The sequence below is a fragment of the Hydractinia symbiolongicarpus genome, chromosome 3 (assembly GCF_029227915.1).
Source record: "Hydractinia symbiolongicarpus strain clone_291-10 chromosome 3, HSymV2.1, whole genome shotgun sequence".
Lineage (NCBI taxonomy): Eukaryota > Metazoa > Cnidaria > Hydrozoa > Anthoathecata > Hydractiniidae > Hydractinia > Hydractinia symbiolongicarpus.
Genome location: NC_079877.1, coordinates 28,674,597 through 28,792,611, shown reverse-complemented (window position 1 = coordinate 28,792,611; position 118,015 = coordinate 28,674,597). Strand labels below are relative to the sequence as shown.

General features: G+C 33.4%; 17 protein-coding genes across 27 annotated transcripts; 9 read left to right on the top strand and 8 right to left on the bottom strand.

Moving 5' to 3' along the window:
- Positions 1-2,026: 2,026 nt before the first annotated feature.
- LOC130636682 (lethal(3)malignant brain tumor-like protein 4) lies at positions 2,027-26,249 on the bottom strand. 3 transcript variants are annotated; one of them, XM_057446486.1, is made up of 18 exons: positions 26,094-26,249; positions 12,890-13,250; positions 12,336-12,599; positions 10,342-10,470; positions 9,736-9,918; positions 9,507-9,649; positions 9,293-9,392; positions 9,030-9,112; positions 8,452-8,704; positions 7,776-8,090; positions 7,542-7,624; positions 7,155-7,380; positions 6,669-6,905; positions 6,206-6,251; positions 3,455-3,529; positions 3,215-3,264; positions 2,932-3,134; positions 2,027-2,368 (listed from the first exon to the last, which is right to left on the bottom strand). In XM_057446486.1, exons 2-18 carry the CDS (start codon positions 13,188-13,190, stop codon positions 2,258-2,260), a joined length of 2,802 nt encoding a protein of 933 aa, XP_057302469.1. In that variant the 5' UTR covers positions 13,191-13,250; positions 26,094-26,249; the 3' UTR covers positions 2,027-2,257. The 3 variants fall into 3 exon arrangements, with proteins under 3 accessions (XP_057302469.1, XP_057302468.1, XP_057302467.1); XM_057446485.1 differs by lacking the exon at positions 26,094-26,249 and adding an exon at positions 19,904-20,047; XM_057446484.1 differs by lacking the exon at positions 26,094-26,249 and adding an exon at positions 16,830-16,962.
- On the top strand, positions 3,529-6,666 carry LOC130636683 (uncharacterized). The gene is made up of 5 exons (XM_057446487.1): positions 3,529-4,333; positions 4,425-4,550; positions 4,703-4,807; positions 5,108-5,604; positions 5,861-6,666. The coding sequence occupies exons 1-5, from the start codon at positions 3,703-3,705 to the stop codon at positions 6,044-6,046; spliced, it is 1,545 nt and encodes a 514-aa protein (XP_057302470.1). The 5' UTR covers positions 3,529-3,702; the 3' UTR covers positions 6,047-6,666.
- Positions 26,250-28,466: 2,217 nt separating the features above from the next.
- On the bottom strand, positions 28,467-39,583 carry LOC130636681 (N-acetylneuraminate lyase-like). Of its 3 annotated transcripts, XM_057446483.1 has the most exons (13): positions 39,171-39,419; positions 39,039-39,097; positions 38,891-38,961; positions 38,282-38,369; positions 38,151-38,208; positions 37,996-38,071; positions 37,368-37,460; positions 36,813-36,958; positions 36,323-36,369; positions 35,815-35,899; positions 35,614-35,656; positions 28,814-28,863; positions 28,467-28,641 (listed from the first exon to the last, which is right to left on the bottom strand). In XM_057446483.1, the coding sequence occupies exons 2-13, from the start codon at positions 39,092-39,094 to the stop codon at positions 28,618-28,620; spliced, it is 837 nt and encodes a 278-aa protein (XP_057302466.1). In that variant the 5' UTR covers positions 39,095-39,097; positions 39,171-39,419; the 3' UTR covers positions 28,467-28,617. The 3 variants fall into 3 exon arrangements, with proteins under 3 accessions (XP_057302466.1, XP_057302465.1, XP_057302463.1); XM_057446482.1 differs by lacking the exons at positions 28,814-28,863; positions 39,171-39,419 and adding an exon at positions 39,438-39,583; XM_057446480.1 differs by lacking the exon at positions 28,814-28,863 and having other exon boundaries at positions 39,171-39,413.
- Positions 29,756-35,330, bottom strand: LOC130636680 (ATP-dependent DNA helicase RecQ-like). The gene is made up of 2 exons (XM_057446479.1): positions 34,535-35,330; positions 29,756-34,182 (listed from the first exon to the last, which is right to left on the bottom strand). Exons 1-2 carry the CDS (start codon positions 35,074-35,076, stop codon positions 33,114-33,116), a joined length of 1,611 nt encoding a protein of 536 aa, XP_057302462.1. The 5' UTR covers positions 35,077-35,330; the 3' UTR covers positions 29,756-33,113.
- Positions 39,584-42,179: 2,596 nt separating the features above from the next.
- LOC130637018 (uncharacterized) lies at positions 42,180-48,458 on the bottom strand. Its single transcript, XM_057446871.1, has 11 exons — positions 48,367-48,458; positions 48,295-48,297; positions 48,115-48,166; positions 47,241-47,383; positions 46,757-46,841; positions 46,453-46,677; positions 45,522-45,552; positions 45,131-45,265; positions 44,666-44,854; positions 44,042-44,101; positions 42,180-43,358 (listed from the first exon to the last, which is right to left on the bottom strand). Exons 1-11 carry the CDS (start codon positions 48,456-48,458, stop codon positions 43,330-43,332), a joined length of 1,044 nt encoding a protein of 347 aa, XP_057302854.1. The 3' UTR covers positions 42,180-43,329.
- A 703-nt stretch (positions 48,459-49,161) lies between these two features.
- On the bottom strand, positions 49,162-57,792 carry LOC130636674 (long-chain fatty acid transport protein 4-like). Of its 3 annotated transcripts, XM_057446472.1 has the most exons (6): positions 56,399-56,965; positions 52,459-53,804; positions 51,807-52,059; positions 50,965-51,109; positions 50,369-50,635; positions 49,162-50,211 (listed from the first exon to the last, which is right to left on the bottom strand). In XM_057446472.1, exons 1-5 carry the CDS (start codon positions 56,410-56,412, stop codon positions 50,375-50,377), a joined length of 2,019 nt encoding a protein of 672 aa, XP_057302455.1. In that variant the 5' UTR covers positions 56,413-56,965; the 3' UTR covers positions 49,162-50,211; positions 50,369-50,374. The 3 variants fall into 3 exon arrangements, with proteins under 3 accessions (XP_057302455.1, XP_057302456.1, XP_057302454.1); XM_057446473.1 differs by lacking the exon at positions 56,399-56,965 and adding an exon at positions 57,464-57,792 and having other exon boundaries at positions 49,162-50,635; XM_057446471.1 differs by having other exon boundaries at positions 49,162-50,635.
- Positions 57,793-58,064: 272 nt separating this feature from the next.
- On the top strand, positions 58,065-66,404 carry LOC130636676 (choline-phosphate cytidylyltransferase A-like). Its single transcript, XM_057446476.1, has 7 exons — positions 58,065-61,047; positions 61,910-62,033; positions 62,347-62,457; positions 63,332-63,486; positions 63,901-64,122; positions 64,514-64,648; positions 65,114-66,404. Exons 1-7 carry the CDS (start codon positions 60,925-60,927, stop codon positions 65,300-65,302), a joined length of 1,059 nt encoding a protein of 352 aa, XP_057302459.1. The 5' UTR covers positions 58,065-60,924; the 3' UTR covers positions 65,303-66,404.
- A 357-nt stretch (positions 66,405-66,761) lies between these two features.
- LOC130636679 (9,11-endoperoxide prostaglandin H2 reductase-like) lies at positions 66,762-68,459 on the top strand. The gene is made up of 2 exons (XM_057446478.1): positions 66,762-67,288; positions 67,717-68,459. The coding sequence occupies exons 1-2, from the start codon at positions 66,773-66,775 to the stop codon at positions 68,050-68,052; spliced, it is 852 nt and encodes a 283-aa protein (XP_057302461.1). The 5' UTR covers positions 66,762-66,772; the 3' UTR covers positions 68,053-68,459.
- A 2-nt stretch (positions 68,460-68,461) lies between these two features.
- LOC130636677 (9,11-endoperoxide prostaglandin H2 reductase-like) lies at positions 68,462-70,160 on the top strand. Its single transcript, XM_057446477.1, has 2 exons — positions 68,462-69,117; positions 69,563-70,160. Exons 1-2 carry the CDS (start codon positions 68,602-68,604, stop codon positions 69,896-69,898), a joined length of 852 nt encoding a protein of 283 aa, XP_057302460.1. The 5' UTR covers positions 68,462-68,601; the 3' UTR covers positions 69,899-70,160.
- Positions 70,161-70,262: 102 nt separating this feature from the next.
- LOC130636675 (AKT-interacting protein homolog A-like) lies at positions 70,263-72,224 on the bottom strand. Of its 2 annotated transcripts, XM_057446475.1 has the most exons (2): positions 72,122-72,224; positions 70,263-71,871 (listed from the first exon to the last, which is right to left on the bottom strand). In XM_057446475.1, exon 2 carries the CDS (start codon positions 71,753-71,755, stop codon positions 70,823-70,825), a length of 933 nt encoding a protein of 310 aa, XP_057302458.1. In that variant the 5' UTR covers positions 71,756-71,871; positions 72,122-72,224; the 3' UTR covers positions 70,263-70,822. The 2 variants fall into 2 exon arrangements, with proteins under 2 accessions (XP_057302458.1, XP_057302457.1); XM_057446474.1 differs by lacking the exon at positions 72,122-72,224 and having other exon boundaries at positions 70,263-72,064.
- Positions 72,225-76,910: 4,686 nt separating this feature from the next.
- On the top strand, positions 76,911-80,332 carry LOC130635479 (uncharacterized). Its single transcript, XM_057444812.1, has 3 exons — positions 76,911-77,513; positions 77,900-78,100; positions 78,669-80,332. The coding sequence occupies exons 1-3, from the start codon at positions 77,028-77,030 to the stop codon at positions 79,077-79,079; spliced, it is 1,098 nt and encodes a 365-aa protein (XP_057300795.1). The 5' UTR covers positions 76,911-77,027; the 3' UTR covers positions 79,080-80,332.
- A 4,300-nt stretch (positions 80,333-84,632) lies between these two features.
- Positions 84,633-88,406, top strand: LOC130636671 (uncharacterized). Its single transcript, XM_057446466.1, has 3 exons — positions 84,633-84,858; positions 85,911-86,460; positions 86,936-88,406. The coding sequence occupies exons 2-3, from the start codon at positions 85,935-85,937 to the stop codon at positions 87,196-87,198; spliced, it is 789 nt and encodes a 262-aa protein (XP_057302449.1). The 5' UTR covers positions 84,633-84,858; positions 85,911-85,934; the 3' UTR covers positions 87,199-88,406.
- A 2,728-nt stretch (positions 88,407-91,134) lies between these two features.
- On the top strand, positions 91,135-91,683 carry LOC130637015 (lysophosphatidic acid receptor 3-like). The gene has a single exon (XM_057446870.1). It carries the CDS (start codon positions 91,135-91,137, stop codon positions 91,681-91,683), a length of 549 nt encoding a protein of 182 aa, XP_057302853.1.
- A 196-nt stretch (positions 91,684-91,879) lies between these two features.
- LOC130636670 (uncharacterized) lies at positions 91,880-94,091 on the bottom strand. Its single transcript, XM_057446465.1, has 2 exons — positions 92,677-94,091; positions 91,880-92,223 (listed from the first exon to the last, which is right to left on the bottom strand). The coding sequence occupies exons 1-2, from the start codon at positions 93,239-93,241 to the stop codon at positions 91,880-91,882; spliced, it is 909 nt and encodes a 302-aa protein (XP_057302448.1). The 5' UTR covers positions 93,242-94,091.
- Positions 94,092-94,338: 247 nt separating this feature from the next.
- LOC130636668 (uncharacterized) lies at positions 94,339-104,383 on the bottom strand. Of its 4 annotated transcripts, none has more exons than XM_057446463.1 (5): positions 101,611-104,377; positions 101,238-101,461; positions 99,873-100,228; positions 99,482-99,742; positions 94,339-95,018 (listed from the first exon to the last, which is right to left on the bottom strand). In XM_057446463.1, exons 2-5 carry the CDS (start codon positions 101,445-101,447, stop codon positions 94,721-94,723), a joined length of 1,125 nt encoding a protein of 374 aa, XP_057302446.1. In that variant the 5' UTR covers positions 101,448-101,461; positions 101,611-104,377; the 3' UTR covers positions 94,339-94,720. The 4 variants fall into 4 exon arrangements, 3 of the variants coding, with proteins under 3 accessions (XP_057302446.1, XP_057302445.1, XP_057302447.1); XR_008982281.1 differs by lacking the exon at positions 94,339-95,018 and adding exons at positions 96,322-97,066; positions 98,847-99,129 and having other exon boundaries at positions 101,238-104,383; XM_057446462.1 differs by having other exon boundaries at positions 101,238-104,377.
- Positions 104,384-104,505: 122 nt separating this feature from the next.
- Positions 104,506-108,040, top strand: LOC130636663 (uncharacterized). Its single transcript, XM_057446456.1, has 2 exons — positions 104,506-104,653; positions 105,013-108,040. The coding sequence occupies exon 2, from the start codon at positions 105,025-105,027 to the stop codon at positions 107,857-107,859; it is 2,835 nt and encodes a 944-aa protein (XP_057302439.1). The 5' UTR covers positions 104,506-104,653; positions 105,013-105,024; the 3' UTR covers positions 107,860-108,040.
- Positions 108,041-112,856: 4,816 nt separating this feature from the next.
- Positions 112,857-116,904, top strand: LOC130636673 (uncharacterized). Its single transcript, XM_057446470.1, has 3 exons — positions 112,857-113,050; positions 115,497-115,631; positions 116,494-116,904. The coding sequence occupies exons 1-3, from the start codon at positions 112,987-112,989 to the stop codon at positions 116,751-116,753; spliced, it is 459 nt and encodes a 152-aa protein (XP_057302453.1). The 5' UTR covers positions 112,857-112,986; the 3' UTR covers positions 116,754-116,904.
- The last annotated feature ends 1,111 nt before the right edge of the window (positions 116,905-118,015 follow it).

Here is a 118,015-nt window from a genome sequence, read left to right as displayed (position 1 = left end):
CTCTGCCTAAACGAATATTTGTGAACAGGAATGAAGTCAAAATTCGAAGAGATGAAAGAACAAAACAATGGGAGCGAGCTTTTAGTAAGACAAAATTTGAATCTTTTCTAATGATAAATGCTAGCCAGGCTTTACATAATTTTCAGACTTTTGCGCCATTAAACTTCAAGCAAACGTAAGTCAATAAAGAAAAAGTTCTCATTTCACGCAGTGAGAGCCTGGAGGGAGCAGCTGGAGCCATTCGTCAATATTATTGAAATCCGTGGTAGTCTTGCACGAAATATCAATTTTCTTGTAACAAGCATAGTCTTATACAAATCATAGTGATCTGCTCAAAGAAATACATTGCGACCTTGACTATCTAAGGCCAATATGGGAAAGTTTCCTGCATTAAGGTTGTTCCCACTTTCCTTTATGAATAAACAAAATGGCGATGAACTGGCAAACGGACATGCAAAAATTAAAAAAAAACAATACAATACCTACAATCCTGGACAAAATTAACAAAACAAAAGCAGTTTTTCGGCAGTTTTCCAACACGGACAAACGGTGGAAATGGTCACTTCTCGGCAGCCAGGGGGCAACAAAATAGCTATTTTTGCGCACACGTACGCCAAGTAGAGAGCCTGTAAAATTAGCTAGTTGCATTCTCCCGCGCTCCTGCACACGACGAGAAATTCACGTCAGGGCCCACGAAGATCGCGAAATTCGAGAAAATCGGTCATGCTGACGACGGCAACAATTAGCATGTTTAAGAGCATGGATTTAACTTAAATAACTCAAATTCTTAAAGGCCAAGTCCAGTGTGAATAATAACATGTTGACACGTCCATAATTGTACGAATTCTCCCCTATAGTAGTTACATTTTAAGATAATATGATCACTGAAAAGAATTACGTGAACTAAAAATTTTGATTTTGTCTAGGGTCTAACCCAGGGGGGTCCTCGACGATTTATATTTTTTGCCAATTTAAGGTTCGGGATATTACTTCCACGCAGGTGCTATGAACTTCAAAACACTCGAGGAATATTTCTTTCAGTGAATTAACCATTATTCTTAACAACTCCGATGATGGTAGTAAATCCTTTTTGCTACCTATGAAAACTGAAAAGCGAGATTTTGTCCTGGTGGCAAAGGAGTAGTATTAGTAATGGAGTAGTTAATAAAAAAAAATCGTTTAATACAAAGCTAGATTTATTAGCTTTATCAAATTAACCTTGATAATATACATTTCGGAATAAGAAACAAGATAAAATCAATGCAAGAATGAAAAAGTAAGAAAAAGCAGGGGAAAAAAGATTTAAATTCAATGTTACGATATCACGCGAGATAGCATTTGCTCTTTTCTAAATGTCAAGGAACACTATATGAGACAAAATCAACAAAATTTCTTTGTATTGAATTGAATTCTGTATTTTTTATGAAAATAATGTCCTTAAACATTGACAGAGCACGGATGCTAATGGTGGGATATGTCCCTCCATCCATTACCATTCATGATGATAAGTGATAAGTGATAAGATGAAAAGATAAGTTCTTTTGAAAAAACATTGCTACTAACATTCCAGATCCCATTAACATTTGAAACATTCGTCAAAAGGTACTTGAAAAGTAGACTAATTTTCGTCAGGTAATTTTCTTTAGAACTTAAAAATATATTTAATTGAAACCTAATTACCCTTCAAGATTTGCCTTTTGTGTGCACACATTCTTTATTTTTAAATCCTTTAGTTGGTATATATAAATGCAAGTTCTCGCTTTATATATATTTTTGAAGTTATGCCAAATTTTGTTGATTTCATGCATACACATTTGTCATAAGAATTCAAAACAACGAACAATACTCTTTAAGAAAATCTTAACAAAATAACTGAAGTAAATCCAGGAAAGAGTTTTGTAATTGTTTAAAGAGAGAAAGTCTCAACTCTATAAATAGTCTAATAGTATAGCGAAAAAGTATAAAAAAGGTTATTGCGCAACTGAGAGATGAAGAAATGAGTTTAGGGTAAAAAATGCTGCAGTAATTCATGATCAGTAGTTATAAATCAACATATATATAAAATAACATAAATATAATATAATATATACAACTATATAATTTCTTTATTTTTGAAAATGTTTTCCAGAAGTAGTATGGACTCATTAATACGTCATTTAAGCACACCAATTGGGTCGCGCAAATTAATGAAGAGGTCCAATATATTTTGATGTTGAGATGAAATCTGCGGAGTCTTCAGGCGTAGTCTCCTGGTCTGTCAAAGCTTGGATATTTCACTGTATATCTTTAAAGCAGGTCCCAGTTTTAACTTTAAGTGGTGCACCAAGTCAGCCTGACTAAGAAGAAGTAATGCTTGTCCATCGATTTGCTAAAAGAAGATAACAAATGTGAAATATATACAACCTCGCTTCCAAGGTTTCTTACAATACGAGAATTAAAGAGAGGCTATAGTAGTAGAAGAAGTTTCCGAAAGACATTCCTTTCAATTTCGCAGAATCACAAACTTTGATTGGACGTTCTGCTAATTATTCAAAATACTGAAAATTTGATTGGTCTTTCTGCTATCCCTGTGCGCAAAGAGGCAAAACAATTTCAACTTCCGCTCGAAATAGAATTCAAATTTCAGAGAACGTATTCTCCGTTCTGTTCTTTGTTCGTGTGTTAACCCTTACGTTGAATCTGGGCAACAAGCAACAAAATACTGAAATGACTGCAGAAATGACATCAAATGACTGAAACGACTTCCTGTTCGTCAAAAATGTAAAAAAAGATTCGCAAGAATATTTGTTGGAAGATATGCAAAAAAAGGTTTTTCACAAATGTTCATGCCCTAAATTTTGCGTTTTTTAATCTCGCGACACTTTTTTCCCGCGAAACTTTCTGCTCTTCAAACACACGTATAGTTGCAAAAATATTAAAACGCATGCTTACGTTATCTACAAAACACGGTACAAGATCCTCGTGTCCTATTCGTTTCAAGAATTCAACCACATCATCTTGTGACCATGGTATGGCTTTACTGACAAGAGCCTTTCCTTGTAAGTACAACGAATGACCAGCTGGTATATGTGTAGATGGAATAGGCTTGTGTGGTTGTTTTGAGTCGTATATATGATGTGCAGAAGGACTGGTTGCTGAAAAAATCAATATTTTAGCATTAAAATTGCTAAATATAAGGATTTTTTGATAGCTAAAGTAACAAATACACACGCACAAGATGATACTTCATCACTTCTTCTTCTTTTTCTTTTCTTCACGCCAGTCCTGAAATAACTGAGAACAGTTAACAGCAGATCTGGAGACGTTAATAAAAAATAATCATTCAATCGTTTCAATTAGAAATAATGCCCTCCATTTGACAGTCTGCACGCATTATATTTTAACAGTACGTATGGCACCCCCCACTACAGCATGTTCCACCTCGAGTGGGCGTAAATACAAATATAATGCGTACTTATCATGGTTGTTGAGAGGTGTGTCGGAAAGTCGGTGTCGTTTCTTTAGCAGCTTACCAGTTGCACGGCCGAATCTAAAATTAGAAACAACAATAAATAAATAAATCGATCTATCAAAAGATAAGTGAAGCATTTAAACATGGCAGGTACGTGCTAAAGAGCTTTCGGCATGTTTTGGAATCATGCAGCATATTCGATTGCGGCAAGAATTTAAACTAAACTTTGAATAACATGGCAGCATGATGAGATGAGAAGATTACGACTGGCGGTACTATCTGCTGTCGGCATATACGGCCTATGTTACACCGTGCATTTAATATTTATTGGCAACGTTTTAACGGCCTTTATCAACGTCTTTCATGGCGAAAGTCGGTTTAAAGACAGAACAGGGAAAAGTTTGTTAAAGAATGTAACAACGCAAACGTCAACAACTTTCAACAGCAATGACAAAAAAATTCATCATTTTAAAAAGTACTGGACACTACAGCGCGACATGAGAATAAACTATAAAAAAATTTTAGCACCATGCAAAAACAATACAACGTGGTCGTCATTTTATCCCGACAGAAATCCCTTTCGGATCACTTCAACAGAGCACAGTGACGTTATATTAGACATCCAACCGGCAGGACAGTATAGCAGAATTTTCATCAACACGTTCAGTGTGATGAACACAAGAAAAACTGTCGGAGGAGATACGTGGAGAGTTCATGTGAACGGAGAGTCGTCGGTTGCCGTAACATTAGTTGATAACCAAGATGGTTCTTACGAAGCTAGTTTTTTGATTCTGGAGCCTGGTTCATATCGGGTTGATTTGTGGCTCGACTACACTTTGTGCGACGGACATAAAGACCCTCCACCAGAGTGGTTTATTAAAGGTTTGTTCAGGTATTTCTATTCCAATTAGATTCTAGTAGTTTTTCATGTCCTTTTAAACTACTAACATATTTAAAATTATCCTTCAATTAGGCAACGCTCAAGGGAAGCATCAGTCACCAGCTGTTCTGCCAGGCAACGAGAAACCATTTCTCGAAGAACGATATTCTAAAAATCTCACTTTTAAAGTGTTGGAAACCAATTATTCTGTATATCAAGGTATGACGAGAAGCTTTAGTCAAAACATACTCTTAATGAAACATTGTATTGTATGTGAAAAAAAAATTTTTCTAATATTTTATAAGACTAACTACTAAGAACATAAAAAAAAACTTTTATGTGAAATACTCGGATTCATTTCTTTTTTGCAGAGTTAAAGCCTTTTCTAAAAGACATATCCTCAGAGAACTCATGTCTCATGTGGGATGGGTTTGGACGATGGAATAACAAGAATGAATGGATGCAGTACATTGACGGTAAAGAAAATAAATTTATTGCACCTCTGCAACATACTCTGAATGATTTAATCAGAATAAATGAGAATATTCGCCATAAGAATTACTAACATAAATAGTTTAAGCATGAAATCTTTAGGGTTAGCGGGTTTAGTATGGATATTCTTTCATCGTTTATATACTCCGATAAAGTTCACGAGAAACCATACAATTAACTTGTACATTAGAAACAAATTCTTAATTATTATAAAACCGCTTCTTGTTGTGTTAAACACGAAATATACCAACTCCATCTGTTTCGAAAATACCCTTTTATTTTAGAACCACTGAAAACAAAAGCTATCACGAAGCATCGAAGGGGGAGTGGTACATTTTGGATTTTTGGTGACTCGATCGCCGATTTTTTCTATCGATCAGTCAGTAGCAAAGTGTTGTGTAAAGAGCAGTTCTTGCAGTGTAAACAAACCTATAACTGGATATACGAAATTACCGATAAAAACCTAACAAAGGCTTCCAAGGAAACTGACGATAAAGATTTCGACGTACAAAAAATAGTTAACGAGTTAAAAAGAGTACTCACTAATGATCAGTTGGACGAACAGGGTGTATTACTACTGAACTATGGACTGCATTATGCTATGGACATTCCGTTTGAAACTTTCAAGGTAATGATATTAGAAATAATAAACCTGCTCAAAGAGAAGTACTTTAGAGGAATGGTTATTTGGAAGACGACGACAGCTATCAACAAATGGAGGTGGGGAGCCCGCAACTCAAACGCACGACATGGTGCGGCTATCCGCTTCTTCACAACACCGGTAAGCTCTTACTTGCAGTCACTGGTAGATGTTTACATCTGTGATAAAGTACTCCAAAATCGTACATCTTTTCTTGCACCAGAATTAAAAAAGCACTGAGGAGCGTAGCTAAACAATCGAGGCGAACAGAAAAAGATATTTTCTTTCAAGTATTGTTCCCACTTAACGAAATTACCACTATAAATTTTAAGCAATGCCTCTTTAAAATGAAGCGCTTCTACAACTCTCCACAAACTCATCGACGTTTTACTTTTAGAGAGTGGAACTGTACAACGCATACGCCACCTCAAAGATGTGTCAAGCTGGATTCAACGTATTAGATGTCTACCCGATGAGTTACGCGTATCCCAACGGAACGAGAAGTATGGTTGATGCGGTACATTATGATCACGTGGTGTTCAAGCCAGTAGAAGATTATTTATATGATTATTTTGAGAACTGAAGTACTCAATTATAGCAACATCACGATTTATAAACATCAAAATTTTCATTTATTACACGGTGGTTGTTTATATCATAATTTAGACGGTTTGGCAGCACTATCCTTAGCTTCAAAATTTATACTCTACAGCGTTGAAAACATGAGAAGATTTGTACTTACGGAGTCTTTTTCGATTCTTCTTTCGTTGTTGAATCTGGAAAGACATCTAAATGAAGCATAAAGAAGAGTGATGCATAGACGTAAACAAATAGAAAACAAATCCCGACCGATGAGTTTTTAAAGTAAATAGGATAAAAACAATCCCGCAAAGATCTGCATCCTCTATGAACTGAAAATTCAAGCAACATAAACACGTTAAACTAAAAAAGATATAGCTTTAAGGTATGTTATTTTTTTAGGAGTAAGTTCCACACGCACCCTCTTTACTCTTAATGTAAAGCAGAGCATAGCAGCATTAACGAATAAAGCACACGACTTAGTGCTTGAATGAACTAATTTTACGGTAACGAAGCTTTTAAAATCAATTCTTATAAACAATGAAGTTGTATATATGTTAGTTTTTGTGATGAATCAGTTATATTATATTTTTAATAAAATTTTGTAATAAAAAACAGACTTGTACCAGGTTCAGGGCTGCGAAACTTTTTGTTGTGAATACGGTTGCATATGGAGGTTTCTTCAGTCATCGCGTTCGGTGCGAGGCGATCGACAACTGGAGCTGTACTGCGGTGGAGATTTTGATTGGTGTACGGGCAACCGAAACTCGTGTGGTGCGTCGTGTACTTCAAACCTTTGATGTGACCAATACCTCGACAACCAGGCGTGCCACATGAACGTGCATCTTCGAAGTCCTTTCCAACTAAAACAGGAAGAGACATTCAGAAAGAGACATTCAAAGTATACAAAAATGCAGTTTATAATGCGATCACACTGTTACTTTTCTGAAAATTTTAATTTCTGCACTACTAAACTATTTTTGACAAATTTGCATTCTCATTTTCATTCTCAAATTTTAAAATAATCCGTAAAACAGCAGAAAAGGAAGCATAGTTTTTAATTTAAAACATATGGAGATAAATATAAAAACATCACCAATAAAACAACTTACCTGGAGGTGGTTCTAACGTATGACCAGTCTTCATACACCAATTCACTGGATGTAAATCCGTCGAGTCATAATCAAACCAGTAATCGTAGAGTTCACTCCATCCATCAAAATGAATTTTTACTCTGTATTCTTCAACCTCAGTGATAGTCGCAACACGTACAAGTGATGGATTGCGAGGATCAACAACTTCTAATTTCGACATTGCTTCAAAAAACTCTTCTTCTCTCTAAAATGAAATTCGCAAATTGAGTGCCAATTTCAGCGTCGCTTTGGCGGGAAACTTATAATACACACTCCTCCTTTGGAGTCATCTTTTAATTATGTGCAAAGCGTTGCCAGCAGTTAATTCAAAAAATTGAATTTGTGCAGAAGAATTGTAAAAATCACCTGTTTAAAGATATGTTTCGGAGCAGCAATGCTGTTTGTTTCTTTGAGATAATCTTCCCACACGAATTTGTTCACCATTTCATCTAAAAGAAAATATGGTTACCTCACAACCTGGGAAAATATACAACGCGAATAAGATCAAAAGAGAAGCACGGTATACTTTTGTGAAATAGAAAACAAGTAAAAGAATTTAAGTTAAAAACTTATTCAAAATTAAATAGAACAAGGACAAACCAGTTGGTGGAACGAGCGGGACTTGATTCTCCATGCACCATCCTACAGGATGTATGAAGGGACTGTCTTCCTTGCACCAGTAATCATACTGATCATCCCACTCATCAAAGTGAATCAGAAAATGATTCCCTATGACGTTATTTACAGAAGACACACAGATCAAATCAGGATTTTTTCGATCAACAGCTTCAAGTTTCATGTTTGTTGTGAATCCATGTAATGTCGGCGATGGGGAATGAAATAAGTGAGCAGGCGCTGCCTTGCATCCAGTTTTATCTAAATAATCCGTCCAGCTGAAATCGTCCATGTGTATACCTATGACAGATAAAGAATATATGACAACAAGTCAAATATAGTGACTATGGACTATTTCGAGCTTTCTATCGTGGGTGTCGTATATTTACTTAACTCATACCACATTTGAAAATAGCTAAAAATCACCAGCGGTTTCATTAGATATATTTAGTGAAATTTATATATTTAAAAACTTCGTAGAACCTTTGGAAATACGCATAGTCGACGCAGTCGAAACATTTATGTGTGAGTCAATTTTCAAAACACATGAAAATAAAATCGTAACCGTTATAACTGCACCAGTCATGCAAAGGTCTAACTTTAATTCACAACAAGAGATTGCAAATGATTACACAGGCATTAATTCTTTAGATAAAAATACCTCTAGGTGGGTTTAGTTTCTGTCCGTTTTGTTTACACCAGCCACACGGATGAAGAAAAGGAGAATCACAATTAATCCAAAAATCGTAACTTTCCGACCAACCGTCAAAATGTAAACGCATACGCGCACCTTGCACCTCGACCACAGACACTACGCAAATATGTGATTGATGCTTGATATCTACACATTCCAGTTTCATAGTTGGCTTAAAATAGGTAGCATGCGTTGGAAACAAATCTAGTTCTGGATATTCCTAAAATAATAAAGAAATAGCACAGCTTTTTACTATGTCCAAAAATATTGTAAATCTGTAAAGATCGTTCAATGTCCTTATTAAGGTGGCCAGTCATTTTTTTACTATCTTTCTTTACCCTGACCTTTTAAGGCAGACTTCAAGTTGCACTCACATAATTCACTTTTAAAATTAATAAATTCACTGACTCTCCTACCTCTTTTCGGGTTTTCCAATTCGTCAAAATGTCAAAATTTCATGGATTAGGCATTTATTTACCTTAGTTTTAATCTACTTCATTATAAACAAAATCGCCTTATGCAAGAAAAGCAAAAAAAAAAATTACCTTTACAAAAGCCGCGTGATTTGCTGGTTGTGTGTCTGTTACTTTTAAATATATATCCCAATCAAATTCAACATCACGACCAACTAAAAAAAATAAAAAATTTAACAAAGTAATAGTTTGAACACTATAAATGTACGCCAGTTTTACAGATGGAAGAAGTAGCACTTTCAAGTAATCTAACGTGTAAATATTCTAGCAGCCAAGATAATAATAGGCAGGAGATATATTTTGGTTTCTTGATAAAATGGTAAAATGTTATATACCAGCATCATAATACAGGGTCGAATCATCTGAAATTTTTTCTTCTTCATTTAGCACAGTTGAATTATTTTTATCCGTTAATGGACTTCGATTTGGAGTGTCCTGAAAAACAAATTACAATTTTATTCCATTGAACCAGTATTTGCATTAATATTTTTATATTTAAGGACTAGTTTATCAGAAAATATGAAAGATGCAAACAAACTATTAACTTACCTTGTGTTTTCTTTTCTTTTTCTTTAAAGGTCGTTTTACAGTCTTTGGCAATGGCCTCTCCCCACTTGCAAATTGTTTGGCTATCATCTCAGCTCTTCTTTTACTTGCATATGCCCCCACACAGCGTTGACTGCAGAAACGACCTACAAAAATGTGTGGTTTAGTAAAAATGTCAGCAAAAAGACAAGCTTTTTCTTTCACTGCTTTAATGTAGTCATCGAAGGGATACCTGATGATCGAAATTCAGATATCAATCCATAACAGCCACAAGTTTCACATTTTAACAATTCATCTTCAGCAAACTTCTTTTTACGATCTTTTCGTTTTTTCTTTTCATGCTCTGGAGTGTCTAGTTTTTTTATCTTTGTTGCACTGAGCGGAGTGGACTCTCCACCTTCCTGCCTTTTTACAGCTGCGTATAAAATAAACAGATCGAATTGAGGAACAATGTAATAATTTTATTCACCCTTTTTTGTTATCACAACAGTATTCAAAACGAGCGACAATTATTATAACTTCATTAAATGTCAAATTTGCTTCAAAGGTGTGAGCAAGATATGCATTCTACATATATATAATATGCTCTCTTGTGTTTTAATTTTATTGATATGGACAAATTTAAATGATCAAATGTGCCAAGCTTCTTTTTATTACTAGTTTAGGCTATAGAGTTTGACCCCTATCGTATGCCATAGAAAAATATTTTTTAACAAGAGCACTGTCACTTCATTAAAATATATCTCCAGTTTCCTCAATCCTGTTCCTACAATTTTCACATCATTCTTATGATAAGATGTTTAATTTTGATTATATCACTCCATAAAAAAAATTTTACCTCTTCTTTTTCTGAACTTTTTCTCAAGAGAATTTTCTTCTTCATTTCCCTCTTGTTCTGCTTCATCGTCACTTGGAGTTATTAAGTCTAATGCTCCAATATCAGATTTTCGAAATTTTAAATTGCTACCTAAGATTTTAAAATTTTTTAAAAATATTAAATAATATGAAAATATGAATAATATGAAAGGATTTTATTTCAACAAATTCAACAGTACTTAATAACAGATTAACTTTTTGTCATAAAATTGCTGTAACAGCAGAGAAAAAATATAAAAATATAATATAAAAAATAAAAAATTAAGGATAAAATACAAATTGCGCCATGAAACACCGATTACGCATATTAAGAATATATTCTTTATTTCCCAAACTGCGAAATAAAAGTATATATTTTCTGAAAGCTTCGTAAATTTCCTATTGAATATTTTTGTCACAAATAACAAACTGGGAATATGTAAAATATTATCAAACACCTTTTTTCATTTGCTGACTTTCCAGCCTAAAAAGTACGGGCATTTAAAGCTTACTGCATAAAAATGACACTACTTAAATCTACTCTACTTGAGTACTAAAACAGTGTCTCGGTTTTGCTTTATAGGGACTAGTTCCGAATTCATACCGAAAGGTTGCTTTTCGTGCTTTTCCGTTGTACTGTTTTACATACACACTGTGATAAAATCTTAACAATTTATTTTTAAGAAAAAACAGACACAGTTTCAGGGCTTTGCATGTGCAAAACATTAATATTTTTATCTCTATATTTATAAGTGCTTGTACCTTTCAGCCTAAATTGTAGAGGTGTCTTGAGCAAAAATCGTTCTTAAAATGTAAAGATTTAAACTTTGTTAACAAATTTAACTTTATTGAAAAGAACTGGGAAATGATAGTTATCTTTAATTCTCCCTTTATCTTTTTCCTGTTAAAAATTTATACTTTTTATTTAAAATAAATATTCTAGGAATTATAGCCTTCCCAATGATATAAAAATCAAAAGTTTAAAAAAATATTGATGTGGGTGTTTCATGTCCTTCATTTGTGACTCAGCTTGGACTGACCAATAACACACATTGAAGTTTTTTAAATAATAGACATAATTTTAGAAAATCAGGTTTCCGAAATCTTTGCTTTTCTTACTTTTCATGCATCTCTTAAAGCACAACACATTTTAATTTTTACAGATTTGCTTACAAAAACGAATTCTTGCTGTCTTCTAAAATTTACTCAAGTTATTTATAAAAATAGGTCAACACAATACCTTTTGATAAAAACATTTGAAACTTATTTTACTTAATTGATACAATGAAAGCTCATCGGGAAGTCTATAAAATCCAACTATCATGTGAGTAAGAAAACAATCTCAACTAAGGCAAGTTTTAAAAAAAGTAGACTTTGAAAAATAATTACATGATGTGGCTAAAAAGCAAAGCCACACAAAACAGATTTCAAGTAGGTGCCTGTATCTGAGTCTCTCTCTCTCTCTGGCAGTATTCATACAAGAAACACAGTCGTACCTGAGACCAACATGTCTGATTAAAGTTTTCATAGGAAATTTATTATCTTATGTACCCATTTAATTTTGGAGTAAGTGTTATTACAGTCCCTATTGCGTACCTTTTAATTTTTGGTGTAGAATCGTTGCATGAAAATAAAAAGGGTACAGAAATTAATGAAGTTAAGGTCCATTTTTTTTCCAATTTTTTAAATTTTTACAATTTTAAAGGACTGATACGATGGCTTAAAAAGTTTCAGGCTTATGTACCATATTTTAAAGCAAGTACCTTTTTTTGTTCAAAGTTTTTCATGTAAAACTATTTTATATTCTTACTAACAAACTTCACAAAGCAGTACCTTAATTTTGAACATAACATAAATTTTTCTAAATAATATTTTCAAAGAATATCATTTTTTGATTCCCTGAATTTAATCATTTTGTGTTTTTACTTTACTAAGTATTGCATGCTTATTTTACCGTAGTTACTTTCAAACCCATACCTGGCAAATATCCAACACCATTCTTCCATTTTAACATTTTCTCTAAGTCGTTATTGTCCATATTATTATATTTTGACTTTGTTTTCCTTTTTTTCCTTCGATCTGAAATACTTTCCTTGTCATCATCCCCAGTATGTTCATCCTCACACAACTCTTCTTTAATAACATTTTTCACAATAGCATTTGCCTTGCCTACACCAGGATCAACTATAGAGTCCTCTTCTACTTCGTAATGTGTCACATTTTCCTGACTTGATAAAATATCTGCAAAAAGAATAAATAGATAAGAACCACTTGGTGGTGGAGTTAATTGTGTTGAAACAATTTTGGTGATAAAATCTTTGCGGCTAATCTTAGATTGGATCAATTGGGCTTTATACACAAGAAGAAAATTGTTGTGAAAATGACCTGCTGGTTAGTTCTTTGTGTATTCCTAGTTGACAATGTAGTTATTCACAAATATATATTTTATTTTAGGACCACTGACCTACAAAAAATGTTTTGCAAAAAAATTATCTATAAAAAATTTGTTCCCTCAGTTAACACTCACTTACCATGTTTATATACCTCATTTAGTTGATTGTCCAAAAATTTATCAACTACTAAGTCATGTTCTGTAATACTTGTAGGGTCTATTTTATTATTTTCATTAATGTTAATACTTGTATCTAAAGTTTTCTCAGCAGAAGAACCATCTGTTGGATTGCGCAGATTAATTTCGTCGACATTTGATGCATGTTGTTTAATGCGCTGCATATTTGCTATACGTCTTCTTGTTTTTGGACTTTGTGTTCCATCAGTATCTTCAAGGCCTTCATAAGATCTTGTTGAACGAAATTTTGTTTTCATTTCCATTTTATTGTGCCTCTTTTTCTTGTCCTGCACTTCACTTCTTTTCCCCACCAAAATGCAACACTAATAAAAAGTAGAAATTAAAGTTTAAAATTAAAGCTATAACAGTAACACCTCCAAGATTACTCTCTGCTCACAAAATTTAAGATATACTCTTTTAAATTTATTATATTTAAGTCAAGTATGTTGTCAGAAAAGTTCTATGACTAAATCATTAAAAACTTTAAAACCGTTTGTGGGTTCATGTTATAGTAACAACAGCGCAAGACAACAAAAGTAACTCTGCACATTATCTTCCCATGTGCTGCAAAAATGATGGATTAAGTGGGACCTGAACCCACAACCTTTCTCTCGCCAAACGATTGGTCTATTGACTGTGCTATTGATCCAATACTATGTCCCTAGCACATGTAGTACAGGGGAGGCGAGGATACTACCTCCTTGGGACAGGAGTATGTCCCCATTGCAACATACTTTTCTACTAACAAGTACAAATGAGATATTACTGAATGACGCACGAACGGGGCTCAAGTACCAACCGATCAATGGAATTTGCTGCACCTGTTAAGTTTCTTACACCTGAAAATTGGTTGTCTTTTTGCGGAGCGTAGCAGACCCCATTTCCTCATTAAATAAGCCAAATATAACGGAAAAGGAAATACGGTGGAGAGTATATAGCATTTCTATGCAATTTCGCCCCTATACATCCGAAATATCAAAATTTCAATCACAAAACTACAGTAATTCAGCAATACAACATGGTCATTCTATGGTACAGCTTTTAATAAGCAAGACAACGTGTCTTTTAAGAAGCAAAAGAATGGAGTGTTTGTTGTTTTTTAAAGATGGTGCCAAGCGTAAATGGTGCCGTTTCCAGTTGAGATTAAATCTGCCTACACTTTTTAGCCACATGATACATTACTCACTTTGACTAATATCACATGACCTTTTCTCAGGACACATACCGCCTCCAACTCACACTTTCGTTAATCTAAGCTATATCGCAACCAACGAAAGGGCTTGTTCAAGAAAACGAAGAAAAGGTATGTTTAGCCAGCTAATATATCACTCTTTTTTACATGTAAAAATGGCGCCGTAGATTAGTGGTTATAGCTCTCGTACTCTGTGCGGGAGACCGGGGTTCGATTCCTCTTGACGGCGATTCAACATGGGCGAGTGAATGTTACCATAGCCCCGGGTTAACCCAAGCCATGTGAGGAAAATTGGGAAGATGGCACACTGTGTGGGCCGTTGGATGTTGCCGGGAGTTGTCTAGTAGAGCGCGGGCCCTAATTGGGTCTGCGTCGCTCAAAATGAGCATTAAATACTCTAGGACTCTCCATCTAAGCCATGGCCCCTCCTGGAAATAATAGACAGGGTATATCCCTCAATGGAGCTAAGGTGTCTGTTTGATTTGTTTACATTTTTACCTTCATTTCTGCAAGTAAATATCGGGACTGTGATTCTACTTTGTAGGAATGTCCCATCACATATATAGCTTGTTCTAGCTAGCTAGCTACAATTATCCACAAAATGTGTTGCCTCTGGCAATTTTATACCAAAAACTAAGAACCCAAAAGTTAGCAAAATCAGGAAAAGAACATAGCTAGCCAGATATTTTGCAGATAGTACGTTCCGTTATCACACATGATCAATGTTTATAAAGGTATGTCATGTGTAATTGGTTATGTTGCTTAACCACAAAGAGCTGTTTTTAACATTGAGGGAGGAGGGAGAGCCATATTTTTTGTAGCAGTTGTAGCTATATATATTGTACGCATGTTAGGAAATAAACTTTTTTAACCCTGCTGCTGAGCATACACCAGTGCGGCTCAAGTTACAGAAACTAAAATTATTTCAATATACATATAGCTAGGGAAATTTTTTCAACATCATTTCTTATTACTGAGGTATTTAAATTCTGATAAGCGGTTCTCATGCAATCATCAACGTGTATTAGAAATCTTTAATCTTTAATTATATTTATTATTTCTTATTTAATTTCTCAAGATGGACAAATAATGTCCCTAATTTCTGTTTCTGTAACCTGACCTGATAATTACACCAATGCAGCTCTAGCAACGTTTTTGTTCAGTTTGGAATAAGAGCTTTTTATCCTACTGTCATGAAAACTTGTTTGCAAAATAAACTTATACTGTTTGATTTTTAGCTGGACAGGGTAACAACGGGCTGTTTCCGCTGTGTTTTTTTTAAACTGAAGTTACAATAAAGGTTTTTTTGAAACTGTGTTACGCCTATCAGATGTTACGATTAATTTTTATTCTTTAACAGAAACTTTTTCCAATAAATATTGCAGGGTTTTTTTTGCTTAGAGAAGGTAAAAACAGGTTATAAACTGTATTTTTATTTTTAAATGTTACAAAATTTTCCACAAAGTATATAAAATTGTTTCAGCTGCGTAGGATAACAAAAGGTTGTTAACTGTCTGTTTGTTTGAACTGAAGTTAGGATAGTTTTTTAGAAATGGGTATTATGCCGAAACGTATGTGCGAAACAGTATACCTGTACAAATCACTCAACCCAGTGTTAACAACAAGCTGTTACCCGTGTTTCTATTTAACAGAAGTTGAGCTAATTTTTTGTTTGAAATGGTATTAAACCTAAATGGATGTCCAACATACCTGTACTAAGCACTCACCCTGGATTGAAATTCACTTTTGTAAGTTTTGCCAGAAACATTTTGAAAAAATTCGCTAAGATGGGCACAACATATAAACTGTATTTTTGCAAAAAAGTTATTATTTAAAAAATATATTACACCTGAGACATCTTACTGTTGTGTGTGCTTCACATAATTTATCATATACTGCATGTACTAAAGCAATCCTCATGAATGTGTGGTGTTATGATCGATTGTTTAAATACTTGTATTGGCATATAATTCTGCTAACATTACTCACTGTATATATATTGACCCGATATAAATTTGAGACCTTTGTTTGAGCTATTGAATTTGAAATATTTGCACCTCAATATTTTCTATACTCCTGGACTAATATAATACATATCTTAGATATATTGAGTATACGATCTCCCCCTACAACTCAAGGTGTAATCCTTCAGTTGTAGGGGGAAATTTTCTATTAAGGTGCCTGCCCCTGCCTTGTCGTTCCCTTGCGTTGCCTAACCCTGCCTTGTTGATTCCTCTTCCTGTTTCCTTGCCTGCCTTTGCCGTGCCCTTTCCTTGCCGTGCTTAATGCCTTTGCCTTGGCAACCTCTCTGCAACACTTTCTATATTGACTGTTATTGTTTTGTCTGATGTGTTAGCCTATCTTTGTTTGTAAATATTTCCCATCCCGTTAACACCTTTGTTTAAATCTATAAATTAGCATAAATATCCAGTTGGGCCTATGTGACTCTTCTTTTCTTGCGTGTTAGGATGCTAGAGCATATAGCTAGCTACAGAACTTTGTAGCTGACTATTCACAACTAAACTATTTTCTTCTGTCTTACTCTTGATTTAACAGTTTATTCCTGACTGCAATCTTGCAACTGCTGGGTGAAGTTTCAAAAAAATACCTTAAAAAATAAATATGTATAGCTAGCTAGCTAGCTAGCTAGCTATATGTATTTTCTACTACAAATTTTTTTAACACTGTCAATTTAAAAACATTAACTTACTGTATAACACATACTGTGTAACAACTTTTAATTTTTGCTCTTCAATTTCCCTTTCCTCCAGCCCCAGTTTATGACAATTCTATACGAAAACACGTGTCGTGCCTGGGCTACCATATTTGTTTTGATCACCCTTCATCGCGCAGGCTTTTTTTGTCCATGCGTTGCGACACATGACGATTGTCACGAAAATAGAGTTACTGAATTATGCTTTTGGGATAATTAAATACTGACTGGTTAAAAGTTTGTAGCGAAATATTTCTCTGCTATAATTCGCTCGCCCATTGATTATCTTTGATTTTATACAGTAGTCTAATATAGCGGACATGATTTTATATTTTCAAGCTTATTTTTGATATATCCACTATGTTTTAAGTCTCTGTTCCAGAGAAAAAGAGATACACAAAACGGAAGAAGAACCAAACTGTACTATTAATACCGTCTACTCTCGATAAGTGGAACCTCCACAGGACCGAAAAAAATGGTTCCACTTATCGAATTTTCCACTTATCCGAATTGCTCGATAAGTGGAACCTCTATGAAACCGAAAAGAAGTTCCACTTATCAAACTTTTCTCTTATCTGAAATTTCAGGAGACTGAGAAATTTACGATTATTCTTATCCGAATTAAATAAGAGAGGTTTGTTAATGCAAATCCAAGGGACCGGGGACATTGGTTCAAGTAAACGAAAGTTCCACTTGTCCGGGTTTCCACTTAGCGAGAGTAGACTTTATTTTAAAATATTTAAAGTTGCAACGACAATAAAAATTATAGTAAAACAATATTTTCTCCGCGGACACTTCAATGTGCCCGGTAATTAACGTGCCGGATATTCCTTGTCCGCTTTTTATAGAGCGCAAAATAGTTGGGTAGTGCACCCAAATTTTCTTTCCAAATTGCACGTTTTTAATGTTTTCTGAGGGAAAAAAACGCTTCGTGCGTTCCAACAGGGACCGAGCAGGCGCGAGTGCATGTCGATACACGTTACAGCGATAACCGAAATTACAGAACTTCTACATCTGGAAGTGCTTGCTTAATTAAAAGAGTGTGCTTACATAACTTCTCCATCTAGAAGTGCTTGCTTAATTGAAAGAGTGTGCTTACATAACTTCTCCATCTAGAAGTGCTTGCCTAATTGAAAGAGTGTGCTTACATAACTTCTCCATCTAGAAGTGCTTGCTTAATTGAAAGAGTGTGCTTACATAACTTCTCCACCTAGAAGTGCTTGCCTAATTGAAAGAGTGTGCTTACATAACTTCTCCATCTAGAAGTGCTTGCTTAATTGAAAGAGTGTGCTTACATAACTTCTCCATCTAGAAGTGCTTGCCTAATTGAAAGAGTGTGCTTACAGAACTTCTCCTTCTGGAAGTGCTTGCTTAATTGAAAGAGTGTGCTTACATAACTTCTCCATCTAGAAGTGCTTGCTTAATTGAAAGAGTGTGCTTACATAACTTCTCCATCTAGAAGTGCTTGCCTAATTGAAAGAGTGTGCTTACAGAACTTCTCCATCTAGAAGTGCTTGCTTAATTAAAAGAGTGTGCTTACAGAACTTCTCCTTCTGGAAGTGCTTGCTTAATTAAAAGAGTGTGCTTACAGAACTTCTCCATCTGAAAGTCCTTGCTTAATTGAAAGAGTATGCTTACAGAACTTCTCCTTCTGGAAGTTTGTATTTCTTTCAGAAATTTCGTTACTGCTTCTTACAGTCTGTCTGTGCCTCTTTCAAACAAGGTCCAACATAGAAACTGTTGCTACGCAACTTTATGGACATTATCTTTTATAATCTTTCGCTATCGACAGCTAATAATTGCTTTTGCTGACCGACAAGTTAGTGATCTTCTATGGAAACCAGGAATAAATATTATTCTCGAATCTTTATTATTTACATTATGCGACTTATAGAAGTCTTTCCTCGCCTCCAGTACTTTTTTTGAAAAAATGAGTCTGAGCGGTTATTAAAACAAAAAGTGAAAGAAAAAGATTTTGCAAGAAAATCATCGATGTAGATAAAAAAAGAAATTCAACGAAAAGATACGCCCGTTAAAATTCAACGAAAAGATACGCCCGTTGAAACGCTAAATAGAAAATAAACTTTTTCTGCGTTTTGTCAACCTCGTTTCCAGTACATTTTGCCTTTTAAATAAATCGCCACTGTGTAACATCGGCTTTAGTGTCAAAGTGAGCTATGGAGAGACGCATGAGTTTTTGGAGAAAAAGATCGCATAGAGAAACTTAATAGAAAGTTTATTTGAATATACATACAGTACAACCACAAGACTGTAGCTAATTATCTCCGCATGAACTTATTAAGTAGTAAATCATCCATAAAAACTATGCTTAACTCAAGTCAAATAAGTTAATTTAAACAAGTTAAATTTTACGACGAAAAGAATAATAAGGATATAATATAGATGAGACTTATCAAACCCAATTTTGCATTTTCGATAATATAATGTATTTTTTAATTTTATTATTATAGTTTTAAAAAAGGAAGTTATGCTTACAAGGAAAACGACTAGGACAAGGTGGCCAGTTAGACAGAGACATGATAAAACCCATAGCTTTCTTTGATTTTTTATTAGCCAGTTAAAATCTTTCACGACAATTACCAACCTAAAATCTGTTTTTCGTGTTATGAATATGAAACAAACTTTTGAATAGAAGAAATATAGTATTGATTTTTTTGAATCTAACTGCGTAAATGCAGAAATAGCGAAACAAAATGTTTAAAAGATCTTTTTTCACTAAAGTCTAAATTTCTATTCGTCTATTAATGGTCATGCTTTCTGCTAATAGTTTTACAGTTAAAAATATATTTTCCTATTAAGGACTTGAAACAGTATATGTCTAGGATCAAATAGAGCACAATCATTTTTATGACTATAAAAAGAGGTAGCTAGGCATCATATAGCGTTAAAAAGTATTTCCACTCAAGAAAGTCGAATTGTTTTACTACACCCGCCATTATTTGCTCTCTATTGAATAGTGTACAGTTGTAAAGAAACTGTCATCTGATACCACCACGACACAACTTTATCAAACATGACGTCATAAAAAGTAAAAAATACGCGAAACTCACCACAATGTAATAGAAAAGCGTTCTTTAAAACTGAAAAAATGATTAATATTGTTGTTTTAAAAACATTTTCTTTAGGGTTCATATCTTCATCAAGCGTCTGCGTCAAACAGCCATTCTAATGTTCATCAAAGTAGCCACACTCCAACGTAGTGATTATTTACTCATAAACCCTTTTGTTTTTCACACAATTCTACTTTTTAACAACTCGCAGGAGAGCTATTATAATAAAAAGAAATACACGAGGCTATCAGTTTCTAACGTCGTTATTGTTTGATCAACCAATCAGAATGCGATAATTTTGTATGTTTAAAGTGGCCGTATATATACGTGTACAAACATAACAATTGTAAAAAGATTTTTTTCTATCGTTAGAATTATCCTCCCTTGAAAATGTTATATGTGATCCATATTTATATTTCTAATGAAACGAGAGCAAGGGAAATGTTTGGAACACCGTGGTCATAATGTTTTTGTGCTAGCGAGAATAATGCCATAAGAATTCGCTAAAAACATGTTCCACAAAATATAAAAACAAATTAGACTGAAGTAAAAAAGTATTACATCTTTAAGTGGCTGTAAAAATTAAAAACATTAAAGCCATAACTCGAGTTTCTTGGTTCTTATAAATTGTACACACATTTTTTCACGCAATCAACAATATTTATATGCTCTCTTTCATATAACGAAATTGCAATCGCCCTACAAATACCTACATCCCAAGCGATATAAAGACAGATATCTAACTGCAAAATTGCATGAAACATATAGTGCTGATATTTTTTAATTGCGTTAAAAGTTATCATATATATGTAGAAGATAGAAGGATTCACAATCATCTATTTTGAAAGTAATTCTCAATGTTCCCAAATAATTTATTTCTACGTATACGTTTTTGAAATGAACAAACATGATGTAAACTACAATTTAAGAACATTTGGGGGATTGACGGCTTTTAATAGGTATGTAGGAATTCTGTTTTGTTTTTTTGTTTTTTTTGTTTTTTTTTTTTTTTGGGGGGGGGGAAGGAGTAAGGGAGTTTTAAGTTATGTGTGAGAACTTCTAACATGGCCGACGTTTCCATTATTTCTGAGGATGAAACATTAAAAAAGAAAAGTTAAAAAGGTCTCAAAAAAGCCAGCAAATGAAACCAAACAAATTTTAAAAATGGTTTTAGCTTTTTTTAGTAATTACTCAGATTTTCTTAACGAGTTTTCAAAAATAGAAGATATGTATAAAAAATAAAAGAGGGTATTTACTATTATTAATGCTGAATCTTGATCGTGTAAACATATCTAAAAACTGAAAATACAGGGCGTGAAAAACTTGTCTCATAAAAAATTATATTCACAACTTTCTTAGACTCAACAGTTCAACACTGAAACATTCTTCAAATACTGCTACCTTTTACACAACGTTCATTGTATACCGAAAAACACTAATGTTCATATGAGAACCACTAAATCCAAATCTCTAAGATAAGACACATCCATCCAACATCTGAATTTTTTTGTACGCTGCCAATTTCTTAACTTGTTTCTTCCAATTAGATTTTTTGCATTTTGCCTTAAACATTGTTTAGCTACTTGCCTTTGACTTAAACATTGTTTATCTAGGAAAAATCCCTGCAAATTGTTTAGTAATTGTTCACCTAGGTTTATTAGCCAATTTGTTTAATTTCAAAGTATTTATTCCATTTATACTATTATTTATGACTCTGATGTTTATTTGTTTAAAATATTTGGCAATTTTTAGGGCGATTGTTGATTTGAATGTGTGTACAAAAGTTATTCTTAATCATATCGTTTACACAACGTCGATTGTCAGTACCCTTGTAGCTACGTCCCAACATAACAACGTAACAAGTCCTAGAAATGAGATTGTAATTTCAGTTTACACATGGTTTGAAAGTGTTTTGAAACGTTCAATGTGGAATGTGGAACCCTCAGAAGTCGCGAGCAAAAAAAAAAAGAAAAAAAGATTATTAGAAATAGTAATAGCTAGTCGTCGACATAGAAGGTAAAACTGACACAGTGGAAAGGTGGTAATTATGGGTGGTAATTATGGGTGGAAGTCATGGGTAGTAATTATGGGTGGAAGTCATGGGTGGCAATTATGTTTTAATCACAAATTAAGGAATTAAGCTAACCCCATCGCCAAGACTTTCAGGATCTTCAGTCAAAATATAGAACAATTCAACAAGTTCTGCGGACGAGGTTATAATTAAGTGTGTTTTGATGCGACCGTGAAATATTTGATGTGCTTATATTATGTAAATCAAATCTTAGCCTGAAATGTTTTTAACGTGTTCTTATCACAACGTGCTGTAACTTTTTAAAATTATGACGCGAAAATGACCTCTCCTGTGGAGGGACAAATCAAATAGAAGACGTTGCAGTTTTACTTAGATTTAATATTTTTCTGTTCTTCCCAACACAACAAAGCAGTAAAAGAAGCTTAATTTTTTTTTCATTATTAGCGTGTAGTGCCAGATCACCTCGCGTATAGAAGGAACAGTAACAGGCTTCCCCTTGTAACTGTAATATTGCAATATCAAGCGGAGGATCACCAAATAACATTCTTATTTACAAGTGAAAAATTTTCTATTTTGTTGTTAGCAGGACTTTATGACCACTCTGTTTTGTTTTATTGTTGGAAAAAACAATAGCATGAAATTCACACATAATATGTCCGAAAAAGTTTAAAAGTTTGAAAAAATAAATAAATAAAAATAAACTGATTTTTGAAAACAAAACTATATAAAAGATTAGGGTGACGACAGGGAAGCACACTCGTTGCTCTCATTTGTTTTGGCGACGTCATACAACAACTTTATTTTCAAAATAATTGTTTAGGTTACTTAATCAGCCTCCATTTTTCTTATTTGTGTTTCTTCGAGAACAGGTGTTAAAGATATGCTGTAAAAACGAAATTTATTAAAAAAACAGTGGGGATGGGATTTTTCGGAAACAATTAACGGAATGGAGAAATTCAGTTACATTCTTGATATCTCAACTTTTGTCAAAATCGTCTTAACGTTCTTATCAAATAGATGTCTATAGATAAAAAACGCAGGTTTTAAATGAAAGCATTTGTTTTTCCAGTGCTAAAATCTGGGTAGTCCAGTATAAAGTCTCTTAAAAACTGATTTCTTATATAAAAAGTGTACGAAAATGGGCTCGATGGGTTTTTGTAAGTTGATATTAATATTGAATAAAATGTTGCTTTTAGACCATCCCTCCATAGACCACGTGATACCAGTCCTAAGCTTAAAACAATATTACATTGTTGCATTCTTTTATCATGCATTGTGACAATTTCATCCCCAGGACCCGTTGTGTAGAATGCTTTCAATAATAAGGCATTAATTTTTTTAATTTACACTGTCAACTTTTTAAACTTGTTTGCGGTTGGCGTGTTTAAATCATGTCCACGTTTTTTTTCGATAAATTTACATTTTTATTTTATTTTCTTTACACCTTCCTTCGTGTTAGATGTCTAATTTTGCCAAAAAAGTTAGAAATTTGTTTATATACATACTTTTTTTAAATAAGAACCACACATTTTAGTCTCATAATTCTTAAAAATCGACATTGTTTAGCCTTGAATAATTCTTAAAAGTCATTCTTAAATATTTTTTGAAAAAATAAACTAATATTTTATTAAAAAGATAATAATATGCGGCTACATTGAAAACATGTTTGACTGACTGACTGACTGAGATGAAGCGATATTGTTCCTTCTATACTGTCAATTTCTTCCAACGAAATGTTTTCGAATTTATCAACAAAACATAAAAATGGCTGGTGATCGAGCCTCAAGCATTATTCTTGAAATTTAAAAAAATAAAAAAATGTTATAAAATGTGTTCAGTGAAGATTCACACGCATCTCTTTATAAGAACCTAGTTATAAAAACGTCGAGGCTGAGATCTTACTTAAAACTGAGAGCATATAGCGTTAGTCTAAATTCGTTACAGATTATGAGAACAAAATAATTTAATTTTAGAATTACTAAGAAATAATTATTTTAGGACGGTTTGTTTTCCTTTCTACTACTTTACGTTTTCACAAATGGAATAACTTCAACACCATCTATTTTTTTTTCTATTTCTAAAAATATTCATCATCAGTAAATCTGTCCATATTCTTCCCTATTTTTTGGAAGAATAAAAATCAGAAAACCTGGGGCTAAAAAAAATGTTAAAAAAAGTACACCAAGCCCGCTGAAATTTAGAAAATTTTATATAAAATAAACGTGCTTAAAGATTGGAGATTTGCATAACATATAAAAATTTTATAATAAAACTTCCTCGGGTTGTTCCTATTGTGTGTCTTAATCCAGTTCATGCATCGAGAAGCGGGACCCACATTAATAAAAATGTTTCAAATGCTCTCAAGTGGCTTATCCTGTACAAATATTCGAAAAGAGAAATACATAAATATTCTTTTCTTGACAGTACATAACTTTTGTATAAAAATGTTTAAGTTTGAAGCTGGTTATTACCAGGCTTAAACATCTTTAAAAGCATTTCTCACAAGTATCAGCGTGTGTTACTTCGCAATACATTTGTGACGGGCCTGGGCTTATTATAAAAAAGAATTTACCACAAAACTCCAACAAGATAATTTTCATGAGATTACTAACAAGACACGTATTTAGTAGAATAGTCTTAAAATCTGTACTTTATTTTTTCTAATAATATATGAAGGGATTCAGGCTGAGTACAATCTTAGTATATTTTTCAAAATCTCAGCTTGACTTTTTTATATAAAAAACGTGTATTAAATTTTATACAAATATTCAAGCTCTTAATCACCCAAATTCTACAAATATTATCAGACTTGACTTTTTTCTGAGTTTTTTTTTTTAAAAAAAATTTATTTTAAAAAAACAATTTTTATGCATTTTTTTTCTAACCCAATATATACCACTTTATATACGTATGGTTTAAGAATATATTTTAAGACTCAAAACGACAAAATATAAATAGAGGATGTATAAAATTTATCTTAGGAAATATCTTATGAAAAACATTTAAGGATGACATCCATATTTTATTTGAGGCTCATAATTAATATTCCAAACATAAGAAGACATTTTAAAGTCACAATCGATTGTCCCTTTCTGCGCTTGTAAACAAAAAAAAGGAATGAAATTGGATTGAAATACTCTTATCAAAGTCGAATGATTAACGATCAAAGACACGTGACTCAACTTAATAAAACAAAGATAAAGTTAGTTTTAACGGTGTTTCTTCATTTCACGTGGAAAATAATATAATTTTCATTTTCTCTCTTACAGCTGTGAATTTCTTTTCTTTTAAGAATAAATAGAAATATGCCACCATTTTGGAGATGGTTGATTTTCTAAATTGTTCATAAATCCACTGAGAGTTGATTATTTACAATGGTTTGTAAATTGAAAAAAATTAATGCAAAAATAATATCCACTGTTCAATTTTCACAACAAACAAACAATATATACTTTTTTTGTCTCCATCCGTACTTTAAACTATTCACACAAACTTAAATTCTTTACTGTTTATATCTCTGATAACAAATGTGGCTGCAATGCTGAACTCAAAAAAAGCGCAACGGTCGTCCCATTTAATCAGTGACATCAAAGAACGTCTCAATTATATATATAAAAAAACATTCTAAATTTTTATGCTCATTTCGTGTTAAATTCGAATTTACATGTCATGCGTTTACTAAAATGGCAACTCATTTCGTTTTTTTACTCACATTTGTTTTTTCTTTACAAAAAGTATATAAAGACCGTGTGCAGGAGTGCTTAATTTGGTTGTCATTTAAATATATATTTATATATATATATGCGATGCTCGTATAGACTATGGCGCTCGCCAACTGAAAGTTCTGCCCACATGTCCGCCAAACACTTTTTTTCATTAATTTTTGAAAGCTATTTTATGGTATAACTATTCTTGCGAATAGCTAAATGTATCCATTCCATTAAGTAAGTTTTTAATTATCTATGTTATTTCGGATGTGCAGCAACAATACCCCAACTAAGAATCGATATTCAATTGTCACAAAGTCGTCGATAGAGTGCTGTTTTATTTAAACCATCGTGTGAAAAAGCTACTATCAACCAATTATTCTATCAAAACAGAAATATTCACAAATATAAATAAAATAAATAATAAGTTTTAAATGTAAAATAAACTTACCTGAGTCTTAGGTAGTTTTTTAAAGCTTATATATCTTGTGTTACTATTTGAAACACCCTTCAAAGGAGGCCAAAGTAGTTCACAAACTATTTCTGTTCTCGATGGCTCTGAGCCATGAAAAGTTCAATGTTTTATTCTTTTGAATAATAACACTCCACCGCGGATGTTAATTCACTTTTTTTCATAATGGCTCCATAAACAAACAAAACAACGAGAATGGCTTCTGTATGCATTATAAAATTTTGTTGGACCACTAAACTTTTAAGAGAAAAGTTGATAAAGTTTATCGCTCTATTTTGATATTTGTTTTCACTTAATCTTAGTTAAATCATTAAAACTAAAAGCTAGCTAGCTAGTTGTATCATTAAACATGAGTTTTAAATGCGGTGTTGTAAAATAGCTTTGCTAAAACATTGCATGCTAACTGTGCCCCAAAACTGTTAGTATTTTTGACGCATACCAGCACGCAAGGTTTGTGTTAGCAACCCTAAATTTAAATAACTAAACACATAAAGGAAGTGTTGGGGAAACCCCAAACTTCACAATGGAATTGTTACTTTCACCCTTGCGCACATGGTAAGCTCGCTTTATTGATTCAAATTTATTTTAAAAACTGTAAAAACAATAAAGCCGTTCATACTAAATGAAGTAACAGCCATTTTGGAACCTGAAAATATTCTTATGTTGAAATAATATCTGAGACGCCAAGGTGGAGGGTCCCTCTAAGAACACGCTTTCTTCCTTGTGGCCGTCGAATTCATTCTATTGTTCGATCAACCAATCAGTTTTTAGTAACTTGCGAATAGAAAATATGGCGAATAAAATATGCGTGTGTGAGAGTTTCACGAATAAGCTGCTACTAAAATTATGTCACAGATTTTTTTATTCTTAGTTCTTTTTTAATCGTTGATCTACCTCGGTCATATTAAAGTTAAACTTTGTTTAAAATGCCAATTCAGGCACTTCTTTCATGATACACAGAATATTGATCCCATGACGTCTCTCTCGTGTTAAAAATATTTGCAAACTTAATACCCATGCTATTAAAGCCAAAGGGAATACAAATATAAGCGGGGATAACAAAATATGCAATTACAGTCACTAATACGTCGATTTATTGTTTGTAATTAAGAGTTAACAAGCGTAATTACGAACTTTGTGTACAACAACTTTACGTGAGCCCACAAACTTTGTGCAAACGCAAAGACTAGCAAAGCCTAGTTTTTCTTCTCGAGAAAAATGTCTAAGTAGAATATATAGTTACTGTGAACACAGGTACCGACAATTGTTGCCATGGGCCCTATATTAAAAGAGAGACGTTGTCTCTAAAAGAAGATCAAAACAACTTCTGTAACATAAGAATAATCATTGACAGGTCAAAGTTTCACACCGGCAGGTAATATAAATTTCTTCCTATCGCTTTTTACCAGTAAAGAACTGCACTTCCAATTTTCCAAGAACAAAAAAATTCATGACATATTAATGTTAGCTGCCCATCTACTTTGCTGCTAGAGGCTGCTGGAGAAGAACTTCCTTGAACGTTAGAATACACGTTTTTTATAAGGAGTTTTGGCTCCGTATTTTCAACTTTTTTTAGTTCATTAAATCAATTTCCTATATTTTCATTCTGAAACTTGTGTAAACTTTCAGAAAACTAAACTGGTTTTATGCAATGATTGACAATTTTACCAACATATTACGCGAAGATTACTTCACAAAACTTTTGACTTATTTGGCTCTAAAATGGATAGTGATGGTGTTGTTGATATTATACTTGTATTTTTTTTCTTGAGATATCCCAACTTCTGGTTTGTGCCTTAACAGTGCTCCATTTTTTAGCCCCAAATTCCTTATAAAGGTTTTTGGTATTATAAGATTTGTTACAAATCTTACTCCTTACAAATACAGTACCCATAATATAGTTTACTGGCTCAAGATATTTTTCCAATTTCGCTATTTCAATTTTAAATTTTAAAATAGAAACGTAAATACAGAATAAGAAAGGGTGTTATTTTTCACTTTCTAATTTCAACAAATTTATTTAGCAAGAAGCCTTGTATTATTATTAAAACGATATGCATCATTTGTAGTGGTTGTTATATTAACGAAAAAGTAAAAACATACACTCTTTTTGAAACAAAAAAAAAACACTACTGAAGTTTTTTAGCTTCTAAAGGGCTTTTAAAATTAAATTTCTCAAGGAGTTCTTTTTTCTTATTAATGAAACGTGTAGATGTATCTAAAAGAGACAAAATTACAACGTCGATCCCAGGGCCTGTTTTTTATATGAGGCATCCTCATATCAAAAAACGCTACAGGCCCTGGTATCGAGGTTGACAAAATTATATTATTTTGAAAGACAAACAGCTGAACTTTTTCTTTATTGCTTTTAAATCTTTATTCTAAAAATCCATAGCTAAATATCCACAGTCCTTCAGATGCTTCTCAACTTCTTTTACTTCTTCGACTGTTAAAGACTTTAATGGCAATCTTGATGGACCCATGGCAATTTCTGACAATGACGTCAGTGTTTTGGTGATGCTTTGGCCTAGAACGAAAATCAATTGTGTCCAGATTAATTGTGTTAATATATATCGAATTATCGGCTTAAATTTGTGGAGCTACATACTAATTTTGACTTAGTGGTAAAAATTAGGTGATGAAAATTTGGACAGAAATTTAGGCCGATAAGGTGGTATGGTCAATACAAAACTGCGTACCCAGAGCTCTTCTATGCATTCAGTCAACCATTTCCTACGCGTAAAAAACCCTGGGAATGAAATGAAACAAAATGTTTTTATAAAATACAATTTTAACAGGGACCTCAGGAACGCAATGTTAAATTGGAGAAAGGGGTCGCGAAATTATTAAGTGAGAACTAAAAACTAACAGTTGGACTGGGAAGAGAATTTTTTAATAAAGTTTAATTGACCACCTGCAGATTCATACGACTTTGTTAGATTTGTTCAATTTACTTATAGGCAAAACATTAGTATTGACGACTAATATGAAATCTCGGTAGTTGTAGGGTTTTCTTCTACGACATAAGTTTTGGTGTGATTATTAAAACATTAAACTGATGTATAAGTTGTTAATTTTAGTTAGCTAACCGGACGATTAGTTAGAATACACTTAAGGTATACAGTCAACCTCGTTCCCAGGGCTTTTTGTCTCTCATCGGCGCTGCGCTTATTGATAGGTCTGACGAAAAAGGCCCTGGAGGAGGCTGGTTTTATTCCGAGCCGTGATTGGTCGAGAATTTCACCTAATTATGCGAAAGATAAAACGTCACTCGGTCCGTGAAATATTCACGCTGAAACTAACTGTAAACAATAAAGATGGCCGACACTGTGCATACATGTTTTGTATCAGAAAAAAATATTTGAAAAATACATTTTGGCAAGAAACTTTTATGGCTTCAATTAGTTTTAACTAGTTAACTCTAAGTCCAGATGTGCTTGTATGTAACTACATGCTACTTATGCTCAAATTAATATTAGCAACTGACCAAGAGATTGTCTAGAGCTAGCTAGTTATAAAACAAGAAGTGTAGACATATATATAGTTACAGATAGATAGCTACTAGTTATTTATTATTATTATTACTACTGAACATCAGAATACAAAGTAAGCGCAGTTAGCTACATCAACGCAAAAACAGATAAAGGATTGGATGTATTTTCCATGCTAATTACACAGATTTTACATATTGCAAGAATTCTGTTAACTCTTAAAATGGTAAGGGATTATATATAAGATAAAAACACAAAGCTATCTATACATTTATATATATACATCTATATTGCTAAATATAAAAATTTTCTTTTTTTATTCAAGGTATAGAAGAATGGCTAAGCCAGCTACTCCTAAGAAGATTTACTTTCGTAACACTTCCAATGATGGAAATTTCTGCAGGTTATGTGCCAAATTAAAACAAAAATCTTTGTTTATAAAAATATTCAGCAATATTGGAAAAAACAAAAACATTGAGAACAAAATAAGTCTAACATGTGGGTTAAGAACAACGGAACTGGATGCTCTTCCAACTGTTATATGTCAGTCTTGTGTCACCTTTGTCGAGAAAATGTCAGACTTTCGGAAAAATGTTCAACTGAATCAAATTCAGTTACGACAAAACGTGTCTGTCAAACGTGGCATATTGTCTCCGCATAACGAGAAAAATCAAACTATTGAAAGTGAGAAAAAGAACGAAAAAGGAAAATCTAGAAAGCAACTTAACTTTGCTGAAAACAAGGAGTTAACTGAAGTTCCTACCACACAACTGCAACCACGCAATATTGTTTCTCCCGAAGACAATATACCAGCAATGCAAAAATTAAAACTGGAAACAGCGCTTAAATCCAATAATAATATGGTAGTAGCAAATACAATCATTAACCACTGTCCAACTATATCTACATATTTGAAAAATAATTATATTAATAATTTGAAAAGTTCCTGTAAAAAACTTGCCACAAGAAAAAAACCATCAATTTTACACAAAAAAGGGTATGAAGAGATGCAAAATTTTAATATTGAAAAACTGTGGGCTGAGATCAAAGAAAATCATCCATTACTTGTTGATGTTCTTAGTGCTGTGTGTGGGCAAAAGGATATTGTACTTGAAACTAAAAACAAATTTTGTTTCATATATTCCATACTGATGCAAATGCGGTGGCATGAACTTAGTTTATATCAGAGAGTCAACACTGTTTTGATCATTGAGGGTGGATGCAGCAAAAAGGTAATATATAAGTCAGTAGATGTAAGATGTAAATAATGGGAAATGCTCTTGAGATTTTAACTCCGACTAATAGAAAAAGTTTCTGTTCTTATTTTGCTTTTTATAGAAAGGTGAAAATTTATCCAAAAAATTCTAAATGTATATATATATATATTAAAACTTTTCATTAAAACATGTTTTTGGATATAAGTAAACATAACGAACAACTAAATTAAGCTATGTTGGGTACTTATATTCTAGTTACAAGAAAGATTCAACAAACTAGGAGTATGCCTGTCACACAAGATGAAAGGAAATCTGTTAAACTTGATTGGAAGCCACTATATGGAAAAGGCGATTGATTTAGTGAAAAACAACACAACACTCAGAGGAAGCGGCGATAACTGGGATCTGAAAGTACTAGTGGAGACAAGAAAGGGTGTTGACAACAAAGATTACCATCTTTTTGCAACAAATCTAATCGCAAACAGAATTTCTTTTGACCATCTTCCAAACAACCAGCCAATTGGAGATATTCGATATATGGACAGGAAGAAATTTGCTGTCAATATGGCAGAATGGGAATGTTACAGACAGACAACAAAGGTTCTGATTGGAAGAATTCTGGTTGAGTTTTTCCCAAAATTTAAATTTTTAAAAAAAGTAATCCCAGATCATATTGACAACAGATTTAGTGACAAAATGTCCCAAAAGTCAACAATAATTTCAATGCCGATCATTGATGCAAATGAAGCAAGGTATGCAGATTGTGTCGAGATCCTGCGAACATATGAGAAATGGATTGCAGAGATATACCAAAAGGCTGGTAAACTGACTGACATGCCAATTATCGACAATACACCATTACCTGAAAACACAGCTGAGCCAGGTCAATCATATTCTCATACTGTGTTTACCAACGAAGATCCAATGAAGGACATGAAAATAATGTTTAGTGGTGATCAGCTGACACGAGTCCGTTTCGCTGGTGCGAAATCCCTATTAGCTGGGAATCACACACCAACAGACCGGTTGGAGCATTGTTCCCCTTTCAAAGCTGCAATGTGGCACTGTAAGGCATCTTTACTTCAATATTCATTTGCTCTGCTTTACTCAGCAAACTCTGTCAACCAGATAGGAACACTGAAGTATTTCAGGGAGAAAATGAATAGAAGGAATTCAACCCCAGGTAAAGTGTTAGACTCATACGAAGGTAGTGAAGATCTGTTTTTAAGTGTTGGTAGAGCATATGTTGTTGTAGCAGCAATGTCTTTTTTGGAGATGGATACATTGGAAGATGAACCAAAAAGACATCCCTTTCCTAAAAATTTGGTGCATGCTAGCAAAGAGGTAAAAAAAGAATATTTTAACACTTTACTGGATAATTTTGTCGATCAATTTGTTCTCCAAAAATCAATTGAAGATGGTGATCACGTGAAAAATTACGGTCTGTGTATCATTTTCTTAACAGTCCTCATCCTTCAGATGAAAGATACAGCTAAAGAAGGAGATGGTGACAGAAACCTCATCAATCAAAAGCTTTTGTTGTCAATATTTCGATCACTTGGTGCATACAGTAAATATGCGATAGAGATGTTTGTAAGCATTGCACAAGTAGAATGCTTGTTGACACCTAGATTGTCTGAGGAGTTCAAATGGGGATACTTTTCAAATTGGAGAGGTGGAGCAGGGCAAAACATTGAAGATGATCTATCACAAGAAATCAGTAATCGTTTAGGAAAACACATCGTGCAAAGAATGGGAGCAAATAAAACAATAAAATCCATTAGCAAAGTGTGCAAGGCTGTGAGCGGTGTAAAAGAAATCAAAGAAAATTATGATCAAAACCTAAATATTCATGATACATCGGTCCAACACTCTAAACGAGAGTCCATATCTGATGAAAAAGAGATGACAAACGACCTGCTTAATCTTCGCCCATTTAGCCACATTGTTGGAAGAGCTCATCAAAGTTTTCCTGATATTAAACGTTCCCCACTACGTTACTTGAATATTGTAGAACATCAAAAATGGTTAGAAAAACATAAATTACAGCTATATGTTCCCTAGGATTTTATAAAGTAAGAATCTGTTATATCAAGGTGAGTTCCATAAACGTATATATATTATTTATGCTAACATTGACTGCTGATAATTCAAACCTCCAGAAAAAGTAGAACTTTTTTAAATTCTGTCTACTGAGTGCTTTTAATCTTACAAGTTTGTTTTATCAGAAGTGAATATTATATACTATATATTTTAAAGTTTGTTTATATATATTTATATATATACCTAAACTATTTATGCTTTGGGGCATACTTATTTATTTTATCGTATATGGTGGTAGCATATTGATCATCCCAAACATCATATTCAAATAACAGATCATTTTTAGATCTTATAAATGGAAGTTTACTCAATAGTGTTTGAACCAAATTTTTATTGATAGATGGAAGTTCATAAGTTTGATCAAGGGTAGTCAATAGCGAAAGTCTCCAAGTTTCAATAATTTCTTTCAGCTCAGTTTGTAAGCATTTAAAAGCATCTTCTGATACTAAATCACGGCAAGGTAATGTTGTTTCTTTTATCAGCAAATTAGACTTTGTACAATTTGAGCAACAATTATCTTGTTCATATTTTTTAAAACCAAAGAAATTTAGAATAAATTTCCTTAAGCACAGATCTGTTTTGCAGAAGCACTTCATGCTATCGTCAACATTATTTTTATTAACAGCAATATCTGCATTATTGTAATACAATGTTGCAGTTGAGTTTTGCCCACGCCTTCCAGCTCTACCAATTTCTTGCATGTAAGATTCAATATTGGCTGGAGGCGTTATGTGGATAACTTCAGTAACCTTTGGTGCATTAACACCCATCCCGAGTGCTGTGGTTGCAAACACAACTCTAATAGACGAATCTTGTTTTGTAATTTCATCTAAGATTTCTTTCTTCATTCTAGATGTTTGAGGAGCATGAAATTGACAAAATAGTTTTGTGTTATTTGGAGTTACTGTTTGCTGAAATAACGAATAAGCATAGCCACAATATTTTAGCTTCATGTAAATGATTGTCATGGGATAATCATCCCGTAATTTATTTAACTCTTTAGCAATGGGAACTAAAATATCGTCATAGCTTCTTAAGCCAAAGTTGTTTCCGCGTCTTGGCAATTTCTTTAAAAATATATTTTTTCTATTTGGATTTGCAACAACAACCTTACAATAAGGACTGAAACATAGTTTCTCTTTTAAATTTTTTATTTTGCTTGGGGGTGCAGTTGCTGTCAAAGCAATCATGGGTGTGCTTGGAAAAAGAGCTTTCAGTGTGCATAATTTTCCAAAATCTTCACGAAATTCAGCACCCCTAAAACATATAAATGGAGTGTTTTTTTTTAAAATTTTGTATAGCTAATATATTAGCAATTTATTATATTATGTACCAACAGATATATATTATCAACTTGTCAAAAGATATGTTCGTTTATATTAGTTTCATTATATATTTTCATATATATATTACATATAGCTATATATATATAACAGATTTTTATACTGTATATATTCAGTTTTGTTAAATATTTCATATGATATGTGCCATATACATACCTACAGCACTTCATTATTATTTTATAAAATGAATTTTAAAAACCACCAAAGTTTTTTTATAATTTTATAATCTATATTCTTGAATAGCCAGCTAGAGCTAGTTTACTTACCACATTTCAACACAATGCGCTTCATCAACCACGCAAGCTACCACATTTTGTTGATAAATTTTGCTCTTTAAAATTGAACGCCCTTGATCAGATAAAAAGGATTCTGGATGGGCAAATAAAATCTTAATATCTCCGTTTTTAATACCACAATCAATTGTAATATTTGTACCATCATGGTCGTCCTCCACTGCATCATTACTTCCAAACAAGCTCTCATCTGCCTCAAACTTCCTCTGTTCCAAGTTCAATACAGCAGCAGAAAAACCAATCCCATTCAAGTATTTCACCTGATCATTTATAATGGAAGTTAAAGGGCTGATGACCAAAACAATATTCTTTTCATTTTTAACTGGGAAGAGATCAGCAAGTAAATGAAAAATAATTGATTTTCCAAATCCAGTAGGCAGAACTGCCACCACATCATTCCCCTTTAACAAAGCTTCCAAACATATGACTTGCTTTGGTTTCAGGCAAAACTGAAAAATGTAATTATTTAATGCGAAAGATATTCGCTTTAAAATATCAATATACGTTAGAGCCATCACGACCTAAAGCCTTCAAGGTCCAGTCTTCACTAAAAAGTTCTATTTCCATCGATCACGATAAAATCCAGACCCTAATAATTAAATTGAAACTCGCTTACCAAAGACTAGGAAGTATAAAATTCCTGATAAACGAGACACGAGTGCATTAATTAAAAATCTGCGAAAATCAAAGATTTTTGACCAGCCTCCACCAGGGCCATGTTCGTCTCGCCGTCCGATATTCAAAAAGAGACAACTTGTCCTGGGATCGAGGTTGGTATACAGTATATTAGTAATAAAAACTTAAAAAAAGACTGCCCCGAAGTGATAAACTATAAGTTAGTAGATATCTAATGATAAGTTTACACAAGCTATCCATAATTCTAAAACGACGAAGCTATCTAAGTGAACATATATAAGTTATTTTAAAAGTTCGTTAATAAACGCGCCCCTCGAACGCCCACCTAAAAATTATTTATTGAAGTAACTATAATCACTACGAAATTAAAAACGGATTAGAAATGGTCAAACTCCAGTTGGTCACAAAAAACATACCGTATTTTTCATGCATTGGTATCATATCCATAGCAAGTTTTATCTAGAAAGCATTTCAAATAATTTGAGTTAAATAAACCTTATATTTTGTTTTCTTAAGTCTGAAGAGACAACGATGTTATTTACTTCTTAGAAATCTAGTTGGTCAGGATTTAAGATAAGCTACAGTTTTACACGAAAGAAGGCTTTTTACTCAAGTACCTGAATGTCTTTAGCTTTGCTGAATTCATTTTTTTCAACAGCAGATAATATTTCGTTAAAATATCTTCCAAGGTAGTTGTACAAACTATAACAAAAAACAAAGTACACAAACGGGAGGCAAAAATAAATAAACAAATATATCAACAAATTTCGTCCCCAGGCAACCTCGTTTCCAGGGCATATTAAAACTTTTTGACGTTTAGGCGGCGTTTCGCCCAGTGTCAAAAAAAGACAAAAAGCCCTGGGAACGAGGTTGGCCCCAAAAATTTCTTTATTACTTTACGCAAGCTTTTTTCGCGGTAGAAAGTGAAAAAGAAAAAAGCCCTGGGAACAAGATTGGTAAATAATAAACTTTTGTTTGTAAAACACATAAAGAGTCGTTCGAGAGTTTCTTTTAATGGGTTCTTTAAACAAAGCAAAATTTATTGAAAAAATAGCTACGTCCAAACTCTCACCGATACAGTTTGATTTGTGGTCTAGTACTAAAGTTTCGTATACTTTTACAAACCTTCCAACAGCAGCCTTTACACCAACCATTAAGGCGGGAAACAGTTGCTAAATCAGTAAGAAAGAAAAAATGTCCGGCCAACTCCGGAAGTAATGGTACAAAGCGCACACAAAAGGACAAATTCAAAAATTCAACTTTTTCTGTAAAACGTTAAAGTAACAACTTATGTAACCTGGGGTCTATTTTCTTTCATAGATAAAATATATCATGAGGAGTTTTAAATCACACGATGTTTCGGAAAGATTTAGGATTTTGATTTTTAAATCCTAAATTAAAAGCAACCATGTAACTTGGCCGCATATTGAGTAACAGTTCTCAAATTCCAGCATATAAAAAATAAGAGGAAGTCCAGGTCAACAAATTAATTGTGCAATTGTAGTTAAAACGACTGGGGCAGAAAGGGCATGAATAAAATCGTGATAAGATCTAAATGAGTAATGAGTTATGGATCACGTGGCAACAGGAGAATCAACCATTGGCGAGTGATTACCTCATCGCAGCCATAAAACAAAGCCAAGTCTTTGTTTTTAAACTGTAAACAATGATAAACATCATAAAGTTTTGGAGAGCTGAGTTTCATTCCACAAAAAGTTGCAATGCGTTCATGTGCCAGTTTTAAAAACACCTCCATCTTAACTAAATGAAGTTACATAAGCAATTAATTTAGCTCTCCATCGCAGATTGTTTTACTAAAACTAATCGATGCTTCATCAAGATAAGAAAAAGAAATCAAATATTTTTTTTTCGTTTGAATAATATTGTGAAACATCAAAAGCAGGCTTCATATTTGCTAATAACTATTTAAGAGAGAAAGCATGTCTCTATAGGGAGAAAAAAGGAAGAAGAAAAAGATTTAAAAGCGACCTTGTAATGACTTCAAAACAATGTTTAAAAAACTACACAATGAAAATAACAATCATAAAATATTTATTTCCAGCTGAATAAAAAAATTTGTTTGCCTAAAGAGCAGGGTGTTCGAGCCAGCTTCTGTTGTTAGCAAATTCTTCAAGGTAGACAACGTAAATTCGTAAATTTGCATACATACCTTCGACTTTTGTGAAACCAGGTAAATGATAATACAAAAAGGGTGTGGTCGGTGCAGCAGATGCTACCTCTCGCAAATACTCCACTAAAAACTCTGTCAAATAAAAAAATATTTTTATGCATTATGTTACCAATATTATTTAAGAGCGTAACCAAATTGTTTTTACTCAGTATACTTGTCGAGCGCTCGAAACACAACCACGCTCTCAGGGCATTTCAAAGGGGTGGATGGGTGGGTGGATGGGAGACAGATATCAAATTTTAACATTTCGGAAGATTTTAAGAGATTTTGGGTCAATATTTGGGACAGAACTCCAACAAAATAAGAATCAAACTTTTTCTGACATAAGGGGTAAATTATTTTTCAAAGCATGATTATAAAACATAACTACTTGGAATGATGCAAGGACGTACGTCAGAATAGCTCATTTAAGGAAATTTTGAAAAATCAGTATTTTTTGTTTAAAATTCAGGTTATTTTATAGGGAGATTTTAGGAGGGTCTGTTCTTAGGTTATCGAAGAGGTTTGGAGGTGCGGTCATCCTGCATTTTGCCTTGTAAAACGACTAAAAAAGTTAAAGAAACTTATTTTTTCATTTTAGGAGTGATTGGAGGTTAAGGATTCTTACCTTCGTTTTGAGGTCGAAAGAAGCACGGAGCGATACAGGCTATAGCATCTGCGCCAAGATTAACAGCGTGTCGAGCCTAGACAAAACAACGTCACAAATTTAACAACAAATTAATTTTTCAATGCGCATAACTTAACAAGTAAATAAGTCAATACTAATGTTTTTGCGTCTTCAGTCGATAAAGCTCCGCAATGAATTATAATTTTATGCAACCTAAAAGAAGAAGTTAAGTTTACAAAAAAAAGCAAAAAATTACTCAGGATAAAACAAAAGCAAGGCTTCTCACTTATTGCGGCCATATTTTATCCACGCTTCTGCAAGATGTTTACGTTCTTCAACAGAAAAAGAAGACCATTCCCCTGTCGTGCCATTCACTGAAAATTAATATTGTTAAAAATTACTGCCATTAAAAAGACATGCTTCGTAGGGATTAATCTATTGGTTTATTACAAATTTATTCTTAAAATTAGACAATAATTTCAGTTCCAACATAAGATGTGCGTTGTGCATTTTTTGTTTCGCAACTTGTTGCTGAGGCTTCAAAAGAGAAGGAGGAGGTCTGGTGTCCAGACTGGTGGACATAAAATTTCAACCCTTAAAAAATGGTCCCCACTTCTTTAGGGCGATCCTAATACTTTTTTTCAAAGGTTTAGTTTTTTGCAACTGACGTACATAAGTCTTACTACTACAACAAATTTTTTCCGTTTATCTTACTTATTCATAATTACTTTAAGACCTAAACTTATATTGTTCGTTTCCTCAGTCCCAAACCTTTCTTTATGAAACAAGGTGTCGTTTTTCAAAAGTTTTAAAATAAACAAACAAATAAACAAAAAACTGTAGAAATACTTAAAACACTTCATAATCTTTTCGGTTAAAGCTTGACGATACCTACCGAAAACAGCTTTGACATTTTGCTGCAAAAGAAATGAGACATAACCCGGTATTGCATCGCAGTTGATAGAACTAAAAAGATACATACTGTAAAATACTAAAACAACAAAAGCTGGATTCATTAAAACTGTCGTGAGAAGTCAACTCACCCATCTGCTTTGGTTGGTGTAACTGTGGCCGCAACCAAGCCTTCGTAACTAAACATGTTCTAAAACACAACAAATATTAAATATACACGTGTAGTACGTGTAAATAGTGAATACTAGGCAAGCCCTGCTTACACTATCTAGATTTCCTTATCGAATTGCAGAGTTATTGCAACTTTTTAAAAGCTGTCATCTTCAATCAACCTCTTGCCTGTGTAAACATTCAGATGTTTTAAGTGCAATTTGAGAAGAGTGCAAAACCGTTTAAATTCACAGGATTTAATAATAATAGAAGTAAGTAAGTAATGGGAAGTTTAACGTCTTTGGGAATTCCATCCTAACGATTGGCTTTTCCTCCTCTCCGATATTAATATTAATATAATATACCGACTGAACACTTACATTTCAAAAATTCTTTTTCCCACTTTAAAGCGAAACAAAAGCTTTTCTATGCGATAGCTTAGCAATCATTATGCCTTCTTTAAAATGTTTGAAACAGTGATAACATAGCATTAACTGCCATTACTATTAAAACGATTTCCATCACACGTTACACATTAAAGCGTCACGCCATTCCAGCTTGGTTGAATTTATTAACAAAAAACCACGACGGTGGAGTAACTAGTACTATTTATAGCGACGCGAAATTTTTCTTCTTTCTACAGTCATAAAAATACATATTCCTATGCTAAAAGTATAACACACATTCTTTTTTAGCCTCGTTTCCAGATTTTTTTATCTCATCGAATAAAACCACCGCGTGGTAAAAAAAGCTGGAAAGGTCTGGGCACGAAATTGTATTTTTTCGTTACTTTTTAATTTTTTTTTTTAAATGCCATGAGAATATTGTATATATTAGATAAACCTCATGTTCTAACATTGTCTTGGACCTAATTTACAATTTACAAATACCTTTTCTTTGTTCTGCTCTAATGTATTGCTAATCTAAATGTTAACCCCACTTCGTCCCCAGGGCATCTTGCATCTTTTTGACGTCCGAGACGAAAAATATAATAAAGATGCCCTGGGGACGAATTTAATGTTATCCGTTTCATCTATGACACGAGAACAGTTGTATAGTCTGTTAGCCTCCACAATACACTGGCTAAGATTTGCATAACATAGTATAGCTAATCGAATAAAGAGTCAATCACAGTTGCAAGGCTGCTCTTCATTTTCGGAGAGAAAAGAAGGCATAGGAACGAGGTTGAAAATTCTTGCGCACGTCTAATTACCTCAGATTGGCTGCGCGAACAATTGGCTGCGTGAAAAGACTAATTTTTCCCGCGTTTGGCTGCGCAAAAATTTGATGTGCACGAAAAAGTTTTATCCAGAAAGTGCACAAAAATTAGATTGCGCGAAATCTGTAAAAGAAAACAGAATACGATTTAAATAAGTAGTCGTTAGCCTGTGGAAAAATCCACGGGTTCGCCCGTCGCAGCTAAGATGTGCATATTTTACATGGCTAGCCTCACAAATATCGAGGGATATACCCTGTCTATTATTTCCAGGAGGGGCCATGGCGTAGATGGAGAGTCCTAGAGTATTTAATGCTCATTTTGAGCTACGCAGACCCAATTAGAGCCCGCGCTCTACTAGACAACTCCCGGCAACATCCAACGGCCCACACAGTGTGCCATCTTCCCAATTTCCCTCACATGGCTTGGGTTAACCCGGGGCTATGGTAACATTCACTCGCCCATGTTGAATCGCCGTCAAGAGGAATCGAACCCCGGTCTCCCGCACAGAGTACGAGAGCTATAACCACTAATCTACGGCGCTAAGCTACCATTTTGCGTGACAGACAGATGGACGGACGGACGGAGAGACGTATACGGGCATTATAATATAAATAGCCCGGCCTACCTGACTTTTTTTCTTCTAATTCCTACTTGCACTTTGGATTTTTTCTACTTTTCGCGGCCCTGTACCGTGTAGTCCCCGTAAGGCCGGGAGCTATAACTCGGGCTATTTAAATAATCGCAACATTTTTCTCACACAATTAATTGTAAAACTATCATTGATAAGAAATATTATCATTCATAAGAAATATTGGTTGACATAAATCTAAAACCGATAAAGCTTTCGAAATAATCCCTTTTCATAAAACAAAACTTAAGGTTTGCTGTTTGGTTGCTTAAAGCTTCTTGCTTTTTTCACGCATAAAGGAAATCTAAGAAGTCCTGGGAACGAGGTTAAATTCACACTGCAAAGTATTTATATTTAAGTTAACATAATCCAAAAATATTAAAAATTTGGCGGATTGCAGCAAGAGTTGTTACAATGCAACTAACGAAAAAAAATGAAGATACGTAGGATTCGTTGCAATAAGCGATGGTTGGGGTTGTTATCTAAGAAGTCCCTCACCATGTTTCTACATGGAATAAAACACGTTGTAGTGCGGAAAAATTAAAATTGCAGTAAAAAGATGACCATTGTCACACATAGAGGATTAAGGTCAAACTTTGTACCGGATAGGGTGTCTTTTCACAAACTACTGAGCCTATCTGATATGTGAAACGGAATAGTAGCGGCCTGACGCAAAATGCGCAATACTGAACGGCGTCACGTGGACAAACGCATCGAAACAAAATTTTGGCATAATGTAATCCAAATTTCAAGTTTCCAATTGATCCATCAGCGGTTCTTGTAATTTACCGGTACACATTGTGTTCCGGGATGATTTCTCTTCGAAATTATATCTATTTACATCGTGTGAACGTGGTCAAGGAAAGCGTTTACAACGCAGAGAAATTCAGGCGAAGTGAAATTTCACACCGTAGTGAAAAGTGCACTGTTGTTTCAATTCGGGTGAAATTCATTACGAATGTGGCTAGTAAAAGGGTTAAATATTTTGTGTTCTTGACTTTTAAGCGAGGTGAAGTGTTTTTATGGAAATCCCGCAACGATATAAAAACTCGAAGTAAATTGTCACCCGAAGTGAGTTCTACTTCACCTAAAGTAATGGAAATCATGAAATAGTCCTACGAAACACACCGTGCACGGAAGGGACTCAAGGCAGTTTGAGTTCACTTTCGGTTCTCACGTAAACAGCCTCGACTCATGAAATTAAATGTTTGTGCATAGATTTTAGCATTAAGGGAACTATTCTCTAAAGATATAAGAAAAAACGAAAACCAAGGATACCAAGAAACAAAATTCTTTACAAAAATTCTTTACAGCATAAAAAATTATGAGTTACTGAATTCTGATAAAGTATAAAAACACGAGAGTGGGCTAACCACTAGGCTGGCTGTTTTGTAGTAATCGAAAAAGGGTGTAAAAATCAATTTTACTTTTAACGAGCGATAACACACAAAGATTAGTTAAATATTCAGCTAAGTGATTCACCAACTGCATAAGTTATATAAATATAAATGTGCAACCCGGAAAATTTCTGTATATTAAATATAAGTGCATAAAAATATTTACTAAGTCATAATATGAATTTCCACTTAAATTAAGATTTCATGAAACAGAACCAAAACTGTAGTTCTGCAACCTGATTGGTTGATGTCTTCCGTTTCAGTCCACCGCGGTAAAAATTGAACTCATTCTGATTACTCCAAGACAGGACAGTAGTTTTTTTTACGAGGGCAAAAGAATTCCTGGTGTTTCTTTGGTTTAGAAAAAATTATTTAAGTGGAAAAGAAACACTATGATTATCAGAAAAATGAAAGACGAAGGGCAGATTTACACGCGAAAATTCGCCCGCAAAATGCATCTGGGCAAGCGTAGTTTCATTTGTTTTGATATTGGCTCTAAACATTTTCTTCGTGAAAAAGTAGAGACACTTTCTACTTACTAGCGGCGAAATAATTCGCTGTAAACCAATCAAAACGCAAAGTGTTTTTATATTTTTTTGGAAAAACTCATTACTGGGAGAATTCAAAAATGTTTTTGCTGCCGTATTCGCCAACCACAATTCGATTCATGGAAATCCGCCTTACGAACATTGATGTTATCTTTTTCTCATCGCAAACCGACACAAGCCGATTAGTCAACTGTAATTTACATAAATTATAAACTAAATTCAATAAATATTAATACAAAAAACTAAATGTGCGGTTGAACATTTAAATAAAGATAAAAATTACAAAAAAATGTCAGAAAAGTGAACTTTACCTAAGTCTTCATTTTTCGCAGTAGTTATGCCATACAGAGTGCTAAGTTGAATTGCTCAGAAATATTTAAGGAAGATTTTATTCTCAGCAATTTGGTTTCAGCACAGAGAAAATTCTATCAGCAAAAAATGAATATAAGTTACCAAGAAAAATAATAACAAAAATATATATTAAACATGCCTAAACGCTCTCGCTAAATCTAAAAAAAAGAGGAACAAGACTCAACAAATTTCCGTATGTTGTGCAACAATTTCTACTTTGGGGAAGCATGCCACAAAACTCACAGTAATATACTTTTTATTTTAAATGCACAAAACATACGTAGACTGTAAAAATTAACAGTTCAGTAAAGTCAGGCCTCGATAAAATGTTTCTTCTTCAGCTTTAATACCAGACTTACCAGACTTCAATCTTATGTTATACATTGATAACATAAGATTGGGCAAGTTACTACCGATATAAGTATATCCTATTGATTGTTACAGAACATAAAGATTCCCTACTTTAAAGATTCTTAACTATAAAGTCTTAAGGTATGATGACCCCTTTTTAAAGTCAAAAGTTGTGTTTGTAAAAGAAAGGGTATAAGTATAATTGCTTTAAGTACGCTCCCTAGATCTTTCTAATTGTCACCCAGGCTACACGTGTTATGCAAGGTGAGAAAATGGGGACATAATAAACACAGTCTGAGCTTAATATTAAAGCCTCTTTTTCACCAATGGACGAAACATCTAATATGTGTGATATAATATGGGGATTGGAATGAATTGTCTAAATTAAGCATTTCAAGAGTAGAAAGTTTTGTTTGCTTGTTTCCACACCAATAAACAAATTATTACTTTGTGGTAGACAAGTAAAACAAAATGAAATTTAAAAGATTACCTTGGTAACTAATACTGCTTGCATTTCTGCTGACTCCAACCTGACTCAGCATGTAATCAACTACAAAATTAAACATTTTAGTGATGTTTGCTTCTTTATTAGATATAGAAAGGAAAGTTGATATTAAAGAGTTTTAAATCTGTTTTAAGGAGGGAAGGAAGGGTTTCGAGTCTTGTTTGTAAGAGGACTGCAATATTACGGCCTCAATAAAATTAAGGGAAACACAAATGCTATGACATCATTATTTTTCTCCCAAAAACGACTTCTTCATTTCTTCGGGCCTATCTCATCTTCTTAATTTATATTTGATTTATTTGCTTTCAACGTGCAAAGCTCAAGTAAATTTAGATCATAAGACATATTTTTTTAAAAAAAGTGTTTTTTATAGCCAGAAACTAAAGCAGTGGGGGAGGTGTGGTAAATTTACCACTAATCTTCCCTACACAAAAATTAGATTGAGGTGCAATTCAAATGCTTGAATTCCACATTTTTCAATTTGTGAAAACTCCTTTAAAAAGTACATATAAATCTTAATAGAAAGCAAATTACAAGGGCCTACTAGCAGCTTTAGGACAATTAAAAAAACAACAACAATATAAGATAATAATTTAATACAAGACTTACATTCTTGCGGTGTCAGCTTCTCACCAGTTCTTGTCATAACATGCCTGAGATCTTTCATCGTAATCAAGCCTTGTCTTTTGTTGTCATAGACTTTGAACCCCTCAAGAATATCTTTCTCTGGGTTACGTGACTTCTGCATCACTTTCCACATTATATCGAGAAATTCAGGGAAAGTCACCTTTGGTTTTCCTGTAAAACAGATTGTTTTAAAATGCGGAAAGATAGTTTAACAAGTGGGTGACTTTTAAAAATAACAGACACCAGAATAAAAGAATGTGCAATACCTTAAGCAAAAAAATTTAAGGGGCTTGAAAAAATTTGGCAAGAAGAGCATTTTTTTTTAAATACGGCAAATTTAATCCATGCTAAAAACAAAATGCTTCACTATTTACCAAAATAAATTCTCACCAAATTAAAAAGAACATTTGGCTCACAGACAGTTAGCATTGTCATGTTATAACTAACCTAATTTTTGAGTTAACTCGTTCAGCTCCCGTTGTGATGGACACTGTCCAAGGGAACGCATTACTAAAATCATCTGCTCAGTTGAGATCAAGCCATCACTATCTCTATCGTACAAATTGAAACATTCTTTAAATTCTAAAGAAGAAGCATGCACACTACTGATATTACTGAAATTTTACTTGCTTGAATGAATAGATTGAAACTAAAACGTTAACCCTATTCAGAAATGAGTCACTCGAGATTTTATTTTGTAGATAAGGTATATTTAAAGTTTGTTTTAAATTTTACGGTTTTTTTAGGGCATGTTTAAGAAAATTGCCTAAATGTTAAAAATATATATACTAGGAAAAAAGCAAAAAATAGGCAGCAAAAAATTTGTTGTTGTACTAACCAGATATTTGCTCAGAAGAAATATGCTCCGCCTGAATAAAAAAATATTTACACTGTAAGCATTCAGTCATACCAGGTACAAAAATGGATAAATGCACAAAAATATATAAAGCCTCCAGGAACACAGAACGACTCTGAAATCAAAGTAAGATGAAATCATTCACCTTTATATTGTTGTCTCAAAACAGAACGAAGTGGCACAGAGAATGGTATAAAAAATTATCATTGACACAGACAAAACCACTTGGCAAACACTTAATAAGCTTGGTCAATTAGTTTAAAATTTGCTATATCATACGCGTGGAATTGTAAGAGAAAAAACTCTGCTGTTTTTCCATAGGCCATTTCTAGAAATATCTATCTTTCTCATCATTTAAAATGATTGGGCCATTTGACCCCAAGAAAAGCAGGATATATATATTTCAAATTTTGAATAAATTTCAACTCAAGCAGAAGCGAGAACAACACCCAGATTTGGTAAAATTTCCTGATTTTCTAACTTGCGCAGACGCAAGAAACAAACCAGGAATATTTCCGAAAACCGTAACAGTTGCCAAGTAGGGAGCAATGGAATGTGTGTTCTTGACAAGGGAATCTTCTTTTTCGGAGATTAAATCCTCCTAAAAAATGGATAGCACAGTCAGTTGCACAGTCCGATGAATGAAATCTAGTGCTGATACTGAACTTGTTCCATCCTGATAATGTTGATCATTTACCTTAGAAATTGATGAGTATGAAGTGGAAAGACTGAGGAGTGTGAAGTATAGGGGCTACTGGCTAGCTTTAGATATATGAAATTTTTGCTTGAAAGTCTGCACAGTTTTTCCTAATTGCTTTTGCAACCTTGTCAAGGACATGACCTTACTTCATTACTTCCGTCTGACCGCAGTATTAATGTGTATACGATTGTTAACTATTAGGAAATTACTTACCATTTGATTTGATTTATTTGCGTTTAAAATGTTGATGACTTGTTTTGTTTTCTTCTCACTTGTCACTTGTCCGCAAAATAAAAAAAAAATGTCCGCAAATGTTTGTGATGTTCCACGCAATCGATTTTTTCTCCAATGTTTTGATCCTGCATGAGAGCCCCGCACAAGCAACGAAATCCAGATCCACCCCGCGCGCCATGGGGCGTGAGAGATCAGATGATTCAGCTACCGAGCGATTCAGGCTATAAACGTTTCTTACTTAACTTCAGCGTTTTTAGAATCAGCTCATCTTTTATTCAGGTACCTCATGTATTTTAAAAACCTTGTTCCCAGCCGCTTGTCCCCTATTTTTTATAGGAACAGCCAGTATCAATCTTGATAATCTAGGACTACAGAATGGGCAATAGTTTTATCCCGACACCACCGCTTAAGAGTCTTGCCATTAAGCATTGCATAAAATCTTAAGGAAAAAAGTAACGAGTGTACTAAAAAAGCTGTCAGAGAATTTGTATGGTGGATTACATTTAAAATGCTGGTTACGTCTTGTAAAGACGCAAAAGAGCACTGGAAACAAGGTCGACACTAAACCTTGCTTCTGTTTAAGCAACAAACTGTTCTTTTCAACACAACAAGCCGCATTCAAATGAGAACCACAGAGTTTTTTTCTGGCATAGAGCTATGTTTGTAGTAAACTAACTGATCCCAGGAAATAAACGAGGTATACATTTTCAAAATTCGCATTAATTAATCAAACTCGTCCCCAGTGCCTTTTGTCTCTTTTTTTTTACCACCGCTTAAGAGTCTTGCCATTAAGCATTGCATAAAATCTTAAGGAAGAAAGTAACGAGTGTACTAAAAAAGCTGCCAGAGAATTTGTATGGTGGATTACATTTAAAATGCTGATTACGTCTTGCAAAGACGCAAAAGAGCACTGGAAACAAGGTCGACACTAAACCTTGCTTCTGTTAAGCAACAAACTGTTCTTTTCAACACAACAAGCCGCATTCAAATGAGAACCACAGAGTTGTTTCTGGCATAGAGCTATGTTTGTAGTAAACTAACTGATCCCAGGGCGACGCCGTTCAGTAAAAAAAAAAAAGAGACAAAAGGCACTGGGGACGAGTTTGATTAATTAATCTTTTTTAAGGTTTAACGTAAATATCAGTAACGTTCAAAAAGTTACTGCTGGTTATCTTAAAACTTGAAAATACACGATTTATTGGCAATTGCAACACAAAGTTCACTTCGAGGCTTTTTACAATTTCGTGATTTCAGACAAATTTTAGGAGGAAAAGAACTTTTAATAATCAATCATAAATAATTTTATTGGATTATCTAAGGAAACTTGTAGAGTATGGCACTCTGTTGCGACAATATTTGGTTGTGGACATTTAAAAAAACTTTTCGTTCACTCAATGAGCTTTGTCTAACATGTTCAAATATTTTTCCAAAAGCGTTTTATTCAAGTGAAAGATTTTCTTTTAGGCTGCTGCGACCCTGCAAAGTCGAATAGCAAAATTTTCTAAACAAGTAACTCAGGATTTTTTTTTAACTTTTCCGTTCCGTTTGGTTCCAAAAGTTGAATTGAATTTAACTTTTTTCTATGCACCCACGGAAATAAAAAAGCGAGTTTTCAAGTACATATATTTCCTCGGCACGTACCGTATTGGAACGGAAATTTATAAGAGAAGAGATTTTTTTAAGGAAACAGAATCTTCAAAAAAAAAAAACAAAAGAAAAAAAACAATCAAGTTCATTGTTCGTTCTAAGTAAATACAGTGGAAATTAAAGTTGATAAATTATCCGTTCCCTTTCAATCCGATCAAATTATCCACCACATACTTCCTAAATCATTCATTTGTGATAGTATATCGATGTAAATTTAAAAAATAATCTGGTTTTGAAAGCCTCTACCTCGGAATTCCGAAATTTTTCTTAAAACTTGGAAATATTATACTTGCAAAAGCCAAAAAAAAGTAAGGCGATGATGCTTCAAACGTATACATACTAAAAAAAGGTGATTTAATTACAACAATTTCTGGAAATAACATTTTCCCCTTTTCTATCATTGACAATACACACTTGGCTTTTTTCTCAGTAAGCAATTAGAAAATTTAGAAATCACAAATCGTAAAAGTTTATTTAAAAAAGTCCGCAAGTGTTTGAACAATGCTTCTCTCGTAAAATTTCTCTGTTTAAAGTACACAAAGTTTAGCGACGACAAAAGTTAAGCACAAAAAAAAGAAAAAAAAGAATGGATATATCCAATATCCAAAGAAATTAGGTAAAGAGAACCCAACAGAACTCTGAATTTTGGTCGACCCAAAGAGAGGGGAAACTAATAGGGAATGACAAGTCACAAATATCACGAAGTAAAATATCAAGTAAAAAATCGATACTGTAACTTTTTATTTAGCTGTACGTTTGGTTTCATTGAAGTTTCGTGCTAAATAGCGCCGTTAAGGTATTAGGCTTGGATACAATGTATACAAATTACACAAGCATATAGGTAACCTAAGGGAACCGGTTTGACTGCAGCTATTGAATGGAATATTTTAGAAAATTTATTTATAGTTTTACTAGAAAAAAACAGACTGAAAATGACGAACAGCCGGTAACAATGCGAAGTACCATGAGAAAAAAACCATAATAAAAACTTCCTTTCTTGGTAATATAAATTTCTGCATGGGACACTAAAAACAACAATCATTCTGCTAACTTTTTTCATGTCTTACATCGTCATACTGTAAATAACATGATCTAAACACACGAACAAAAACAGAAACATACAGTCCTCAGCTGATTCTCAGCTGTTTCTCCAATCCAGATGTAAAAGAACCGTCAGACTGCGGATTTGCAGAAATAAGTATCGTACATAATATAGCAGGTACAAAAACATAGAATTGCATATAAAAATGAAAAATCCTAAATATACAATATACAAGTCGACATTTTTTATAACTCTTACAAGTTAGAAAAGTAGTTTTTAAAAAAAGTCTTCGAGGGTTTTCTTAGTCCAATTGTTTGCGTTGGCAAAAATTGCCGTTGTTTGCATGTCTGCTTTGTGCGTGAATTAAAAAGGCTGTATACCTAAACCTAAATTTTAACCAGTCAATCGCAATTTTCCAAAAATAACTATTTGCGGAATAAAAAAGAGTTAAAGAAAAGGTTCTTTGTAGAGACCCACTAAATGTACATATTTGTTTAACTGATCATTGCATATAGCAACCTTCACATTCAAGTAAAAAAATCACTAGGATGACTCGCAAATTAAAAATACGCAAAATTATTTAATAAGGTCTAACTGATGAAACTAAAAAGATGATTTTGAGTCTACTGAAATAAGAAAATGCAAAATTATTGACGGAAGCAAAAGAAATTTATGGATGTATGATCACTCCGGAGCAAAAAAAATTACCGGAAGTATGATCACTTCAAAGAAAAAAAAAATTACCGGAAGTATGATCGCTCCGGAGCAAAAAAATTACCGAAAGTATGATCAGTCCAGAACATCACCTACACCTAACAACTGTACAATCGCAAAAATGTCGTAAAGAATTCGCAATTTCATAAATTTAAAAACTCGTCTACTGTCCTCGAAATTTCACGACACCTTTGTTCTGGTTTTGCAAGGATTCATGGGCGAAAGTAATTAAATAGTCCCACGGTTACACATCTTCAAATAAATCTCAGTTAGCTTTGTAATCACAGGATAACATTTACAACTAAAGTCTTCCAGTACTAGACCAGAAGCCTTCGCTAAACATGAAAATAAAAATAAAGGATTACGTTAGCCGCCAAAATTACGAGACCGAATTCACTGTTTACTTGCCTATGTTTTAACCAATCAAATATCTATAAAAAGTCACCAATCACATTCTCGGATAGTGTAATTAATTAAACGTATTCGACTCACAGTTCATTAGAGTCGTATTTTTTGATCTTGTATTTTCGCGTACACGTCAGCATCGATGGAGAGAAACTTCTTTTCTTTACCATCAAAGTAAAACAAAAGGTCGCCGGCTGCGCAACTTGCAGGATTATATCCTTCATCTCGAAGGATATTTTTCTTGAACTTAAAAGTCGATGTTTTCGGGATTTCGCTAGCTAAACGGACGAACACCGGTCTTGCATATGGCGGAAGTGATTTACCCAAAACTTCAGGTAGATGTGATAAATCAACCTACGAATAAAAATATGTAATACTCCAGAATAAAGAAATACTTTCACTGTTATGGACTGCTAAACCATGTAAAGGCGAGAGTGTTCCTAATCAGCTCAGAGCTTCAAGGTTATTGTTCGAAGGGTGACTTACAAACTTCAAATTTACATGACTTACTTTCCCATTTCTTTCAATATATGAACAGACATTAAAAATGCATGATGATCAACATCAACTAAAATTTAAAACCTAACCGCATTCGCTCAACCTTTCTAGCGTACAGTTATCATTTTGCAAGACTCGCGTGCACAGTAGTAAGCATGCATGTGTAAAAATGTGTATTTCCTTACCTTTTTTTCAGCATCAACAATACATGCCATTCCTGCTTTACCTTCCACACCGGGTACTTCTACTCCATACACACAGATTTCATTATCGACAGCTTTGTTGATCACATTCTCAACTTCGTTGGTGGAGACATTTTCACCTTTCCATCTAGTTAAGCAAAAAAAAGGTAGAATAGGAATGATCAACATCAGAGTAAGACATCACAGTTGATCTTTGGAGATAGTAAAAACTTAAATTTTCGAAAGATCACTTTTTCAAAATCCATTGAAACTCCATGACTTAAGGAGTTCACATTTCAGCTTTTTGGAACATTTTCTTCGGTACTCTATATAAAAAGTACACTAACGTCATCATTAGTCAAACGTCTTAGCAATAGCGGCCCTGCTACAACTTTCATCCCTAAAAAGAATCTCTGACCTGGTTTTATGGTCTTTTTGTAAAATAAAATATATTTCAAAGTAAAAAAGTTTGTGAAGGAAACATTAAATACTGTAGTTTTACTACAGATATCTAAGACTATTAAAAGCTGGAAAAAATTTTATGGAAAAAATTCTAACACATTTAACACATTAAGCCGCGACAAAAACCCGCTTAAAAAAAGGCAACCTCAAACGCGAAGTTTTTATTATTTGACCTGTATAACTTTTTTTAAACTTCTAAAAGGTTTCGGTTACGACTCGTACAAAACTAAATTTCCGACGTTATTGTGTCCAATCAACATATCAGTATAGATCGAAAGACAATAAAAATTAGTCAGAAATAAAAATTCAGCAAGATTTAATTTTAGCAAGAATTTTTAGCCAACATGGTGTCCGGTCACGTGCTGATGTTGTTGACAACTCACCTAAATGTATCTCCAGTCCTGTCTTGGAAATAGTAAAAGCCCTCTTCATCTTGAATCAACCGGTCGCCAGTCATAAATGCTGAGTCACCTTTTTTAAAAATATCATATGCAATTTTCTTTTGTGTGGCACTCTTGTTTAAATAACCATCAAATTGTCGCAAGCTATTATCATTTCGAACTTTTCCAACCAATTCTCCGACTTCACCTGGCTGAGCCTCTGAAGCCAATCCATCAGCTCCTCTGATAATGTTGCCTGCACATAAAATGAATATATAATAATAAAAAACAATAGCATTATTTTTTTTTGCCTTTGTAAGAAACACAGCAAATTGTTCACATTCTGGGAAATAATTACAGTTCATAAGAAAATGGAGGTTAAGGACGAGTTTGTAGAAAGTCGGAACAAGCACTATCTTCTTTCGAAGGTATAAAGCGTGTTCACGTCGATATAAACATATTCTATTATATAGCCCCAATTTGACTTTACAGAAACCTACGCCCTTTAGTCCAATGAATGCGCTATTATTATGCAAAAACAGATAGCGTAAAAAAACGCATTATTATATAGCCTCAATTTGACTTTGCTTCCTTATTTCGAAGCTTGAACTACTTCAGTATTGTCAAAATCTTATCTTTAAAAAAAAATTGTTACCTTCTTCATCCACTCTCACAATCTTGATAGGATAAACCCACGGTATCAACACAGAATTAAATCCAACTGCACCGACTCGACCAACACTATTCATCATGTTTGCATTGCCTTCTGTTGCTCCATAAAATTCTCCAATTAAACCAATATTAAACCGTTTTTGAAATTCTTCCCAAATACTTTTCCTTAGACCATTCCCAGTGGCTGCACGAACTTTGTGGGCCTTATCAAAGGGTCCCTTTGGTTGTGCTAACAGATATCTGCAAGTTTCTCCAATGTAATTGATCACTGTAACATTATAATTTGTACAATCTTCAAAAAATCTGCTAGCTGAAAACTTCTTACGAATAACAACTGTGTGTCCAAAGAAAAAAACACCTCCTGATAAAGCAATTCCGCCATTACTGTGATAAAGTGGCAGTGAGTTGTATGCAATATCATCTGCAGTTACTCCTATACCTTTTCCTACGCCCATCGCCATAAAACAATATCTAGATCCCCGTATAACAGCAGCCTTTGGGAAACCAGTAGTTCCTGAGGTGTAAATCAACAACATCTTATCGCTCAATGATAAATCCTCTGGTTTTGGTGGTTGCACAGTTGATGCTTTTTCGATTAATGTTTTTAAATATGTAACATTATTGATAGATGAGCTTTCATTTCCAAAATAATAAAAATCAACTTTCAGATCAGGAGCTATTTCTTCCACAGCTCCTTGCAGTTCATCACTGAATATAATTGACTTGCAATCACAAACAGTAATGCAATGTTTTAAACTCTCACCGCGAAGATTGTAATTAATTAAAGAAGTGATGACGCCAAGTTTTGACAAGCCCAACCAAATGGGAATATACTCTATACGATTCTCCATAATTAGTGCTACAACATCACCTTTGCGGTAACCAGCTTCATAAAAGATGTTCGCAATTTTATTTGCCAAATCATTAGCTTGCTTGTATGTAAGTGTTTCACCAGTTTCAGCTGATATAAACACCACTTTGTCAGGATGTTGTAAAGCTTTCTCTGCAAACACGTCTCCCAACATCTGTTTATTTTTCACAATCTTTCTTATCCCTAGCTCCACTCCCAATATTATTCTGCCAAAATAAAAGTCTCTGCCAAATGTTTTATAAGCTAGCCTAAGCCATTTCCATCCACCTGTCAGCAGGTACATTGCAATGCTACCAGCAAATGCAGTATACCATGACAATCCTAACACCTTTGGACCAGCAGCAGCCACTGCTGCACACGATGCCAGTCGATACATACTGATATTCTTTCGCACGTGTCGGATGAGTTTAGATTGTAATGAAAAATTGCAATGACAGGATGACATCCACTTGTTAGCCCTGAAAGTTATTAAAAGAGTCAGAAAAAATCTCTACAGACAAAAACAAACTTAAAAACGTAAAACATGTTTTTCACACACAAAGGTCAAATAGTGCAAAAACAGTTCCCTATAGAGTTAGCTGTGGCATACAGTTTTAATTAGCACCTGATTGTTTATCCAAGAGGTTTTCAACAAGGTTTTTTTATACCTTACCAACATACCATATTTGACAAACCTGCTTTCAAATAAAAAACACTGTTCAAATAAACAACCACAATAAAACTTTCATGGCAAATTATTGACACATTATTTAAATTGCAAATTTTTTTACTGGATTCCTGACGTAAAAAATTTTATGCTAGAAATGACATAAACACTTCATTTGGGAAAAATTGTCATCTAAAAAAGTGTTTCTTTTTCTTTTTAAAATGCTGATAATTTAGTGTATCACCAAATCAAAAAAAAAACATAAGAAAAAAATACAAACAGGCGCAAATGAGTAAGGCTAGTTTGAGGATATTCTTAAAACTGCCAAAGTTATTCAATGTGCTAAACGAGATCAAACACAATTGCAAAAAAAAACAAAAAAAAAACGCTAAAATATATCATCAAACTAAACAAGATTGTGGTATAAAACGAGCTTCAAAAATTGTGCTTAACCTGGGGAAAACCTGAACAAGTGAAAGAAGTGATCAGAAATAGTCCTATTAAAAAAGAAAATGAAGATTGTGTAACAACAAAACATTAATAAAAAATAAGAAATATTAAATTTTGCGAAAATTTACTCCTTGTACCATTTGGAAACCATAAAAAACTATAAGTTCTTTTGAAATTTGATTAATTTTGCAAGTAACATCAATAAGAATTTTTAAAAAATTGGCAAAAATTCACAAACTCACAAAGTTTCCTTTTCAACATAAAGTTGAAATCACAGTCTTTTTGAGCCATTTCGAGTGACTTAGATATTTCTGTTAGGGGAAATGTCTTTTGATGAGTCACTAGAGATGAACAAGAGTGATTGTTGGTGACTAGAACGTAATTGTGAATGGTTGAGGGTCATTGGTACTTGATTGGGGTCATTCTGAGTTATTGGAAATTATTGGTGGCCATTAGGGGTCAATTTCAGAGCACAGGTCAGTTAAAGTTTTGTTAATTATGCGAAATTATGACATCATTATGTAGCTCTAAAACAAATAATTGCTGTTGTCAATTATAATTTTAATTAATGAATGTTTAAAAAGCAAGTAATTTATATTAATTACATACAAGAACATACAAGAATGTATATTCAATAAAAAAACGAAAAGCTCCATTTTTGTTTTTTTATCATTGTACATTTTTGTATGTTCTTGTATATAATTAATATTACTATGGCAAAGAAATCAATTTTAAATTTCTTATTTTTAAATACTACATTCTCTTTTGTAGTTTATTAGTTAGTCAGTGTGGTTAGGCATTCACGTTCCATGTAATACTATCTTGATAGAAGAATATGTATAGTTGTTGTAATGAGGGATACAGAATATACGTCTTCTGGTCAGAATGTCACGTAATTACCACTTTTCAGTTGACAGAAGACAAACATTTCATGATCATACTCTCACAGAAGAATAAAAAAACTATATTATTAGCAAAAATTCTTCTAAAACTGCACAATATATATATTTCAGATTCAAAGTTAGAAAACAAGGATTCTATAAAAAATTCAGCCCTTGTTCATGAAGAGCTTGAAAGGTATGTTTTCTCTGAAATCGTTATAAATATATATACCCTAAAAATAAGGACCTGAAATTAGTTTAAAAGTTTCACGTTACATTTGTCGAGGTGACAATACTTATTACACAACTTTTTTAAAATTATATATATTTATTGTTGTTTTTTTATTTAATTAAAAGATGGTTTTTTAAAATAAAAAAGTGTTAAAATGCTTCAGGAAAAGATTTGATAACAAAAGAAGTAAAAGTTAAGTATTCTTGGATCTGGGTTAAATTACAAAAATCCTGTTCTAATGATCATAAAGTATTCAAAATTTCCTATATTATATAATTTTTGCTGGTAAACACAAATATGCCACTCTTTTCCCAATAAGTCGTTTATCTCCTTTTGAAATTTGATGGTGTTAACCTGGATTCAAGTATTAACAAAAAAAAAATGATTTGAAGAAGTGTTCTCAGCCTTGGGTCCAGGCAGCCAAAATTCCCCTTTTTCATGTAGCTGGTGTGACAGATCAGTTTAATAGTGTGATGGCCCCTATGGCTCATTTCTCCTCTTAATAAAAGCACTTATTTTTTCCTACTAAATCTTCTCTTCTGTTCGAAACAGTTCTCTTTCAAAGTGAGAAATGCCTTCTATTCCATTAACTTAAAAATTCCCAGGCCCAATTCTGGCCTGCAATGTTGATTGAGAAGAGGGTGCAAATAAGCTGCAAACGCCCACATATATAAGGGCGAGTTCGGGCGACTTTTCAAATTAAATTGACTTGACAGTTCCTGGGGCAAAGCCCAGAGGCAGACTAAGAAAGACTTGGCAGGAGGTTATAAGGACAGACTTCATACAGAAGAAGTTGAGTTCTAACACAGTCTAGATCAGATTGGAAAAGGGTCATTAACATACCCCGTCCAACCCATGCTAGCATGGTAAATGGACGTTAAGCCAAGAATGATGATGATGATGATGATGGTGATTGTCCTCTAAAACTGCCTGCACTCGCCCGGAACATTCCCGAAATGCAATTCCTTGTAACATACCATGTGGACGATAGTTGAAAGAAAGCCCTTGAAGATAAAGGAGCTAATAAAGTTTATATTTAAGTTATTTATCCAGTAAATATTATTATAAACTATCAAAAACAGTTCTTTTAAGAACTCCGCCACCACATATAATAAGTTTATTTTAATTTCTATAGTTTCTTGAATCATTAGTGTCTGTTTTTCTTTTCTTTTTCTGGCATTGTTCGGGTGTATGGGGGGGGGGGGGGGTGTTTCAGGCAAATACTTGATTTTTTTTTAAAACGCAGAACTCACCCGAAAACGCCCGCACTTTTTACGGCTTATGCGGCTTATCAGCACCCTCGTTGATTCAGTTAGATTTTAAAACTTACTTGTTTTTGAATAAATGACATAATAACAGCTCCACGAATGTGCCATCAAAAAGAATAACGTAAAAACCTCAGCCTGATATTTTTATAAAGCACATTTTTATATAAAAAAGCATGTAGTCTGTTTGGTGGACACTATGATGATTTTTAAGGACTCTATCTGAGGGCAACTGTTTTGACATTTATTGTGTCTATTGATAATTGAAAGTACCTACTCTGCTACTAAGCTAAATTCATTTGTGATATTACTTTAATAATGCACATGCACCAGGACATAAAGATGTTGGTAAATTGGAGAGCAAAACTTCTCGCAAGAAGTGAAACAAATATACAGACCATGGGTGCAAAATTGCTGACCATATTTCTTATATAAGTTAAAGAGAAGTTTTCTGGCCACACGCAGAGAAGCGTTAAGTGCAGAAGACAAGTTTTAAAACACTGCTGAAGAGAAGTGTCAGAATACAAAAGAGAATTGCCTAAATCATAAATAGAAATGTTTTTAAATTGGAAGAAAAGTGAGCCTCAGGGGCCATCGTATAATAGATACAAAAAATTCTACTAACATTTTAATAACGACTTACCTTGGTTGGCATCAATCGAGTACAAAGCACAAAGTACAAAATCACAACTATCAAAGCCAAACCATGCCAGAAGGTTAAAGTCCACAACAAGTATGGCGATATACCTTAATCCGAAACGGAATGTTCGGGTGAATTTATATCCCGAAAAAAAAGACCAAAAATTTCCTTGTTTTCATTTTTTAAAGGTTTTTTTTTCACCAACTTAAAAACAAAAAAAAAGCCTGAAATTAGTTCTCCTATTGGAACGCAACCTTTCTTTATTCTGCTTTTGACTTAAAGCTAATTTTCAGTTTTGTCACGCGCACTTTTGTCCCTCCTTTAAAGGTCACTCCAAATGGTCTGTGTCTCACACTAAATCGGATGTTATACCAAGTTATTACCGTGGCCAAATGTTGACTGCTTCTGATCTACTTAGTGTCTGTTTTTTTAACATTAACAATCGACAAAAACTTACTTTAGATGGCATAGCCCTACTTAGCATATAAGTGAAAATGCTTGCCTTTAAGCAGACGTCCTACTCAGGGTGGAACATTCGCATTTGCGAACCCTGAACCCACGCTTCACGTGTCAATCACACCGGTAGCATTGATTACTTTTCTTCTCTTGTGCTTTGCTTTTGCCAGACATTTTTACTTTTTTCACGTAATGATATATATCACACATTTTGCACGTAATTTATTTAATTAGAAGGTGATTTGCTATTAGCTACAATAACTATTTAGCTCGCTACTATTAGCTAACTAGCTAGCTATAGATAGCTAGGCTCATAAGTCAGCTAGCTACAAAGCGCAGTGCAGTGGTTTACATTTTGTGTGGTTGTGCTTAGTTGACCTAGCTAGCCAGCCAACTACAGGTACTAAATTCAAGAATACACATGTATTTAGTTTTATAGTTACCACAAGGGGTGCTTTTCATGCCGTGCATAACCTATCATTGGCTGTTATTTTTAACTATTCAACACAGCATTTTTATTATATTGATGTTATACCTTTAATATGAGATGCTAAGTAGAGGAGTTCACAGTTTCAGCTAACCATTGTTTAGATAAATCTTTCTTTTTATGCAATCAGATCATAGCAATTAAAGTAATCATCTGTTTTTCTGTTTTTAATGATGCTAAACTAAAAGTTTAGCACATGTTAATTGGGGTTACAGAAGGAAAGGTGTGCCTCCATTGACTCCTACTATATGGCTGGTTCACTAGTGTTTTGTCATTCTGCATTATTAATTTTATGAATGTATTGGTAACCTATGACTAATAGTTAACACTATAATAATTTAACTAAAATAGACTACCTAAGCTTGTTACTTAAGGCCATAGGTCCATACCACAAGCAGCAGGGGAGGGGGTAAAAAAAAAACAGAACACAGTAAGCCTCTTGCTCTTGGACTGCATATGAAACAAAATGTTACATTTTTTTCACATAAATCTGTTCTATTAGGTGGCTATTTTGCTATGGCTATGTTCACTGAATTATAAAAATAACAGTTGGCACAGTTTGTACAATGTCACAAATTTGTCAATTGTCTTGTCTAATGAAGCCTCAACACCTCAGCCCATACCCCAAATATAACTGCAAACTATTTAAGAATACATTTTCTACCACTTCTGAACCATACCAATTAACAGACATAAATGGAAGTAATAGATTGATTAAATCATTCCTTTTTCCAACGTTTTTATTTTTATTTTTATTTTCCTGTTTATTTTATTTATATATATAGTTGATTTATTTATCTATTTATCTAAGTATAATTGTTAACACTTTATTATTCATTTTCCAAAACAAATTAATATCTCCCCAACAACAGTTTTATCCCCTATTGTAAGTTTTCTTTTTTTATTACCCTTCCGTATTTCTTTTTTGTACTTTTCAGAACTATTATTTTTGAATATATAAGTGAGCTTGTAAAAATCCTGAAAACCTTGAATTGTAAACTTTTAAATTTATGATTGTTGATGCAATTAAACTATGTAAATAATAAATTTTTTTAAAAAAAATGAAGTTTGTCATCTATACAGCAATGCTAGAAGTCGTGTCAGGATTAACGATTCACTTAGTGATGAATTTAGTGTAAATGTTGGTGTACATCAGGGTTCTGTACTTAGTCCTTTGTTGTTTGTTCTAGTCGCTGTCAATGGAGTTCAGAACAGGTTGTACATGGGAGTTTTTTGATGCAGATGATTTGGTTCTCATAGCAGAGTCGATGGAAGAATTAGTTGAAAAGTTTGAGAAGTGGAAGAACGGACTAGAAGAGAAAAGGGCTAAGGGTGAACACAGAAAAGTCTAAAGTCGTGATTAGTAGCATTGCAGCCAAGTGTGACCTTGTAGTTGGAAAGTGGCCTTGTGGAGTTTGCAGGAAAGGGGTTGGTAGTAACTCAATTTTTTGTCAGACTTGCAAGCATTGCAGTAGTATTGGTGGAAGGTTAAGAGCTGACATTCATTTTGTATGTAAGTATTGCAAAGGTGAGATTATAGAGAATGAAGTATTTCTAGCTTCAATGATGTACAGCAGTGGCTCATTAGAGATAGTTGAGAACTTCTGTTACTTGGGTGATATGTTGGGCAGTGAAGGGAGTGTTGGAAGAAGTGTTACTTTCAGGATAGGTTTTGCTTGGAAAAAGTTCAGAGAGTTACTTCCTTTGTTGACTAGCAGAGTCTTGTCAATTGAGTTAAAAGGAAGGTTGTATGAGGCCTGTGTAAGAAGTGTTATGTTGACATGGGCAGTGAAGCAGAAAGATCTTGACTGTTTAGAAAGGAATGATATGAGAATGGTTAGGTGGATGTGTAACGCCAGTCTGAGAGACAGAAGGAGTTCAGATGAGCTAAGAAGCAGGTTAAGTATCCGTAGAATTAAAGATGTTATCCAGATAAGAAGATTGAATTGGCTGGGACTTAAAAAGAATGGAGGGGGCTAATTAGGTAAGAAAGGGTAGAGACTTGATAGTTCCTGGGACAAAGCCCCAGAGGCAGACCGAGAAAGACCTGGCAGGAGGTTATAAGGACAGACTTGATATAGAGGAAGTTGAGTTTAGATCTAACACAGTCTAGATCAGATTGGAAGAGGGTCATTAATATACCCCGTCAAACCCATGCTAGCATGGAAAACGGACGTCAAGCCGAGAATGATGAGAATGATAAATAGGTTAAATTGGAAAGTTCAGCCAGCATAACGCTTCTTTTCGAAATTGAAAGAGCTGGCATATCTGAGTGCAGCATAATAAGTATAATATTTTCCATAGTGGCCTTTAATATTTGTTAGGTGTGATGTGTTATATATATTTTAAGTTTTGATTTATCAGAAATGTCTTTTTGAATGATCAGACTTTAACAGTGTATAACGATCAAACCTATAACTGTGTTAAAACAAGTGGAAAACAGCAAATTTAGTATGCTTTACTAAAGTATATATATGTTGAAGTCACTTACAAATGGCCAAAAAATTGATGTTAATTTTTTATGACAGTTGTTAATTTAAATCAAACCATGTCTATTGATACTAAAGACTTGTTGCGTAAAAAAAGAAAAGCTGTGGAAAGTGAAGATAATGGAACAAGTGTAAAACGAACCAAGACAACTTTAGTATGTTCTTTTACATATTTAATGTGTTAGTAACAATATATACATACCGTAAATGACAGATTAAGGACCCAGGACTCAATTAGGCTCCCAGGACTCAATTAGGTGCCCATCCGACTAAGAGCCAAAGTGTAGAGAAAAAAATTTGTAAAAGTGCCCTGGTTCCGATTAAGCACTTGCTGCTACACAAGTAGCAGTTTTGGACCTAGGCGCTTTTTCAGAAAAAAACATAAACTAATGAGACAACATGGTTTTTAGTTGAACATATATTTCAGCATAATGGAGGAAACTTAATAACGTGTGTACAAATCAATTTCACTTCAAAGTGAGGATGATGAAGAAGAGAAATTAGACTTATTGGTTAGTGTTTCTTTAATAACACAAAAAAAAAAAAATTTAGTGAAAAGGTAAACTGTATTAGTGATTTTAGTGATTTTTTTTTTAACTACACATGACTTAATTTGAGCACCCGGTCTAAATAAGCATCCACATTGAAAGTTCAAAAAAATTTAAGCACCCAGGACGCTTAAACGGTCATTTACGGTATGCAAATGTATTAACTGCTTCCTGAATTCACATTGCTTTCATTTATCTCTAGGTTATACTAACTAATCCTTTTATTTTGATTATTTTACCCATGGTGTAAATGGCAGTACTAAGATAATATGGCACATCAGCTCTCAACACAGAAAAAAATATAATTACATATAAGTCTCCAGTTGTATTTTCCACCTAATATATTTCGATAGAAATTGCATCATTAGATTAGAATATTTGCTTATAATTTTAAACACTTATGGATTATGTAGTTAACTTTTAAGAGTTAGAAATTTTACAATTGTGTATCTATATCTTTAATTCTTAGGAGGATCTAATCTTGGCACCGTCCGATCCAGCAATAATACACAATGAAAATAGTCCCAGTGCTGATAAATGGCCAAAAAGAGAAAAAGCCCTTACATTTGAAGAAGCCAAAAAAGGAACAGAAGGTTTGATAAATAAACATAAATCTTGTTGAGAGGTTTTGCGATTTCTTTCAGACTTTTAACAAGCTTTCAGTACAAATTTGTTTAATAAGATAACCTAAAAATCATGTATATGACGTTTTATATAAAAATATAGATTCTGTACATTACTAATATCAGGTTTTTATCCATCTATTTAGTGAAATTTTGGAGAACCTTAATTTTTGTGAAAAAAATTTTCAGAGAGCTTCCAATAATTCTTAAAATGCCTAATTGCCAATCTGTTATGCAATGCAAAATGTATCAAATCGTTAGTTTTTATAAACTTTTCTTTTAGTTCCAGTTCGAGTTTATGCAGATGGTGTGTTTGATCTTTTCCATAGTGGACACGCCCGTGCATTAATGCAAGCCAAAAACTTGTTTCCAAATACATACTTAATTGTTGGAGGTATTTAGAGTTGTAGCTGTTACTGCTGCTACAGTTTACTCACAGATCCCCTAATTTTTTATTTATATAATCCTTGTACTTACCTTTTTAAAACCATTTTATGCCACAACAGAAGTTTACCATATACATCAAGATTCCCTTTAAGAATAAATTTAAACTGTAAAATCTTAGCGGTTTGTTAAAAGTGGTATAGGGCCATACATGATCAGCGTTTGATCATCTCTGACTAGACATAACTTTTGATGGACATGTGATTTTTTTAGTGCTAAAATTTTGTATCTTTTTCTAATTTTTATTCGAGTTTGTGATGAAGAAGAGGAGATTGTAGTTTGGATGGGTAATTTTTTAAGTTTTGAAAACAGATACTTCATGATGTTCTGTTGGTAACCAGGAGTTACAAAAGTGATGCTAAGTGTGATGTTTTGGTACTATTAAATAAAATACAATGTTTCTGCAAAAAAAACAAGATAGCAAAATAATTGTTTGTCTGTGTATCTCCTGCTGGCTCTTAATCCCCCTCTCCCATAGTACTGTACTATATTAAAAAATCCCAGGCTTGATATAGTTAAAACATCCTTAATTTATATCTACCATATCCACATAATGTTTTTTAAAAAAGATAATTTTACTAATGAATTAGAGGTATTTTTTTAAGTTCTAATGATGCTAGCATACATGGCTTAAAAGGTTTCACTACCATGACTGAAACAGAGCGTTATGATGCTCTCTGCCATTGTCGTGATACTGGATGTATTTTGTTTTAGCTTCTAATGATGCTAGCACACATAGATTAAAAGGTTTCACTACCATGACCGAAACAGGGCGTTATGATGCTCTCCGCCGCTGTCGTTATATTGGATGTATTTTATTTTAGCTTCTAATGATGCTAGCACACATAGATTAAAAGGATTCACTGTCATGACCGAAACAGAGCGTTATGACGCTCTCCGCCACTGTCGTTATATTGATGAGATTATTTGTGGTGATATTCCATGGATAATAGATTTAGAGTTTTTGGAAAAGCATAAGGTATACCACCTTGGTGTTGTTTTTGGTTTGTTTTATCTTTATGTATAATGTCATCATTTGGCTTCAAATTCTTTCTGCTTTGTCATTTATTTTTTGTTTTCCTTCAGTCAATAAGTTATAACCAAAAAACTAATATTATACAATATTAGTTTTTTGGTTATAAAAAAATCAACCTTTTCATTCTCCTTCATTTTTGAGAACAAAATATTAGAAAAAGATGGAAAAATCTCTTTATTCTCCCTCTCTCCTCTATTTCAAGTTTTCTGTATCAAATTTTGATATTTATGTTGAGAGTCTGCGAAGAAGTGTTATTCTAAATGCACTGGCATCTCCAACTAAACATACATCGGCGTTTCACCCAATTTGTTATTTTCCATGGGTTATCAAACTTGACGTCGTGTGTGTTCCCTTTAGATCGACTTTGTCGCACATGATGATCTACCATATAATTCTGCTGGTCAAGAAGACATTTACAAGTCAGTAAAAGAAGCGGGAAAATTTTCTGCCACACAGCGCACTCCGAGTATTTCAACTTCTGATCTTATAACAAGAATTGTTAAAGATTACGATATGTACGTGCAAAGAAACTTGGCCAGAGGATACAGTAGAAAAGACCTGAATGTTGGTTTTATTAAGGTATGAGATTTATTAAGGTATAAGATTCAATCTCTTTAATTTCTGTAATCTTGTGCAATTTATTGTGAGAAAGGACACGCAATTATTTTGCTCTTGCACATTTCCACGACAGCACGGACTCCGATAAACAAAAGAGTAAGTTTGGCCGAAGCGTGCTAAAAGCTATATACGGGCATCTACAAAAGCTCTTCAAAGCCTATCAACTACGAATTATTAGCAAGTCATGATGCTGCTTTGTATGATTTTCTTAAACTGTTACCATAGTCTACTTAAAAGATAACCAATTAGATTCTCTGTTGATTGTTGTGTTAGAAGATCATTTATTCCCCTATTTTTGTGCTTTTTGTGTGTATTAGAAAATCATTTATTCCCCTATTTTTGTGCTTTTAAGGAGAAAGAATTAGCTGTGAAAGAGCGATATCAAAAAATTAAAGGAAAATCTCAAGAAATTATCACCACATGGGAGGATAAATCTCGTGAATTTGTCATGGGATTTATTGACTTGTTCGGGAAAGACAGTGTCGTCGTGAGTTTTTTTATATTTTCTAAATCTATTTTAACCTGTGTGTGAGAACGCAAATCAGAGATTTTTTGTGTAATAAAATATAAACCATCAAATGTCAAAGTTTGTAACGCAGTTCGTCAATTTTGAATTCATTTTTTTATTATTAAAATATAGATATTTTTTTCAAAATCATTAAAAACCTATTTTCCTCCAAAATCTTACAGGGACATTGGGGTGAATTTTCGTTTGATCAGGGAATTGTAGTTTACGGCTTCTTACTAGCTACTTGTCTTTTTTGAAAGTTCTGGTGTTGCGAGGGATGAAAGCACATGTTAAGCATTTTGAGTATGCTTTCTAGCGTATTGCATTGTTGCTATCGATAGCACACCTGCATCGTTTCGCATGTTCTAGGGGCTGTCACACCTCTAGATAAAACTGTTAAGTAGTGGTAAACAAACATGGCTCAGGTTTTTGGATTTTTTTTAGACTGATTTATGGGCGCGTGGAAAAAACCGTCTATCAATTACTGGTCAAAAAATCAAATCCGCTTTCTCTCCGTCTCACTCGCCGACTTATGATAACGGGGAAGGTGGTTCGCCATCAAGTTTTCATGCCGAGATAAGTGATGATGAAGTCGAGGGCTGGGGAGAGGAAAACAAGGAACCTGAAAAGTAATTGTGATCCAAGCAATAATTTTAACAAATGTGGTTTGATTTTTAGCGTGGTATGTTTTGAAAACTTGTTACGCCATGCGCTTAGATGGTTTGAAATTAATTTATTATGCGCAGATATGTATATGATTTTGCATTTTAAGTATTTTAAGGGTCAAAGGCGAAGGTTTTTCGAAATGTTGAACTTCCAAGTGTTGTATTGTTCAAAAATCCTAGTCATGATGTTGATTTCAAACTCAAATTGAGCTAAAATAAATCCTGAAATTTGAGACACATTTCAGGTAAACAAAACAAATATCCTGGTTATTTATAATCTTTTTGTGGCATCCTTGATCAAGTGATGTGCGCCTGAAGCTTGAGTATTTATTCCCATTTCGCCATCTTTTTTAACTGTTGCGAAGCTTGTATGGAATCCAATGAAAACGTAATATCGCACGGGAGGACAATGTACAAAGGGTATCCCACAGCGTATGTTGTAAGTGTATAATTTATTTTTAACGAAAAGAATTTATTATTTAATGGACACGAAATATATTTGGTGCATGCTTCTTTTTTGACCTTGTTTTTGTAGCATGCTTGGAAAAAAACTAAGCCAAGAAGATGAGTTTAATTTCATTTGATTTTTAAAAATTTTATTTAGCATTGTTCTGATCACAACCCATCCAATTTAAATAGCCGGAAATTTTAATTTGATAAAGAAATATTGATTTTTTTTTTACTGGTAAACTTATAGAACCTCGCAAGTCAGTCCCAAAATTATTAACATCGTTTGTTTGTATATTTAAGCCTTGCTCACACTAAGGGGTTAACGGCGCTAGTAAGAAGTGCAAATGCGTTAAACACATTAACAGTAGTTAAATCGCCGGTATTAAGGGAAGACGTAGGCGTTAGCCGATAAGCGCCCTTATTGCGTTTAGCCCTTCAACAATCCATTCTCTTGCTGATCACACTTTTTACCACGTTGAAGTTGATAACCCCAGTGTGAACAAGAATTTAAGATTTAGCATTTTAAATTTGTAGTAGTAAATCTTATTTATAAATAACGATATTTCTTTTGTATTTGGAATAGTAAGAAAAGAGAAGGTATACCTGAAAATCTATCTCAATTTATTATTTTCTCTCACTTTAGACGCGCCATCAAACTTTTCCATAGGTGAGGTAAAATTTTTTTTTCGATTATCGTGGCTTACATTATTGACTCGCACCAGTTAGATTTTTTTGTTAGCGGCTTGTTATTTTTCTGTTGTGTTGAAATATATTTAGAAATATTTTTTAAAACCACGGTTTACAAACCTAACTAGAATAAACAACCATGTATATGTCATCGGATGTAAGTTTTGATTGAAGAGAAACTGCGACAAGAAATGCGATTGGAAACATCTCATAGCTCCTTACTTTTTCAAGGTTTTCATAACAGAGGGTTTAAAGCCATGACTTTTATTGCTAGTTTTCTTCTTTAATAGAAATTTTAAAAATGGACATGAACAGTATATCACAGCGAATAAATTTATCAGATGGTAACAACATGCCTATGTTTGGGTTTGGATGTTGGAACTTAGCTCCTGAAAAAGCGTTAGTTGCAGTGGAGTCCGCTGTGAAAAATGGCTATTGTTTATTTGATACCGCTGAGAAGTACAAGAATGAAGAAATGGTTGGAAAAGCTTTGAAAAACTCCACATTGTCACGTGACCAGTATTTTGTTGTGACGAAATTGTTGCCAAGCAAGCATGGATACAATAAAACAAAGGCGAGTTTACGAGAGAGTTTAACTCGCCTTGGCCTTGATTATGTGGACTTGTTTTTGATACATTCACCACACGAAGGAAAGAATATCGAGACATGGAAAGCTTTTGTTGAGTTGAAGCAGGAAGGGTTGGCCAAAAGCATTGGTGTTTCGAACTTTAATGTTCAACACTTGGAAGGTTTAATGGCAAGTGGGATGGAGAGCCCTGCTGTTAATCAAATTGAGCTCCATCCTTGGTACATTCCGGTGCGTTTTTAATCAATTTTGTAGGGTGGTTGCTATTTAGGGAGCTATTTGACTTTCACTGGAAAAGCTGATAACATCTTTTCGCTAATGTTGAGCTGGGGAAGACAGAACTACATAAAGTTTATAATTATATATGCATCATTGGATTGTTTAAGTGTATGTTTGTGTGTGATTGTAAATCTAGTAGAAGGTAGAGGTTGAAAAACAATGTGTTTGATACTTAAATTCTGAAAGAATGTGTTTTTTAATCTATAGAACTGTAATTACTATAATCGAGTTGTTTGAAAGAGATTACTTTTAAGCCTGTTGCTTTGATAACATGTCTTTAATTCTATCATTATTTCGTCCTCATATGAACATCTCTTTCATCATGAGGTAAAACCACTTTCTCTTTCTTGTCTTTACTTAATGTTTCCTTTTTCTTACAGGAAAACTGTGTTGAATACTGTCGAAAGCATAGTATAGCTGTCATGGGGTACTGTCCCTTAGCCAGAGCACGTCTTTTCGAGGATGGCAAATATGACATCATAGATAATCTTAGCAAAAAACATCAGAAAACAAAAGCACAACTTCTTTTAAGATGGGCTTTACAAAGAGAATTTATCACTATACCAAAATCAGCAAATCCAGAAAGAATTAAAGAGAACAGTGAAATCTTCGACTTCGTTTTGTCTGAAGATGATATGAATTTGATGAGTCAGCTAAATCAGGAGCTTCATATCGCCAAATGTTCAAGTGTCATGAACGAACCTTGGACTGGGTGAACAGAATTTCAACAATGCTCTGAATAACACGAAGACTAATCGGTATACGACGAAAACAAAACATATTTCTACGAATATAACATTGCTTTTTAAATGCATACTTTTTTAAAGAAAACAATACTTTCTTGAGATAGATTTCGAACTTATTTTTCAACTTTACATTATGAACGCTAAATCAATGGTGAAAATCTATCTCAATAATTTATTATCTTCTCTCACTTTAGACGCGTCATTAAACTTTTTCATTTAAGTGAGGTACGAATCAGATGTTCTCTTTATTATCGTGGCTTACATGATTCACTTGCGCTAGATATAGGTTTATTTGTTACTGACTTACTATTTTTCTTCTATGTTGTGTGGAGATATATTTAGAAATTTTTGTGAAAGCCGCCGCCCATAAACATAAAAACTAATTTTTTAACTCCGATAACAGCGACAAGAAATGCGATTGGAAACATCGCACAGCTCCCTTGTATCTCAAGTTTTCCAAAAAAAGATTTGCAGCTATGACTTTTATTGCTAGTTTTCTTCTTTAATAGAATTTTAAAAATGGACATAAATAGTGTATCACAGCGAATTAATTTATCAGATGGTAACAGTATGCCATTGTTTGGGTTTGGATGCTGGAACTTAGCTCCTAAAAAAGTGTTAGTGGCTCTCGAGTCCGCTGTGAAAAATGGCTATTGTTTATTTGATACCGCTGAAATGTACAAGAATGAAGAAATGATTGGAAAAGCTCTGAAAAACTCAACATTGTCACGTGACCAGTATTTTGTTGTGACGAAATTATTGCCAAGCAAGCATGGATATAATGAAGCAAAGTCGGGTTTACGAGAGAGTTTAACTCGCCTAGGTCTTGATTATGTGGACTTGTTTTTAATACATTCACCACATGGAGGAAAGAATATCGAGACATGGAAAGCTTTTGTTGAGTTGAAACAGGAAGGATTGACCAAAAGCATTGGTGTTTCGAATTTTAATGTTCAACACTTGAAAGGTTTAATGGCAAGTGGGATGGAGAGCCCGGCTGTCAATCAAATTGAACTTCATCCTTGGTACATTCCGGTGCGTTTTTAATCATTTTTTGTAGGGTGGTTGCTATTTAGGGAGCTATTTGACTTTCACTGGAAAAGCTGATAACATCTTTTCGCTAATGTTGAGCTGGGGAAGACAGAACTACATAAAGTTTATAATTATATATGCTTCATTGGATTGTTTAAGTGTATGTTTGTGTCTGATTGTAAATCTAGTAGAAGGTAGAGGTTGAAAAACAATGTGTTTGATACTTATAATTCTGAAAGAATGTGTTTTTTAATCTATAGAACCGTAACTACTATAATCGAGTTGTTTGAAAGAGATTACTTTTAAGCCTGTTGCTTTGATAACATGTCTTTAATTCTAACATTATTTGGTCCTCATATGGTAAGAGCACCCATGAACATCTCTTTCATCATGAGGTAAAACCACTTTCTCTTTCTTGTCTTTACTTAATGTTTCCTTTTTCTTACAGGAAAACTGTGTTGAATACTGTCGAAAGCATAGTATAGCTGTCATGGGTTACTGTCCCTTAGCCAGAGCACGTCTATTCGAGGATGGCAAATATGACATCATAGATAATCTTAGCAAAAAACATCAGAAAACAAAAGCACAACTTCTTTTAAGATGGGCTTTACAAAGAGAATTTATCACTATACCAAAATCAGCAAATCCAGAAAGAATTAAAGAGAACAGTGAAATCTTCGACTTCGTTTTGTCTGAAGATGATATGAATTTGATGAGTCAGCTAAATCAGGAGCTTCATATCGCCAAATGTTCAAGTGTCATGAACGAACATTGGACTGGGTGAACAGAATGTCAACAATGCTTTGAATAACACGAAGACTAATCGGTATGCGACCAAAACAAAACATATTTCTACAATTATAATATTGCTTTTTAAATGAAATATTTACTTGAAGAAAATAAGATAAATTTTAAACTTATTTTCACAACGCAGATGTATGCATAGAGATATCTCTGTGTTGGTATTTCATGAATTCTTGTTTTATGGAAAACATTTAGTGTATATTTGTTCATTCTGTAGAAGTTATAATGAATCGATTTACAAGTTTTTTAATAGAACTTTTAAAGTGTTCTAGCTTCATTTTACAAATTCTCACGTCAAGCTTCTAAATTTGGGACGAGTTTCTTTCAATAATTACATCGAATCGTGAATGTTCATTTTACCAGTCTTTTTTATTCCACTAGCTCTTCACAAATTTCAGTGTGTTTTATATAATATCATTTTTGTACCAATTCTGAATGTAAAAGTCCTTGTACACTAGGTTTTAACAAAAAACGTTTAAGTGTTGGAATAAAATGGTTTCTTTTATGACAGACACTTGCTAACAAATTTTGTAACAATATTCATAACTAAATCCCGCGCTAATTCTAAACTGATACATAAAGGTCTGAAACGAGGCTATCCAATTCACGCCACTTTTCTGTTTTTAGATCCTAGAGAGAGCTGCTTTTACATAAATGTTCACTATTATACGCGTCTGGTCGTACAAAAAAGGGTTGGGCCGAGGGAAGGGATTGAGGGGAGGGTGGAAGAAGGGTGGGGGAGGGGTTGACGAAGGGAGAATGGTGCATTCATTCGTTTAGGTGAATATGCACTCATGATCATGAGGCTCACACATGCACAACGCCTTTTTTCCCTCTCGATATGTCGGAAAAGATAATAGTTTTCTACCTCATTCAAAAAAACCTCCAGTTTTGTCATAATATGTTAACTTTCTTCATGTACAGGAGTTTTTATACGCTTCTTCGGTGATGTTTTATTTTGTCGCATCACTTTAATATTTTTTTGAGAGTGTGGTAGATCAGTTCCAACATCACGTGACTTTCCAACAGGACTGTAGTAGGCTATATTATTCAATACTTTACCTAGCTGATTTTTCGCCCACTCAACCATTCCGTCTGACTTATCGAGGCGATAACTTTTTGTTAGTATTATATTTTTAACGCCATCTTTTATATAATGTTCAATCAAACGTGACCGAAAAGGATTTTCGTTATCGTAATCTCCTACATGCCTCTGTTCTTCAAACTCTAATAATGAGTCTAAAACAGATGACCTGCATCGAGCTTTAAATAAGTTCAAATCTGTCCTAAATAGATTTGCTGCCTCGTTGTTCTTTGACTCGCTTATTCTTAAATGATAAAAACAAGAGCGAGCGTATTCCAGTAGTTCCCAAACATGAAACTCTTTTTTATTTGGTGATTTAAAAAATACGGGCTCTGTGTTTAAGACTCCCCTTCTAATTTCGATTTGTGGGTGAAAAATTTTACTTTTGAATCTCAATACAGGTACGCTTTCTGGATAATCGTCGCTAAAGTAAATTGTAAAATGAAATATTCCCTCTTTGTATGGTCCATCTCGTATAAACAAAACACCAAACCAAATCTGTAAAGACTTTACCGACGGGACTACGTAAATTCCATCTTGTTTGTGTTGGCTGACTAAGCTAAGTTCGTTTCGGATTACCTTGTTGCGATAATGCTTGTAAAATTCTTCAAAACCATTTTGAGGAGATTTTTCGATATCTTCGTCAATGATGGAACACTCGATGCTTAGATCCGACGACACGCTAGTGTTCAAATCGAACGACCTTCTCCGTGGTGGGAGGTTGTCTAAACTTAAGTTTAACCGCTCCTTCATATTTTGAAATTGTCTTCCTATTTCTGAAGATTTATTAAGTGAGAAAGAATCATCAATGGATCCATTTAAATCTTCTTGCGCTTTCACTTCCTTCTCATCAATGTTTTCATCATTTTCTAAATAAGATTGAAGAGGATTTGCGCTGACATCTTCCATTTTTTCTACTATACTCGTCTTTGTTTTTTTTAAAATAAGTATACTCGTGGAAGAAAGATCACAAGAATTCAAATGATATATAGCAGAATGTGAGCCAAACTCGATATAAAGTCGCTGAAGCGGAAAATACTTCGCCATGCTGATGTCAGCTTTTTTTTACCGAAGCAAAATTTATTAAAACATGTGAAATATAAAGCTATTAAAACTTACGTTTTTTTATTTTTCATGTGTTGCAAAAAAATTTTCGTGATTTTTAAATGAAAAAAGTTTGAAAAGTTTTTCCGTATCGCCGCACAGCAGCTGTTTTCATTTTTTATGGACGATTTCCTTATTGTTTTTATTCGTTTAAAAATTTATTATGTAGATTCAGTTAAACAACGTGTGTTGAAAACAAAAAGGCTTTACCATTGGAAAGAAACAGGCCTTTCATTCCATTAACTCTTTTTTTGTGGCTGGACTTTGCAAGGTTTTGTAAAGTTAAAGAAAGGGTAGGTGGATAGGACGTACCATGCTGTCGAAAATAGGAATAATTTTAAAAATTAGGACATTATGCGTGAAAGCAGAGAAAACGGACACGGATAAAATGAAACAAAAGTAATAGAGGGATTTCTGACTAGTTGTAAAGTAGCAGTTGGTTTCGTTCACCCTGAAACATGCACACATGAATCAAGAACGTTTTTATTACTAAGAACTGTTATTAAGAACGGAAAAAACATATTACTAAAAAACAGAAAAGAGTTTGTTATCACAGGTGGAACATGATAACTAAAATAAGATTTGTACTCATAATTTCGAAAGTTACAGGACGGTAAGAAAAGTTCGAGTTTAGCACTAAATTATCACTTGGAAGTGTCATAAGGGTTGATTCTTGCTGGATTTATTTCCACGTATTAACGAAATAATACTTTAGGTTCACGGTATATATTTTTTTGCAAATAGGGCTCTTAGAAACAATTATTTTCAGTTTTAAATTTTTGCAAAATCAATAAAAAAAACATCTGGTAACTGTGTGTTTCTGTAAGTGAGCGGTTTTCAGGAGAAGCTTTAAAAGAAATAGAGAAATGACACTTTGATTGTTATTTGCAGAATTTATTGATGAGATAAGTTAGAAAAAAAAAGAAAACAACCACCTAGAAAAGTTATTTAATATTTTCCAATTACACTGTATAATCCAACTCAAAAAGGTTATTTTATCCAAAGACAGTAAAATTCTATCTCGAAATTGATAGTGAATATTATCTTCTTCTCAAGTTTGCACGTGTACTTTATAGTACTTTATATTACAGAACTACATACAATTTGTGGTTGCTCTAATATGTCATATATCTCGATACCACAACATTCAACGATGATGAAAATGTATGGAACACCAATACTGGCTTCTGTGAAATCATATTCGATAAATCAATGCGATTATGTAAAAAAGCTACTCGTAAATCGATGAGCTTGTTCTGCGGTAATTTCATTTGATTGTGCGATAAACTTGCTTGGTTATGTGGTAAACTTATTCCATTATGCAATAAACTTATTCGATTATGCGATAAACTTATTCGATTATGCGATAAACTTATTCCATTCGATTATGTGATAAACTTATTCGATTATGCGATAAACTTATTCGATTATGCGATAAACTTATTCGATTCGATTATGTGATAAACTTATTCGATTATGCGATAAACTTATTCGATTATGCGATAAACTTATTCGATTCGATTATGTAATAAACTTATTCGATTATGTGATAAACTTATTCGATTATGCGATAAACTTATTCGATTATGCGATAAACTTATCGATTATGCGATAAACTTATTCGATTATGCGATAAACTTATTCGATTATGTGATAAACTTATTCGATTATGCGATAAACTTATTCGATTATGCGATAAACTTATTCGATTATGTGATAAACTTATTCGATTATGCGATAAACTTATTCAATTAATAATGTGAAAAATTCATTCGATAAAAATACATTTAGTAAAAACTCATTCGATAAATATTCGCTCAATAAATCTATTCAAACAGTTTGAAGAAGAAAATATTACGGCTCACATTGTTTGTAAGTTGTCTGGAATCGATCTTCGAAGCCTTGAGATTACAGAAATAATTGTTATGATGGGTTAACGTATAGTGTATAAAATTTGGAACGTTTTAACTTAGAAATTAGGTACAGAATTTTTCTAAAAAAATTAATTGACGAAGAATTTACTGTTTAAAAAATGGCGCCAATATTATATTGGGATAATAAATGTTGCGGTGAATACGGATTGAGTATAAGGGAATTCACTAAATGATCAGACTATGAATTTGATTTAAGTTCATTCATTTGATAAAAGATTTTCCTCTTTATGGCGAGGTTATGTTAAGAAAACTACTTAAAAAATAAGGAATTGTACGTGCAACGGTTTCGATTAAGGAGTAGTATCCATTGACTGGATGAGATTGGTGTCAATGCAAGAAAAAAAAGGAGATTAAGAAAAAGAGCATACAATGTACAAGGAACCAATCACCTGTCACAGACAGACACTAATCACGAACTGATTTGTTGGAATTTTTATCACTTTTGGTGGTGTAGATGGCTTTAGCAGGTTGCCAGTTCTTTAAAATTGTCTAGATAGCTAACAACAAAGCTGAAACTATCTGTCGAGTTTCATGGAAGGTGTAAAGAAGTTTGGACTCCCCCATTAATCTGTGGTCAGATCAAGACTTGGAAAATGTTTTAGCTGTCGATTTCATGATTAGGACGTGTGTTATTGCTAGGGAAAGTATGATAACAAGTAAGTCAACACACATCCAAAAAACACAAAGCCTGCGGCGGGATATCTTTAACGAGCCCATGAATTATTTAAATTTAATGAAGAGAATAGCATTCTGGATCCTTTTAATGATCTTGACCAGCATTACATTACGTTTTTAAACCACCATTAATCCAACAGTTGAGTAAGTGGAGAGATGCATTGTCAACACACCTAGTGCGAACTATATGAACGATTGGACAATCAGATTGCGGGTTTCAGGCCAACCAAATTGCCCCGTAGATGTGACACTAGAACATTATGAATTTTATGGTGTGGATGGTATAATTGAAGACGAGAATTAAACAAACCCAAGACCAATCTATGAATCACCAAAACGAAAAATAAACAATCATTGACACTGTTAAGCAGGAGATAAATCATCATTGTCACTAGAAATATTTTAATAAACATCGGAATTTTGTCGCAACTCTTCAATAGGATATTTTTGAAAACAGTGTAAACAAATTTCCTTCAAACAAGCTTCATTAGTAGCTTTTTTCTATGGTAATGTAGACAATGGTAAAAAGAAAGTTTTGTTGAATTTTTAGCGGTGTTTTTTTAAGGGAGATAAAAAACACAGCTCTTTGTTCTGCGTTAATCTGCTAGAAGAAACTGATGGACTTGCGTCAGCAGCATTTGTTTTTTTTCAGCGAATAAAAAAGAGAGTGGAATCTTCTTGAATTTTATCCTATAACCAGTGTTAATGTTCACCTAAATTAGAGTCCTAAGAAAAACAATATTTAAAAATTAGACGTTACCACAATGTTAAACTAAATGCTAATACACAAATAAATAAACAATCTTAGTTCCTCATCAAATATTTTTACCAGCTCAATTTAAAAGACGCCATACCTAGACGGTACAAAGTTTTGTTGAGAAAATTTCTCACTCGTCCAGCAACAGGTATAAAAGCTAATAGCTAATAAAAGGAGCATTGATAACTCCAGCGGTAGTTGATGGTAAACGTTTGTACTCTTTTTCGAGTCTTGTGTTAATTAACGTTGTTGTTCGAATAATTTACGTCTTTTACGTTAGATGCACTTAAATTACAAATGAAGATAAGATACATTGAAAAGCCTAAAGATAAGGGTTACACTATTATTAGTAAAGCTTGTTATCACCATAGAAGTACGTAAACACAATTAATTACAATTTGCCGTATACCTTTATCACTCAATGTGAAAGGTCCGATTTAAGCAAAAGGTTTCTGTTTAGGAAGTTCAAAAATGTCGAATGTTCACGATATTTAAAATTGTGCAATTTTTCTCGGCTACCGTGTAATAACGCTCGCAAAAAACGCAACGTTAATTGTGTTTTGTAAGTCATAGCAACAGTATGCTGTTAAACATTCTAGTTCAATTTGCAAAACATTTTTAAATAACTTATGGAATTTTCTTCAATAATCATGAAAAGTCATGGGAATTCAAAAAAAAAAAAAGAGTTATTGTTCTTTATGGTAGAACTTTAAAAGTTTTTTTAGTGTTATAACAGACTACTCCGTCGCACAAGTTACAAAAACTTATTATGTTTACAAATTAATCGTTTTGCATTATTATTTTATGTTCGGTTGGTTTCGCTTGTACCAAGCTATAACGGTCGTTTGTTATCTTTTAAGTGACCTGGAATTTACTGAAGCTAGATTTGTATTTTGAACAACGAGTTTTAACAGGCTAAATTTTGTTTTAAAAAACAAAAAAAAAAACGAAAATAGTTTTGTTTTTATTGCTTTTTACGTGCTACTTAGGTTTCATAAAAGCGGTGTTTACAAATTTGAATTCATTTTACTACTTTCATGTTTTTCATTCTCTTTTCCTGTGCCAGTTAAAATAATTAATTATTAATGTCAGCATTTTTTCTGCACAATTAACTAAATCAAATACACCCCCGTATAGGACTCCTAAATCAGTAATACGCCGTAGAACTTCCCGCCAAAACGGCCGATTTATTATATTTTAACAAAGAATAAAACGAACACATTCTCGATAAGTAATTCCCGACATTATTAGACAATCAATTAATGGTATTCTTCAGCGATAAGGCCAGTATATTCTTGAAAGGCATTATTGACAAAGAATTACAAAACACAAAAATTGATTTGTGCTACCTTGTGGGAGTGATAAAAGTGACAAAAATCGATTAAGTGACCCATGTGTGTTGCTTTTAAAAACCTCTCTTTGAAATTTAATTGTAATATTTTTGCTTCTGTTCAGTGGTTTAATATCATCTTATAGCATCTATAGCTACATATGTTATACAATTTTTTTTTTCTCATTGTCTAGCAATTCCAGTATTAGAGGACAAGGGAAAGTTATGTTTCGCCAAGCACAACTTAATCGAGTTAAATTACAGACAGTGTTTAAGCGACTTGCATCTTTTGTGCCAGTAGAGTTCAACACAAGTCTTAAGCAACATGGTTCACGCATCAATGGTCGGAAGTTTCTGCCAGGCTCTTCTCATAAAGATATGCCAGAATTTTTAAGCTACAGACACAACCCAAACCTAAAAGCTGTTCACTTCAAAGGTGACAAAAGTAAAGTTGCTACCGCAGTACGAGAATACATAGACGCTAATCTGCAAAGCAGCAGCGCGATATTATTTAAAGGTCTTCCAATCGAGAACGAACACGACTTTAATCGAATAGTTAAAGGCACAGGTTTTAAAATGATGCCATACGTAGGTGGTATCGCCAGCAGGGATACCTTAGTTGATAAAGTGTATGAAGCAAGTAACGAACCCAAGGAAATTAGTATTGATTTGCATAATGAGATGTCGTACGTCAAATGGTTCCCCAAAAAGGTAAACCTTTTGTTATTGTTGTGCATTGTTGTGTAGCTATTAACCTTCTCAGGGTCTGTTGTCTCTTTATTAACACGAGCAGTCAAAACGAAGGTTGGCTTTGATTTGTTGTTATTCATTGCTGTTGTTGATGTTAGTGTTTATTGCATTTTATTTATTGTTATTTACTTTCTTTTTTTTGTTCTATATCTAGCTACTTCTAGTCGTTCTGGTGTAGTCTCGTTGTGGCGTATCATAGCTACTTATTACAAACTATTTGGTAGCCTGTGGAAAAATCCACGGGTTCGCCCGTTCTTTTTATATCGCATTGCGTGCATCTAGCTACTTGCGGTACCATTTTGCGTGATAGACAGACGCATACGGGTATTATAATATAGATTCTTTAGATAATGTTCTGCTGCATCACCCCTTCAGCAATTGATGGAGAAACTCCGATTTGTTTCAACAGGGAATTATTGAGAGAGCTTGATCCAATATTTGTCAAAAAGGTGGATGAAAAAAAAATCCGATATATTAGGAATTATGGAACTCGTGAGAATTCGGATTATATGTCATGGCAGTCAATATTTGAGACTGATTCAAAAGAGGTAACCTACTTTAACGAATCAAACTTTTGGGCTTAAATTTTTTCGGCTTTAATATTTTGTTGCCTCAAAGTTTCGTGACCTTAAAATTTTGTCACAGCTTCATCGGCCTAAAAATAATTTGTGAATTTCGTCAGCCTTAATTTTTTTACTGATACGATCTTCTCAAAATGTTTTCACTTAGAGCCAACAAAGTTTGGGCTAGGAAGTGTTCTGTTTCCTTTGCTTTAATTGATGAATTCTTTACTGAACTTAAAACTTATTAATATGATTCTGTAAATTATATTAATTTGGTAGTTAGGGTGTCCATGGATATTAAGTTCTTTAAATATTGTGATCAGGTAAAATGGTTAAAATGTACACAATGTACAGAATAAGGCGCTGAACATGATAGCTAAATTCTCTTATTTCATATTGTTAACACAGAGAACAATATTTTGTTCCACTGTGATCGTTCTGTTTTATTTTTATGATGCTTGAGTTACTCACTTACATTCTTTTACCTTCTTTTAAAACACTTCTCTTTTGCAACTTTCTAGGCGAATAATAATCTCTGTATTCTTTTTTTTAGTGTGCAGAAGAAGTTCTGAAGTCTTTAAACAGCGAATGGAAATGGCATTCAGATGGTACCTTAACAAGTTGGCATATTGGTGATGCTTTTATAACACATCCAGAAACAAATGAAAAAATCTGGTTCAATCAAATACCAGCAATGCACAATTCGTTTTATTTTAATCATCCAGATTTTTATGATCAACCTGAATTAAAAACAGAAGAATTGCCTTTTCATATGACTTATGGTGATGGTGAAGAAATGGAGTTGGGGTTTATACAACAGCATCGAATTGCTCAATGGAAATTAGCTGTCGGAATTCAGTGGGAAAAGGGAGATTTGATAGTTCTGGATGATTTGTTAGTGCAACATGGACGAATGAGTTATCAAGGAGCGAGAAAACTAGTGGTTGGTTTAATTGATGAGTGATTTTTTTTGTAATATAAATTCAAATTATTTTTAATGCTTTGAAAGTAAAGAGACTTTTGGTTGCAGTATCTTAATAATGTAAAAAAATAATATCATGTTTCTAAAAGTTACTTTTTTGCTTTTGATGTTGTGCATTGCATTTTCTGAAAATTTTTAGCGAAAGTAATTCTGATGTGTCGGTAAGAAATATCTAATTATTTTATATCGTTATATTATATTGTATATTATATTGTGTATTTTTTGTAATATAAATATTTCTAATGATTGTCCTCACCAATGGGTTATTTGCACAAGTTCTTCTTTAACCATCACTTGAAACACTCATAACTGTTATTTTATCGGTAAGCATAATAACATGTTTCTTTCCGCGACAAACTGGCAACAAAGTTATCTGCGAAATGCAGAACCATATGTTTGAATGAAAATGAGCACGATTAAAATTATAGAATGTAAAAAGACACTGAATTTTTTTCTTCAACTTTTATAATATAGCCAACTATAGCCAACCGTAGCCAACTATTTTTTAACTATTATCCAGCTATAGCCAATTTTCGCCAACTATAGCCAACTATAGCTAACTATAGCCAACTATAGCTAACTAAAGCCAATTATAACCAACTATAGCTACCTGTAGCCAACTATAGCCAACTATAGCAAACTGTAGTCAACTATAGCTAACCGCAGCCAACTATTATCCAACTATAGCCAACTATAATCAGCCGTAGCCATCTATTAACCAACTAACTATGCTAACTATTTCAGCAAAAAAGTAGAGCATTTCTTCCTTCCTCTTTCTTTCAAAACCGGGCCTGTTCAACATCGTAGGAAAAAAACGACACTTGCCAATCAATGCAAATAAATAGTTTTTGGGAAAGTGAGTGCAGGGTAATAAAGACTATACGAGTAACTACGCCGAGGGGAACACGCATGAGAGCTGTCTTTATATTATAAATGCACGAGTAGGATCATTTCCCCCGAGAATAAGCCAAACATACATTCCTACAACTTGTGTGAAAAATAAACTTGATTGATACATTATTCATAAGTGTTTGAAAAAAAGACTGTTGTATTATGCGGGTAAATCATTTAAAACTTAAAATTGCGAAACAACATGTTTTTGAAAATCCCTGTCCTGTCCTGTCTTCTTCTGACAAATTATGTCATAACTTAGTGACAATTATATGTTTTTTATCACATAACATTTAGTTCTTAGTAGAATAATCAAGCGATACAAGCCAAATGTTTTTTTTATATTATTGAATGATTATTAGTACGTGAAGAATGGGAAAATACTTCTTCAAAATCAAAGAAAATCAGACACTGCAAGAGATAGCCAAACGCACGATATAACCAACTGCAAGATATAACTAACTGCAAGATATAACTAACTGCAAAATATAACCAACTACAAGATATAACTAACTGCAAGATATAACTAACTGCAAAATATAGCCAACTGCAAGATATAACTAATTGCAAGATATAACTAACTGCAAGATATAACTAACTGCAAGATATAACTAACTGCAAGACATAACTAACTGCAAGATATAACTAACTGCGAGATATAACCAACTGCAAGATATAACTAACTGCAAGATATAACCAACTGCAAGATATAACTAACTGCAAGATATAACTAACAGCAAGATATAGCCAACTGCAAGATATAACTAACTGCAAAATATAACCAACTACAAGATATAACTAACTGCAAGATATAACTCACTGCAAGATATAGCCAACTGCGAGATATAACTAACTGCAAGATATAACTAACTGCAAGATATAACTAACTGCAAGATATAACTAACTGCGAGATATAACCAACTGCAAGATATAACTAATTGCAAGATATAACCAACTGCAAAATATAACCAACTGCAAGATATAACTAACTGCAAGATATAACTAATTGCAAGATATAACTAACTGCAAGATATAACTAACTGCGAGATATAACCAACTGCAAGATATAACCAACTGCAAGATATAACTAACTGCAAGATATAACTAACTGCAAGATATAACTAACTGCAAGATATAACCAACTGCGAGATATAACTAACTGCAAGATATAACTAACTGCAAGATATAACTAACTGCAAGATATAGCCAACTGCAAGATATAACTAATTGCAAGATATAACTAACTGCAAGATATAACTAACTGCAAGACATAACTAACTGCAAGATATAACTAACTGCAAGATATAGCCAACTGCAAGATATAACTAATTGCAAGATATAACCAACTGCAAAATATAACCAACTGCAAGATATAACTAACTGCAAGATATAACTAATTGCAAGATATAACTAACTGCAAGATATAACTAACTGCGAGATATAACCAACTGCAAGATATAACCAACTGCAAGATATAACTAACTGCAAGATATAACTAACTGCAAGATATAACCAACTGCGAGATATAACTAACTGCAAGATATAACTAACTGCAAGATATAACTAACTGCAAGATATAGCCAACTGCAAGATATAACTAATTGCAAGATATAACTAACTGCAAGATATAACTAACTGCAAGACATAACTAACTGCAAGATATAACTAACTGCAAGATATAGCCAACTGCAAGATATAACTAATTGCAAGATATAACAAACTGCAAGATATAACTAACTGCAAGACATAACTAACTGCAAGATATAACTAACTGCGAGATATAACCAACTGCAAGATATAACTAACTGCAAGATATAACTAACTGCAAGATATAACTAACTGCAAAATATAACCAACTGCAAGATATAACTAACTGCAAGATATAACTAATTGCAAGATATAACTAACTGCAAGATATAACTAACTGCGAGATATAACCAACTGCAAGATATAACTAACTGCAAGATATAACTAACTGCAAGATATAGCCAACTGCAAGATATAACTAACTGCAAGATATAACTAACTGCAAGATATAACTAACTGCAAGATATAACTAACTGCAAGATATAACTAACTGCAAGATATAACTAACTGCAAGACATAGCTAACTGCAAGATATAACTAACTGCAAGATATAGCCAACTGCAAGATATAACCAACTGCAAGATCTAACTAACTGCAAGATATAACTAACTGCAAGATATAACTAACTGCAAGATATAACTAACTGCAAGATATAACTAACTGCAAGATATAACTAACTGCAAGATATAACTAACTGCAAGATATAACTAACTGCAAGATATAACTAACTGCAAGATATAACTAACTGCAAGACATAGCTAACTGCAAGATATAACTAACTGCAAGATATAGCCAACTGCAAGATATAACTAACTTCAAGATATAACTAACTTCAAGATATAACCAACTGCAAGACATAGCTAACTGCAAGATATAACAAACTGCAAGATATAACTAACTGCAAGACATAACTAACTGCAAGATATAACTAACTGCGAGATATAACCAACTGCAAAATATAACTAACTGCAAGATATAACTAACTGCAAGATATAACTAACTGCAAGATATAACTAACTGCGAGATATAACCAACTGCAAGATATAACTAACTGCGAGATATAACTAACTGCAAGATATAACTAACTGCAAGATATAACTAACTGCGAGATATAACCAACTGCAAGATATAACTAACTGCGAGATATAACTAACTGCAAGATATAACTAACAGCAAGATATAACTAACTGCGAGATATAACCAACTGCAAGATATAACTAACTGCGAGATATAACCAACTGCAAGATATAACTAATTGCAAGATATAACTAACTGCAAGATATAACTAACTGCAAGATATAACTAACTGCAAGATATAACTAACTGCAAGACATAGCTAACTGCAAGATATAACTAACTGCAAGATATAGACAACTGCAAGATATAACCAACTGCAAGATCTAACTAACTGCAAGATATACCTAACTGCAAGATATAACTAACTGCAAGATATAACTAACTGCAAGATATAACTAACTTCAAGATATAACTAACTTCAAGATATAACCAACTGCAAGACATAGCTAACTGCAAGATATAACAAACTGCAAGATATAACTAACTGCAAGACATAACTAACTGCAAGGTATACCCAACTGCAAGATATAACTAATTGCAAGATATAACTAACTGCAAGATATAACTAACTGCAAGACATAGCTAACTGCAAGATATAACTAACTGCAAGATATAGCCAACTGCAAGATATAACTAACTTCAAGATATAACCAACTGCAAGATCTAACTAACTGGAAGATATAACTAACTGCAAGATATAACTAACTGCAAGATATAACTAACTGCAAGATATAGCCAACTGCAAGATATAACTAACTTCAAGATATAACTAACTTCAAGATATAACCAACTGCAAGACATAGCTAACTGCAAGGCCTGGACCGGCTTTTACTTTCTAATTTTGTAAAAGTTTGTAACCATTGAAATCTTGTTTATTCAACATAGCTATCTAAATTTATGCCGGTAAAAACAGAGTTAAGGGCCTCCTACAATCCAAGTTCCGTTGACCAACCGTTATTAAAACAGTATCTTCTGCCTTTCTGATGTTCTGGTAGCTAGCCATTAGCGATTCTATAGCTAGGTACCTCTATGGCTAGATAGACAAAAACAGGCAGGGTCATCAGCTTAACGGCACAACATTTCTTACCCGATAAGTCTCCGTGATTAATTAACACAACCTTTGCACTCAACATTTTAATTACCAGCAAAATGTTCTGGCTCCTAAAATACTACTCACAGAGGCTCCTGGTAGTGTTTAGCCTGGATACTGTGGACCTTAATTAATGAAGTTTGCCGAGAGAAAAAAATGTGCAATTGGAGATTATTGTCTAAACCGTAAAGGTTTAAGTCCGTCTTCGTCCTCAGGGTTTCTATGCACCTGAATCGTTATCCGTCATGGAAAATGGCCCTGAAATAAAGTTAACTAGACTTTCCCTTCTATCACTGCAGCTGTATAGTATTTAAAGTATGCTACGCGATGAAATTAAACGTAATTTTTTGCAGGGATTTTTTCTTTTTCCTTTCTTTAATCTTCTTTAGTAAAAGTTCCATTCACGAAGCAAAAAACAGATGTGTATAAGTGAAGATACCGTTTAGTTTTCGTGATTTCTTGCTATATGTGTTTTATTTACATCTGGCCTATAGAATTATTATTTTATAAAGTTAACTACGCGGATGTAAAGGATATGAAACAAACAAAAAAATGAAAAAGGAAAAGAGTTCTCTGCATGTTCGTTCAATTTTCTTTATGATGACTAAGAGAAATAATTTGCAATTAAAAATATTTTTACTATGCACATATTTTTTTCGAACATATGGTTATATTGAGTCCTCCTCCGCAGATACTATTTACATTTCGTTACCAGTTCCTAAAAGTTAGTAAAAGTTTTGGCTAAACATTACATTAAGATGTATTTTAATTTACAGGCAATAAGCGTGTTTTGGAAATCTCTCTCTCTCTCTCTCTCTCTTTCTGTCCTTTAAAAAATACCAATATATAGTATTCTTATTATCTGCGAAGAAGGGTGATAAGTTGAGGAAAAAGTAAAAACAAAAACGGCACCATCTGGTTCAGGCGGACGTGTTTTCGCAATGAAAAGCTTGACTATATTTTCTCACATTAAATATGAAAACGTCAATTTAATAGTAAAAATCTATTTTAAAAATAACAGTACAGTTAATCTGCGCCATTTTTTAACCCGTGACACACAAGAAAAAGCAAAAGGAAAGAAAAGGTAAAAAAAAGAAGGAAGATAAGATATTAAAGGTAACATTATTGTCTATACTTCGTTCCGGATCAGAAAAAATCGTCATAACAAGGTCTGTTTTTTTATATTGTCAAATCTTTGTTCACAAGAGATTTGTATAAATGAGTCAGAGTTTACAATCATCGATAGAAATTTTAAGACAACATTATTTTATGGTCGCTTTTTTGAACAATAAAAACTTCGGATACTAAACTTTCAGCAGCACGCAGTCATGCGTCTAAATTGCGCTCACTCACTCTTGTCTTTATAAAGAAGCTATCGACAACAATCCTGTTGAAAAATTACACGTCTGGAGGTTTATAGGACTGCTTCTTCATTAACTGTTTGAGAGACGCAAAAATAGCCAACTATGACGAATTCTTGAATAATATCGAGTATTTTAAGGTTTAATTCTAAGGTTAACTAAAAATTTGTTAAAATAGTTATAAAAAAAATAATTATAATACTTATAAATAACGCTAGTTATAATAGTAAAAGAATCAAGTATCTTGTCGCATAAAATCATCACCACCTGTCGTCACTTTGTTCTGACTTCTTTTTGTTCAGCGTCATTATACTCCAGTAGTAATGTTTTTATTGGTATAATCTTGGAGGAAAGAATACGTATTCTTTCCTCCAAGGTATAATTCGACAGTAAAATAAAATCAATTTGACTTCTTTAATTACTACATGTAGAATATACGTAAAAATATTCAACTTAAAACTGGAAACTTATATAACGGTGTTGTAACAGTGAATGGTACCATGTGGTAACAACAGTGTTATAGCTCATTTCCGCTAGGCGATATATGCCAAGCGCAGAGAAGTTTCATCATTTAAAAGTAGCATTGATTTCTATCTTTGAATGTCGGAAATTTTCGCTACTTGCAATCATTGATTATTCCGTGCCGCGCGGAATATTTCGCCTAGCGATGACGCAGTAACTACATTTTTACATACGTTCGCCGAAGTGTTTAGATCTATTTGTAATATAAATACATTGCTTATATGTTATTCTTTATTTTTAATTATATATAAATTCTTATTATACTAGTTTCATCATTCGTTATAGAGTGCGACAAATCCTGGTAGCAATATGACAAAGAAGGTTTTTTTGTGGACTGCACCTCGGTGTATCTCAACAGCATTTGAACGATCAATAATGGAAATCAATCACTCCAAGATATTTCATGAACCCTATTCAAGAAGTTACTATTTCGGTCCGGAACGACAAAGTTGCAGATACGAAAGTAGTCCGGTAGATTTGAAAGCATCATACTTGGATACATGTAAAAAACTGACCAAGGAATTCGACGGTATAGAGGTCATATTTTCAAAGGACATGGCGTACGCTATCGAGAATCATTTTGATGAAATGCTAAAGGACGAACTGAAAAACTTTCAACACACATTTTTGATCCGAAATCCTAAAAAAACAGTTGTCAGTTTGTATAAAGCGTCGGTAAATACACAACTAACCGGATGGGATTTTTTCGATCCAGTCGAAGCTGGATTTAAGCAAATGTATGATTTGTATCAGTTCATTATAAACCGGTTAGACCAGCAACCGGTGATTATTGATGCAGATGATTTGTTGGCGAACCCGGCTGAAACAATGGAAGGTAACTTTGCTCCGGTCAACTTTAATTTATTTAACAAAAATTAGGTTTGACGGAGGGAATTTGGACTAACGAAGCAAAGAGGTCACATTGGTAGTCTTTTGTTGTTCTAAAAATTAAGAGTACATGCTTTGGAATTGTTAATTTTGTAACATTGATAAAGTAAACACTGCAACTATTATTGGCAAGGAAGACAAGCTTTGACCAAACCTGTTTCATTTGAGTCATAGATTGTTACACATAATAATTGATTTGAAACTAGTTTGGGGTTAAATGAAATTAAGTTCATGATAAGGATATTCATGGAATTTCTTTTGAAATACAGCTAATCTAAACTTAGCGCAAACTCTCACATTTGTGACAAAGTTATACACAAATGGAAAAGTCAATCATTATGGTCCAATCATCACAATTTGTATATATAAATATTTTAAATTTTACTTTATTTATAACTCTTCTATTTCTTTCTCTATTTCAGCCTACTGCAAAGTCACAAATCTTCCATTTGATGAAAATATGTTGAAATGGGAACCTGGTCCAATACTGGATTGGGATGTTTGGAATGGTTGGCATGACAGCGCACTCAAAAGCTCAGGATTTACCAAGCATGATGTCCAGCAGCTACAAAATTTTGAAAACTTGGACGATTACCCATTAGAAGTACAGTCGTGTGTAAAAGAATGTCAAGTGTATTATGAGTTTTTAAGAACCCGAAAAACTGAACCAACAAATACATGTTAAGACTGTTTGAGATGTAAAGAAAAAACGCTGTTGCGTCATTCAACTGTTTACAAATGAAATTTTCACCAGCACCAAATATTTCCACGTTAACCGTTTTTCTAATGTTATTCTTTTAGCAATGTTTAGTTGATGAAAGGAAAAGCTATCTATTATTTGTCAGTTTCTTGTGCAGGGTGCAGATTGTAGAAGTACCCTAAGGATTACATTTTGCGGGTAATAAAATAGTTGGCAATGTTTGATAAAATTTCTTCCCTTAGTTCTAATTCGAAAATTTGAGTTTTAAAGGGAAACACAAGTAGCTATTAATCTATACACACATTTTTAAAAAATAATTTAATCTCTAATTTTTCACGAAGTTGAATATATTTATAAAGGTTTTATGTACTATTATGACACGAAACACCTAAAGTAACAAATCATAGACTTGATGCTACTGTTGACAAATTAAAACATGAAGTAGCAAAATATTTGCGCTTTGCAAAGGGGTAGGACGGGGGATATTTTGTAGGTGTTGTATAAAAAGAAATTCTTCTCCTAATCATGTGTCCTATACAAGGAGATGAAAAAATTGTTCTTGATGTACACAAATTAGTCTTTCTGATGGTATGAAATGCTTTTTTAACCGAAAGAGTTGAAGGTTTAATGCACTAACGGCGTTCCATGCATGAATCTGCAGAATGATTATTAATGCTTAACCTCGTTCCCAGCTCCTGTTGTCTTTTTTATATCGGGACGACGAGATGTTTATATCACCTTTCTGATGTAAGAAAAGATACAAGACGCCCTGGGAACTAGGTTGATAAATGCTGCTTTTTTATATTTTCGTGCAGGAGATGTCCTTCTTACGACTAATTAGCGTTTTATTTTTCTTTCATTTTTGGTTTGTGTTTTATTTTCGTGAAAAAACGCAGCTGTTGTAAAACAGGCGTATGAAATGGAAATAAGAAAACAACAATTTTCTCGACATTATTTTTATTTATTTTTATTTATTTTTTATCTGAGCTACATCATGCCAAAAACTGAAGGATTAGGAGTAAAGGCGTGACGGTCACAAGTCAAATTGGCGTTTTCAGTCTCTTCGTAACTCGTAAAATTCATACACAAAAATTTTAAACACATTTTTCACGAGATATTATCTAAGATTGCACCAGCAAATGCACCTCAAAATCCAAGATCTCACAAGTGTTTGGCTATGCGAGCCTGATTACTTGTCAGAAATCTGACTCAGAGCTAATCTGCTTAGAAAATACTATAATTTTATCCCAAGATAATTTCTTTTATATTAAAAAAACCCGCTTCATTTAAATGGAGTTGTAATTGGTTGTCAAAGTCTCATCATAATGGTAGCTGATACAACCATCTGCGGATTTCCACCTAAGAATAGAAAAGGATCGAAATGGACAATTGTGATTTCTTAGGAAAAAACTGAAAGTTGAAATCATGTTTATTTTTCTCGCGGATGCAAACGAAAAAAAATATAGATATAATAAAAACTAGAATAACCAATCAAATAAAAGTATTATTCTAACCTCCTCCCTAGGGCTCTTTTTCTCTTTCTGACAATCTCAGACGGCGAGATTGTCAGAAAGAGAAAAAGCTCCCTGGGGACGGAGTTGGTATTATTCTTGTTTCGGAATTGATCCATTTTGTTCTCGAGTAAATTCAGCTCAATACCGCTTTCCATTAAAAAAGCATGCTTGGGCGTAGCTACTAGAATTTAGCATTAGGGCATGCGCATTGTAATTTCTTTTTTAGGCTGAAATGTTTGTATTTTGACAGCTTTTGCCTTGTTGATAAGTTTTGCCTTGTTGATAAGTTACTCCGTAACATTTTGCCTTGTTGATAAGTTACTCCGTAAAAACGGCTCAGGGGCCACAAGACCCTGGGGACGAGGTTGCTTTAAAAGTTAAGACGAGTCAACTTCTTCAACTTCTAAACCTTTGCAGACAAAAAACGTTTTTAAAACCTGAACGCTGCATTCACGTGTAAGTAAATACTTTCACAAGTTTACGAAAAAAATTTACGTATATAGTATCTCCTTACGTGAGATTTTGTCACATATTGCGCATCATTCTGTTCAAATATGTCTCTCGCGTTTACCCATCTCGGGTAAATTTTACATTTTCTTTTTTGATTTATTCAACTTGACAGCAATCAACAAATATCATGTTTGCTTCCCGCTTTATCATCTTCTTTAACTACTACAGAAAAAGTTCGATCACCAATATCCACACCGTTATCGTAAAATAAATACCATGATTTTTTAAGCACAACTTTGATCAAGGACATTAGTTTGTCAATAGGGATGCATGTTTTGTTCTCTTACTCATCATCATTTAGCAGTTATTCCCTGGTGTTGCATAATATATCCTTTATCAGTACATTTATGCACAGTGAAGGAATTTCAAAAGATACCATACACTCGTCGTCCTCGATCCGCATGTCGCTCATAGAAACAAGCCCATGAAAAGGGCGAAAGGAAAACTTATTATAAAAATTTCAAATGAAAATTGAAATCGAGAGAGTCCTATCAAATAAATGTTCTTTCATAAAGAATGGAATCTGGCCCAATACAATTTCAACATGAATTAAAAAAAGTTTAAAAGCTTTGTGGAAGACATTTGTTCCAAAAAGCAAACATTAAGAGAGTGAGAAAAAGTTTAAAATGTTGCGATGGTTTTCGTCAAAACAGAGTCTAAACATTTCAATAGATAGCAATTAAATAAAAGGAAAAGCTATCACGCGTGCTAAATAACTTTCTGATGCTTTCAAGCTAACGGAGTGAACCAGCTGGGTACAAGCACCATTCTGATTTGTAAAGGTCAATGGTCACTGCTGCAATAGAAAAGTTTTAAAAAAAACATAAGAAACGTTTAAGAAGTGTGTATTTTTGGAAAATTATCAGCACAAACAATTGTTTGCATACATACCTTGAAAAATTCTATCCAGGAGCAAGCCACAATAAGACAAGTATACAATTTCAACAAATGCTGATAAATGTTAAATGCTGATAAATGTGGAGAAATAATGAGTTGCAAGAAATGGAATTTCTTATCCACTGAAAACTTAAAAAGAACAGGACTACAGTGATTTTAATGTTTTTTCTTACTTCCACTGCGGTTGGTAATTCTTTTTGGTTATCATTTCATTTCATCTTATTCTGCTTTTGGGATCTTAGAGGCTTTCTTTTGACATTCTTTTTTTTGGGTGATACACTGTAACTCGCGGAAAAATTTAAAAACCCCACCATCCCCAAATTTTCTTCTAGTGAAATCTCGTTATCAAATTCGCGCTCTTGAACTTTTTGTCTGATCCATTGAAAGTTCAATATAACAGGACCTGACAGTATATTATGTTATTTTTGAATGAAAATCTAAAATATCATGGAAATTGTTGTCCATTGGTACAATATTAAATAATGTTTAAATTCGCAGACAGCTGGAAAAATAGATCTATTGATCAAGAAGAAAGTCATTTGTGTGCTGGAAATAATTTTTTTGATAAGTTATTTCAAATGAGCTATATATTTCTTATGTGGAGGTGAACTAAAGAAGAGGTGTTAAAGATAGCAATAAAAAATATTGCTTTTTATCTTTGAAAAGCAATTTTTCAGTCTAGAAAATCAACGAATGAAAAATGGACCACAGCAACAGCACAAGCAAATTTGCATGCGTTGATACGCCTTATGAAATCTTGCAGCTCGTATCAGTGGAAAGTAATTTCTTTGTTTTAGAGGTTTTTGCTATAATCGTTGGATTTCTTGGAATCGCAACCAATGGACTATTTTTGTTCGCTGTTACTGTGAAAGCAACACACGCGGTAAAAACACTTTACGTGTTATTGTCGTTGTCAGATTTCCTGTACATGTTATTTGTCCTTCCGTCATCAATTGTCCGTCTCACGAAATCGCTAAACGAAAAATGCGAGATAAGAAAAATGCAAATCGTGTTTGGATTTATGTTTACGACTATGTCACTAACAACTATTACCGCCATTACTGTCGACTTGCACCTTGCTATCTCAAAACCATTTTCACACAAAAAACGAACGAATAGTAAAATAATCGAGAAGGTTACAGTCATAACATGGGTATTATGCGTAATTTTGTCTGTTGTGATTGGTTATATTTTTCCCGAATTTATTAAAATATACGTTCTTACATGGTGTGTTCTATACTTCATGCTGATCTCTTTTATTTTATGTGTACAAAGAACGATCTACAAGTACATCAGACGGAATGAAAATAGACAAACTTGTTTCAAGCGTTCCTTTAAGGAGATAACTGTGATTATTTGTGCGTTTATTCTATGTTTTATACCTGGTATTATTGCGGAAGTGATTTCCAATATATTAAGTGATATGTTCGTGAAAAATTATATTTTACCTTGGACGCACGTCTTCACATTTTGTAACTGTGTATTAGATCCAATAATATGCATTATGGGTACTCCTCAATTGAGAAACAAAATATCAAACTTTTTTTAACATCTGCCATGAAAATAAAAACATTTGATAATATAAGCAAAAAAAGATTTAAACAGAAGCTGGCGATGTTTTATATAGATCGTTGCAAGCCAACCACGAAAAATAAGAATTCTTGAATACCCCAAATCCCAAAACGCAAATATATTCTATGCAGCAATTAAAATAATACATTGGTAATGCTATCCCAAAGATACTGTTACTTATGTGAAGTGCTACTTGTGTCACTGAAGCTGTGTGTGTTTGGCTTCCCCTTCATCTTGTAGAAAATTGATTGACACACATTCCTTAAACTTTTGTTTAACCCGATAAAAATCAGTCCATCGGAAAGAGAATTCAGATTTGTAAAAGTAATCATCCATGCAAAAGTCATATGAGACGCCTTGATATTAAATGCGAGGTGAATAAACTTTGTTATTACTGGAGGAGACCATGCCAAGACATATGTCAGAACAAAACCAAAACAGATATAAAACTGTCTGATTTCTTTCACTTGCTGTTTACGTGTTGAAGCACTGGATGATGCGTTTCTTGCCGATGAATCTATAAATTGTAAAATAAATCACAAATTGTAAAATAAATTTTTTTCAACATGATATCACAAAATAATTGCCTTGATGTTATATTTTGCTTTATGTATCCTTGGAGGAAAGAATATTCTTTCCTCCAAGATGTATCGCATCTGTTTTTTAAATTTTGTGCCAGAAAGTATAAACCCACTTGATAAAAAGATAAACTCTAAAATTTTAAAAATATTAGTGCAAAATAACAAAAACCTTCCACAACAGTTAATTCTCCATCTCTGTTTTTTTGCACAAACTACTTTTTATTAGGATAAATATTATTTTTGGATATTAATTCAAAATAAAAACATTCAAATATTTCGGGAAAGGTATCTATTTTAAACCACTGATGTTTTGATACAATTGATTTCCCTTCTGCAAGCAAATATAATGTTGTTTTTTTATCGAAATAAAATGTCTAAAACTTTTTCACCTGTTGCTTTGGGTTCTGTTGTTTTCAACGCAATCTCCATTTTTTTAATGCTATATAACTGTTTCCTAGCAGTATGAAATAGTAACGCATTGGAAAGTGTCAGAATAAAGATGACAACAGCTGTGACAATTACGAACATAATCATGGTATTGTCATTGTTTTGTGTTGACGCTTTTTCTTCTGTTGACGGTTTCGTTAAAAAAACATATACTGTTGCCATAACAGTTGCAAACCAAAGGAGAGCCAAAATATAATTCTCCTTCCTCCAATTGGAATATCTGAATGGAAACTGTATAGTAAGGAAACGATCCAAGGTCAATGCTATCAGACCAAGATTGATGTGCAAATATGAGACAGGTGTAAACAAATCTGTCACTGTTATGAAACCAATTAGAATTCCTCCAGCTATCATAATGTGACCGCAGCACAAGTGGATAATGTATTTGTGAGACCTAATCTTGCGAAGATTTGGTTTTGATGAGACAACAGTGATGATGGTTATATGCAATATTACGATCAATACCGCCAAACCGCCGTTCACGATCTTATGCGATAATGGTACCATTATAAGTAGTGGCAAAAATATATTACTTGGTTGTTTGTTCAATATTTATGAAAAAAGTTCTCTTGAGAATAAGAAAAAACATTTATTTTAATTCCACTAAAATGCCATTTCTTTCGTTTGTCACCTGTTAACAATCTGAAAAAAAGTTATAAAAAGCTATACGTTACAAACAAAAGCGATAATTAAATTGTTAGCCTACAATTCAGTTGTAAAAAATACGTGCGCCGCGGGCCATACCTTAAGCATATGAGATTCGACACAGTTGTTTAATATTCTAGTGCAAATTCATTATCCTCCAGTTCGTTCTGGGAGACGGGGAGGGGTGGTGGTGAACAGATTCAGCACTTCCTGTCGTTTTCTTTTAAATAACTCTTTTTTACTATACCGCATGGTTATGATTCTTACTGAGTTCCCATATTTATCTATTAGGCACCAGTCAGTTAATTTTTAGGTCACATACTTCACAGATAGGGCTAATACTTTGAAATTCCACTAAAAACTAATATGATTATGAAACCCTTATATTCGGGAAATTATAATCACTTTGGATAGGATTACCCTTACAACTTGAAACTTTCAACACCATTCTGTACATTATTTTGGACACGTGATTAATCCAACGTCTTACTATATTCAGATTTGCATCTTGAATAAAAAAGGGAGTCATATTTGCATGTGAAATTGAAAGGGGAGTCATATTTGCATCTTAATATGAAAAGGGAGTCATATTAGAATCGTAAAGCAAAAGGTATGTATTTTCAATTATTAGAGAAGACTGTTCTTAATCCTATTACGTTAGAGGTGCCTCTGCAGCTTTACATCCGATTAAGTTAAGATTTTTCTTTAGCGAGTTTTATGATGCTTAGTATGTAAACTATACATAGAGCGAAAAAATTATTATACTATAATTATTTTGATATTTCGGGGAAAAAACATCGGTGGAAGATTAAAGTTTCTCCCTTTAAAGAACTATAAAAAAAAACGTTTGGCTTTAATTTTCAGAAAAAAATATATATACAAAAGACCACGACAGGCATGACGACACACGGCACCGAAATACTTCATTGCTGAATTAAGTACAACGCAAAACAACGTCGTTCATAAAACATTCGCTCTGCGCCAATAATATGAAAACTTGTTACATGTAAAGTTTTCTCCAGCTAGAATTAGCATCTGTTCTTTATCTATCATTTGCAGAATATAGGATTCTTAATAAAAACTACTTAATAATTCGCCTTTAAAGTCTCGACGTCTATTAATAATTACATATTCAATATCATGAAACTTTTTCATTCTATTAGAAAGGGTTTAATTCCAACATTTCTTCAAAACTGTTTTCCTGTGCGTCTTTCGCGCTTGATAAGTTGCATTGATTTTAGTGTTGTTTTTTCGCACGAATGCGCAAAACTAAGTATCCACGGTAAAGAAAATGTAGTTTCTTTTTGTAGCTGCAAATCATGACTTTTAGCAGTAGTGTCATCAAATGTTCAAGTACCCATCTGGCATTAAACTTGTAGCTAACATGACTGTATTGATGTTGTTGTGATCAGTCCAAGACGAATACATTTGGTTCTTTTCATCACTCCAGAAGGTATTTAAATCCTTTATTAGGTACAAATAGTTGTGTAGCTCTTCAAGTGACTTTGCGACATTTTTATTTGACCCATTGCTACCCATTACTTCACTTTGTAACATTCTCTGTATTGCTTGCAAACCAATTGCTAAACCAAGCTCTCGAAATGCAAGTCGAAATCGTGCTGGCTTCTGTGGCTCGTATCTATGTCGAAATAAAAACAGACACTGAAAATCCAATAACAGAAATTGGTAGTTTCTGTTTTACAGAGTGAAAGAATAAGAAGAGGAGGGAAATAAGAGGAAAGGAAATGCTGTGCCAAAACACGAAAAAAAATATTCTAGATTAACAACTTTCACAAGCGGTTTTTTTCCCACACGTTTTACGATTATTATTCGCGGTTATTGCTCAACTTTGAAAGAAAGTATCAAAAAATAGCAAAATATTATATTATTTTTCACAGGATTCCTTTTTACTCTCTCAGTAAAAGCGCACGGCATTTATTAGGTTTTGGGAAATGTGTCGCGAAAGCGAGAAATTCTAGAAAGGAGTAAGTTTAATAAAAATGTCATGAGTGAGCAAAATGTTTGCTACTTGTTGAACTATTGAGACAAATAAATATGCTGACTATCACAATAGTTTTAAAACTTACCAGAATAAAATTTCTGGTATTCTTATTGTATATATAGGACGAATTTTAGTTTGTAAATAGAGAGAATTTTATACTTGTCCTGCACACTTTAATATTTTAGAACTTTTACAAACTTGAAGAAAGAACTTATAATCTACGAAATCGCAGCAGAAACAAAATACTCAAATTAGCAATTAATACCTACGAATTTTTCACGAACAAATGCTAAAAGTACGAAACGCTCGTGTTATTTTTTCTTTAAATTTTGGCATTCAAGATCTTCGTAATCTCTTCGATTACAGTAAATCATGAGAGTATTTACCCGCGAATTTGTTATCCTTCTGATGGCTTTATCAAGTACTCATTTTTAAATAATACAGATATCATACAGGGTTCATTTACCGCATTCATTTTGTAAAAGCTTCTTCATTGAAAATACATTTCTCACGCGCTAATAAGACACGGTCGTTCAAAACCGCGATTTTAAGGAAATAAAGTGTGCGCATGCGCCAAAAAATTTTTTAAAAAAAGCGCCTACGGCATAAGATCATGACGTCATCGATATTGACCTCACTCTCTATTATCTTGTTTTAGTTGCCCAATAAAAGAAAATTTAACATTTTTTTCTTTTAAAACTAAAGAAGGATGACCATAGACTACTATTTCGCCTTTGGTTGCGACCCGGGGCAGCCTAAACAGACGGCAAGGTCCACAAAAGCCCGGATGGCTAGTTCACAATTTACCAGTACAGGAGCACTCTTGTACAACATTCTGACGCAAGGTTTTGCCTAAAAATTACTTTTCCTGTTTGTATGTTACCCTTATCTAGCGTTCTATCGTATTAGGTAGTAGCTGCCACTTTTTTTACTACTAAAATTTTGAGCTTTTCTACACCATACATTTCACTTTCGTTTTCACAAAAAAAATGGTTGACAACTATTAGAAATGTAAATTATTATACTTCTAAAATTAAATTTTAAAAGGAAAAAAAATAATTCATGTGATCTGTAACCTTAGCTAGCTCAAGGTTGGTCTTGATTAGTTTTCTAGAAGCCTGCTAAAACTAAACGTAAATGTGAGAAAGCTAGCTTCACTCAGACTCAGTGGACCCCAATGGAAATAATCCACTAACAATAGATTTTTGTGATTTTCTGGGCTAGAAACACTTTAAATGTTTATCATTATTGTTGTTGTTGTTAGACTAGCAACTGATTGAAAATGAAAAAAATTGTACAGTTATATATGTGTTAAACGAAAGCACACACATTTTTAGACATTTCAGCCTAGACCATTCCTTAATCGTGAGATTTTTCACCACGAAAGTCAATCTGAATTATATAAAAATAGTTTACAAATTAGGCTATTACAAGTATTTTTTATTTCAATTCATAATATATTCTTATTTCAAACGCATCCAACAAAAAGTGGTAATCGAGCAAATCGGCAAGCTCCTCTGTTTCATCATTGTTCCATCTTTTTTTTTTAACCGCTTCTGTCAACAAATCTTCACATGCAAATCACGTTTGAATGACGCTTGAAATTGTGAATTGTTGGGTCAAAATTACTTCAATGAAATCGTGCCAACATGTTTTGTATCATAGAACAATTTGGGACTGGTGCCCTAAAATGTTAACAAACAGAAAGTACAATATAAGCTACCAAAACGAAAAGTTTCTTTTTCAAGTCCCCATTATAAAATGTATTTTTTTGTAAGAAAAAGTTTCATAATTCCCAACTTCTTACTAAATGTCCTCCTTTTCGATTTCTTAATGTTGGCTTGGAAGGTCTTCTACCTAACAGGAGTCTTTCCCTTTAAAGTCTATGGAATACACGTTCGATACGGAGCCAATTATTAACGCACTGTTTACACCAGCGTTTTTTCCTAGTTGTTTATATTTTTTTCAAATGACTGATTGGTTCGTGTTAATTTGGTCTGTTCCTAGGTCATTCTGACAGATTCCAGCTGGTTCTGGGTGATTCTGGATAGTTCCAGTGTTTACCACAACCGCATGCTAGGTTATTTTTGGTTTGGAAAACAATGATTGAGCAGACGGCAGGGCCTACAAAAAGCTCTTATCTTTTAAAAAAAACCTGAGGCTCTCATAATAAAGCATGTAAAATGATAGCAAAGTGTGCATAAAAATGTACAGACATGTGAGTTAATGTTTAACATATTCCTGTGAAATCCCTGACTTTTTTCTGATGAAACTATTTTTTTTTGGCGAGATTAACATAAATTTTTCATGATTTATCAGACATCACAAACTCGGCATAAGCCTCAATTATATAAGTCAAAAACTTTTTCCAGGGTACGAGCAGATATGCTGTCCAAATAAATGCACAGGAGCATCTCTGGTTTAGTGTTACTTGTTGTTTTGTTAATTATATACATATTATAGAAAAATATTATCGATTTCTTTTTGTATGAGGTTTTTCATTAACAAACAAACCTTCACTGCGAAAAATTATTTTTAGCAGAACTATTAATAAACCCCTAACTAACCCCTAACCCCTTTTGGGGGACTGTGAAACAGTCCGGGTAAACACCTAATTAGACGACATGACCTAATTAGGTGAGTCATTTAGTTAGGCGGCATGATGTAGTTTAATTACGCTACCCGTAGTCTAACTAGGCGAACGAAAACTTTCTGTTGTAAATACGTCGAAATCATTGCGTTTCGCACTACAATTTTTATGTGAATACAGACAATTTTGACCAATTATCGTCTTATTTGCATCGCACATTGGCAACTTATGGCCCAAACCTTGTGTGGCAATATTTGTTGTTTTAAATAATGGATTTCAGCCATCGACGCCACAGGAAAAAAAATATGGAGGACGAAAACGTGGTATTGTTTGACTAAGATTTTAACAATGTTAAAACAGGATGTGAATAAAAAAGAAACGTTACAAAACAAATTGTTACCACATCCATCTTAAAAAAAATACTTTTTTTTGCGTTTTTTGTGAAAGAATATCTTCATTAAATTATTGCGGATTTTACTATCGTCACCTAAATAGGCGACATGTAATATTTCATTTTAACATAATTCTTACTTGCGCGAGCATATCGAGGCACGAGTGACAATTTTGGAATCATGGTTGCTTAGACTATTCATTCTGAACAAAGTGTTTTTGCGATTTTTCTTAGGAATGTGTGAGAAGCCATTAAATATTGTAATGTCTTAACTAGGTTACATATGGTCTAACTAGGGTACAATGAGTCGTCTAAATAGGTGTTATGCCCTAATTAGCCTACCGTCGCCTAATTAAGTGTTTACCCTGACTGTGAAAGGTTAGGGGGGGTAGCCACAAGCAACATTTTTCACATCTAACACTGGTTTATTGCTTATATTTATCTTATTGAGTGCACAATTCTCATTTAAAATAATGATATTTACCGATTTATGAAGTCTTGTGAAAGGTCATTTCCAAGGACCAATTTCTTTCAGAAAAAAAGTGGCAGCCACAAACCACTGGTTTTATTTGATAAAATAGGCTATCAGCTTTCAGGAAAAACATGTCTTAAGGCATGACTTTGCGTTGGAAGGCAAATATCTTCATTTTCCACCAACATATAAAATTTTATGATCAAAACATTGCTATTCTTTCTGTCTCCTCCCAACAAAAGTGAAAGTGATCGGGTAGTGGAATCCAGAGTTTTTGTATAGTCCAAGGCCTGCTCTACTAAAATAAAATCTTTTTAAGAGATGATCTCTACCGCAGAGGGTCGAAAAACATTTGTTTTTAAGGGAAATTTAAAGCACGTGCGATGGTGGCCATTATGAATCGCTTGCGGCAGAAAATCTGATAACAAATAATGGCGCATGCGCACACTTTTTTTCCTGCCGTAAATGACCGTGAAGAAAACATAATCCCTGCATACATTAAAGAAGTATAATTATGACAAAAATTGATTCCGAAGAACTGTCGTGCTCTTTCGAATAAGACAATTTATTTTCTTTTTAAAAAAAATGTTAAATCTTTGTTTTGAACACTCGAATACAATATAACTTTAGTGGAAATATATAACTACCTGCTACTTACATACGCTTCCAATCCCTTACAAGCACATTGTAGCAATGTCTCAAGAAGTTTTGTATCTAACGCAACGTCGTCTCTACCAAGTAACGTATGAACACGATAAGCATCACACAGCAATCCACCCAATCCCAGAGGATCTGTAGTCGTCCAATCCCGACCTTCGCAGATTCCCAACATTTCAGCTATTTGCCTACTTAATACTGTTTTGGCATCATCTGATAAAGTGGACTGAATTTGCTGGTATGTTATTAGACTAAAAAAATAATATTTGCTATATAATAATATATAGAGGTTTCACTTCAATTCTCTTAATAAGTTTTATCCTCACACTCGCACTTTAATACTTTTCGAAGCTTATTTTAAGGAACAAAAAACAAACGAACCCATCCAAAGGATCGTGGTGGCCCATACTTTGTATTAAAGGTCTGCTTAGATTCACACTCATTTTCCAATACAATCTTTTTCTTTTTCCAACTGAATGCACAAATTTGTCGTGGACAACTTGAGCAAGCTTGACAGCCCAGTCTTTATACTTTACATCACCAGTGGTGTTACCAACAACGCACAGTGCATGCATCCACTTGGTTAAATAGTGAAAGTATTGTCCATCTCGGTCCCACTCCAAGTCTTCATCATAAGCGTCATGTTCAGATCTCTCTAAAAGTTTTTTTCCTATGCGTAGACCATTTTGAGTAGGGTTCAACTTTCCATCGTCTTCAGTAAGGCCACTTATCCAACCCTGGCTTAGAAAAATACAATATATACACAATGTAGATAAATTTGCTTGTTCGAATGTGTGTGTAACTTTAAGGAAAGGAAATAATGCCTTTAAATTTCATAAAATTGTGCACTTTTTTGTAATTTGTTTTGTATTACTAAATTTATGTGTTAAAAATATACTTTACATCATATTTTGCTACCATGTTTGTTGCTGTGTACCTCCTTATCATATTTTTTCCTTAGAAAATTTCCCTATTAAAAAAAAACCCTTAAAAACAGAATGTTAGTTCCACATTTTCTTCACATAAAAATGCAAAAAAAAGTTTCTCATTTTACATAAAAAACCATAAAAATATGTTTCGCTAAAAATTTTTTTTTATGAGAGTCCCAAAAAAATTCTTAGAGAAGAATTTAGCGGAAAGTTTTGCACAGAGCAAAACTTGTGAAATTTGGATAATTTGTTGTCATGTTATAAATTTCATGAAAATAACATTTTTTCTCATTCTATTTCAACGATACGTCAGATAGTTATTTTGGAATGAGATTTGTCGTAAAAATTAAATTGACAAATTTTGGATACTAGCATTTAGGCTTTCTGTCATTCTGCATATACATCTCATATTCCTTCTTTAAGGTGGTAGTCCACTCACTGAAGTAAAAAATACACAGACCTTAAAAAATCATAATTATTTTTGAAATTTGGCGTACATTCATTTTTTGGTATATATAAAAAATACCAGTTGTTCCAGTTTTATAAAATTGACAGATTTTCAAATTTTTGAGAAAAGTAGTTAAATTTAGAAGAACAATTAAACAATTCGAAAGAACAGAAAGTATATATATTACACTTACAAAGCCATTATTTTTCAACTCGTAAACTTTTTGAAGTGATAATTAAAATTTTCTATGTTGTTGCAACCAGTTTTTTAGTAAAACTTTGGCACAGTTTACATATAGTGTGACATATCCTAAGTATAGTTATATTCGCTTCATAAATGACTCCTTAGTTTCACACAGCATATAGTTACCTTACGTGATTCTTGCAAACTATATCTTCCCAGCACAAAGTGGACACTATCTACTAGTTCCAATGCTTTATGGAGAAATATTTTATTGCTATACTTTGTGTACAGTGCTATATAGTTGCACACAGCAAATGCGTCTGTCCAAAGGTAACGACTTTCAGACAAGGATGATGGGTTGGTACTATTCCAAAATTGATTCATCAAAGCTTCCATAGTTGTTCATAACTCTGATTTTAAAAACATATTAAATATTGGAGGAAGAAATAAGGACAGACTTGATGCAAAGGAGTTTGAGTTTAGAACTGACACAGTCTAGATGAGATTGAAAGAAGATTTTCTTTCTCAAGCTACAAATAGTTATTTATTTTTTTCTTACCTACAGCAACTGCAAAACAGTATTTATATTGGCGAAATTGTTACAAAAAATCTTTAGATTTGGGGATAATCTACTAATCATATCCTTGTATTTCTACACCTAATGTACAAAACAAAAACAACACTATATGTATATAGTAGGATTGAAAGAACCTGAGATTTGTGCAGCACATCTCTTACCATAGAATTGACATGTGCATGCATATGTAGAGACAAAAAATATAAACAACAGATCACAATAATCAAAGATCCTAAGTACTGCTTTCAAACAAAGTAGTTGACAAAAAACTATTCCAGTGCATTTGAAGTCATGTAATACGCATGTGCATATACGTACAACTTTGTAAATATTTGCAACTCACCCATAGACACTAATTTCGATTTGATGTATACAATCTTATTTTGCATTGAAAACAACAAAACACATGGACAGAAAAATCCAGTAAAACAAAACTGAAATTACAAAACTTCTTTTAAAAAAGAGAAGAGGATAGGTAAGGAATTAAATTTTGGAGCCTTTTGTATTTTGTATTTCTAAAAAAAGGCATATAAGGCATATATTTAATTTAGCCATTGCATTCTGTTATAGCAGAGATGCATACACCACAAAGTTGCTTATGACGCGTCACGTCTTTATATTTTTATGGTGAATCAATTCAGCTACAGCAAATATGATGTGTGAAGGTCTAAATATTTTTCAGAACTGTGAAACAGTTTGAGAAGTCTACTAAACTTTCCAGACTCTTAAAAATCTTGCTTTTTTCCTTTTGACCTCCTCCTTATCAGACAATATTCCACTTTTACAGGGGCCAAATTTTTTTTTGAAATGTTGCATGTCATTCAGGTCAATAAGAAGAATGCACCTTTAATTTTTTTGACATAAATAATGATATTTTTCAATAACAATTGCTTCGATGTTAGTGCGGCTTTAAGACATATTAATGATTGCAGGTAATCTGGAATTTCATTTATAATAAATTGTAAACAGCCTGGGACAGTATCCCATTTTTCAAGCATTTTGGTGTGACAAAATACTTTTTACCACCAAAGGTATCATTATTTTTTGCATTGCTTTTTAATAAAAATGATGATCGATTGCATATAACACACATACAGTGGTCCTTTGAAGATTTTTGACGCAAATGATTCTACATTCTTTATAAAATCAATATAAGCAATATCAGATTGTAGATTGACACACTTCTGTTTTTCAAGATTGTCAGTATTAGGAAAAGGAAGCTTTAGAACACGTTGATGGGTTTTAATACGTTTGGGAAAGTTTTTGGTTTTCTTAGTTATGAGCTTAAAGTATTACTTGATGCAAAGATTCAGTGATATTGCTAAACATGTTTACATATTGAATATAATAACGCATGAGCATTTTGTGAATATATATGCCTTATAATACATTACTAATGATAACAGGTTTTTAAAAATGACAAGAAAGTGCATCCCCTTGTTCTAAAACATGCACGTTTTTTATAAGAAAAATGTTTTTTGAATTAAGCCCCAATTTTCTTAGCAAATGTTTTCTTCATTTTTTGTTTCTATTTTCACTTTCTCAAACTGAATTAGTTGTATTCTTTTATTTGAAGTTATAGTTATGTATTTTTTAAAAAATATCTTTTATTTTATAATGAAGAGAAAAAGACTTCTTTTGTTATTTTTTGGGAAAAAACTTTGTTAGGATCAAATTTGATTGTGTTGTGTTTTTGAAATTATGGTGATTTAATAACTGTAAATGTAAAAATCAAGGCCTACAAAAATTGAATCTTACCACACTGAGGCTGGAGATTTTCTTAAAGTTTTCTTAAAATTTTGGGGTTTTTTAAGGCTCATTTTATTTTAGAGATATTTCTAACAAAGAAAAAACAGGTATATATTCATTATCATTAAAGATAGATAGATAAATGTGTATATTTTACATGGCTAGCCTCACAAATATTAAGGGATATACACTGTCTATTATTTCCAGGAGGGGCAGTTGCTTAGATGGGGAGTCCTAGAGTATCTATGCTCATTTTGAGCTATGCAAACCCAATTAGGGTCTGCACTCTACTAAAAAAATTAATGCAACATGCAATTAATGCAACATGCCCACACATTTTGCCATCTACCCAGTTTTCCTCACATGGCTTCAGTTAATCCGGGGCTATGGTAACATTCACTCGCCCATATTGAATCGCCACCAGTGGAATCAAACCCCGGTTCTTCTCGCACAAAGTTCGAGAGTTTAACCACTACTACAGACAGTGCCATAAAATCATTTGAGTTCTAAGATATATTTTCACAATGCTACAACATAGAAGTTTCTGTTGGGTATAAACTGAGTTTATGTATATATACACATCCATAGGTATAGTACATTATCAAGTTATATAGTGTATTTATAATAAACTCTGTAAAATACTATAAAAGAAAATAAAATAGGTTAAGTAATGAATCTATTGTGAGGTTGTGAGGAGTACCACAGGATAGCAATACTAAACCTATCATCACCTTGGTGAAAACTGGCTAAGATAGCAGGGCAGGTGAGACATGAGTATTTTTGCCTCCTTAGTTTATGTGGAAAGTTTCAGTTTTACTCTTCTAGTTTATCAGGGAAAAAGAGAGACAACAAGACAGGTATGTATATTTAACCTTTGCCACTTTCTCAAAAAGGCTAAAAAGGATACAAGCCTGTCTTCCCTGCTATCGCTATTGACCTATATTTTGAATGAATTTAGTTTACTCTTTCTTCCTCCATGGTATGGTTTACTAGACTACAAAAAGGACAAAAGGCTATCCTCATGTGCACACATTCCGCACTTTCTTGAAGTTCATGATGAGTTTCTTACGCTTATATTTTTGCCTTGGTGTGTGCGTCCAGGAAAAACAAAACAAGCTTAGTAGTAATTCCAACAACAAAGATGGTACCAGGTAAAAACGAAAGTGCGATGAAATACACAAATTCGCCCTAAAAATGATCAATGAATGCTAATTCAAACGTGTCACATAATTTTACATCAATTCAATGGTTGACAACAATACGAGCGTAATAAAAGGTAAAAAAAAAAATATTTTTTTACATTCCTTTTTTTTGCGATACACTTGTACCTGCTGATGGGATATGCTCCTTTCTTCACTACATTCATAATCATTCCTTTTTGCAGTTACAGATTTTTGTTTATTCAGTTAGAGGTCCGTTTTAGAGTTACAGATTTTTATATTTTATTCAGTTAGAGGAAAAACACGTTAATTTTTCGGTAGAGGGCTTTCCTTACATACAAAAGGGGTCGGTTGGATCTTTAAAGTAAGATATATAATGTCTAGTTTTGTAGTTCAACAACTTAAATGCCTTGTAAAACGCTAAGCATTGTAATAAATCACAACGAATTTAAAATATTTTTAACATTGATTATAGATTGTTTGTGCAATGGATTTGATCAACATTGATTCATTTTTGTCTGCAATAGAAGAAGGGGATTTTGAGCTGGTAAAAAATGTAATCTTGAAGGGTTTTGATGTTAACATTGGTTTACCAGAAGATGACTTTAAGCCATTACACATGGCTGTTAAGTCTAATCAATTGGAAATATGTAAACTTCTTATAGAGCATGGTGCTGATATAAATTTAAAGGATCAGTATGATGGGTGGACAGCCATGCACTGGGCAACCCAACCTGACGTGGATGGTGCTATTTTGTTGTACTTACTGCAACATGGTGGAGATCCAAACAGTGAAACTTTCGCTAAAAGAACACCCTTGCATGAAGTTATGTTTAAATATAATCCCACTAAATTATTTCACTTATTTAATGCTGGTGTGGAAAAATCCTTGAATATTCAAGATACAATGTTTAAAGAAACACCCTTGTTTTGTGCTGTGAGATTTTTACACTCAGATGCATGTCACCTGAGCAATGACATAGCCTTGCCTTGCGCCATAGTGGTAAAAGAACTGATCAAAAGAGGGTCTGATGTCAATTTAACCAATGCTAAATCTGAAAATATTTTGCACAAAGCCATGGCAATTTCTTGTTACGAAATTACCGATATGTTGATAAATCAAAAATGTTCTGTTAATGCACTAGATAAAGATGGAGACACACCACTTCATAAGTTGGTTGCTTATAATTGTCAGGATGTAAAAGCAAATATGGGACATGTTAAATTTAACTCAGATGTTACGAATGTAAGCTCGGATTTGTTACAGCGGCATTTAGTTAATGCAGTTATGGATCAAAACAAAAATTCAGTTCCCGATGGAGAAGAATGCAAAGACAATGGGCAAGAATATAGAAAGTCAGTGTTTGAAAAAACTTTGTCATTATTTCTATCTTTTGATGTAAACATCAATTTGGGGAGTCGAAATGGAAATACACCTTTTCACGTTGCATCCATGGTTTTGAAGCCAATTATTCACCCGAAAGAGTTGTTATTGAGTTATGGTGCTGACATTAATGCTAAAAACAACCAGGGAAAAACACCATTACATCTCACTTGTGAATATACACAATACAGTACTGATGTATTTGGTGTGTCAAATGAAAAAGAAGTTGAACAGACACTCAACCTGTTTATTTCAAATGGCTCGAATATTAACAGTGAAGATGTTTGCAAATTGACACCTTTAGATTACGCTCTTATGGCAGAAAATAAACAGATCTGTAATTTACTTCTAAAAGCTGGTGCTACCGTAACAAGATCACACATATGTGGTGTGTCACCCTTACATAATGCTGCGCAAGCAATATGCCCTGATTTAATAGATCTGGTGTTAAGTTATGGTGGCAATATTGAATCTAAAGATATGTATGGTGCTTCTCCATTGTTTTATGCTGTTTATCAAGAGAATAAAGCTTCAGCTAAACATTTACTTGAACTCGGAGCAGATGTTAATGCAGTCGATCGATTTAATTACACTGCGAGGGACATAGCTGAATATTTTGAGGACGATAGCATGTTACTGTTGCTTAATAGCTTCTATAATAATGAACTACATGAAGATAAATTAAAAATTGAAAATGCCGTTACGAACAAGGTATCAATCGACCAGAGGGACGAAGAAAGTATGTCTGATTATTCAGAGGATAATGTGACAACGGTGAAGCTTGGCCTGGAAGAAGTAGATGGCTGGCTCGCGAACAAAAAATGGAAAGACGGTATGGAACAAAAAATTAAAGACTTTTTGTCAAAGCCTCCCATTTTGGAGAGTCAAGAGTATGTCTTGATAAAAGAGAAAATTGTTTTGTTTATGAAGCGCGTGTCGTTAGCTGTGGCTGAACTTGATGAGAGGTTAAAGTTTATTCCCGTGATATCTGGAAGTGTCAGTGAAGGAACAAAGGTGAATGCGCCAGATGAATATGACATTTTAGTAAGTTTCACAGGTTTTTCTGGTAAAGTTGATATCATTGAGGGTGGCAACACTCCAGCTGGTTACTGCAATGTAATGCTAAGGGATACATATTTAGAAGATCCTATAGCAGCATTTTTTTCTAAAAGTAGATACCTATCTTCTGAAAAGCTCTCGCCAGTACTTTACAGTGGCATATGCAAAGTTCTTTCCAACACAGACTTATGGAAGGATCTAGGTTTTGTTTGGGATTTCGGCCCCTATGATGCTGCTTCAAAAATTTCAACAGTGCACCTAAAGTGGTTTGGTCCAATCTTTAAAGGATTGCTCGTTTCAGTTGATCTTGTACCTGCTATTAACATGCCTGGATGGTGGCCGTGTGATATGAATGAAGATCTGTCTTTTATTACATCGGAAATGAAAGATAAATCTGGCTGTATGATTGTCCTTAAACCTAAGGATAGCGTTTATTCAACTCAAGTAAACCAAACATTGCGCGTATCCTTTTCAAAATTGGAAAGTTTGATTTTTCAAGTTCAACCCGATTTTATCCGAAAGGGTTACATGTTGGCAAAATACATTCGCGAGCATTGCCCGTCTCTCTATATGTTTGAAGATCGAATAATAAATTGTAGCATTGACAAAAGCTTCTCCACGTACAACTTGAAAACAGTGTTGTTTAACCTTCTAAAGGAAGGAAAAATTCTTTCAACAGCAGGATTACCGCCAAAAAATCGTGTTCGATATGTAGCATATAAAATTTGGATGGGGGTGCTCGAAGCAGCAGAAAAAGGTATCATGAAATCATTTTTTGTACATGAACATAAAATTTATGATGTTATTGAAGATGACCACGAATGGAAAATGGGTTTGGCTTTTAGTAAAATAATTACAAACATATTGAAACCGAATTAGATTTTGGGTTACTTCTCTTGAGATTAAAAACTTGAAGTTTTTTTGTATATATTATTTTAAATCAGCGATTTTTTTATTTTTTATGAGATAATTTTTTAAAAAATTTTTGAGCAATATTTTTAAGATTTAACTACAATATTTTTATTCAGTTTGGTATAAGCGCTTTGTAACATAGCCAACATTATTGTTTCTTTTTTCTTCTTATCTTCACTGATCTGATAAGCTGCAAATTGGGTTGTGGCTAGGCCACAGCTATAAGCGAATGTAGCTCATAGCTGGACGATATTAATGTTTTTTTATAAAAGGACCATTACACCTGAAAAAGAGCACTAGTTGTAACAGTTTACCTGAATATTTAACATACTATATTAAGAACGTATCCTGGTGTTGTTCCCGAATAATTTAACATTGACTATTTCGCAAGCAAGAAAGGATTGGCGACTGTTTGCAATGACAACAAGTTGAAGCCTGTGTTTTTATTTCAGACCAAGCTATGGAAAATTTAATTCCAGAAAAGGACATTACGCCTGAAGTGCTTTAAATCTGTAATGAACTCTACTAAATTTACTGTGTTTTTATTAAAATCAGCTCGATGTTAAAACTTTTATAAAAGCTTATTCCACAAAAATAGAAAATGTCGCGTGACTTGTTTTTTACTGGGTCGGGTTGCTATAGGCTGTAACCCGTGTTTTCATTTGAATCGTTGTTATGCGACTTAACATATACTTGCTTTAAGAGCTTCAACCTGGTGTATTGCACAGTTTATCTGTCTAAACTTAACTGGTCAACTTGACGCTCAACGCTGGTTCACCCGGCTAGTTCTCATATTAATAATGCCCGTATATTTTTCAAAATGGTTGTCAAATCACAGTCATGGTCCATATATATATATATATACGATAAGCGAATATTTGATGACCAGAATACTTTGTCGTTAACTGCTCCCGGCGAAATTGTAGTTGCCACAGAGACACAGTTACAGGGAGCCGACGGCGACTTTTGACAATAAACACGCATCGTATGAACCAGCCTACTCAGGAAGCTGGAATACGAGTATATACTAATCACGCACAAAGATCATACACGCTACGCTGGTAAAATATAACCAACCACGTCCCCACGATCTTGTGGCCCCTGAGACGTCAAACTTCATCAACAAGGCAAAATGCCCTGGGAACGAGGTTAAAATATAACCATATTAGTGGAGATTTTATATTGTTCGTGTTATTTAAATAATGGTTTGTTCGCAGATAATGCACAGTGGCGCCAACCTAGTCCCAGGACTCTTCAACTCCTACCAAAAAGTTGAATGCTAATGGAAATAAGATTGAGTACAAATAATATTCTTTATTAAAATCGATTTGGTTTTTTAACTGGTCATTCTACTGATAACGCAATTGTTAAACTCGTTCATGAAATATCTAAAGCATTTGACGAAAATACGTATATGCGTTCGACACTGTAGATCATAACATTCTACAAGAGATGCTAAAATATTATGGTATCAATAACACAATCATTGGGCTGTTTGAAAATTATTTATCTAACAGAAACAATACATTTCCTATGACGGAGGAAAAACAAATTTTCTTGAAAAAAACTAAATGTATACTAACTAAGCATATATCAGAGCCTTTATATTTTTTATGTTCAATATCGAGAACAATCTGATACTAAGATAATTTAAAAAAATGTTTCAGGAGATACAACATAAGTATCTTTGTCGATTCTCACGTAACAGCTTCTTTTAACTCAAAAGTAACTGATGTACAATTGGGCTAACTTCTCTGTTACTTTAGAGGACCTAGACTATGGGACAAATTTCCTTGACAACGACGTGACAACTCTTTCAACACTCGATCAATTCAAACGGAAACTATTTCAACTACTGACAATGAACTACAACTGTTTAGATCACAAAACAGTTAACTCGCACGACATCCGTATCTTTTTGCTAACCTTTTATAAAAAGTTTAGAAGTATGATGTTATGAAAAAACATTAAATTCTTTAACGGCGGCTTTGTAATATTACGGAGGGGCCCCGTCAAGATTTTGTAATCGTAGAACAGCCCTGGGGGCAAGGTTGCAATTAATTAAAAATATGTCATTGGTGAAGGCTATTGCCCGATTTCCTTTCCTTTGCGCATTTGCGTTGCCCTCGTTCCCAGGGCATTTTGTCTTGTCGTTGCCACACTGTGATAACGGCCCTGAAGCCACAAGACCCCGGGGACGAAGTTGCGTTTGCTTGTATTGAGCAGTAGCCGAAGAAAATACATCTGTAGCCAAAATCTTGAAGCGTTTAAAATTTATACAAAACGTAACAAAAAATATTTACTTTGAAATTTAGAATTTTAACTAGAAATTCAACTATCCTAAAAATGCAAAGAACAAAAACAAAAAATTTGAAAGCAAAACACAGCATTAAGACCTAACTCAATATTCAATATGGCGTCTCTGTTGCTATCTTACAAACGTTCCTGTGACCACGACTTATTCGCTATTTATTTTTTATGTAGCGAATATATCACGAATATATCGCGATTATATCGCGAATATGTTCATTTCAAAATAATGTAAAATTTTGTCGTTAAAAATGCCACGTATTGGCCACCGTGTTTTTTAATAGTGATCATTCGGACTACATATTCCGCCACCTTATGGTTCATTTACTGTCGGATCTCTGATTATTCTGCAGAGATTGCTGGTTTGCTGCTGGTGCTTTTGTTGTTCTGTGAAGAATGGTGGTTAGCTATTTTAGTCCTGACACAGCTAAGTATATTTTCGACTATTATATATCGTTGAGCATTGAAAGGCAGATGGGAATAAATACAACAGCATATATGTTTAACAACAAAGTACATGAAATAGATTCCTACGCCATGCTAGCATAACCGTACAAACAGATCAGACAGAATGAGAAAGTAATCATGAGAGCAACTTCATTTATACTATGGTGTTATTGGAACAGACATAAAAGATCCTTCGGAACGAGGTTATTTAATAGCGTTTTTACATGATTCCTGGTTATCTAAAACATATTTGTTAAGTTCTGTGTCACTATCTATTCATGGACATTTCCAAGTTTATGTTAAAAGCTAGAGTGCTTGCAATTTCCTTTATAGGATGACACTTTCGCGATTTCGCAATTTTCGACTCAAATCGCGAAAGTGAGGAAAATCTCAAACGCAAAAGTTTATTTCTTCAAGATATATTGAAATAGGCTATTCGCAAAAGCTAATTCTCGCGAAGTTTCATTTTTTCTGAAATCTCTTTTAAGAGATAATTCTTTTTCCTTTATATCACTTGGGGCTTTTAAGGTTTCCGTAGTTATAACTGGAACCCAACTCTTTGAATCGATTCGAATATTACGTGTTTTTTATATTTGCTGACATTTTAGAGTAACTTTACACGCTATTTCAGGACGTCCTTGAACGCATAACAATCAATACCTAGGCCTATCCCGAATGTTAGTTCTCGCAAAAAAAATGTTAAAATGATCTTCGCGAAAGTTTTTTGACAAGAAGAATTTGAAAAGCTGCCAATAATTAATCATCTCTGCGAGTGACGTTGTTTTTCACTTTTCGTCTAGTTTTAAACGAATGATGAATCGACAAAGGCGGTTACTAAAAATTTATATTTTAGAGCAGGCGCCGTTTGGACTGGCGTCTGACTGGGTGTTTAGTTGCTAAGCTCAACTGATGAAATTTAACTAACGATCCAATTTAGATTCACAATACACTTTCAGAGTCCAAAAGCCTCGAAATCAAGTCAATTAACTTGCGAAAGTTAAGAAAAGTGACTAACAACGTCACTGACAATAGAATTAATTATTGACTAATTTGTATGTTTCCATTGATACCGTCTGAGAGATGTTCTGGGAAAGCACACTTATTTTTAAAACCAATTAGATTATAAAAACTTACAAAGAAAATTTTATTCTGGCCACACATATCATTTTGACATTATGTTAACAACTTTGTTGTCGTTTGTGAGTGATTCAGTTTATTGGAATTGTCTAATTATAACCGCTGGTGATTTATGAAGTGACCTCTCGGTCAGATATTGTGATTCCGACAAAATGCATCGCCAACTAAGGATGGAAGATTTTGAAAGGGTAATTACTTGCAGCAAGTATTATTGATTATTTTAATTGTTTTAATATCTTTATTTATTTTGTTGTTATTGTTGTTGTTGTTGTTGATGTTGTTGTTATCGTTATTGCTCTCGTTGTTTGTTGTTGTTGTTGTTGTTGTTGTTTTAATAAAAAGGTTATTTAAGGGTCTATAATTAGAATTGCTTCATTCACTTAAAATGTAGGTTCTATGCGGTGGAATTCTGTTTTGCATTCATATTTCTTGCTGTTCCAATAAAAATATTACGAATTATTTAAATATCTCTTTAATAATAGCCGTATTTTGTCTGTCTGTCCGCGAAAACTGCGTCCTGTTACAGAAACACGAAATGCGATATATAAAGGACGGGTGACCCCGTGGATATTTCCACGGGTTAACGGCTAGTCTATATTATAATACTCGTATACGTCTGTCTGTCTGTCACGCAAAATGGTGGCTTAGCTGCTCAAGTATAAAAAGGACACAGTTTTATCTATATTATAGTACTTGTTTACGTCTGTCTGTCTGTCACGCACAATGGTAGCTTAGCTTCGCAAGTAGCGAGAGATGCATGTGATGCGGTATAAAAAGGACGGGCGAACCCGAGGATTTTCCACGGGCTAACGACTAGTTAAAACAAATTCTTAAACAAAATTGAACTAAAACAAAATTAAAATTTATCGTAAAAAGTCGGCTCTGAGGAGTTTTGTGTAAATTTAATTATCTCTATAGTGCCAATATAATTCCCAGTAACTTCTTGTTCCTCTTGCAATGCAAGGTTAATGGAGTCTGGGAACGAGTTTGTAATACGTCACTTAAACTGTGAAATAAAAGTGAAAAAATAATAATTTATTGATGTTATGTGGCTTCCGAAAAATAAAAACCAATTTCCAGTCAACCATCTGTGCCGTTTAATTTAACTGTCTTTTTAAACGGCGTGAAAAGTTCTACAAAGATATAGATTATAATAATAGATAAAAAAAATTCGTTGAAGGAAGTTTGTTTTTATTTAACATGACAAAATCAAGTGTCGTAACTATTATTCCGTTTTTTTACCTGATTCTGTGTTTAGTCAACGGTAAGTTTTGTTAGATTATCAATTTTTTATGTTACATTATGCCACCTTGTAAATGTTCGCTAGGTATCCGAAACGCATAAAGTTCTAAAATCTCAAGGATTCGTCTGCGCGTTACGTAGTGTCGCTAGGCTTACGCGTAACACAGGTGTGGCTATGTTTCCGCGTGACGCAGGGTGTCGCCAGGTCTCTATGTATCACATAAAATTATCAGTATTACAACGAAAGAAAAAATGGAAAGAATGCAGCTAATAAGGAGAAAGAGAAGTTGTTGATCATTAAGAAAAAATAAGAAGTATATTTTCGGTATTCTTTTCTAATATGCAATCTATTTTTTGCTTTGTACTAATAAAACTCTTCCAACTTTACAATGTACAAATGTTACGAAAACAAGTGACTGGTTTCAAAGTGGGATAAGAACCTTTGTTTACCGAAAAGGGGAAAGGAAGCATGACTATTTTGACATAACAAAATTAAAAATTTTATTCCTCTCCTCTTTTTCAATCAATACCACAGTCACATGCTTTCGTATTCTTCAAAACTTCAGAAGATTTTTACACTTAAAAGTAGAAAGTAGAACTTTGTTTCGTAATCATTCTTAATAAATATGTGTGCAGTAGCCCCTGGATTATCTCGAGGCTTCGCTGTTGTCATGTTCCAGGCCTCAAAGTTCATCTTTAGCACAAAGCTTATGCAAACCACAAAAAATGGCTAGTGAATACAGCCTCGCCCCCAGTACTATTTGCTTCTCAACGGCGCTGCGATTTCTGATAGTTTTAGCGATTAAAAGGTGCTGTGTTCGAGCTTGTACTGAGCATTGATCTGTACATTTCTGTTAAAAATTATTCCAATCCTAATTTCTTTTTGACAAAAAATTTGATATTTCCTTTATGCACTTATTGTTATTTGGGAACTAGATGTCTGGTTAATATTTGACGATTTGGTAATATAGAACATTTGGCCTTAATTAAATTTACAGTTTAAGAAATTCGCAATTGAAACATTAAATGGTGATACACGGTCCATTTTGTCGTATCCAAAATCCATTTTACCAAAATTGTTTTGAGAAAGAATTTATTTTTGAGGACAGTCAATTATTGTAAAATTTAACGTGGTCTTAATTTCACGAATTTTCACAAAAGTCACCACAAAAGTCTCCTGTTCCACATCGATAACCCTTCCCGTTCCACATCAATAACACTTCACGTTCCAAGAATAAATTAATTATGTCACAGAAATGACATTTTTGACCTTAGTTCCTTCAAGGTGACCACTAAAGAGTAATAAAACTGATCCCTTTTTGTCAACAATTTTCGGTCAAACGATCTCACTGTAAACCACCACAGTGCTCATCACGTTTTATACAACGTGCCATTTTGTCTTTTTTTGTTTTACTTATATATTCCGAACATAAAATACAAAATTGTCCGCAAAATCTGACCTAAGGGTCGTTGAAATCAGAGATTTACGCGATCACGCTCTCGACATTTTAAAGAACATTACAGCTACAGGGGAAGGTGTGTGGTAGACTTTGCCTGATCACACTTCCCTCTTTCCCAGTTGCTTCGTTGTGTTAAAAAATAAAAGAGAGTAAAATTCTAGGATGTTGTTAATTTGTTTTGATTTTGATGATGATAACGATCAGAAACTTTTTTCACGTAAAAACTTCGTTAACATCTGCGCAAGTGTTGTGTACAAAGATTGGTAAAAAAGAACAGCAAAAATCGGAAACGAACGAATTATCTATAATTGAGAATTATTACAAGGACTTGAAACAAACCGAATATTTATAAATTTTTTTACACCAGTTGTTATTTTCACACATTCCCACAAATTTTTTAATTTTTTTTTTTTAGCTTTATAATTTTTTATGTAATTTTTTTTGATCTTTCGTTCCTCTGCATGACTAAAATGAGCAATTTCCTCTCGCAGCTTGAATATTTTTCGAGTTGTTTTAAATCACTTCTGTTAAATACCCAGTTTATTCTGTAAACAAAATCTTATTACAACACCATTATTTAGAAGAACTTAGAACAAATGCATTTAATCGAAATTTTAATTTAATCGAAAGCTGAATCAATTTTTATGACTACGAAAAAGTTATGAAAACTCTCCTGGTAAGAAAGACAACAAATTTATCACGTAAAGAAATAGGGTAATATAACAATACCTTAATACAGTGAAAATGTAAGGTTCCAATCACACTTGCCACTTTTTCTAGCTACAAGAGGTTAGCCAATACAAGAAAAGCATTAATTCAAATTATACCTCTCACTAGGTTTCTCTCCTCAAAAAATACACACATGAGAGGACCTTCTACTTTTTCGCTTGATCAAGGTGTTTACAATCGTTGGTCATTGTAAAAGATAAAGATACATAGGATCTAATGTTATTGCCATGCCATATGCCATATTAGTTACCAGAAAATTAAGTTTACTTTCTTACATAGGTCAAAATAAATTTAACGATTGGAGCGACTATATTAAAAGCTGTGGCCAGAAAACACGAGAGCGAATTTGCAATAAACCACCATGTAATGGACAAAAAAAAGAAACAGAACACGCATACTCACAATACCAAAATGGTAAGCTCTGTGATTGTTGGTGTTTTTGTTGCTGTTGGTTCTTATTGTTCTTCTTTGTCATTGTTGTTTTGTTTTTTGCTTCGTTTTATTTTGTTTTGTTTTGTTTTGTTTTGTTTTGTTTTGTTTTTGTTTTGTTTTGTTTTGTTTTGTTTTGTTTTGTTTTGTTTTGTTTTGTTTTGTTATGTTGCGTTGTGTTGTGTTGTGTTGTGTTGTGTTTTGTTTTGTTTTGTTTTGTTTTGTTTTGTTTTGTTTTATTATGTTTTGTTTTGTTACTTTTTGTTTTGTTTTGTTTTGTTTTGCAAAATTCCTTTGACATGTAAAAAACCTTCAGACAACAAAGCTAAGCTGTTCTCTGTTTCAATGATCATATAAAAACTCTCCAGCTAGCTAATAATTTCACCTAGCTTGACGAAGAGATAAATGCTCTAAGATTGATAGCGACAATTTAAATCCCTTACCCTTTTAAAGGGTGAGAAATTGAATATTCTATTTCTGCACCAATATCACCTTGATGGTAAATGATCACAAAGTCTCCTTGTGATATTGCACCCCTTATAAGGAAATTATAGAAGCATCAAGATTTTCTTTGGTCAATATTTTTTAATGTGACGAAGTTTTGGGTCCAAAGCTAAAAAAAATTATACATTGTTTTCGTTGTTGTTGTCGTCGCTGTTCTTATTGTTGTTATTGTGTTGTTGTTGTTGTTGTTGTTGTTGTTGTTGTTGTTATTGTTGTTAATGTGTTTTTGTTGTTTTTGTTTTGTTTTCGTTGCTGTTATTCTTTGTATTATTATTGTTTTATTTTCGGCTGGTTTTCTCGGCTTATGTCTTTTTCATGGTGCTAAATTTTTGTGTTTTTTTAGCCATGCAAACTTATTTCAGAAGTTTCAGTCGAGTTGTGTATAAAGACGAAATAAATAATTCAGTGGAGAACATATCTCGATTGGTGTGCCTTATGAACTGCCAACGTGACCAGACTTGCCAACAAAAGGTGTTTCATGTAGAGGAAGGAAGTCATTTTGGAATTTGTTTTGATTTTAAAACTCTTACAAAGAAAGAAATGAGGAAAAAGGATAGAAAAGTACTATCAGCGACACCAGCAGAAGTATATAACCGAATCTAAAACCAGGATAGTTTTACTTAAATACACAATCTTAAGGAAGTTAATTACCATAACGTATTAAATTAACAATTTCTAACTCATATGTAAGTCGAAGACCAACAATGTATTGGTTTTAAATAATATATTTTGAGACCTGCAGTCTCATCTGCAATTCACACTACACTAAAGAAATATAAAGTTAAGCCCGGAGCAAATCGATCAAAATTCTCGGTCAACATTCTCGTCAACATTTTGAGCAATATGTTGGTACGATTTGCTATACCCTCGTCAACATTCTTGTCAACATTTCTAGCAACTACATTCTACTGAAACGTGGCCATTCATTCTCTTTTTTCAAAATGGCGGAGAAGAAAGCTGCAGCATGTTTATTGCTGGCATTGGTAAGAGATGACGATGAAAAAAGAAAGCGAGGCACTACCAGAAAATGGCTTCAAAGAAGGGAAGAGGAAGGAGTCTATGAAAACCTCGTCTAGTAAGCTAAGGGCTGAGAATACAAGAACGTATAGAGAAATGATGAGGATGGATTACAACTCATTCAAACATATTTTACAGTTGATCGAGCCTTATATCACACCGCAGTGACTTCCGCCATTTTTGAAATGAATATATCTCTATGTTTTGATTTTTTTTTCATGCAAGTCGTGTATACACTCGAACATTCGTGTTAGAACATTCAAATTTGCAATTAAATGATTCGAATACTGAAAAATGTTGCCAGAAATGTTGATAGCTATAGCAAATCGCAGCAACATACAAAACTCATCAACAATGTTGATCAACATTTTTAAAAAAGTTTATAAATGTTGATCAACATATTTAGAGTACTCATAGGAAATCGAGTCAAAATGTTCATCAACAAATGTTGACGGGTGATGTTGCTCAAAAAGTTGCCTTGATTTGCCCCGGTCTTTAATTTTTAAAACAACACAACCAAAGTATTGTTTTTAAACTGTTATTATATTTCTCTTAGTAAAAATCTTTTGACAAGACTTTCATGTAAATTGATCTGGATGTTTGCAAACTTTCAGCTAAATTATTATGCTTTCATTGATGTACGAAAAAATATTTTCAGCTTGCTTTATTCCCGTGTTATCATATTCTTGCGCTTTTTGTGCTTTCTTTCGTGATCGTACCTTCAACGTAAATATTTCAAACTTCTTAATTTTTTCCCAATTTTCAATTTAATATGTTGAATTAAAAATTCAAACAATCTTTCTTACCTTCAACAAACCAGCAAATTGTGGTTGCGTTACCATATCATC

What these genes read in the sequence shown, in the direction of transcription:
- LOC130636683 (XM_057446487.1), top strand. Translation starts at nt 3,703, where the DNA reads ATGAGAAGATTACGACTGGCGGTACTATCTGCTGTCGGCATATACGGC. An exon ending in ACCAGAGTGGTTTATTAAAG is followed by an intron (nt 4,334 to 4,424) that starts GTTTGTTCAGGT and finishes TCCTTCAATTAG; the next exon opens with GCAACGCTCAAGGGAAGCAT. An exon ending in ATGGATGCAGTACATTGACG is followed by an intron (nt 4,808 to 5,107) that starts GTAAAGAAAATA and finishes CTTTTATTTTAG; the next exon opens with AACCACTGAAAACAAAAGCT.
- LOC130636682 (XM_057446484.1), bottom strand. An exon ending in ATCACGCGGCTTTTGTAAAG is followed by an intron (nt 8,705 to 9,029) that starts GTAATTTTTTTT and finishes TTATTATTTTAG; the next exon opens with GAATATCCAGAACTAGATTT. An exon ending in TACGTTAGAACCACCTCCAG is followed by an intron (nt 6,906 to 7,154) that starts GTAAGTTGTTTT and finishes TTCCTGTTTTAG; the next exon opens with TTGGAAAGGACTTCGAAGAT.
- LOC130636680 (XM_057446479.1), bottom strand. Translation starts at nt 35,076, where the DNA reads ATGGCTCTAACGTATATTGATATTTTAAAGCGAATATCTTTCGCATTA. An exon ending in GCGCATTGTGTTGAAATGTG is followed by an intron (nt 34,183 to 34,534) that starts GTAAGTAAACTA and finishes TATATGTTTTAG; the next exon opens with GGGTGCTGAATTTCGTGAAG.
- LOC130636681 (XM_057446482.1), bottom strand. Translation starts at nt 39,094, where the DNA reads ATGTTTAGTTACGAAGGCTTGGTTGCGGCCACAGTTACACCAACCAAA. An exon ending in AAATGTCAAAGCTGTTTTCG is followed by an intron (nt 38,370 to 38,890) that starts GTAGGTATCGTC and finishes ATTAATTTTCAG; the next exon opens with TGAATGGCACGACAGGGGAA. An exon ending in CTGAAGACGCAAAAACATTA is followed by an intron (nt 38,072 to 38,150) that starts GTATTGACTTAT and finishes TGTTTTGTCTAG; the next exon opens with GCTCGACACGCTGTTAATCT.
- LOC130637018 (XM_057446871.1), bottom strand. Translation starts at nt 48,458, where the DNA reads ATGTATACGTTTGAAGCATCATCGCCTTACTTTTTTTTGGCTTTTGCA. An exon ending in TAAATTTCCGTTCCAATACG is followed by an intron (nt 47,384 to 48,114) that starts GTACGTGCCGAG and finishes CCTTGTTTCCAG; the next exon opens with TGCTCTTTTGCGTCTTTGCA. An exon ending in GAAGCTGACACCGCAAGAAT is followed by an intron (nt 44,102 to 44,665) that starts GTAAGTCTTGTA and finishes TTAATTTTGTAG; the next exon opens with TTGATTACATGCTGAGTCAG.
- LOC130636674 (XM_057446471.1), bottom strand. An exon ending in TGTGAGAGTGGATGAAGAAG is followed by an intron (nt 52,060 to 52,458) that starts GTAACAATTTTT and finishes TTTTATGTGCAG; the next exon opens with GCAACATTATCAGAGGAGCT. An exon ending in AGGACTGGAGATACATTTAG is followed by an intron (nt 51,110 to 51,806) that starts GTGAGTTGTCAA and finishes TTGCTTAACTAG; the next exon opens with ATGGAAAGGTGAAAATGTCT.
- LOC130636676 (XM_057446476.1), top strand. Translation starts at nt 60,925, where the DNA reads ATGACAGTTGTTAATTTAAATCAAACCATGTCTATTGATACTAAAGAC. An exon ending in AGCCAAAAAAGGAACAGAAG is followed by an intron (nt 62,034 to 62,346) that starts GTTTGATAAATA and finishes CTTTTCTTTTAG; the next exon opens with TTCCAGTTCGAGTTTATGCA. An exon ending in AGTTTTTGGAAAAGCATAAG is followed by an intron (nt 63,487 to 63,900) that starts GTATACCACCTT and finishes TGTTCCCTTTAG; the next exon opens with ATCGACTTTGTCGCACATGA.
- LOC130636679 (XM_057446478.1), top strand. Translation starts at nt 66,773, where the DNA reads ATGGACATGAACAGTATATCACAGCGAATAAATTTATCAGATGGTAAC. An exon ending in TCCATCCTTGGTACATTCCG is followed by an intron (nt 67,289 to 67,716) that starts GTGCGTTTTTAA and finishes TTTTTCTTACAG; the next exon opens with GAAAACTGTGTTGAATACTG.
- LOC130636677 (XM_057446477.1), top strand. Translation starts at nt 68,602, where the DNA reads ATGGACATAAATAGTGTATCACAGCGAATTAATTTATCAGATGGTAAC. An exon ending in TTCATCCTTGGTACATTCCG is followed by an intron (nt 69,118 to 69,562) that starts GTGCGTTTTTAA and finishes TTTTTCTTACAG; the next exon opens with GAAAACTGTGTTGAATACTG.
- LOC130636675 (XM_057446474.1), bottom strand. Translation starts at nt 72,049, where the DNA reads ATGGCGAAGTATTTTCCGCTTCAGCGACTTTATATCGAGTTTGGCTCA.
- LOC130635479 (XM_057444812.1), top strand. Translation starts at nt 77,028, where the DNA reads ATGTTTCGCCAAGCACAACTTAATCGAGTTAAATTACAGACAGTGTTT. An exon ending in TCAAATGGTTCCCCAAAAAG is followed by an intron (nt 77,514 to 77,899) that starts GTAAACCTTTTG and finishes TAGATTCTTTAG; the next exon opens with ATAATGTTCTGCTGCATCAC. An exon ending in TTGAGACTGATTCAAAAGAG is followed by an intron (nt 78,101 to 78,668) that starts GTAACCTACTTT and finishes TCTTTTTTTTAG; the next exon opens with TGTGCAGAAGAAGTTCTGAA.
- LOC130636671 (XM_057446466.1), top strand. Translation starts at nt 85,935, where the DNA reads ATGACAAAGAAGGTTTTTTTGTGGACTGCACCTCGGTGTATCTCAACA. An exon ending in CCCGGCTGAAACAATGGAAG is followed by an intron (nt 86,461 to 86,935) that starts GTAACTTTGCTC and finishes TCTCTATTTCAG; the next exon opens with CCTACTGCAAAGTCACAAAT.
- LOC130637015 (XM_057446870.1), top strand. Translation starts at nt 91,135, where the DNA reads ATGCAAATCGTGTTTGGATTTATGTTTACGACTATGTCACTAACAACT.
- LOC130636670 (XM_057446465.1), bottom strand. Translation starts at nt 93,241, where the DNA reads ATGGTACCATTATCGCATAAGATCGTGAACGGCGGTTTGGCGGTATTG. An exon ending in AACAGAACCCAAAGCAACAG is followed by an intron (nt 92,224 to 92,676) that starts GTGAAAAAGTTT and finishes TACAATTTATAG; the next exon opens with ATTCATCGGCAAGAAACGCA.
- LOC130636668 (XM_057446462.1), bottom strand. Translation starts at nt 101,447, where the DNA reads ATGGAAGCTTTGATGAATCAATTTTGGAATAGTACCAACCCATCATCC. An exon ending in CACCACGATCCTTTGGATGG is followed by an intron (nt 99,743 to 99,872) that starts GTTCGTTTGTTT and finishes TTATTTTTTTAG; the next exon opens with TCTAATAACATACCAGCAAA. An exon ending in GAAGCGTATGTAAGTAGCAG is followed by an intron (nt 95,019 to 99,481) that starts GTAGTTATATAT and finishes ATTTCGACATAG; the next exon opens with ATACGAGCCACAGAAGCCAG.
- LOC130636663 (XM_057446456.1), top strand. Translation starts at nt 105,025, where the DNA reads ATGGATTTGATCAACATTGATTCATTTTTGTCTGCAATAGAAGAAGGG.
- LOC130636673 (XM_057446470.1), top strand. Translation starts at nt 112,987, where the DNA reads ATGACAAAATCAAGTGTCGTAACTATTATTCCGTTTTTTTACCTGATT. An exon ending in GATTCTGTGTTTAGTCAACG is followed by an intron (nt 113,051 to 115,496) that starts GTAAGTTTTGTT and finishes TTTCTTACATAG; the next exon opens with GTCAAAATAAATTTAACGAT. An exon ending in ATACTCACAATACCAAAATG is followed by an intron (nt 115,632 to 116,493) that starts GTAAGCTCTGTG and finishes GTGTTTTTTTAG; the next exon opens with CCATGCAAACTTATTTCAGA.